The sequence below is a fragment of the Macaca nemestrina genome, assembly GCF_043159975.1.
Source record: "Macaca nemestrina isolate mMacNem1 chromosome 4 unlocalized genomic scaffold, mMacNem.hap1 SUPER_4_unloc_6, whole genome shotgun sequence".
NCBI classification, from domain to species: domain Eukaryota; kingdom Metazoa; phylum Chordata; class Mammalia; order Primates; family Cercopithecidae; genus Macaca; species Macaca nemestrina.
Window position 1 is genome coordinate 74,195 of NW_027257560.1, and position 142,708 is coordinate 216,902.

The 142,708-nt window shown below is 50.1% G+C and overlaps 1 protein-coding gene and 1 long non-coding RNA gene across 2 annotated transcripts; one reads left to right on the top strand and one right to left on the bottom strand.

The window, feature by feature from the left end:
* Positions 1 to 11,317: 11,317 nt before the first annotated feature.
* LOC139361065 (uncharacterized) lies at positions 11,318 to 119,295 on the top strand. Its single transcript, XR_011618630.1, has 5 exons — positions 11,318 to 11,854; positions 50,560 to 50,809; positions 52,178 to 52,326; positions 86,230 to 86,435; positions 118,177 to 119,295. It is a non-coding gene; the product is annotated as an uncharacterized lncRNA (long non-coding RNA).
* A 2,898-nt stretch (positions 119,296 to 122,193) lies between these two features.
* On the bottom strand, positions 122,194 to 130,733 carry LOC139361067 (SH3 domain and tetratricopeptide repeat-containing protein 1-like). The gene is made up of 5 exons (XM_071089538.1): positions 130,721 to 130,733; positions 127,770 to 127,950; positions 126,444 to 126,594; positions 123,561 to 123,683; positions 122,194 to 122,872 (listed from the first exon to the last, which is right to left on the bottom strand). Exons 1-5 carry the CDS (start codon positions 130,731 to 130,733, stop codon positions 122,849 to 122,851), a joined length of 492 nt encoding a protein of 163 aa, XP_070945639.1. The 3' UTR covers positions 122,194 to 122,848.
* Positions 130,734 to 142,708: the final 11,975 nt, after the last annotated feature.

Here is a 142,708-nt window from a genome sequence, read left to right on the forward strand (position 1 = left end):
CTGGTGTCATTCAGTAGCTCTGCCTTGGTGTTAAGCTCTGGACTGACTCTGACCTCTGAGTGGCAGAGGAGAGGATGGTGATTTAGGATTAGTCGTGCAGACCGGGGCACCCAGCGGGTCTCGGATAAAAAGTGGTGGCAATTGATCACTTGCCTTTTTGGGAGAACTGTGTGGATTGACTCAGACCTCTTTCTTTTCATTTTATCTTGAGACTTTGTAGAAGCAAAAATGCCTTTAAAAAAATTAAATGATGGGCTTTTGTAATGTTTGTGTCTCCCCAAGATTCACAACTTGGAATCGTCACCCGCGAGGAGATAGTGCTAGGAGGGGGAGCTTTGGGCGGTGAGGAGGTCGTGAGGGTCTCATAAATGGGATTTGTGCCCTCAAAAAAGGGACTACAGAGAGCTCCTTCACTCCTTCCACGGTGTGTGGACCCAGTGAGAAGGCGCCGTCTATGAACCAGGAAGCCCTCACCAGGCAAACCTGTCAGGCCTTGACTATGAACTTTCCAGCCTGAGACTGAGACTGAGAGCTGTGAGAAATGAACTTGTGTCGTTCGCCAGCCCCTACCCAGCCTGTGGTGTGTTGTTAGAGCAGCCTGGGTGAACGAAGGCAGGTCGTGAATTTTCTGTTGTACTTTCTGGCTTCAGATACTTGCTAGGGAGATGTCACCATCTTACCCAGGTAGGACTGTCTGGAATCAGACGTTCCGTTATGATTTGACCTTGCTCTTGCCCCACGCCTGTGCCATTCACACCTCCAGGTGTCTCGGCTGCCGGTGGCCCCTCCAGACGTTTCTGATTCGGTGTGTGGTGCTGGTCGCGGCCGCGCCGTCAGTGACCAGGAGTAGGAGCTCGCGCCCCTGGTGAACCAGCAGCCTCACCCGGAAGCTGCCGAGAAGAGTTTGACAGAAGGTGATCGCGCCTCGAGACTGAAACTTCCTGTTTACAGGGAATGGAGGTGCATAGTAGGGAATTTAATGATGGCCCTAGAAACAGATGCCTCTGGGGTAGGGGATATTCTACAGGACAATGGCCCCGGACTCTCGAAAAGTGAAGATCACAGATAAAAGGGGTGCGAGGCTGTTCCTGACGAAGACGGGGAAGGAGAGTCACTCGGCACAGTGTGTGGCCAGGATAGAAAAGACGTTTTCGGGACGATTGTGCTACCTGAACATAACCTGGACAGCGATGCTCTGAAATCGTTCTTGTCTGCCGATGATGGTACTGCGTCTGCAGAGGGGCCCTTATGCCTAGGGAATGTGTGCCTGAGGACTCCGTGAGGCAGCAGGAGCCTCTCACTTCAAGTGGCTCCAGAGGAGAAACAAATCTGTCTCTCTGTCTGATCTACAGAGAGAGTGAGAAAGCAAATCTAACAAAATGTTAGCAGTTGTTGGAGCTCCGTGTGGAGAAAACTTGACCACTCGTTGTACTGTTCTTCCACTTTTTAAATATGTTAGAACATTTTCATAATGAAATGGTGGGAAAGTAAAAATAAATCTGGAAATTAGAACGGAAGTGAGCCCAGCCAAGCACTCTTGGGTTCAGCCGGGAAGAGCCAACGGTCCGTTGGTGTTCTCTTGACTCGTCGTGGGGATTTCCTCCTCCTGGGATCACCACCTAGTTTTCCTGGTGATAGTTATTTTATACACAGCTATGAGCATAGGTGATACTGAAAACACGTTTAGTGTGGTTTGTCATTAAGAATTTGGAGAACTGGCTACAGAAACCACTTGTACAGAGTTGAGATGAGCACTGCCTGCCTCAGCATCTGTGGTAACAGCTTCACTTGGGTGCAGAGCTTGGCAGAGGTTTGAGTGGCTCTGTCTCGATGGTCCTCTGTCAGAGGACAAGGTTAAGCTTCACCACCAAGGGCCCTGTTGAGCCTCTGGGCTGGAAGTAACCTCCCCTGGGCTGGTGAGGCAGCCTCTGGGGGCCTCTCACTACCTCCAGCCTGAGCGCCCAGTGCCCAGGGGCAATTTCCCACCTTCCCTGGGGGCTCAGGATGCCGGCTCCTGGGGCAGTGTCTGCAGCTGGGCCCCTCCTCCCGGGCTGGGGGTAAGGCTGGCCACGGCCTCCTGCTATGTCCCACTGGCCACTTCACCGCAGCTGCAGCCCACACTGGGTGGCCGCTCCTGCTTCTGTTGGATGTGGAGATGCAGGCCTTCACTGAGGCTTCCTGGCCTCGCCCCTGCTGGCCCCAAGGCTGTGCCACTTCCCCCTGCCCAGCCCCTGGTCTCTGTACAGTGTCTGTCCAGGATGTCTGTCCATCCGTCCTTGACATTCTGTCCACAAGCAGCCACTGTCATCCTAGCTTGTGAGGGGCGAGCAGAGCCCAGGTGCGGTCGAAGTGGAGATGCTGATGCCCTTCAGTGTGCAGGGAAGTGAGTTCCTTCATATCTACAACCTCTGCGCAGCCAGCTGGGAGCTCATCCCATTCACAGGTGGATGTGCCTTGTGTTTTGGCCCAATCGCCTGCATTAACCCAGAAGAATCTCAGTTCTCTGCTTTCAAACACATACGCTGGGACGTGAACACTCTCACCCTGGACGTTTTGTCTGAATGTTCAGTGCCCAGGCTCTTAGGTACACAGGCGGCCCCGGGTTTTATTTGAAAGCTTTGATTGACTTGAAGGAACGTAGAGGCTGCTGAAATCCTGGTCATTTTGGAACAAAGTATTTTATTAACAGTTTTCTAAAAGAAAGAAATCATTAAAAAATTGATCCCTGTTGAGGTAGAAGGATCTCGTCCTCATGCTTCTCAGTTCCTTCCAGAATCAGCTTCCAGTTCAGCTGCAGAACAGGTTCTGGTGGTGGCTGGAGCAGCCCAGGCAGGTGCCGTCGGGTCTGAGTTCACACTGGTGCCCATGTGGTCTCCAGTTACGGTGTGGGCCGTGGGGCCTGAGTTCACACCATTGCCCATGTGGTCTCCAGTTACGATGCTGGCCATGGAGTCTGAGTTCACGCTGGTGCCTGCGTGGTCTTCAGTTACAGTGCTGGCCATTTGTGCCTTTCTGGGAAGTTAGAAGGAGGATCATTTCATCACCTCTCTGTCCTTCCACACCTGATCTATGCTGGGCCACCGTGAATTCTTCCTTTTAACTGTTTCTCTCATCACGGGCAACGCTGGTGTTCTGTGGTCCACGTTTGCCTTTTCGGAAAACGGATTCTGTGTTGCTTTATATAATCACGTGGTCTCTTTTACGAATTTCGCTTTTCTTTAAGAAAATAATCGTGCTTTTATCTCTTCAATCTCAACTCTGGTCCCTGACACAGGCTCTTGCCAGCTCGAAAATTAAAAGTAATCTTTGATTTTACTTAATACTTTCTAAAGTTTTCAAAAGTTTATCAGCATGTGGGTTACTGAACATTGACTGTTTATTTAATGGAAAATTACATTGTAAGTAGAGTATTAGAGTGAAAATGATCTTCTGATTTTATTAAAATATTCAGGTAAAAATATTAAAATGACTTCGCCAAACTTCATGCCTGTGTATCGTGAAAATATTAAGCTGCTCTCTGCTCCCGAGAATGCATGAGTAGAGTATGTGTTTGAAAGTGTCATTCCAGTCTTAAGTTTTAGGTATTCTTAAAGGGGTTGGCTGGAGAAGTGACATTTAGCATTGAGTGAACGTTTGATAAAGATTTGTCTCGATATAAAAATAGTTAAAAACAATCTTTAGTGTTTCCTGTCAGGGTTCACCCATTAAAGAATGGTCTTGTAAAAAACTCATCGAGAGTGTCGGCGCCCAGAGGTGCTACCTTGCCCACAGTTGTGTCATCTGTTGTCACCAGGCGACACGCCCAGCGTTTAGCTGCACGTCAGATGTGGCCACGGGGCCACAGGACATCCCTGCGGACGGATGTTCTTATGCAGATTAATGAGGATGGAGACCGCTGCAGAACTGTAAGCCCCCCAGGGGCTGACGGAAGCCTGGGAACACCCGAGACACCAGAGTCGCTGCTACCCTGGGTGGAAGGAAACCTGCCCTGGAAGATGGGAAATGCAATAAGGAGAAAGTACCAAGGTACATGATGCTGTGAAAACGGAGATGTTTTAATTAAATTAACAATTAAAATCATTTTAATTATGTGAATTATTTGAATTCATGTTAGTTCTTTTTAGGAAATTAATACTTAAAGCAAGTTTGTTTTCTGAATTGTTGGAATTAATTGAGTCAGCACAAGAGTTAGCATTGATATCTGACCCTCTTCCAGGGTTGGGGCAGAGGAGATGGGGGCAGAGGAGATGGGCCTCCCACCGGCTTTCCCCTGGAGCTCCGCCAGAATTTCCCATTGAGGAGCCCTCAGCTACCTGAGAGCCAGGAGCTCTTGCGGAGAAGCCACTGTCGGCATGCCGCCCGCTTTGATGGCTCTGCTCTGCCATCCCTGCGCTCCAAGGGCCGGACCCTGCCGCTGCCTGTGCCAGACGGGTCTCAGGGAGGTGCCAGTGAGCGGGTATGCATGGCAAGGCCTGGGCATCGCTGTCCGTTTTCCGTGGCTGCCGGTTTCATTCTCTCGCTGTTTGTCCCCTTAGCAAGACTCATGAGGTTCCTTGAGGACAAGACCCCCTCCTGCCACCTGGTCTGTTTCCTGAACGTTCTCTGCACTAGCACAGCCCTGGGATGCAGCCCTCGGGAATCAGGGTGTTGGCCATACATAGTAGGGCGGGTCGCTCTGCTGGGCACCACGATGGATGTTAGCTGCTGTGCTTCACTTTGCGGACACGTTTAAGTACAAAAGTAATTTTAAAATTTCACCATTATTTCAAGACAGCTGAGAGCCTATTAGCACAGAATCCCTGGTCTGAATGAAATCAAACAGTTCTTATTAATTATTCATGATGCCATGAATATGTAGCCTTATTTTTTATAATTACCAGTCTGTATAATTAATCTTTCATTTGGTTAAAGTACTTAACAGTAAGTAGAGCTGTAATTTCAACTGTTTATAAAGCATATGGAAGAATGTTTAAATGTTTAATTAGAACCATTTTTTTTAGTTTCATAGAGAATTTTTTTTCTTGTCAACGAGGATCTTTAATTATTTAAACCAAAAGAGGAAAACAGACCAGAAAAGAAAAACAACTAGTAAAGCTCGGAACTGCGAAGGTGGCATCGTTCCGTTAGTCTCGGGTTTTGCTTCCTGGGTTTGTGACGTGGTCAGAGTCCTTGTCTTTGATTTCCTAACACAAGTTGTTAAAGTTGGAAGTGAGTGTGAAATTGAGTTAGTCTAGCTTTATTCTTTCACGGATGAGAAGTGAATTATCTTCAGCAAGGTGGGTGCAGGCGTGGTCCCCGGGGGTCACTGTGGTGAACAGGCTGCTCTTGTGGGGAGCCAAGTTCATCATCACTGGGACAGAGCCCAGGACACTTCCCCGGCTGGCCAGCCTCTTCCTAGAACCCCACACATTGCAAAGGATGGAGTCCAGATCTATACCATAAAGAAACGAGGGTGGTTACAGAAAGCACCACGATCTCAGCTGAGTGGCTCTGAGCACCCCAACGTTGGGGCACCTCAGCATCATGTGTGGCTCAGGCTGTGCCCTGCAGGGAGGCTGGCCCGATTGAGCTTCGATCTCCACCCTGAGAGTGAGGGCTCCTTCCCCCAGAGTGAGTTAAAGCATCGTGTGTCCACCTGTGCAGTGGATGGTCCCAGTGGCCCTGGAGGGCTGAAACCCTGGGTCTTGCCACTGGTCCGGGGCGTCTATTTCCCCTTCCTGCAGTTCCTGTGTCTGTGTGTCCAGGGGGTTCCGATCCCTGTCTCAGGACCATGGGTGAGGGGTCAAGTTCACCCGCTTTGGAGCTGGCCCGGATCTTGGTTCTGTGGATCCTCGCTGTGTGGCTCTGGAGCAGTTCTGTCCTCAGGAGAGGGATCCTTACAGCCGCCTCTTGGGGCCATGAGGAGAATTAATAGGACGACCCCCAGGAAGCTGCTCAAAGCCCTGTGCGGGGCCAGTCCTGTGTCTCCACCAGTTCCTTCCCTCTGTGCTCCCCCCCACTGTCACATCGCGAGCCTTTATTTCCTTTTCCTTGGACCCAGGCAGCGAATGCTCCGCTGCCCTTGGCAGCCCCTTCTCTAGTCTGTCCTCAAATCACTTCCTGACGGACAGCCCTGACTAGCCATCGGCGTGTCCAAAACCCCACAAAATAGAACCCAACTTTCCTATTAAGCTGTGCAGAACTGTCCCAGCCCCACTTCCCACAGGCTGGCCTCATTCGCCATGGGATCCGTGGTTCTCACCTGGGGCTGGGGGTGCCCCTGGCATCTTGTGGGGAGTGTCAGGGATGTCCCTCCAGGCCCAGTACAGTCCCCCAGCCGGTGGGCAGCAGACAGCAGCACCCAACCTGATGTCCCTGTGGCTTCTGGTTCCCCGAGGCTGGCTGTGCTTTGCTGCCTCTTCATGCCCTCTCTCCACCTTCGCTGTTTAGCAGTGTTCCATCCATTAGAGCTCAAAGCACTGCCTCCCAGCAATGCAGCCCGTTCTTCTGGCCTGCCATCTGCCTGTGCCCCGCGGTCTGTACCATGTCCTCACGGGCCCATCAGAGCAAGGCTCCCAGGGATGGAGAGGTTCCTGTTTGTGTCTCTGTCCCACCTTCTCTGGACCTGGCACCGTGCCCTTTGCCGACAGAGGTCTTGGGTTGATTGTCAGCAAAGCAGACAATCTATATGGCTCTAAATGGTTGTGAACATGCTTGATTGGGTGATTTTACAAATAATTGGATATGTAAACATTTGAGTGTGACACAGGTGGATTTTTGGGCTAATGGTCTTGTTCTTCAGGGAGTAACCACAGGCCCATCCACAAGGACCATTTCCAGCTGATTTATGGAACGCTGTTCTACCTGGTTAATTTTGAACGTTATCTCAGCCTGAGAGGTAGGTCAGCATGTGACGAAGATCACTGGTTTGAATCCTAATCTAATCCTTAGATTGAATCCTAATCCTAATCCTAATCCTTAGGAGCTGCAGCTTCCATGCCTTCGTTTCTTCCTTGGTTAGGTAGGGAAGGTATGAGCTACCTCAGAGTTGTGAGTGAGGCCTGTATCGAGTGAGCGATTTAAGTGACAAGGACTGCACCCGGAGTGTTGGTATTTAAAGACCTTTAAACATCACGATGCTGCATTTTGGTACCCAGGTAAAACAGCAAAGTTATTTCAGATGCAGACACAGACCGTCGGTGAGGTGGGGGGCTGATGGCAGGAGGTGGACCACCGACCCTGTAATGAGGGCGTGGTCTGTTCGAGGCTGAACGAAGTGTAAATCATTGCGTGTACCACGGAGGTCCCCTGGAAGGGTCCATGTGGCTGAGCCGTGCGGTCTGTCCATGATGTCTGGCAGGAGCAGAGCTTTCGGGTGCAGCCTTGCTCTAGTGTGCACGGCCCTCAACGGTCTCAAAAGTCTGAGGCTTAAAGCAGGCTTGGGGTTTCCTTACACCTCCTGGACACCTAATTTGCCTGGCAAACATGTTTTTCTTGGGTGTAAAGGTGAAGGAGTGGGTGACTCTGGTGAAAGTGTACTAATTACTGCACTCTGGGTCAGTGGCGCTTGGTTGAAGACACTATCTGCCCTGGGTGGACATCTCTGGGGTGGTGAGAACCGGTGGCTGGATGTCGCAGTTTTGCCCAGAGGATGCCAATTTTTTCCTTTTTCCTCAGTAACAACACCCTACTTTGTTTAGGGAAGCAGCACACCCAGCTGAAAATCCAATTGTCTTGCACGGCGGAGCGGCTGGTGACACAGGTCCAGATGCTGGGATGCTGATGGGGGTTCCTGGAGTGGGAAGTGTCAGGAGGCTTTCCCGACCAACAGCAGCCCTGGGCCCTTGTCCAGCCTTCTTGCCCGGGGCATGACACCTGGAGGGAAAGCAGCTTCGGGGGCCCGAGGGCCAGAAGGCAGAGTCCTGGCGTGTGAGGCAGGCCTGGGCCAGGCTCCTTGGAGGATGTCACAGACCTGCTGCCCATGCAGGGACCACCCACCTCTGAGCCCCACGCAGATTTTCCTCCGTGGCCGAGTGAAATCCTAGTGTGGCGAGTGAGGCAGTCAGAGGCACCTTTTGTGGAAGGAGGACAAAGCTGGAGAGAAAGAGGTTTTCCTAAAGGCACAAGGCGCTGATTGTGCGTTAGGGATAATTCCTAGGAGTGTGGTTGCTGGTGGGTGGAAAACTGTAGCCAGAGAATAAGTGGGAATGGCCCTTGCTGGTACTTAACGGATTTGTTCACGAATGATCTGAACAGTTCCAGTGAAAAGAGCATTTCGGACACAGAAGTTTTCATCCTGCCTGACAATCAGCGTGACTGTGGGCTGTTCCATCCTTCTTGGGCGACAGTGAGAGGGTCTCAGGCCCTTCCGGCCCTGTGCTGGCATTTCCCCAGGGTGTATGCCCCATCCCGAATAGGCTGGAATGCCTCTGGGTGCAGCTGAGCCTCTTGAAAAGGGAAGAGACATGTGATGTGCTCTGGCTGAACAGGAAAGTGAGGGAGGACAGGGAGAGGGGCCTGGAGGTGAGGAGGATGGTGAGCAACACTGGGGAGAGAGGACGGAGGGTAACACCAGGGACAGGGGGACGGAGGGTAACGCCGAGGACAGGGGCATGGAGGGTAACGCCGGGGACCGGGATGGAGGGTAACACCACTTCTCAAGGTGCCTTTGGGGGATGGTGCCGCCTCTCTCACCCCAGAGTGAAGCCAACAGGATTCTGTCCCGAGGAGCCCCAGAGCCTGGCAGCTGGGATTGGCCCAGTATGAACCACCGTTCACTGGCTCTGCACCCTGGGACAGGCTCCCTGGTGTTTCCACCCTGGGTTCCCTTCTGGACAGTGGGACCCTGAGTATCCCCGTCCCAGCTGCACCCAGAGCCCTGGACTCCAGCGTGTCATCGGCACTCGTTAGCGTTTCTTTTGTTGTGGTCCGTGGATGAAGTGGCTCTCTCTTTGTGTGTTCACAGCCCTCCTGCTCACTTTACCTTCTGGGAACACTTTTTACAGAGCTTCGTATGTGGGGAGGACTCAAGTGATTAATCGAATGTTTCATCAGGTGCGGTTCTTCTGTTTCCCAGTTTTGACACAACATTTGGTGAAATTTCCAGGGACTCCTGTGGTCAGCCTCACGGTTTCACTCTGTCACTTTCTAATGCAGTATTTTTGGGAGTCTTTTAAATTCAGCGCCACCACTTAAAAATAAGTTTTACAATATGCAGTTTCAGGTTAATTCTTTACCTTTGTGTCTCAGGCAGTGGCTCCCCACCTGTGAGTTGTCAGAAAGGTTCACGCAGTTTTCCAGGGCGGCCTTTGCATTTACTGGAACTATAAAGAGCTCGTTCCTGCTTCGGAGGCGATTGACACGCAGTGCGCGTGAGGCTGTGCGTGGCTTAGCGTCTTCTGCAGGCTTAGAGGTCACTTTCTGTTCTTCCCCAAGCCTGCTGCGCTGTGCCGAGTGTTCACTGCGGGCGACGGTTACGCTGTCTGGCACAGGCCACCGAGGCCACAGGGCAGGTTCCACGTAGCAGAGCCTGCAGAATGGCAGAGCCCGGCCTCCTTGCCGCCCTTCACGGGGAGCAGAAAGCGCAAGCCTGTGATCAGAGCTGTGCTAGCCCAGAAAGCCTCTGAACAGGTTGAATTGAGGAATCTGCTCCTACCAACTGCCCATGTTTAGGATGTGTTTGAGTTTTTGTGATTTTTCTTGCACTGAAGCTACTGGACTGGCTCTGTGTCACCGTCATGGGTCTTCATGTTGCCCCGACGGGAAACGGCGGGGGTGGAGGGCTACACAGAAGCTGCGGCCCTGATAATGAAGGGCTTGTTGCCTCTTGGGACAGTGAGTTCAAACTCTTCGTAATTGTCAGCACAAAGAGTGACCCGCTGAGGACACGGCTGTAATACAGGGTGGCATGGTTGATTGTCATAGCTGATATCAGGTACCTGCCTCTAAAATGACGGTACCCGTAGTGTGGCTCCAGGAGGGCAGCTCCTGCCAAACACACGTGCTCCTGGGCCCCTGCAGACAAGGTCGTGTTGCCAGCCAGGCCTGCAGCTGTGAGTGCAGAGGAGTCTACAGGGCACCGAGAGCCTCCCTCGTTTGCTTGTGGGGCCCAGCCCTCCGTCCCTCCCGGTCCCCAGTGCGGCTTCTCCCAGGATTCTCCCAGCCCTGTGGACACCTCCGTCTTCACAGCTTCTGTAGTTTTCTCGTGGGCGCCCCAGGTGGGCGCCTGGGCAGGGTTCGTGTGTTAGTTGAGTTCTCTCTAGCCAACCCTGGCTCGTGGCTCAGCAGGTCCCTTCAAATGAGTCAGCCAGCTGTGTGCCCGCATGTTCAGGATACTTGTCAGGGTCCTTCCTCAGAGCAAGACCGACGCTCACCTCATCCTTGGGACTTTGGAGCCCGCCCTGGAGAGACTCTAGCCAGTCCAAAGGGGCCGTCCGGGTCCCGCAGGCTGGTGGGAGTGACTTCTGAGCCACTCGAGACCCCACTTTGTGTTCCTACACACCACAAAGCCACTTAAAGTGCCATGTTCTGGTGCCGTGTGCCTCTCCAGTGTGCCACACAAGCCCGGACGGGGATCTGAGCGGGCGCTGCCTTCCTCAGGCTATGCTTGAGTTTTGGGGCAACTGGAGCACTCGTGGCTGTGATGATCACCGCTGTCTGGGCTCCCCTAGAAGGTCTCACCCGCAGCCTGAGGGCCACGTCGGCAGCCACCGAGGAGCCGCCAGGTGCGGCGTTGGTCCCACTCAGTTCTTTTCGACTTTGGTGACACTTCATACACTTCATAATTCCTAGTCAATATCGGGTATTTAGTCAAATAGTGTCAAGTAGAGAGAGGCATTGGCCCATCTGGCAAAAGGGTAAGGCATGGTGCTTTAGGTCCAGGTCCCCAATATCAACTATGAAAATAAAACGTTGTCATCTCCAATTGCAGCCCTGTCCTCAGCTGGTCACTGTTTACGCTAACAATTATAAACAGCTTGAACTTGCTGTCCTGAGAAGCAACACATCCTCCATTCTCTCCGCAGTGCAACTGCCTTGGTGGATGGAACATGCCCCTCCTCCCTCCCTCCCCCTCCTCTCCCCTTCCCCCCTCCTCTCTCCTTCCCCCCTCCTCTCTCCCTCTCTCCCCCCTCCTCTCTCCCTCTCTCCCCCTCCTCTCTCCCTCTCTCCCCCCTCGTCTCTCCCTCCCTCCCTCCTCCTCTCTCCCTCTCTCCCCCCTCTTGTCTCCCTCCCTCTCCCCTCCTCTCTCCCTCACTCCCCCCTCCTTCTTCCTGTCTTCTCTCACCTTTCTCCTCCCACCTTCTCTCCTGGGCTAGGGGCAGAAGAGAAGAGACCTCCGGAATCTTCTGCTTCATTCAAGCAGCTTGGGGTCAGCATCAACTGCTACAATTTGGCTGCCCCAGCAGGTGCCTCAGGGCAGCCTTTCTAATGGGAATCCTGGAATCATGTCTTTCCTTAATGTGTCCTAAAGGCTGGAGGACATGAAGTGAAACAATGCTCCATGCTCAGTCCTGTGATTTTGTGTATTTATTGGACTTAATTTGAAATTAAAATAAATAATACCCAAGGTAGAGCATGAAAAAAAAGAAAAAACAGGCTATGGTGTTTGAAAAACAAACAAAACCGTTTGGTTTGTTGGTTTGTTCTTAGACCTTCAGAGGCTCCTAGGTCACAGGTTTCAGTTTCTCAGCGAGTGACATTCTCGTGTCAGCCTCTTGTTTGATGATGTCAGCCACAGCAGAAAGAAGCACTCCGTAGGCCCCGTGCTCAGCACATTGGCGTGAGCTTCTGCCGTCTTCTGTTCATGCTCATCACAGCTCTGTGCAGTGGGCGTCCTCCTGATCCATGTGGGAGAATGGCGGATGGAGGCGGAAGGGTGAGTGACGGCAGGATCACATGAGGGGTCTCTCCCGTGGTAGGGAGGGGAACCGGCCCAGGACCTCGGTGCCCATCGCGTCCTTCCTCCTCCTCCTCTGCCTCTCTGTGACTATTTGACTCAGGCTGCAGGGACAGACATGACTGTGCAGAGCATGTGTGCACCCCTGGGGGTGTGTGCTCATATTGGCAGAGAGGGATGTGAGCGTGTACAGAGCGTGTGTGCACACCTTGGGGATGTGTGCTGGCATTGGCAGGGACAGATGTGAGTGCATACAGAATATGTGCTGGCATTGGTGGGACAGATGTGTACAGAGCGTGTGTGCACACCTCGGGGTTGTGTGTTGGTGTTGGCACGGACAGATGTGAGCATGTACAGAGCGTGTGTGCACACCTGGGGCTGTGTGCTGGTGTTGGTATGGGCAGACGTGAGCGTGTACAGAGCGTGTGTGCACAACTAGGGGTGCGTGCTTATGTTGTTTTGTAAGCGGCAAATACGTGGCCCGTTGCCTCGGGCGGCCCTGCGCCCGTGCTGAGTCCGTCAGTGGCCCTCGGGTTGGGGTCTCCATCTCCCCAGACAGCACTCGAATGGCTTGAGGTTTCAGATTCTTCCCCTCCGGGTACTTGGACCTCCTCAGGACCAAACATCAGAACCAGCCAACTGCAAACTACAAGAACGTTCAAATGCATCTTCAGTAGGAAAAAAAGGCAATTGGAATAATTTTCCAACATGACCCCGTGGGTAAGCCGTTAGATACTCCAGCCAACAGATTGAGTCACTTTAAAATTTACACCAATTAAAATAGTTGTGAGAGTTACAGAGCTTTACCGCTAAACCTTGAAATAATTGAAGCGTTCTGCTCCACTTGCTTACAAACGGTTTGGGGATAACTTTCAGTCCAAAGCAGCAACCTTCTAAATCCAGCTTAGATGCGAGGCTCCCACTGACACAGGAAGAGACAGTGGCCCTTGATTATTCTCCTGTGTTCAGATACTTTGTCATTTTTTTTTTTTTTTTTGTATCCTGATCAGCACTTCTGCTTTTCCAATTCAAACTAAAGGGAGTTTAGTTCTGTTTTGGAGAAGCTGTGGTTAGTGGTTTCTTTTCATGGTTTACTTAATCTCTTAAGTCTGGCACTTACATTTACCCAAATGGACTTTTCTTTAGTACGACGGTGCCGTAGCCCAGGGCTTCTCCCTCCATATCTGCTCCACAGGAGGCACCCTAGGAATGGGCGCTGGAGATCCAGCCCCTCTCCGTGTGCCCTTTTCTTTGAGTCCAATGTAGGTTTGGCTCAGAGAAGAAAACAGGCCTCCAGGTTAGGTGCCTCTGACTGCTTGCTTGTGAAATGTTTAATGAGAAGGCGTCTTCCAAACTAATTTTACACATTAATAGTTGTAGCTTAAAGTATCACTGCAGTCATAAGAACAAGAAACACTCCCATAAAGTAGATAAGCAGAAAAAAGCCGTAAAAGTTTAATAAAGCGCAAATAAAATGGTGTTGTAAGAATGTACAGTGGGAAATGTTCTCAGTCCAGCCAGATCGGCTGTGGCGTCCTCCTGTAAATACATTCAGCCATGTGTGGCCCTGATCGCAATCACTACTGTGAATTGTGATCCAGAATGTTCTTGGGGGCCGATACCTGGACTGTGCCAGCAGCTGAGTCTCATTGGAGGTCACGGTGGTGATGTGCTTAGCGCGGCCAGCTGGGCTGAGGGGTGGTCACCTGTTCACTCGCCACGTGCAGCCGTTATTCTTGTGATGGAGTTGCACAGGGCCCGGCTTGTCCACCTGGGCTACTTAAAGTACCGGGAACCCAACCGCTGGTGGGTGCCTCCCGACATGGGAGCTGTCTTTTTTATCCAGGGCCCTCTGGTGCTGCAGACCCTGAGTCCACGGGGAGGCACCGGAGGGCTCTACTGGGCCATGGAGGTCCCCGAGCAGGTGGTCACTCATTGTGAAGTGGTCCATGGCCTGTGAGGTTATTCCCGGGGTCTGTGTGAGCGAGGTTAACCAGTTCACAGCTGGGCACTTACCCCTTACACAGGTGACACTACTTAAAGTGGAATCTCTATTAGCTCGCACGGGCGTGTGTGAGGAGCTAGGAGGGTGCGGAGGCTTGGCCCTAGCACTGGAGCCCGGGCTCCTGACATTCTGCGTCTTCCTGCTGAGGGGCCGTCAGGGCTGCTGTGGGTCCTGAAGACAGTAGGTGCCATATGGACCAGGGGATGCGGAAGCCTCTAGAGGCTGCGGGAGGCGAGGAGACGGTCGCTTCCCCAGAGCCAGCCCTGTCGACACCTTGACGTTAGCTGGTGGGACCTGTTTTGGACTCCAGCTTTCAGAAATAGGAGAAAATAAGTCAGTGTTCAGGGCGCTAACTTTGGGGTGATTTAGTGGAGAAATAGAAAACCAGCCCACGAAGGTGCACGCATTGAAATGTGCTCTGTCCAGGTGTTCACAGTGGCGTGAGGGGGATGGCATCAGGGTTCGGGGAACTGTGCAGCTTTACTGAAGGAAGGGGGCTCGCCACGCCTTTCCTCATGTAACTGAAGGTATGTATGCCTGCCACACCGCCCAGGAGACAGGGACTAGAAATCTGACTTTATTTCTTATGGGAACCAAGGTCAGAACACGGTGAGGGCCGAGACGAGCTTCCTACAGCCTGACCTGGGAAGAGGAATCGCAAGTAGTTTGTGGTTTTCTACACAGACCTGTCCTTTCAGGTTTTGTTAAGTTCTGGAAAAAGGGAGAAGCCAGGCACACCTCGGCGACGGACAGTGTTTCTGGAGGTGGTGCGGCTTCAGCCTTAATGTGGCCGTGTGGTTGGGAGGCTCAGAAACTGCCCTCCAAGAGCACTCATCTGTTCCTTATTGCACTAATACCTCATTTACAGAAATCCACAGAAATTACAGAGCAGTGCGAGAGGCCTCTGGTCTGGATGGGTTTGTGTGGGCCGAGGTCACGGGGTGTTGTCCCAAGTGCTTATCCTGATCTGGCAGAGGCTCTGTTCCCAAATAATTATTCCACAGTTTCAGAGCCTATATCTGAGTGATAGTCTTTTAACTTTGTTGCATAAAAGTAAAGTATGTCTTGAGGGTCTAAAAATTCATGTAGTAATCATGGCTGTAAACTCATATATGGGGCTTTTGGGATGGAGTGAAAACCACCGTCACCTGGCGTGGACGCTGTGTGGTATTTTTAGCGTGGTGGCCTGCTCGTGCCTTGAACTCTATCTGCAGTGTGAGCAACAGCTGTGTATTTGAGAAATGTGGGCAGGTCAGCTTGCTCCTCCAGGGGCCTGCGGGCGTCCGGGTGAGGGGCCTGGGATGCGGCCATGTCAGTGGGAAGGAGCTTGGTTGTGTCAGCAGATATGTCTGCCTCTACAGGCCTGCAAGCCAACCAGAACCCAGTTTTCCTTTGGCCATCTAATGCCAGAAAAAAATCTGTTTCTTAGAGACTTTCATAATTTATATTAATGAACCGTTTGACCATACATAAAATGTTATAAATGTATGAGGCTTTACAACTTGGCAGATGTGTAACTCACATGTTATGATTGAATCCAACTGTTGAAGATATTTGTTTCACTGGAAGGTTTTTAGCATTTTATGTGCAAACCAAATGCCAGTAGCATTTTGAAAGAGTATTTTGGAATTTTAAACACAGAGTGGGACAGTGCTGGGTCTCTGGGATGCTGGTGAGGTGGACGTGACCTCAAGCTCTTGGAGCTTGCAAGCAGGATTCCTAAATTGTCACACTTGCAGTGCTGGAAGTCAAAGTGGACTTCTGTAAATGAGGTATTAGTGCAATAAGGAACCGATGAGTGCCCTTGGAGGGCAGTTTCTGAGCCTCCCAGACACCGCCGGAGGAAGTGGGGGAGGGGGGCAGTAACCCACCAGAACCTGGACGGTGGAGCCGGGTTTGCTGGTGGCCCTGCGTGGCTGGTCATTACGTGCAATAAGGAACAGGTGAGCGCCCTTGAGGGCGGTTTCTCCCTGCTTCGGAACTGCAAGTGGAAGATGCCTCAAAGTGGGGGGAGGTTGGTGGTGGTCGGTTATCCAGTGGGGCCGGATTTGCTGGTGGCCGCTGCGTGGCAGGTCACGGGGTGGAGCGATAGGTGAGTGGAGTGGGAATAGAGGATGCACCCTCCACAGCTACTGCTGGGAGTTGGCTCTGGTAGCAGAGGGGGCATAGAGGGATTCCCACCAAGGGCAACACGGCTGGGGTCCCACGTGTGCTGGACGCTGACATGTGGCTATGTGATCTCAGTCTCCACAGCCATCCTGGGAAGTGGGTTCAGTTACCTTCCCATCTCACATTTGAGAAATCTCGAGCTCACATCACAGCTGGGTGGGTTGGAACTAATGTCTCAGGCAGGACGTTGGCCCCAGAGCCCAGCTCTTACCACCCCCCCCCGCCCTTTTCAGTCCACCAAGCTTGTAGAAAGGGGTGTGTGGTGGTGGGGGGCGGCTGAGAAACCAACACAGTAGAAGGGGGGAAGGAAATAAACCAGGCAGGAGACACAAGCAGTACTTGGGAGGTCTACACGGGGTCTGGGTGTGGGGGGCACCTCTGGGCCTGTGAATCCCGTTCTGTGCTCCCGGCTTACCCAACCTTGGCCCTCAGCCACATGCTGTGCGTTTTAGGTGAAATCTCAGTCCCTCGCATGGTGCGAGCATCTTTTCTCCCTGGCTTTGCCTCTCCTTAAATCACAGAGTCTCAGTGGGGATGGCGGGGTGGTTGGTGGTCCATGGAATTTGCCCTCCACTTTCCCATCCTTGTCCTGTCCTGTCTGGCCTGTTACCTGAATCGGTGTCTCTTCAGAGCCTGCAAATGAGTGGAGGCCACAGCAGCCCCTCGCTGACCGGCCTCTCAAACTTTTTTATTCATCAGAATCGTGTTAAATGCTGATTCCTAGGCACCCCATTAGACTCTCTATGCCTGCCTGGCATGGGTACTTTGGGGACGGTACAGAGGGTTGCTGGGCTGTTCCAGGAGGGAATTTGCATTTGTAGAATGTCCCCTGTGGTCTTTCCAGCACTCTACTTTCCACGCACACGTGGCATTAAACCTGGAAGACCTCTGGGTGCTGTGCTGGTGAGGAAGTCCCGGCTGGACGAGGGGCTGCTGGGGCTCGGACTTGATTCCTGGGCTGGGGGCTGTGGGCTTATTCTCTTCAGTGGGCCTGCTGATGGGATGCCCTGAGAAGTTCTGCTGTGCACTCAGGGGATGGTGCAGAGACAGGCTCAGGAAACACAGACCATGGATTTAAAAATTCCTACTGGAAAATCTTTTATGAGCAAAGAAATTTGCATCTAACTGAAGACAATCATTGCTTGAATAATTGGTTTGTTTACAAAATTGGTCCTATGAACAGATTAAAGTTTTCATTCATGCCTTGTCTATAACGTAAATAGGAGCTGTTACCGCAACCTAAATTAGCCTTAAATTTTGTATCAGATTGCAGTCCAGATTACAAACGGCTGCTTGATAATCTAATTGATAAAACGGAGGAATTTAGTGCTTGGAACCCAAGTGAAGAGAACAGAATTACTTTGGCTTCTCAAAAGCATGTGACTGAGGGGTGACCTGGGGTGAAGAGAAGTGGCTGGAGTCATTATACTCGAGGAGATGATCTGCCGGAGCGCCTCTCAGCTGTCTTCTGGATAAAACAAAAGGGCGAAAAATGGAAAAATTCAGCACTGAGTTCGTCTATGCCCTGAGCTTCTCATATGGTCATTAATGTGACCGGGCTGTATCTGTGAAGCCTCCATACAGGCACAAAGGAATTAGGCTAGAGTAAGGCGGCCGGCGACCTCTGGCGTCTGGACCGCGTGTCATTTCCTAAAGCCCTTTTGGGTGAAATGACAATCGCAATGTCTGTTCGGAGAAGTGTAATCTCACGTATGAGATACAGATTTTAAATGATGTAGATTTTAAACACCAAAGTCAGGAAGCTTGGTGGGAGTGGCTGTCTTCCAAGTGGTTTTCTGTGCTGCCAGGGATGAGGCGTGGATGTGTTTGTTGGTGAGATCCACTGGTGAAAGGGCTAAGCAAACCCTGCAGCTGGGGCAGTGTGAAGCTACATCTCTTCCGGCATCCCAAGTAAATACATTTTGTAAATCTTGTGAATTTGACCCTGACCCTAACCCTGAGTGTTGAAGTCTGGTGCAGTGTCTTGAGCCCTCTTCTGCATTGAGGGTGAGTGACTGTAAATGAGCGATTCCTCAGTGATGAAAGTTCAAATTTGGCTTCCCTGAGGAAGCCAGACCTCAGTCACCCGTATCTCCATTGTAAGCACTGTGGCCTCTAGGCGGGTGGCTGGAAGTTTCCAGGCCCGCCTTGGAGACACAGCCGTGCAGTGCTTGATGATTTGATAACATCGGCCACCTTCTGTCTAATCATGGTACAAATGATTCTCCTACAAGGAAACGGATCTGGTTTCTTCCCTGATCGTTGGAAGAAGCAGCCCACCTAGGAACCGCACTGTCCTCTGCACTTTCACAGCGAAGCCTGTGTCTGTCTCCCAGGAGTGTCATGTGTGTTGTGGGAATCACGGGAATTGCCTCTTTAATTCTTCCTGCTTTTGAGGGCTCGGGCAGCTCTGCCTGTTTCACCCGGTACAAGCAGCGGGTGGTCTCTGGCTGCTGTGGGACTAGGGCTTGTGTTTCACCTGGGACGAGCAGCGGGTGGTCTCTGGCTGCTGTGGGACTAGGGCTTGGGGTGCATCATCACATCCGGTGACCTGTCCAGGTGGGCATCATTGTCTTTTGCCTGTTGGCTGAGGCAGCTGTGATGCCATGGGGGTCATGCTTGTGTCAGGGCCAACCCAGTTCTTCCTGTGCACGCCTCTCCTGCTGGAGTGCCTTTCCTTATGATGACGTGCTGAATTAGGGCGGAGAATGCAGAGAGGCTCTGGGCGTCTCCTTCCCATTCTTATTCCCTGGAGCTGTGATGCCCGACAAGGGAGCCCATAGCCAGAGGCTCCTTTAAATTTAATTAGAATAAAGATTTGATTACATAGCCAAACACATTTGAAAAGAACTTCACAGATTAAATTCCGGATTCAGCCCTTCAGGCCCAGTGGCCACGTTTCGGGGCTCAGCAGCTGTAGGTGGCTGTTATCTTTCTGTGTTGGCTGAGCAGATTGGGACGTTTCCGGTTCAGCTGGCAGTTCTCTTGAATGGCTCTGCCTGTGGTGGGGGCACCTTGGCTGGAGAGCCTCGTGGGGATCCTTTAGGCCTCTGGCTACAGCCAGGCTGCACGGTTCCTGTGCCCCGGGTCCTCTGAGGCCCAGATGGATCCCACCACAGAGCCAGCACTGCTAGACTTGGGTACTGTGTGCAGACAGCAGAGGGGCACGTCTGGGCCTTGCAGGGGCTAGGGTGACTGGCCTCCTTGGCCAGGATCCCGTCTCCAAGTTTTCAGAGGAAATGCATCCACCGTCCACACCGTGCACCAGAGGAAAACTGCAGGCTTCTCTGTGGATGGTGAATTGAGATCATGCAGAGTGACTAGGTTTGGGCTCCTGACCAGCGTGAAACTTGATACCTTTAGGTGGAACCTGACATGCCTCCATATGTACATGGCAAAGAGAATGCAGCGTTGTCAGCTTGAATCCAGATGTGCTCCCGTTTTGAGGTGGAAGGTTCTGGGAGTATTGGCCATTGGTGATTGTCCTGCCATGGAGGACTTTGAATGCAGGCACTGGTTTAGGATAACCCTGGTTTCCTGGTCCTGTATGTGGGCATCCCTGAGTATCCCAGGCTGGAGGAAAGCAGGGCAGATGGGAGGGTGACAAGAGGTCAGGTGTTTCCAGCTCTGGGGAGTGATGCCATCAGACGGCTGAGATCAGGTGGCCAGGGAACAAAGCAGGGGTGCATGGAAATGTCATGTTTCCTGGGGTATGGGGAGGACCTGTTGAACTCTATTCCTGGGCAACAGTTCTTCCATTCTCAGGAATCTGTGCCATTGTAATTGAGTAGCAAATTCTAGAATTGCTCTAATTACTTACTGTTAAGTCCCCATCCCAATTACCATGAATTAGCAACAGTGATAACAGTTTGCCTGGTCAAGCCTTGCTAAGAAAAACCAGTGGAGGCCGGGCGCGGTGGCTCAAGCCTGTAATCCCAGCACTTTGGGAGGCCGAGACGGGCGGATCACGAGGTCAGGAGATCGAGACCATCCTGGCTAACACGGTGAAACCCCGTCTCTATTAAGAAATACAAAAAAAACTAGCCGGGCGAGGTGGCGGGCGCCTGTAGTCCCAGCTACTTGGGAGGCTGAGGCCGGAGAATGGCGTGAACCCGGGAGGCGGAGCTTGCAGTGAGCTGAGATCCGGCCACTGCACTCCAGCCTGGGTGACAGAGCGAGACTCCGTCTCAAAAAAAAAAAAAAAAAAAAGAAAAACCAGTGGAACTAGTTTTAGTTGCCTCGAGTTCCCTCCAAATCTGATTCCTTAGCGGATTATGTCCCCACAGCTGCTGCAGTTCTTCCTGGGCCTGGCAGGCACATTCCAGACATTCACATCTCAGCTCAGATGCAGGCGTGCATATTATAGAAAATCGCACTGCGCTGTGATTGGCTTGAGCTGACGTTCTCTAGGTGAGAGGCGGAGGCCGAGGACCTGTGAGGGACTGAGTGTCCTCTCATTGACTTGGAGCAGGTGCACATCTGTTCTTCAAAAGTTCTAATGGGATGAAATTAGAAATATGAATTTTTAAAATTCACGTGTTACGAACTCTGTTCAGTGATTTCCTCTGAAATGAGAGACTATTTGCAGACGAGGCATTCAGACTGCAGCTCTCCTTAGAACTGTCCTAGACCTCGATGCCGTCCTTTGGCCTCTTCCTGGGTGTGGGGTCCTCTGCTTGAAGCAAAACCACGTGGTCTGTGCATCACTACTGCAACCAGCTCAACGTACACACCCACTGGGAGGGGGGCCGGATCACTTAACATTTTAAATGCATTTAACATTAAACCAGCAAGTCAGCCAGTGCTTTCTGTAACCAAGCTGCCTGGCTCATGGGAACCTGACACTTGACTTTTCGGAAGAGAATACTTGCTTCTGTGGAGTGTCAATATTTGTCTCATTTCTTGAGACTCTGCTCAAAGTGATGAACGTGTGTAAATTAGGACCTTTTTGTGTAAATTGGGCCACAGAGCTCTCTAAGCACAGTCAGGGGAGTAAAAGGCTGTGAAAGATGCCGCCTGATGTGAGTCGTGACCAGGCACTTTGGAACCTGGGATCCCATCTCCAGCCTTTCAAAGGACGTAGAGGAATTGGCCTGATGTGAGCCCTGGCCGGGCTCTTTGGAACCTGGGATCCCATCTCCAGTCCTTCAAAGGACAGAGAGGAATATAAAATGCAGATGGGAGAGTTCATATTTTGGGCATCTCTGTTCTTTTGAAATCAAAGTGCAAGGAAAAAGTTTTGCCTTGAGGTCTTACCCCATACTTGTTTTTCTCCTGAGGTTTTAACATTTTCTTAACTGCTTTTTTCTCCCCCGATCCTTGGGGAACTTCTATCTTCATATCTTCTTAAAAGATATGGTTAAATTCAACACTGAAATTTAAAAACATGCATTCATATTATTTTTCTTTAAACTGATGTATCTGACGTTGGTGAAGAACTCACTGGGCGTATTGGTGTATTTTTATTTTTTTGAGACAGTCTTGTGTTGCCCAGGCTGGAATGCAGTGGCGCGATCTTGGCTCACTGCAGCCTCACCTCCTGGTTCACGCCATTCTCCTGCCTCAGCCTCCTGAGCAGCTGGGATTATAAGTGCCTGCCACTATGGCTGGTTCATTTTTGTATTAGTAGAGATGGGGTTTCAACATGTTGTCCAGGCTGGTCTTGAACTCCTGACCTCATTTGATTCGCTCACCTTGGCCTCCCAAAGTGCTAGGATTACAGGCATGAGCCACCACACTCGGCCTGGGATATTCTTGATTGTAACTGTAATAGATCCCTTTAATAAAAACAAAACAGAACACCACCACCACCACCAACAACAAAAAAAACAGCTGTCTGAAAAGTCCCAAAATTAAAGAGCTCACTTGGACAGGGATTTGGACACCAGTTGAATGGCCCAGCACAAACCATAGTTACATGGGCCACTCGGCCTGTTAGATCCTTAGGGTATTTGAAGTCATGTGGATATTTGCATTTCTGCTTCTGGATATCGTGTCAGTATGAATTCGTCTAGTGTTTGAGGGCCAGGCTCAGATCCGCGAAAGCAAGAGCCCCTGCCCTCACGGCACTTCTCTTCCGTGTGTGTGTTAGGAAAATAGAAAGCATAAGATATTTTTTTCAATGAGCTGGGAAGATGGAAAAATAAGCTTAAGATGTTTACTTGTTCAGAAGAAGGGAGGTGCAAGGAATACTCAGCTTTGCTGCTGCTGAAGGAGGCCCCTGGCGGAGGATGTTTCAGAGGTAGGGTTTGTCTGAGAAAGGTGGTAAGAGGCAAATAGGATGCCCCATCTGGTTAGCCAGAGATGGGGAAAGTCCGTATCCCCAAAACAGCCTCAGCATTCTGGCAAAGGCTTTGGAAAACCAGCTAGTGTGTGGGACCTTGTTGGCTGCTGGGGAGAAAGAAAACACTGCTGGTCCTGAGGACTGTACTGTTCTTCCACTGCTATAAATAATTACCTGAGGCTGGGTAATAAGGAAAAAAAAGGTTTAATCGGCATACAGTTCTGTGGGCTGTACAGGTTTCTACATCTGGGGAAACTTAGAGTGGAAGGTGAAGGGGAGGTGGGCATGTCTTCACATGGCTGGAAGGGGAGAGAGAGTGAAGGGGAAGGTGCCATGCACCTCCAAACAACCAGATCTCAGAACTACCATGAGGACAGCACTTGGGGGATTGTGCTAAACCATTAGAAACCACCCCCATGAGTCACTCCCACCAGGGCTCACTTCCAACAAAGGGTTAGAGTTCAGCATGAGATTTGGGTGGGGACACACAGCCACATCATGTCAGGCTTCCCATTCTTCTCCTGCACATGCTTCACAAATGGTTCTGTCATTGGTTTTTGTTTTTGTTGATACATAATATGTGTACATGTTTTCAGAGTGCATGTGATATCTTGATTCATCCCTGTATTGATGAAATCTGTGTACTTGGGATGTCTTTCACTTTAAATATTTTCTTTTCCTTATGCTGGTAATGTTCAAGTTATTCTCTCCTAGCTGTTTTGAAATACACAGTAGATGACCCACTGCCATCCCCCTGCTGATTTATCAATAGTAGGTCTTGTGCTGCCATTAGGCTGTGTGTTTGTGCCCGTTACGAGCCTCTGCCCATCCTGCTTATGAGTGGGCTCTGCTGGGCCCTGTTGACCACCTACTCTTGGCCTCCATGAGATCTGCTCTCAGCTCCTGCTTATGAGTGAGAACATGCTCCATTTCTTTGCTTGGCTCATTTGCTTAACGTATATCCTCCAGCTCCATCCATCCTGTCGCAGATGACAGGGATCTCAGCTGTGTGGTGGAGTATTGCTCCTGTGTATGTTCGGGTCACGTTCCCTTCATCCCCTGTTGACGGACACTCAGGTGATTCCAGACCTTGGCTGCTGTGGATGGTACTGCATTGAAGCTGAGAGCAGTCACTGGCTTTATACTTGGGGGACGTGAGCCACTTTGATGTTCTCAAGCAGCCATTCCCCAAAGTCCTCCGTGGAATGCCGCATTCCTTTGTGCCCATGACTTCCACTAGGATGAAGAGCTGGGAAGGGGCTTTGAGTGAACCCTTGGGTTTCTGTCTTTAATTGGTACCCAGCTGCACTGACCAAGTGAGGGTCCCAGTGACCCTGGACACTACCTCACATAAGGTCCAAAGATGCAGTTAGGTTCTTTTTTTAACTTTAAAAAAAAAAAAACCCTTTTGACCTGGTTAAGCTATAGCATTATCAGTTAGTGTTTTTCATATTGGAAAGGTGTATATTTTATTTTCTAAGAAGGAAAGAAATCCTGTTAAATACTCTAACCACAGATTAAATCATGTCAAGGAAAGAGGTACTATTTTGGGGGAAAATTATCCCTTCATGTCAATGATCAAGGAGATGACTTAGATTGTTTAATTGAGTTAATTATGAAATCTTAAGTGGTTTTGAGAAGATGAGCTGTAGATACTGCAAGACATGAGACTGATGCTGATTTAATGTTAGTCAGCCCTGACAGAATGTGGCTAATATTTAAAGCTTGCTCCAGCATTGCTTGATAGATTGTAAGTTAATGTAAAGATCTGTTTGATGCTTTTATTTTACAAAATATTATTGAGAAAAAGTTTGACAGCCAAGGAACCACCTTCAACCAATTTCTTCCTAATTTCTATCACTAGAAAAATTTGTCCTGTTAATTCCAGAATTTACTTTCGGGAAGTTCCTGTAAGGAGAGCAGAGGTATTGGTGGTTGAATGGTGACTTGAATTTAGGTGAAGATCATTAAATATTTCATAGTCATGTTTGTCTTGGTGGTTTTAGCAATTTTATATTAAATTTAGAACTGCGAGTCAAACCAAATGTGTTCTTTTGCTTTTGTGATACTCCTTTGTATGACTATACTGGTAAAGAATGATAAAATGTGTATCGGGTATTTTTTCTGTGTAGATATTAGGATTTTGAGGGGAACAAATTAATCATTCTTCTAATAGACATTGTGCTGTGTGTTGGGTCCTTTGTATATTAGTTGAATCACTCTAATGAGGACCACTTGAAAGTCTGTTTCTATACAAGATCTTTTATATGCTGACTTGTGTTATGCAAAATCCTTCATCCTCAAAGAAGACTAAGCAATGGGTTGGAGGAGAGGTTTAATCCCCCATTAGGTCTATTCCAAATGCCCAGAATTGAATGCAAGTACGAATTATGTTTTTGAAGTGGTGTGTGTGTGTGTGTGTGTGTGTGTGTGTGTGTGTGTGTGTGTGGACTCCTTTTTAGGTCATGAGAGGGAGTTAAAGCAAAGATCAGATTTGCTGATAAACATTTGTGCATATGCTAGTGGAGAAGTCATCTGTCTTGACTGCACCTGCGTACTCTGATTTTGGTTTTGTTAGTGTCCGTAGCTACAAGCCTCACCCGCCTCTGGGACTCACCCTGAGGGGCTGTGGTGAGGGTTATTACAGAGTCGTGTGTCTTAGCGAATGGCACAAATGGTCTTGTGGGCCTACTTTGGCTTTGTTTGAATCTTTAGATTGTTAAACTAAGTTTAACATTTTGAGGATTATAAATTGTGATTCTTGTCTAAGAAGAGGTTTCTGTTGTCTCTGAAGACAGGAGCCACAATACAGATGGTCCCTGGCTCACAATGGTTACATCTGTGATTTTTTTTTTTCAACCTTGTGATGGTGTGAACTAGTCACACTCAGTGCATTGTTCGGCCCGAGATGGGCTGCCTCTGGATGAACCCATTGTAAGTTGAAACTATGATGTCAAATGCACTTTCTATTTAGGATATTTTCAGCTTACGCTGGGTTTATTGGAACAGTTTCATCCCATGGTAAGTCAGGGAGCATATATGCTCATAAAAGTAGAGAGGATCTCATAGATACCATGAGATATAATGTCTCTGATGTTATAAAGATACGATGAAAACAATCAAGTGGGACTTGGAAGCCTTGGAGGGACTCACAAGGGCGGCTCCTGGAACGCAAACGTGAGCGCCACTGGCTTCTGGATGTGACATCTGTGCCTTCTGCTTAGCCCAGTGGGTTATTGCCTGCTCCCGAGGGCAGAGAGGTCCAGCGTTCCTGTGTTTAGGTGTTTGAGCTGCCTTAAGAGGCTAGGTCAATTCTCACTGGTGTCTTCAGGGCTTTAGGTCTTCTGAACAAGCAGGAGGAAGGACGACTTTGTAGAGCTTTGGAAATCTCAACGGACTTCAGGGCCATCCCCCTTGGTAGAAGAGAGCCCCACTGGAGGCGAGCAGGGTGCCATGCTTGCCTGTGCTGGGCCCAGACGTGTACGGACGTTGTGAGGGCCACAGGACACAAATCGGTCTTGGTGTACAACTGGTGTCAATGGCCACGCAGCATTTCTGCCAGGTACATGAGTGCGGGGACTTGGGTTTTGGGGTGTGCATCCTGGTTGCCTAGTTGCTTGGAAGACCCCTATTCAGACCCCAGCCTGAGTCACCGTGACAGGCCTCCCGCTTCACACACCACACGGAAGCCGTGGCGTCGGTCACTGATGCCCACCAGCTGTCAGATGTGCATGTGTATCTTCCCTGGTCTCGTGATGGGTCTTGTTTTGAGGTTATAGTAAACGTTCAGAGAGGTTTTGGATTTTTTATGTTGTTTGCAAGGAGGCAGCAGGGAGTGCTTGAGCAGTGAGATCCCCTTCCCAACCAATGCAATTTCAGATCACAGCAGGTAATTAGGGCAGCGGAGCTGTGGGATCACCTACCCAACCAATGAGAATTCAGATCACAGCAGGTAATTACAGCAGCGGGGTGGGTGGGAGAACCCTGAACTGTGGCTGTTTCTGGTGTCTTGCCCTGCAGACAGCGCATGCTGGGGCCTCCATGGTCCTCTGTGGGGTGGGTGGAGCACATGAGCTGGGTGCTGCTGGGCTGTGGCTGGCTCCCCAGCCCGGGGTTTATGCAGGACTCGTTCTTTAAGACAACTTGGAACCCAGAAAGCAGCATGAGGAGAACGGGTTTGTGCGTTTCTGGATCCTTGGTGCTTCCCAGTCTCAGACGCTGTGCGGGCTCTGAGGGGTGTCGCCGGGAAAACTTGAACAGTCGGCCCCCGGGGTGGAGTGGGGCTGCAGCGGGTCTTGCAGAAACTGGAAGTGGGGGTGAGTGTCTCACAATCGGGACCTTTCAAATGGGCCCAGTAGGCTGCATCTGTGGAAATGGTGCCACCTAACGCAGGGCTGTGGCCAGCAGGGCCTGAAAGGCTACAGCGGGCTCTGTTTCTGCTGTCTTGAGAGAGTCTCTGCACGGTTTTCCTTGGTCTTTGTCTATTTGGAGGACGCTTCCCCCTTTCTTGGGCTTACCAAGCCTTCTGAGCTGCCTTGTTGAGTATGACAAAGCCCTGAGAAGGCATTTTTGTCGCATAATTATGTTATCCTGGTGGCTGGATAAATGACCTGCAAATGTGGGTGACTCAGTAGCTCTGAGGGTACTCAATATCCAAGACAGGTGGGAAGAAAATGTTCAGGCAGGTGTCAGAGAATCTGTTCTCTACTTCACACTGGGGCCCTGGTTTGCTGACAGTCTTCACACTCGATCCAAAATGGGAATAATGAAGTCTCACGGATTTGGCGTCAGCTGAGAGCTGCCTCCAGCACAGTCTTGTGTGAGTAACAGTTTATAGGTTTGGTGCAAAGGGCAGGCGTCAGTTGATCTTATTTGTGGTGGTGCTTATGGTGGCTTTTCCGTAAGGAATTTAGACTTCATTAGCTTTGGCAAGGGAATCCTGAGTGATAAATTGGAAGAATGCTTCAAAAAATTCTGGAACCTGCAGTGAGTTTGGAATCTGTATGAAATTGAGGTTTGGATTCTCACGATTTCCTAATGCTACCCCGAAACCCAGTAGTTGAGACAGTCATAGAGCTTCAGTTGTGCTGCCCCGGTTCCCCATTTTAAAAGGAACATGTTGCTTTCATCTAGAATGTTCTGAGCTCTGAGTGTTGCCAGTGGAGTTTCCAGCTCTCTGCATCAGAGGGGAAGCCAGGACTGCGCTCACGGTGTCGCGGCAGCTGGGAGCTGAACCTGGACCTCAGGCACGTGTGATGCTGACGATTTTCTGTAAACTCCAAGGGTGCAGTGGTCTCCTTGGCACTTTACAGTCTTCTGAAGCTTTTGATGTGTCTGTACTTTATAGATTTTTCAGAAGTAGACGGCCTTTTCCCACACCCTTGGGCTGAGTTTTGTCAGAGGGTAGTGTGTGGGAAGCACCACACCCACATTCTGACAGGGAAGACTCTGGTGTCCAACTGAGGTCAGAGTGGAAATTTATTTTTCCTTCCCTCCAGTCTGGTCCAGCTGCTCCCTGCTTGGCCAGAAGAAAATCATTCTTATCCAAGTCGTAGGCAAACCCCCGAAGTCAAACATTTGTCTTTTTTCTTTAATATATCCATTTAGTTTTTATGGGATGATAGATGGCGAAGTGTTTTTTAGGGGAAAATTAATTTCTTTAATTACAGAGAACTTTTTGGACAAAAACTGTAATCAAGAAGCTATTTTGTAATAAGATCTAGTTAAATACTACAGTTGAAAGCTCCTTATATTTGATCTTAAACTTGGGTCTGCTATGCATGTCCACACGCTCATGCTCATGACGCCAGGCTCAGCTGTGAACTACAGGCACGGTACACACTTTCTGGTTGCTTTTTTGAAAGTCTTACTGCTTGGCCTCTCTGATTCAAATGTTGAGTTAGGTTGATTCTGTTCAGAATGTTCATCCCTCCATCTAGGGTCCAGTCATCTTTCAGGGAGGAACCATCTTCCTCATCTTTGTCCCCTACAGTATTGTATATTTAATAGTTAAATATTTATAGGTTACATGGGTGACTGATCTGTTCATTAGGAGGAAAACAATGCCCATTTTTACATCATTATAATGGACTTGTTAAATGATTGTTAGTATAATGAAGTTTCCATGGCAAAAGAGGCTTTGCAGATGTGACTGTAAGGGACAGTGAGATGGGGGAGGACCCTGGGTTGTCCAGGTGGGGTCTAGCGTCCTCACATGTGCATTGATGAGAGGGAGTACGAGGGTCTGCCTCAGAGGAGGACACCTGAGGATGAGATAGAGGCCAGAGGGCTGTGGGGCTGAGGGCGGGGGTGGGGTAGGGGCCGGAGGGGCATGGGCCAAGGGTGGGGCAGTGGCTGGAGGGGTGCAGGGCTGAGGCCAGGGCAGTGGTCAGAGGGGTGTGGGGCTGTGAGCCAAGCTGCATGGTGGCTTCTATGAATTGGGAGACTCCAGGCACGAACACAACCTACTGACCCCTTGACTTCAGCCCTGGGACTCCTGACTTCCAGGGCTGAGAGGAGGTTTGCATTTGTGGTAATTTGTTGCAGCAGCAATAGGAAGTTAATGCATTGTATCTGTTCTTCACCTCCAAACCTTTGAAAAGTAACCCTGTTGTATCGGCCTTTTGTGTGCCCTAAATTCTAATGAGATGGTTTGTAGGAAATAACGGACACAAACGGTGGCAGAACACAAAGTTGGACAGAAGCAGTGTCTTCTGTGGTTCTGTAGTTTGGGTCTGTGAAGTTAGATTTCGGTCAGAGAGTGTGTGGTCTTGTTCAGCATATACCTGGAGTACTTGTTCAGAGCTCCTGGGGGAGTGGTCTTTAACACTGTTAGCATTAAAACTTCAAGCACATCAGGGCCAGAGTTCCTGAGTCAGTGTTAGGCGACCTTTGAATAAGAGTTGGCATGTAGAATCCGCCCACTTTACTAGCATGAAGCAGCAATTTTTTTTTTTTTTTTTTTTTTTTGAGATCGAGTCTCGTTCTGTCACCCAGACTGGAGTACAGTGGCTTGGCCTCGGCTCACTGCAACCTCTGCCGCCTGTACTCAAGTAATTCTCCTGCTTCAACCTCCAAATTGCATGATTTATTTTCCTGTTTTATATACTTAGTATATGACAACTCTGCAAACTTTATCAATACAAATGACATGCCAGAACTTATGAGAATCCAGCATTTTCCCATGCAAATTAGTAGTGATGTGGAATTCCTGGACTGGTTTGGTATTATAAGACGTAGGGGCGGATTCTTTGCCTAATTTCTGTGGAACTAACAATTGTTAATCACCCATCAATCTTACCTCCCCCAACAGCTCAGGTGAGGGGGTTACCCCCGCTGTCATGATGAGAGGCAGGAGACTGAGGCTTAGATGAGCAGGTGACACATTACTGTCTAGCCCCACCCACCCTGTAGTTTCCTGCCATGGCTCAGCTATCTTCCTACGAGAAAGGACAGACACCCTGGTGCTGGGTAGAATTCCTTGTGAACCCCTTTGCATCCTCCAGGGAGTTCTTGCTTTACGGTGGTGGCTCATGGGAAGGCCTCTGGCCCAGTGAGAAAGTGACTCATGTTGTAACATTACTGTCTCTCTGTCCGGCTGCTGTTGATTGGGTGATTTGTAAACAGACATTTATTGCTCACAGCTCTGGAGGCTGGAAAGTCCAAGGTCAAGGCAGTGAAGGTCAAGGCACCTGCACATCTGGTGTCCCAGGGCCTGTGGCGTACAGACGGCAGCATCTCACAGGGTCTTGCGTGGCAGCAGGCGTCTTGTTGGGACTCACATGGTGGAGGAGCCCTAGTGCACTAGAGCACTAGGGCTCCTCCACCTCCCAACAGGGACACCAACCCCAGTCCTGAGAGCAGGACCTCCCAAAGGTCCCACCTCTTAATGTATCCCATCGGAGATGGTTTCAGCATGAGGTTTTGGGGACATTCAGGCCAAAGCCATTACTCTGCCACGGTGTTAGGGCTGCATGGCATCATTACTGCAGCAGAGCCACAGCCTTCTCATGTGTATTTGCTGCAGGAGGAAGACGCAGGTGCCTGTGCAAGTTGGGGTTCAGTGCAAGAAGTCGAGACCCTCTGGGAATCTTAGCAGGAGGAACTTAAGGCTTTGAGAACTGACACCTTAGGACTGTAGTTTTCTTCAGACTGTAAAAACCTTGGTGTGTGATAATACTGAACATTTCCTGAGCCCTGTGATCCTGTAAAACAGTGGTGGTTAAGACATTCCCCCTCCCCACAACTGCGGCCCCACTTCTACTGCAAGAAGCCCCTTCCCATGTGGCTTAGGCTGACTTGCGGATGACCATTTACCGAGGACAAGGCCAGACACAGGCCTTCAAACCCCCATCTCTGCCTTATAAGTGATTAGCTAAAGTGCCTGTTCCCACTAATCAATCACCTTCCACCTTGAAATGGTTCTTCGTGGTGCAGTTGCGCCTAGGGGGGTGGACTTGTCTTTGACTGTTGCCTTCCACAGAGGACGGTTAGGGTGGGCAGGAAATAATTCTCTGCTACAGGTCTGCTTTCCAGGCTGTTTCCAGAAGTAGGAATTCTTGTGCCCTGGAGTCTGGGAATGGATTTCTAGTGTCCCAGCTTCAGGTGGAGTTGAACTTGAGTGAGGCCACCCACCACACCCATCTGGAGCCAGGAACTAGAGCCATTTTTAAAGTGGCAGTTTCTCCATAAGATTACCCCAAAAATGCGCTCAGCACGTTTCTTTCTTTCTCATATGCATTTGGCCATCTAAAATGGGAATGGTGGTTTTTTGAAGTATGGATGTAGTTTTAAATTTTGAGTATTGTAAACCTTAATGTAGCTTCTTAAAATGTTTGCCTGATTATCTGGAGATTTACTAAACCTTTGGAGTGGTAATAATGAGTTGATCTATATGACTTTGCTTTCTATGATGCAATGAAAGTACTCTAATGAACACCTCTGCAGTTGGGTCAGCAGGCGATTGACCAAAAGAAATTCTGCTTTTTGGGTTTCTTTAACCAAACAAGGGAGTAGAGTGTAGGCTGAAGTGGCAAATTCATTTCAGAGCACGCCAGAGCCCTCAGTGATTGAGCAGCCTTCTCAGGTGAACGTGTAATGTGCCGTGAGTCTTGGCAAGCCTGGCTACTGATGTGTGCACGTGACACCACAGAGCCATACCTAGGAAGATGTGGTTTCTGTAACAAGCTTTGGAAAACCAAAGTTCAACTTATTTATCCAACTTTGTTATAGAAAAAGCTTAGATCAGATGGCCAAAGACCTGATTGTTTCATGGTTGAGACATGGTTATAAAATTGCCCTTACTTGGTGCCAATCAGTATTGGTCCACAGTGATACTCCTCCAACCTCACTGAATAGTTTGGAGACTGATATGAGACTGAAAATCTCCTTAAGGTGAAAAGGGCTCTGGGGCACCCGGGAATATCCGCACACCCGTGGCCATTCCCCTATAAGGTGGAAAGGACGGCTGGGTCACGCGGGAGCATCCGCACACCCGTGGCCATCCTCTTTAAGACGGAAAGGGCTGCTGGGGTGCCCCGCAATATCTGCACACCCGCGGCCATTGTGGCTGTCCCCCTTTCTGCTCAGTCACCTCTGTGTTCCCGCATTCAGGCTTTGGGACACTCATGAACAGCTCGTCCCCTGGGCTGGTGAGGAAGGAGTTGGAGGTTGTTCTGAGGCTCTGTCACTGTCATGAGCTGGGGAAGGCAGTGGCAGTGACCCTGGAGGAGTCTGGTCAGTGAGGGCTCCGGCAGGAAATGCTGAGGCTTGAGGTGGCTCTGCCAGTCATAACCAAATGTCTTCCCTCTTATTTCCATGATTCCTTCTAGTTCTGCACCTTGCACTGCAGAGTCTCTGTGTGTCTATAAATATACATGAGTTACGATACAGGTGTCTCTTTCCCCTCTGTCTGGGGCTGGGCCCAGGGAGTGAAGTGCAAGACCCCCTTACTGCTGGATGCCCACCAGCACGAGGCACTGCCTGCCCTGCTAACGAATGCCTCCAGCGAGTCCTGGAAGCCTCCTTCTGAGCACCTGGCCTGTTGACGGTATATACGGGAGACAACTGAGCTCCCCTTGCCCCACCCTGAGCAGAGACTGGGGAGGCGGCAGTAGCACTGCCCCCATGGTGCATCCTTGGTGCATGGAGGAAAGTGTGTTCATGCTTAAAACACAGCCCATCCTCTCAAAAGCAGCGTGACAACCACATTTACTTCTGGAATCTTAAAAAAGGGCCCGTCTCTTTGAGAGAAGAACGTAGCATGTATGTGTGTACCTCCTTTTTTTTTTTGAGACACTGTCCCTCTGTCACCCAGGCTGGAGTGCGGTGGTGCGATCTCACTGCAAGCTCCGCCTCCCGGGTTCATGCAATTCTCCAACCTCAGCCTTCCGAGTAGCTGGGACTACAGGCACCCACCACCACGCCTGGCTAATTGTTTGTATTTTCAGTAGAGACGGGGTTTCACCTTGTTAGCCAGGATGGTCTCGGTTTCCTGACCTCGTGATCTGCCCACCTCGGCCTCCCGGGTAGCTGGGACTACAGGCACCCACCACCACGCCTGGCTAATTTTTTGTATTTTTAGTAGAGATGGGGTTTCACCGTGTTAGCCAGGATGGTCTCGGTTTCCAGACCTCGTGATCTGCCCACCTCGGCCTCCCAAAGTGCTGGGATTATAGGTGTGAGCCACCACGCCGGGCCGTATGTGTGTACCTCTTTACAAGTCTTGCCCGACCTTTGCATTTAAAAATTATTGAAAAACTTAAGGATGTAACTGACAAGAACTTTATATGTTTCTCCAAGTAAAAATTTGGAAAAGTTAAGTGAACCCATAGTGTGTTTTATTTCTATGAGTCCCACACCTGGATTTTTAAATGTGGGCAAAACATCTGTATGTTCTTCAGCTTGATTTCCTTGGAATCTTGAATGAAACGTGCTGAAGTTGCCATGCGGATTTTATTATGTGGCGGTGACAAGTGGGGCTGGTCATTAAACAACTGGAGGGATCCCTGTCCTTTCTGTGCTCCTGTTGGACACTAGGCACCTGCTTGGGTGTTTTCTGTGTGTGTGGACAAGATGAGGACAGAATTTCCAGATTCACACGGTGGTATCTTCTCCCTTTTCTGTTAAAACGTGTCTTCTGCTGCTTCTACATAGACCAAGTGTTTCTTTCTCTTGCCTGTCTACATAAACGCTGTTTAACAAAAACTGTATTGTAGACATGTGAAGCTGAATTCCACTTGATAAAGCAGATAGAGATGACTGAGTATACTGCTTTGTGGAAGGAAGGTTTAAAATGATTTTTGGCTTTTTCCCTGAAATAGGGAATAATTTTAACTTTTCCCCTGAGATAGGGAATAATGAAATGGGAAAATAATTAAATTTTCCCTTTTAATTTTTAGATTATATTTTATTATTAGATTATTCATGTATTGCAAGGGAAAAAGGAACTAGATCACCCCATGTACCCAAATGAAAATTTAAAGGGTATGGGCGAGTTCATTTGAACTCCTTTAATTTGTTTTTGTTTGTTTGTTTTTGACAGTCTCACTCTGTTTCTCAGGCTGGGTGCAGTAGTACAATGACAGCTCACTGCAACCCCAACCTTCTAGGCTCAAGTGATTCTCCTGCCTCAGCCACCCCAACTGCTGGGATTTACAGGCGTTAACCACCACACACAGCTTATCACCTCTTGGAGACTAGCTTTGAGTTTGGGCATTCACTGAACTACATTTTGGTTAATTCTCAAAGTTTGTCACTGTTTATCTTTAATTTGCTAAAAATCTACATGTATTGTAAAATGCGTTATATGTCCTTAGCATTCACGGATTCCCTGTTAGTGGGGCAGAGACGCAGAAGGGCAGAAGGCTTTCGGACATCATCAGGGTTGCAGTTGAGTGCTTGCCCCGAACACATTGGAGCTCTGGGCTCTGTGGCCCCACGGGGGTCCTCTGTCCACTGAGGGGGCCGGGTTACCTGGAAGGTCCCTCCAGCCTCTGCAATTTTGCCCTTTTCAGGTTAACATCTCATCGTTGTCCTGGACAGCACTGCCTTTCGTTCACTGACCCACGAGTGAACAGCTGGTCAGTGGCCAGTGCTGCTTCCTTCAGCTGGGAGATGGTGATGTGATAACACTACCGTGGAATTTGGTTCTTGGTGTATTAAGGGTTCAGTTGTACGTTTATTTTTTAATCTGCACCTCTGAATTGGTCTTTTGATTGCAAAGAGATTGCTTGTTGGATTTGTTTCTGAATATTTCGTGGATAACAGGAGAATCTTGCTTATCTGTGTGTTCATTTAATGTGTTTTTGCCAGGCATTTAAATGGGTGCGTTAGCCCTTAGCCCACTTTCTGTATGTGGTGGAGTCATTGAAATCATTTATGTGAAGTCTCTTCTATTAAGGCCAGAGGACGTGGAGTGGTGTCTCCATAAACTAGGGGGAAATGGCATTGTTCTGCCCTCCTCCCTGGGAACGCTGGTGTTTCCAGGTCTCTGAACTTGGCTCCCACACTGGGAGAGTGGCTGTGGCTTCTGGAGCCCGTTTTGTGCGGGACTGACTCCTTCACTTGCTTTATTCCCCACCATCTTTGCTGCTTTATGACGCAGGGATGAGGGAGTTGGGCCCAGGGGCCTTGCCTGTGCCTGAAGGGCCCGATGCAGAAACTCCTCGTGGGAAGGATGTTCCTTGAGGGCAGCTTTTGGAGTCTTTTCCTACTTTTAACTGAGAAGCAGCTATTCACATGGTTCTATTCTGCTAATGTGTTTCAAAATAATTGGTGTAGAGTTGCGAAGATGTCCGAAACACCCATGATCCACTCCGGGCCAGTGACAGGCAGTGTGCTCAGATGCATTCAGACCACATTCAGATGCCAAAGATTCTTGCTTGGTTATTCTCAAACTTATGAGAATCTAAAACGTGAGCCACGGTATAGATTTTCTCTTGAGCCCCCATGACTTTGCCTTGTATTTTGGGCATGAATGACTTCATCAAGGGGAAAGAATTTGAGGGAGGAGCCTCTGAGGCTAGCGGGGGCGGGGGGAAGAGGAGGGAAAAGGAGCTGTAGAGGGAAGAGCCAGGCTGGGGCTGGGGCATCTCCCCATGATGCTCCCCCACCCCTGGCGCGAGGCCCCAGGGACTGACTGATTTTCCCACAGGAAACGTGTATGATTGCGTGTCTGTTTTGTGGGCTGGCCATTTGGATTGGGGGAATGTCTGTGTTGTGATTCCTTATTGATTCGAAGGTTGAAAAGGTTTGTGCTCAATACAGGGGTCTCCTGGTGCGATGGGAAATGTGATCGCAGCCGCCTTCGGGGTGGGGAGAGCCCTTGAGGCCCTCAGTGGTGGCCGCTGTTGGCCTTCGCCTCCCTGGGTGAGTGCTGCTCCATATCCGGCTCTCCGACTCCTTGCCTGGCACCTTCCTCGTTGGAGGCCGTGATCCATCAACTTTGTCCACGCGTGTCCTGCAAACTAGTGCTGACTGCAGGTTCAGGAGTGGTCAGAGGAGGCCAGAGGAGGCCCTCGTGATGCGAAGCTAAACGTTGAATGATGGCCCTGCTGAGTGCATGAGCCGCGTCAGCCCAAGGGTCTGGGTAGGAGGGAACGGCGGGGTGGAGGGAAGACTGGACAGATGGGTGCTTTCCTCGGCCCCTGGGAGCACGGTCAGCTCCATGCTCAGACCTCCTGGTTTCTCCCACATTGCCATAAATAGCAAGGGAAGGACTCGGGGCACCCAGGGACCTCAGGGGTATAAGCTGTGTCCTCGCGTGGCCCCAGCTGTGGCCAGTGATGTTATTCTCTTTAACCTCAGGCTTATTTTCTATAAAAACCCAAAGGGACAGAAGTAGTTCAAGGGCCTCTAAAGACTTACGTAATTGTTAATAGGCCTACTTTTATGCTTTCTTATGTATTAAGAGCAAATCATGAAACAAACTCATTTCTGTTTGAAGAAATCTTTACTGTTCTCATTTTTGTGGCAAGTCACATTGATTCTTTGCTTAGTGAGCGTTAGTGCCCTCCTGCCCAGTGCGGTTGCCTGGCGTGTCCTCGCACACACCTCTGTCCATTGGTCTCCGTTCACCTTTCCGCCTAGAATTGTAGGAGGGGCGCTGGGATCTTAGGGCTAGAAAGAAACTCTGAAAACCACTTATAGGGGCGGCTTTTAGTCAGGGCTTTTCAGAGAGACAGCCAGCCGGGTGTGCGTGTGTCTCTAGGGGGAGGCTTGCTGCAGGGGCTACAGAGTCCAAGAAGCCCCAGGACCCACAGCCTGCAAGCTAGAGTCCTGGGAGGGTGTGGCTTGAAGACTTGAGAAGCGGAGGGTGCAGATCCCACCCGGGTCTGAGGAGCTGAGACCCAGGAGCACGGGCAGCAGAAGACAGATGTCACCGGCCCGTCAGCCGCACAGGTGGAGTGAACCCAGTTTTCCCCGCCTTGCTGTTTTACTGGGGCCCTGGGTGGATAGGGTGGTGCCCCCCACACCGGCGAGGATGGGTCTCCACTCAGTGCAGAGGCAAACAAGCATCTCACACAGAAATAATGCAGAACCAGCCATCTGGGCACCCCAGGCACGCTCAGGTTGATGCACAAAACCAACGCTGCGCGTGGCCCTGACGTCTGCGTGTTCGCATCACTCCACGCACATTGCTCGGTCATCGTCTCGGTGAGTTTGTAAGCTCGTTGTGTGGTTCTGGGGCTCTTTGTCCCAGGTGGTGGTGGTGGTGATGACAGGCTCCCCACTGCCCCAGCTCAGGTATGGAAGGTGATGGCACCAACGGCTCCTTGTTTCTCAGACACTTGAGCGGGTGCTCTGTGCAGCCAGTTCCACCTGCAGCAGCATCTGTTCCCTATGCCGATTCCATTCGGAGTGTGTGCCTCCCTTCTGTCGAGGGTGCAGCCTTCTTTCAGGGAAGAACTGTGTCCTGCTCGCCTGTATCTCCTGTGGTGTATCTCATGGCTGAATAAGTAGCTATAGTATACCTCGGTGGCTGAATGATAGGTTCATTGGAAGGAAAACTTGATACTTTTTTTTTCTTTTTGGGATGGAGTTTTACACTCAACGCCCAGGCTGAAGTGCAATGGCACGATCTTGGCTCATTGCAAACTCTCCCTCCCGGGTTCGTGATTCTCCTCCCTCAGCCTCCCAAGTAACTGGGGCTACCGGCGTCTGCCACCATGCCTGGCTAATTTTCGTATATTCGTTAGAGACGGGGTTTCACCATGTTGGCCAGGCTAGTCTTAAACTCTTGACCTCAGGTGATGCACCCACCTCGGCCACCCAAAGTTCTGGGATTACAGCCATGAGCTACCACACCCAAGAACTTAATACCATTTTTTTTAAATCATAATGGGCTTGTTAAATGCTTACGTTAGTGTTTATTTTTAAAAATGTTATCTGTGACCTTTCAGCTTTTCATAGCACTTCTCGTGTGAATATTTTAAAAAGGCCCTTTAGTCATGGGGGAGAAGCAGTTATCCCTTTCAGCAGAGGGAGATGGAGGAACAGGCCCTCGTGGGTCTGAGCACAGAAAGTCACCCCAACCTTGGTGCTTGCTTAGGTGCGTTCTGTGTTCACCGTAGCGCATCCACTCTCATTGTCAGCTTAAAAATAAGCTTTTTCCTCTTTCTAATCAGAACAGTTAGTTTGTTAGCCATCACGTTAAGGTATCGAGAATGATGGCTTTCAGGCCTCAGATATGACACAAGTAGTAAATGCAGCTGACCCTGAACAACATAGGTTTTGAGCTTCGAAGGATCACTTATGTTAAGTATTTTCCAACCAAACCCTTACTGAAAAAACCTGGCTTTGTGGAGGGCCGACGTTTCCTACATGCGGTTCCATAGGGTGGCCGCCGGGTCCTGTGGATACGTAGATTTGGGTAAACTCGGGGGGTGTTCTGGAATCCATGTCCCTGTGTATACAGAGGGACAACTGCAGCTTTTTAAAAGTTTGTGCCCTGCCTTGTCCTGAAAAGGCTCCAAGGTGGATGCAAAATTGTTTCATTTTTTTGGTTTTCTTGGTGGGATATTGATGTTTATTCTTCAGTGTCTAAAATCCTGAGTGAACAGAGTTAGTGCTTCAGGAACAAAGCCAGTCTGGAAACACATATTGAGATATCCACCTTTCCTTCATGGTTTCACAAAAGGCCATGATCATATTTTATTCGGTTGAACTGTAGGAAACTGCCAATATTTGCTGTTTTTGGCGTACAAAATGGCAAGTTCGTATGATATTAAAAACAAAGGCTTCCTGGATGGGGAAAATAGGAATCGGTAAGAACCTGAAGTTGTCTGTCATGGCCTCTGAGTCACAGGTAAATAAACCTGCGTGAGGGGAAGTTGGCTGTGCAGTATTTTCCTTCTGTTTTGAGACTGTCAGAAAAAGGCCAGTTCCATTGCGTTGGGTCCCTTTGCCTCACCTTTGCTGCAGAGGGGACTTGCCATTATTCCTCTTGTTTCCAGTGCCCAGGAGGCTGATGCCACATAGAAGACCTGCAGGTCGGTGGATGTGAAACAGCCAACGGACACGCTGTGCACCTTGGGACGCATCTGAGAAGTGCGTGCTTGCAGCAGGTCTGAGGTTGAGGGGCGTGTTCCATCTCCTCTCCCTTCTCTGGCTTTGCAGGCCTTTGAAGTTGGTCCTGGAAAGTGAAATTTAGTTAATGCTGATTTAAGCTCCAGGTCAAAGCTGGGGGGCCGAAGAGACCTGCCCTTCACTAGGGGTGTGAAGCATTGGGCCCTCCCATGAGGAGGCAGCAGGGACTCGAGAAAGTCCCACATACCCTCCGGTTCCCTTATGTTGAAATTTTTTGTCCTCGGTCATGCCGGGTCATTTTGGGAGGTAAATGGGGGGTTCACATGGGGGTGTGCAGTATTCTTAGGTGTCAGGTGCAAGAGTTGAATTTGTAGAAGCTGTGCAGATAGGAAAGGGCCTGGCCGGGAGTGCTGTTTACAAGGAGCCGATTTAACGCGAGGTCTGTGCTCTGCCTGGCTCCGTGTCTGACCGGTGTCTCCCAGTCTGCAACAGGACGTTCACGTGACTTGGCGCCATCGTCCCACTCTGTGTAGACGTCTGAGGATCTGTGCGCGGCTGCTCTGTGAGCATGAGTTGTGATAATGAACTGAGAAACAGTGAACAAACCCTGAATTGGTCAGCACTGGTTCCACGGCCACTTCTGCCGTGGTTGGAGTCATTCATAATAAAGTGTGCTGGACTCCTATGCAGAGCTCTGAATTTCAGAGGCCCTTTAACTCGGCAGCTAACCAGCTGCTTCCTTCAGAAGACATTTGAGTCCCCTTTACCTGCCAGGGTGACCCTGGGAGTTTGAAGATGAGTGACACAAGCCCTCCGTGTCTTATGGATTTTACTGTTCAGAGGGGAGACAGATGTGGATGGTGAAGGAGGCCCTATCAGAGGTCAGCGCATGTCAGTTTTATTTCTTCAGCACTTGCTGTGTTCAGGCGGTGCCCCGGGCCACGTGCAGAGCATCTGGGGACCCTGCCCATGGCATCCCAGGCACAGCTAGCATCTGGGCCATCTTCATACTTGGTCTGAGTTTTGGGGAAGTACCGAGAATGGCTTCTGCCTTTGCTGGAGAGAGTTGGAAGTCAAGGCAGCCCTCCACAAGATGATGATCACCAGCTGATTCCTCAAGAAAGAGAGGTGGTCCCCACATGGGCAGAGCAGGGCAGCATGCGCAGACCTGGGTGTGGGGTCTGGGGCATGTGCATCTGAGTGGGGTCTGCTGGGAGACAGCAAGGGTGAGGTGTGAAGGCAGTTGGAATTTACAGGATAAATTATCACTAAGGCGATGCTGGGAAAACATAAAATTGGGACTCTCTGGGGTAAACGTGGACTTAGGGTGACCCTGGGCATGGGTGTTTTCAGGCTCTGAAGGCAGAGATTTAGGAAATTGGGGCAGAGCTGAGCCCCAGACGAGGATGAAGACCACCCTTGGGATGTTGAATGAGACAAGGGTGGAAACCCAGTGAATGTCGTAGGGTCAGTCCAGCAGGAAGGCAGCAGAGGAGACCGCTGTCCTCAAAGGCCTCGTGGGGCCTGCCTCTCAAAGTGCTGGGATTACAGGCATGAGCCACTGCTCCCTGCCGACACTTTTAAAATTTCTAAGCTACTCTCTCTCATACCCACTCCCGTACTTTATTTTTTTAAGACCAGGTTTATGGCTATGTTTTTTCCAAGGAAATCAAACAGTTATCTGTTTGAAGTACAAATAACACCGTGTTTAAAAACCGAAAATGCCAATTTGCATAGAAGTTTCCAAATACCCAGTTGGTTTGAGCCTTGCATTGCAGTGTCACTACCTGCTCTTAAATTTCTCCACGATGTATAGTGAGGCAGGGACGGCTCGTACGTCTTCAGGTTTCGATTCTATTCACTTGGGCTATATTTTCATTTATTTTGGCACACCTGTGGGTGTGGTAAGCAATGCCAGGGTATTTATTTTGAAGCTTGTCCAATAACAGTTGGGAAGATTTTCACATTTTTAGAATTTTCATAGTAATAGTTATAACTTACAAAGAATTTAAAATTGTGTAGTCATTATTTTGCTTTTTTCTAGATGTGCCCAGAAACAGGGTTGCTAACTCTCATTCTACATCACAGGATTCAGAACAGTACCCTTTTGGAGCAGATGCCTGTAATCGAGGAATTCCACCTAGTCGCTTCACTTTAAACGTGTTTAAAAGGTTTTCTTCATCCTGGTTGGAACCTGTGGCTATACTTTGTTTTCACTGCTGAGGAATATTCCATGATGGAAACCGTAATTCGTCTGTTTTTCATATCGGTGGACATTTGGATTATTTTGGGAGGGCGTGTGTGTCTATTCAGCCTTCATTGTTTCAGAATTTTTTGTAGAAGATAATGTAACAGGGTAACATCCTCTGCTATGGAGCCAACACGAACCCTGATTACAGCCACACAGACTCTCACACAGACTCTCAGGCCTTGTTACCAATGCACAGAACCATTTTCTTAAGTTGAAACACAGTAGCAGAACCTGAAGCCATGTGAACGGGTCCTCTGATCTTACACATGGAATTCACTTTTTATTACTATGTCTGCTAATTAGGAAGCATATCAATTATACAGAAAACTGAGAATGTAAAATTATATATTTATAACAGAAAAAAATTTAATACCCCAGAACACATGGCTATGTTTTTCCCTCATGCCCCACCACTGTTTTCTTTGCTTGAAATGGGAAATGACACTTGAATGCGGTTTTCTAGCGACTGTTAGACTGGCATAGTTCTTCAGAGACAGAGGATTTAAAGCACATGGAGAATTTCTGTTTGTGGAATGTGATTTCCCGGTCACCTCATTCAGGCTGCCGCCGCCTTCCCCTCTGGCCGCCTGCACCGTGGGACATCTGAGGAGGTCCCTGTTTCATCCTCTGGAAATTCTGAAAAGGAAGGAGAGGAGGGCGTGCAGGGTGTGGTACCTTTGTGTTGGTCCTTCGAGCTTTTATTTAGAGTCTGGGCTACCTTGGTGGTTCCTGCCTTTATGTCCCTAGCTCGTGGCTTCGTCCTTGTGTCTAACTCACAGGCAGACAGATGGAAAGGGAAGTTGTATTCAGCCAACAGCTTGATCTTATTCTGAAGGCTCAAATCAACTGGGTATTTGGAGACTTGTGTGCAAATTGGCATTTTTGGTTTTTAAACACAATGTCTTATTTGTACTTCAAATGGATAACTGATTCTCTTGGAAAAAATATAGCCATAAAGATGGTTCTTTAAAAAAAAAAAAAAGGAGTGGGTGTGAGAGAGTGGCTTAGAAATTACACCAGTAATGGTTGTGCGTGGTGGCTTAAGCCTGTAATTCCAGCATTTTGAGAGGAGGAGGCAGGTGGATCCCCTGAGGTTAGGAGTTCCAGACCAGCCTGGTCAACATGGTGAAACCACGTCTCTACTGAAAATATGAAAATTAGCCAGGCATGCATGGTGACAGGCACCTGTAATCCCAGCTACTTGGGAGGCTGAGGCAGGAGAATCACTTGTACCCGGGAGGCAGAGGTTGCAGTGAGCCGAGATTGCGCCACTGCACTCCACCCTGGGTGACGTTCAGAAACTCCATCTCAAAATAGAAAAAAAAAACACCCCGGTAACGGAAACCTGACTGCGTCATCTGTGATGGAGATGGGGGATTATTTGATTTTTAGTGACAGGATGAACTGGATATGTTTGCAGTATTGATCTTGACAAGGGAAATGGTGAGAACCAAATGTGCCGCCCAGCTTGGGCCTTGCCGTTGGCAGAAGACCCTGGCGGGCAACAGATTGGAGACTCGGAGACCCAGGGGAGAATTCTCACGCTGTGACGCTGGTGCAGTGCGTGCTTCTGGACTCCTGCTGGAGGGAGCGGCCGCTTTGCCTTGCAGGCTTTGGTGCAATGGAGACCTTAGGACCTGCCCCTCCTGGCACACCTGTGGGTGTGGCGAGCAGTGCCAGGGCTGAGGCACATTTGGTGAGCCAGGAATGTGGGTTGGGAGAGGCTGCACATGCCGGCAGGCATCTGCTCCAGCAGCCGAGGGTTTCCGCAAGGGGGCAGGGCGTTGGTTTTCCTCCTTGAATTTGGGTGGAGAGGGTGTCCTGGGGTGCTGTGTCTGCACTTGTGTTGCTCTGAGGTCAAGTTGTGGCCTCGAGTCCCTGTCCCTCTGCCAAAGTGAGGGTTTGTCCCTTTTCACGTCAGATTTCCCTTGGGTCTGGGTCTCTAGGAGTGGGGTGCATTCCAAGGGGGCGTGAGCACGGTGGACGCGCGTGGGCCTCTTCCTTTCCCCCCAGCTCCTGGGCTGTGTGTGAAGAGCTGCCCAGCGGAATCGCTCTCCTGCCTGGTGTTTCATTCACCAGAAATCGTTCTCACTGTGGACTCTTGAGTCAAATGTAATCCAGGAATGGAACGTGCTGTTGCTGGATGCCACACACAGCTTCAGGAGCTTAGTTGAGGATTATATGATCTTACCCCACACCTTAAAAGTAAAGACTATAGTTGTCAGGCCTCTGAGCCCAAGCCAAGCCATCGCGTCCCCTGTGACTTGTACATATATATGCCCAGATGGCCTGAAGTAACTGAAGAATCACAAAAGTGCAAATGCCCTGCCTGGACTTAACTGATAACATTCTACCAGAAATAAGTGAAAATGGCCGGTCCTTGCTTAAGCGATGGTTTTTTTTTTTTGTTTTTTTTTTTTTTTTTTTTTTTTTTTTTTTTTTTTTTTGTGAAATTCCTTTTCCTGGCTCATCCTGGTTCAAAAATCTCTCCCACTGAGCTCCTTGTGACCCCCACTCCTGCCTGCCAGAGAACAACCCCCCTTTGACTGTAATTTTCCTTTACCTATCCAAATCCTATAAAACGGCCCCACACTTACCTCCCTTCGCTGACTCTTTTCAGACTCAGCGCGCCTGCACCCAGGTGAAATAAATAGCCATGTTGTGCTCACAAAGCCTGTTTGGTGGTCTCTTCACACGGATGTGCATGACAATAGTTAAGGGGATACTGAAGTTTTTGGCAGCTCCAAGAACTTTTTCAGTTTGTGTCAGGACATTTTAGGCAGAAGGAAAAGCTTGCTCAGAGAATCTTACAGAAATGTTTGGTGCAGCGCCATTAACTCGTGGAATAAATGTGTAACTTTCCGTGGCGGCCCTCTGGAAAGAGATGCACTTTGAGTGCACCCTGGTCTGCTCGCTACAAGAATCGGCCGTGTCACCGCGCTTTCTGTGGGTCTGCAGGTGTGCGTGGTTCATTGCTCTGCACTGTGGCCATGGAAGGGAAGATGATCTGGAACGCTGGCGACAGTTACCAGTGTGTGTTGATGTGTGCTGCTTTCTACAGTGGAGAACATTTCTGTTTAATAAACATCTCATCACGATGATGACTGCAAGATATTTGAGCCTCATTCAAGAGTGTTTCTGGGTTCCTTCTGTTTTTAATCTGCTTTCTAGCACTAGGCAAGTGAAGACATAGAAAGTAAAAACCCATCGAACTTGTAGAGACATGGTGTTGTGTAGGAACAGACTGTAGCCTCTGGCTCTGTTTAAAGATTGTAGTAAACCTCTTACCTGGGATGGCCAGGGTGTAAATTATCTTGTTTAATCGAAATGTGAATGAGTCAAAGCTGGCGCCTGCATTGTTGATGAAATACCAGATTTTAAGGGAACATGTCAATGTACCATAAGATGCCAGCAAAGTTCCTCGATGAGGTTCGGCGCGGGCTTGGAGGAGCTGGGCCTTAGGTCACCAGGGTCGTCTCTGGGAGCAGATGCTCAATGTGGGCATTAGTCACTTAGCCTTTCCAGAGCCGAGGAACAGCTTGCTGTGGTGGTTTTTGGAACCTGTATTTTGAGTCAGTTTGTCCCACTTGACTCGAAGTTGCTGCTCAATTTCAGACCTTTGCCTCCACCATGAGCTCGTTTTCTTGTCCCCTGATAACTGCCTCGGTTGCCTCAGCCTGACATTCGAGCCTCGTCGTTCATGGACACAGGCTCCGTGGTGGGGCAAAGGCCGCGACTCCGGCTTGCACAGTTCCGTGCCTCTCACCATGGTTTATCATATCACTCCCGGGACCTCCTGTTTAGAGGAAGAGTGTCCCTTTCCTGCAGGCCCTGTGTGGTGTGGAAACCACCCCTACCTACCTTTCTCCTCTTTGAACTGTACCGTGAAGCTATTTCTGTTCTAGTCAACCGTCAGAATTTAAGGAACAGTGATTTATGTAACTTATCACACGCTTCTCAGCAGTTCTTTATGAATTTCATTCTATTGTGAAATTATTGCAGTTTTCACGGCTATGCTGGTCTCACGTTGTGGCCCTTGGTAACTACCTTGAAATGAATTGCCTTCTCCATTGTGTGTTAAGGTTGTGTCTGGGAGCTGTCGAGGCCTCACCTCTGCTTGGGGAGGTGGCTTTGCTCTCCTGACAAGAGGAAGAATCTTATTTAGAGCATTTCTAATGTGGTTTTTGTTTCCAGACAGAATTACTTTTTTCACAGACACGGCCACTAAAGTCAAATTATGCTCAGGATGGACACACGGGTCAGCTGACAGAGTGGAGTCCAGAACAGACCCAAAGATGCAAAAGCAGTTCAGTAGAATTTGAGTCTTTTCAACAAATGGTGCTGGAATTATGGGACAGCTGTATGTAAAAGAGTGAAAACAGGGAGAAATTCCTGTATGAAAATTAAGGTGGACCATAGCCCTGAATGTAAAATACCAAACTACAAAACCTGTAGAAGAAATGGAAATTGGAAATTGTCAAGACCTAGGGTGAGAGCTCTTAGCCATGATACCATGATCCATAATCAAGGAAGAAAACAAGTAAGTAAGACTCATCAAAATTAAACTTCTAATATAAAAGACACCCCTAGGGAATTGAAGAGACACATTTTCGATAGATGGGGAGAAGATGTCTATGAACCATGCAGCCGGCAAAGGACTCATATCCAGAATGCACAGGACTCCCACGGCTCATGACAGAGAACAAACCACCTGACTTAAAAGCGGGAAGAGACCTGAACAGATGCTTCACTGAGAAGGATGGGAGGATGGCCTGAAAGCATCTGAAATGACCTTCAGCGTGACTGGTTGCACCGAGATGTGCACCAAAGCCGCAGCGAATTTGTTCACACCCCTGCTGGAGCGCCTGACTAAGGTCTTCCGACAGCCCCAGGTGCTGGTGAGGACAGGCAGTCGAGACTCCTGTGCGATGCTGGGGTTCAGCAGGGTGCAGACAACTTGGCGGTTTCGTATAAAACTGAACTCACACAAACGTGGGGCCCGGTGACCCCACTCCTGGGTATTTACCCTAGAGAAACAGAAGCTGATGTTTAAGAAAAATTGTGCCCAGATGTTAATAGCGCTGTCTATAGTTGCCCAAAACAGGTTACAATGTGCTACAGCCATACGTGGAATAATAAACATCCAGCAACCCTGAGGCCTGGCTGTTGATCACAGGACACCGTGGGTGCACCTCCAAGCACGATGCCCAGGAAATCGTGATTTTGCGAGTGTTTTGCCACAACACTCGCAAAAGACAGACTCGGAGGATGGGAGAACACAGAGACGGTGGTTGCTGGGAATGGGAGGGTATGCTTATGAGGCCCCGTGAGTGGGTTTGGGGCTGCTGGACTGTTCTGCTTGTGTGATGATGATTATGGGAATATTTGTGCCGAAATTCACAGAACTGAACACTGTCCGCTTTACAGTAATTTTTAAAAAGCGGTAATATGCTCATTTTCAGTACTGTTTTTAATGGAAGATGGAGTTTGCAGACAATTCGTTAGGGCAAGCCTGTCTCAGGAGTTTGTAGATGATTCGTTAGGGGCCTGTCTCAGGGCCCTTGGGTTGGGTTGGGTTGGGTTGGGTTGGGTTGGGATGGGTTGGGTTGGGTTGGAAAAGCCTTCCCTGTTGCAGGCAGTAGCATGGGGCATGGAAAGGATATCGCCAAGGAAACACGGAGAATCCTTTGAGGAAGCATGTGTATTTCTAACTTGCTATAAGATAGAATTGGAATTTGTAATGGTTTTGTTTTCTAGAGTCTTGGTAGAATAGGGAAGACAGTGTAATAAAAGCTAATTTTGAAATGAAGAATTTTAAAGATTTTCAACAGAAATAGCTCTAGGAAGTCACCCTGGAAATGTTTTTAAAGATGTTCAGGAGCAATAGCTCTAGGAAGAGTCACTCTGGAGTTGCTTCTTGAGCATTGGTTTTCTGGCTGTATCTTCCGACTTTCATTTTTAAGTTTTGCTGTGAGTTGGGGATGTGTGGGAATAACCATCCCCAGGTGTTGGGTAGGAGTGGCCCTGCAGGAGGGTGCATGTGACCCAAGGCCTGGGGCACTGTTTCAACCTAGCATGGAACATAGGAACTCTTGTCAGTGGCTGGAGTAAGAGTACCAGCCTGGAAGGCTGGGGGAGCCCTGGGGTGGTCTGGGCACTGTCCTCCCTGCCTGCAGGATGGCAGCTGGAGGAGCTCGAAGGCTGCCTGCCTCATGGCTGTCAGCGCAGCAGCCCTTCCTGGCCCTGGAGCAAGCTTTTGGTCCATGAGTCTCTGCACCGGGACTTGCCTCCTGGGACCTCCGCCACTGTCTTGAGGGCCCTGGTGCCACTTTCCCGGTGGGACCCAAGCCTCAGGCAGCTGCGACCCCAGATTCGGTTGCTTTCCCTGCCATCTCATTCCAGCACGAGTGCTCACCCCACTCAATGCAGAGCCTCAGGTTCCCTCAAGATCCCCAGAGATGGAATCTCCCAATTTAACAAGATAGTTGGTGACAAGATTTGAGCAGCACTGATTTAACTCAGCTCCCAGAGTTTAAGTTCTCAAGACACAGTCTTGCTCCTTCCCTGGCCTCATCCTGTGTAGCTGGTGTGGATGCGGGGTTTCTGGAGGGTGGGGCTGAGGCAGGTCAGCAGCAGGGGGATGGCTCATTATCGATCCCTCAATGCCTTGAGGATAACTAGGATTAATGACCTTTATAGGGTTGTAGGTTTGGGGTATATACATATACATGTGTGTGTGTATATATATATATACACATACATACATACATACATACATATATAACGAGTTGGATTTCACGTGGGGCAACCTACAGCAGTGTGGCCTCACCAGGTGCCCAGCAAGACACCTGCTGACACTGTTACTGTGTGTGTTCCCGTCATCCCACGAGGTGGACACGGTTATCACCACATTTTTCTGACATGAAACTTGGAGAGGAGAGGGTTTAGGAAACTCCTGAAGCCACATTGTCAGCGGGACCCGGGTGGTCTGGCCTTAGATCCTGCACTGTTTGCCCCTCGCCACGCTGTCAGCAGACCTGGGTGGTCTGGCCTTAGAGCTCACGCTGATCGCCCCTCCCTGCCACGTTGTGGGGTTTTTCCTGCTTCTGGGCAGCATTTGATAGCTTGTGAAACAAGACCAAGACTTGCCATGAGTGGATATGCCATTATCTGAGATCCAGAACGTTTCTGGACCTGGCATTGCCAACGTCATGTAAGGGGAGGTAAAAACATTTTCTTTGTGGTCATTGGGGCTCCTGAAACGGTGTTTTTCCCAGTGAAAATTGACTCATAAAAATCTGTTAACTCAATACTATGTGAACAGGAAGAGGTGTGTTGGGCTCTAGTTAAATGTCTCAGAGCCACAGAAGTAAATGAGGGCACCTTCCAAGCACAGCCTCCCGGAGGGGAGGCCAAGGACGTTTGCCTGGAGGGTTTGCCATGAAGCAGGACTCGGGCAGGGCTGGTCTGTCTGGAAAGGCCTCTGCCATGATGTAAGTTAGTTGAAGTAGTTGAGGGGTGGTGGCGTGAGGTCGGTGGTCCCCAAGGAAGCCCCTAGCAAGGCCGGTTTCCGTGGGATGGAAAACTGCCGTTCAGTGGCTGTACTCCTGGCTTCACTGGTCTGATGTACAATCCTGCACTTGGGTACTTGGATCCCAGCCAGGTCAGATGGTTGTATCGTGGAGCAGCGTTTGTGTCAGTAGAGAGCAGAGTGGTGGTTCCCAGAGGCTGGGAAAGGACAGAGGTGAGGCCCCTGAAGGATGCTGGTCTTCCTGGTTTAGGGGTTTGGGGCTCAGCCACCTTCCTGTGTCCGTGTAAATACCCAGGATCATTTTCGCTTGCCCCACTTTAGTTAAGCATTGGAGCTTCAGGATGTGCGTGCCCACGTCACCTGGGCCGTGATCCTGGAGTTGGGTGAGACTGATTCCCGGGTTTATAGAATTACTCTGGGATTATTAAAAACAGAAGCACTTGAGGCATTCATAATGCTATTTCCTGAACATAATTTATGTTCAGTTCTTCAGAAACATTTCTCTGAGGAAGCATCTATAATTTTTGTTTTCTGCCACTCAGTGCTAGAAAGAATTGTGCAACACTCAAGTGAGTGGCATTATTCCCCTCCCTCCACCATGCAAGCAAGATTAAAGGTACCTCTGGCCCCCCTCAGTCTTCTCACCTGCAGGGCGCCTGGCGTGGCAGTGTGCTGCCTTCCGTCTTCTTTCTGGGGAGAATTAGTCATGTTTGTGTGTACTGCTCAGCTCAGCCTGGTGCGGTTGTGTGGGTGAGGAGCTTGGTTGCTAGGTGACCCTCCCAGGCCTGCCTCCCACCTCCCTAGGCCTTGTTCTAAACTGACAGATAACCAGTGTGTTTTGGAAGAGGACAGCAGCAGGGCAGGAGAAAGTTTATTCAGACTTTCTCCTTGCCCTGGTGTTTGAGCCCTCATCCAGCCTGGGCCCTTCTACGGAGCTGCCTTTGTGTGTTGCAAACCACTCCCTCCCAATAACCGTGCTTTCAGAGGTTTGGAAATGTGAATTAACTCATCTTCAATTTAAAGCGTACTATTAAATTTTCATGTTGAAACTGATGTATTTTATGGCCTTTATTTGATTTCTCTTGATTTTTTTTCCCCATATGAGACATTGCATCTTAAGGGAGACAGGCTGGTGTTGGCCCCCTTTCCTAAGGATGGAAGTGAATTCTGAAAGCCCTTTATGTAGGCAGCGAAATAATCAGGGAACCTTTATTATAGCTCTGCCTGTCCATGTAAAGCGAGCACGACTCATAAGCAGGAAAAAGTGCAGCCCGGGGGCAAGGTGAGCCCTAATGCTGCCTGTGCCTCGCCTCCCTGCCATGAGGAACGGAACTGCAAGCGCAGGTGGTTGAGTCAGCCTCCAAGCCCAGCCTGCGCCCCCCTCACATCCCTCTGCATCTGCAGGGGCACAGGCCATGCTGCCACCCCTCACTCAGTGCCAGGGCTGATGCATCAGGAACAGGGGGTGCTGTCCGCCCCTTGCTCGGTGCCAGGAATGATCTGTCAGGATCCCTTGTGCTCATCTGGTCCTCACGTCTTCATCACCAGCCTCCTGCTGGTAACGGGCTTGTTATTACCTTGGTATGTGTTGTGGGGCAGTGCTCAGTCCTCCGAGGGAGGGAATCGGCCCTTAGCCAATTCACATTCAACAGGACCGGGGAATGGGTTCTTGTTCCATGTCCTGGATCCCAAGAAGCCCTTGTCCTGGACCCTGTAATGCCCGGGGTCTTCCTGAGAAACGCTGGTGCCACTGGAGCACAGCCCGGCCCCCTCCAGTTTCTCTGCTTTGTAACTGCACTTGTGTTTAGCAGGTCTTCCAGGACGTAGACGCTGCTTGGTGTGAGCCAGGTTTTGTGTGGAAAGAGGACAGGTCCAAGTCGACAACCAACCAGCCCAGAACCATCTTTTATGCTTCCAGATTCTGTGGCCAAAAACTTACCCGTGGACATTGAGGGTGATGCATTTCTGCTCCAAGACGTCTGTGGACTCAGCTGGAGGGATGGAAAGGATGTGGAGCCTCTTCACTCCTGGCCTGGCCTTGGACCTGCTGTGCAGCCTCTCAGTGGCACCAGGGCCCCCTTGTGTCACAGCAGTCTCGGGTTCGTGGCACTGCCTCAGGATGTCCCAGGCTTCATGATGTCCAGGCTCCCCTGGCATGGCGACCTCAGGTGGGTGGCACTGCTCTGACGGACGTCCCAGGCTTCATGATGGTAGGGCCTCCTTGTGCCATGGTGGCCTCAGGATGGTGGCACTGCCCCAGGGTGTCCTAGGCTCCAAGGCCAGTGTTCCATCCAGCGAAGGGAAGTTGTACTGTAAGGTCTAGTCTCGGAAGGTTCCTGGGGTCCTATCCTTCAGAGTGGTCCTACACTCACCACAAATCAAGCCAGGGGAGGCCCTGCCAGAATTTGCAGCTGTGTTTCAGGTGGTTCCACAAGGCCTCTTTTATTTTGGCCTAGTCAGGTATATAATTCTTTTTCTCTTTGGTTTTATTGAGACAGGCAAAAAAAAACCTTTTTGTTGCCCAGGCAGTGGTGTGAGCACAGCTTACTACAGCCTCAACCTCCCAGGCTCAAGCGATCTTCCTGCCTCAGTCTCCTGAGTAGCCAGGACCCACAGGCACATGTCCCACATGTCCCCATGCCTGACTTATTTTTGTATTTTTTGTAGAGATGGAAGTTTGCAATGTTGCCCAGGCTGGACTCGAACTCCTGGACTTAAGCAGTCCAGCTGCCTCAGCCTCCCAAAGTACTGAGATCACAGGCATGAGCCACCGTGCCTGGCCAAGTGTGTTTCTAATTTCAAAATTAAGAGGACCCCCAGCCAGTTAATTACGTCTCTTTTGGAGCATGCTGCTTATAGTACATCAGGAAAAATCCTCCAGAACTTGGAAAGGGGGCTGGACAGACACAGCCCTTTGAGGTTGTCTGATAAACCCCTGGGGTCTTTAACCATCTGGAGGGATGTACCATGTCAGACGCACTGTTGTCGACCGGCTGAAGCCCAGGTTTCATGAGGTTTTGTGTCGGCTTGTAGTACTTTCTCTGGCAGAGATGCGAGTGACTTCTGCTCACTGAGAGGCTCAACTCAGAGACTTCATGGCCTGAGGGACGGCAGGCTGTTTGAGCTGATCGAGCAATCTCGCGCTACCCTTATTTTCTGAAACGCCTATGAGTGACTTCTCACATGGTCTTTGAAGCGGCTTCATGCCCGCGCTCCTTGGTAATGATCGAATGCTTTTTTTGACCCCTCGTCCCCTTTCTTTGGGATCTTCCAGTCTCAGTTCTCATGTGTTCTGCTTCTACGGTAATTTCTGAAGCTGCTGAATGTAGAAAGCACTGAGGAGGCTGTGCTCCCACCCCTGTGAGTCTTCCAGGCATCATCCTCTCCCCTTGGCGAGGCGGCGTCCATGGCACACCGAGGAGGCTGTGCTCCTGTCCCCCGTGAGCTTTCCAGGCGTCCTCCTCTCCCCTCCAAGGGGGACAGGAGGAACCTTTCAAACCCTTCTTAAACTTCTTTTCATGTCTTTGTTTTAACAGATTTCTTTGTATCTTCTCCCTTATCCAGAAATGAGGGTGAACGCTGAGTTATTCACGGGAGTCAAGAAACCACACGCAGCCCAAAGTGACGTTGGTTTCCCTGAAATGATTTGTGTGTGTTCACCTTAAAATGCAACTCAGTAAAACAGGTGTGTTTTGAGGAAAAATTTTAAATTACCCAGGTAAAAATGTGACAGTTAAATTTCATCGTCTGTGCGGGTGTCCACAGCCCCCTTCTGTGATTGCGTGTGAGTTTGTGACTTGTGGTTATTTTTGAAGAAAGAAAATCTGTTGCTGAGGACTTTAGAGGGTGTGCTGGGATTGTGTAGGGTGGACATCAGGGGCTTCAGTGTGTGACTTCCTTGAAGAGGTTCAAATTAAGGCTGAGAGTCTCTACTCCAAAATGCTCCAAAACCTGAAACATTCTGAACTTCCTCATGACACTCGAAGGAAATGCTCTTCGGAGCACTTTGGATTTCAGGCTGGGGATGCTCAACTGGAAAGTGAAACATTGCAAGACCCTTCTGGCCCCGGGAGCTTGGATAAGGTCATGAAGGGGGCCTGTGCCGGGTGTCCCTGGAGTGTGAGGCAGCCTGGGCTCGCTGAACTGGTTTTTGTAGGAGCCACAGAAGGGAAAGAGCGTCAAAGTGGCCACGTCTGGCTCCTGAGAAGGCTGGACCAGAAGGAGGTGGGCACAGAGGGCAGCAGTTGTGTCCCCAGGGTCCTGGGCTCCTGTCCCTGGTGGAGTTGAGAGCCTTCTCTAGTTGTGGCCTCTCCCCTGTCAGCAGCCACTGAGGCCTGAAGGGAGAGGAGGGGGCTGAGGAGAGGAAGAAGGATAGGCCTGCTTCTGGAGAGGGCCAACATCGGCCTGTGCTAGCCTCGTTTGTTACTCCTGCGTCCAGGGTGCACGGCCGTGTCTCGTGGTGTAGCGGTTCCCGGAATGCACAGCGTTCTTGTCTGCAGTAACAGCTTTGTCTCCGACCCTTGGAGGCAAGTTACCTTTTTCCCCAGTGAAAAGAGGTAGAAAATCTTATAGAAATGCATGTGCTCTAATGTCTATTTTCTGATAACACATGGTCGCTTAGGCTAAATCTTTGGGAGGTCAAGGCAGGAGGATCACTTGAGGCCAAGAGGTTCAATACCAGCCTGGACAACATAGCAAGACCCCATCTGTATAACAGAAAAATTAGCTGAGTGTGGTGGTGCGTGCCTGTGGTCCCTGCTACTCTGGAGGCTGAGGTGGGAAGATCACTTAAGGTTACAGTGAGCTGCGATTGCTCCACTATACTCCAATCTTGGTGACAGAGCCAAGACCCTGTCTCAGAAAGAAAAGTTAAAAAAAAAATCCAGAAATGTCATTGTCTTTTTAAATCATCCGAAAAGAAAAATCTTTTTTTTCTATGAATGTAAAGGGAAACTGATACGATTCTTTCCTTGCATTGTTTCTCCTTTTCAAATATTTACAGTAGTCCGTCCACATCGTCTCTCATCTCATTACAAAGCAGCAGGTGTCTTCGAGGTTAGTGGTGTTTCTCTGTGTCACACCTTGGAGAACAGCCAGCATGAAACCTCTTACCACAATCGTGCGCATCGTTTGTAGTCCCAATTAAAATCCTTTCCAGAGATGCCTGTGCTGCTTATTATAGCAGAACTTTGGTTGTGCTGAAACGTGCATTCAGCTAATGGTTTTAAGTTCATATCTGAGATGATGTTGTATAATTCATGAAGCATGTGGGATCAGTAATGATTGAAGATAATTCTGGCTGATGTCATTTAGAGGATATTTTTCACTTCAAGTTAAAGTTTCCTTCGCGATAGTCATTTTGGGATTCATTTAACTATGTGCTTTATTTCATAGCTCAAATTTTCATTTGTCATTTCATAACATAGGATTTTGAAAGCAGATTTGGCAAAATATTTCTAACAAAATGTTTGCTTATGACGTCCTAAGGAACAACACTCAGAATTGCTGGTAACTGTGGTACATTTTAAGGCTGATGATAGAAGTCACTTGAACGGGAAGGGGTGCTTTGTGAGGCAGATGGGGTTTGAACCCCGACCCTCCTGATACACCAGTCCTAACCCTGGCCTTCTCTCCTCTCCACTGGGAGATGAGAAGGTGCCAGCATCCACCTCACAGGCCGTCCTGAGAACCTGGGACTAAGGGCTTGTGTTCCTCTTGCAGGTGGTGCAGATGTGGGGGCTTGAGGATATACACACTGCAGGCTGCCAGTGTCGGGGTAATCCAGTTTTAGTCATAAAGGTGGGATTTGCTTTGCTCCCCTGCTGACCAGGTGCGGTGCCGCTGTTGTAGCAGGTGTGTGGATCCTCTTGGGTGGTCCTCAGGTGGAGAAGGAGTCACTGATTCGTATTCCCAGTGTTAGATGTGAGGGGACCATGGACCTCATGTGTTCAGAGGGGAGGAGTAAAAAGCTTCCCTTGTAATTTCAGGACTGTCTATCCCAGGAATGCCAAACCACTGGCTTTCACCTTATGCTGTCATAGGTGACACTGTACGGAAATGAGGACTCCTATTTCGCATACCTGAGCCAGTACCCGTCTCCCTCCAGGGCCGTGGCTGAGCCCTCTTGATTTCTCTGGGTTGCCAGCCTTGGGGATCTGTAAGCCCAGTGATGTCTCCGGTCTCGGCCCCCGCTCCCCGTGGGGACAGGAGGTGGCTTCAGGAGGCTGGTGATGAATGCCTGAATGAAGCCGACTTGTGACTGCAGTTCTGTCTAAGGGCCTCCCCGGGTGTTAGATGTCAGTAAATGACACCTGTGTGTGGATCTCATGTGCTGAGAGAAACAGTGGGGGAAACCAAAGCTTGTGGAGTCTGCAGGTTCTGGACTTGGGGGCGTGTGCACCTGTGTACTTGGTGAGGGGTGTGATGTCTGGAATGAGTGTGCACGTGTGTCACGTTTGTGCATGTGTGGTGAGTGTATTTAGCAGGTGTGGGTGGAGTGAGCATGTTCATGTGTGTCGTATGTATTTGAGGATGTGTGTGGAGTGTGTACATGCATCACATTTGGTGAGGGTATTTGAGGGTGTGTATGGAGTGCATACATGCGTTTGCGTGTATAGTATTGGGTGAAGGGATGGCATCTGTGGAGTAAGCATGCACACGTGTGTGCTGTGTGTGGGGTTTCTACGTGGTCCTCCCCTGAGCCTGCTCCTGGGCCCTGCTGTCCTGGCAGTTTTACAGTTTGGTGTGTCTTTGATTCCGGAAGATTCTGGAACCAAATTCTGAAGCTGTGATCACAAACTTGCAGCCCTGGAGGACGCTGGCCCATGGAGCTGGCACGAGGATCTCTGTGCTGGCCTCTCCCTGGGCTCTGTCCACAGAAGAGCATGTCCGACGATTGAGCTGTGCGGGTCTGTGGCTCCCCAGCCTCCAGTCAGCCCTCGGTTCTGCCCTGCCTCTGTTTTTCTTGCTGAGGGGCTCCGGGAAGTGGTGCCTGGGATGGCATTTTCACCCTGGGGTTGCTTTCCCAGCTGCCCAGGTGCTGGCTGTCTGAGGCCTGCTGTCATCCCGGGTGGACGGGGCTGTTGCGGGGGCATTCCTGAGCACCTGCGGGAAGGCAGGGTTAGGAAGTGCCAGAGGTGAGTGGCTTCCTCCCACACTTGATTTTCTGGAAAGTTCTGGGTCTCATATTTTTCCCTAAGGGAAGTTAGAAACTGAGTTTCTCTGTTGTTTGAATGTTCTCCAGGTGTGGAATACTCAGGGCCGTGTGTGTTTGGGAACATCCGTGTCCTGAGTGAATTCAGTAGGGAATGGAGAGAGGCCTCCTGTCAGCTTGGCCTCTGTTTCCTGCTTGTTGAGAGTTGACAGCTGCTGGTATCCCAGGGAGAGTAAAACACTGGGCAGTGTGGGATGGAAACGTTTGCTCTGACAAGGTCAGTGGGAAAACATCTAAACAAACGTCGCTGTTCTCCAGGCTTCTAGGGGTCGAGCTTGTTTTGTGGTGTTGAGGGAAAGCTACGCTTGTTCCTGTTCCTCACCATTTGAATGGTGTCCAGGGCTCGTTCCTCTGGAGAGGTGATGCACGTGAGTGGGGGTCAAGTCACAGGCTCCGAGGTTATTTGGAATCTGTCAACTGATTTCCTGAACACACAGGTGCTTGGTAAAGATATTCCTGATTAGCTAAAACATTTCAACAGGACGTGATAGCTGGTGGTTGTTTAAAGACTATCACAATTTTCCTGTTACTTTTTAAATGCCTGTTGAATCAGGGGGGATTCCCATACTTTTCTTTTCCTGTCTGCATACTTGATATTTTGTTTATTGTTTTTTATGTGGGTGTGCAGTTAACAGGATTTGGAAGCAGTCTCAGCCCTGGGGAGACTTCAGAGCCACCTCAGTCAGTGCTGAAGGGAGGCAGGGATTTGGGGGCTGCCTCCTCCATAGGACGGACACCAAGGGCCAGAGGTCAGCAATCTCAGTGAGGTCACAAAGACGGGCACACCCAGCACCCTGGCCCATGTGCCTCTCCTTCACGTTTGTCTCTGCTCAAACTGCTCTCCTGGGTCATCACGGGTGATCTCTAGGCGCGTGCTTGCTTCTTGCAGAAGTGGTGTCTGGCTGTGGTCAGTGTGGGCCCTCAGGACTTCCATGTTTTTGGCTCACATCAATATTGGGCAGTGGTGTATGTTTGTTTTGGAGTGGTAGATCGGGTGGATTTTGGCTTTACCAACTCATTTAATACCTGTTCTCCTAGGTATAATACCTGTTCGTAAGCCGCATGTTTTCCTAGGTGCTGGGGCCCTATCATAAGCCGCGTGTTCTCCTAGGCGCTGAGACCCTATCATAAGCTGTGTGTTCTCCTAGGTGCTGGGACCCTATCGTAAACTGTATTTGAGGGATCTCGGAGGTGCTCCTTATGAGGATCCGATGCCTGACCTGAGGTGGAAGAGTTGCAATTCAAAACCAACCCCCCAAAAAATTGTCTTCCATGAAACCCATCCCTGGTGCCAGAAAGGCTGGGGGACAGCTGGCCTAACGAGGGCTAAGATGTCAGTAGATTTTTGGACTCGGGCCTCAGTTGAAGAGGATTAGATTTTGAAAGGTGGGGATTGAAGGCTTCTAAAGGGCAGGTTTTCATCTCCAGTGGGGCCTCGGCAGAACTGGCTAGAACTGACCCAGAAGCTGACAACTAGTCAGGCTGGCTCACTACCTGTGTCCTGTGTGTGCAGCCTTGCTGTTTATTCAATTGTCTCTTGGGGTTGTGGATTCCATCCACAGCCTCAGAGTAGTGGAACCCATTACTTCAAGGCTGATCTTATTTAATTTTATCAAAAAGACATGAAAACCATTTAGTATAAATCTTCCAGATACCTGTATCCTTTCTTTTCCCAGAGGCTTTTAAGTATTGCAACTTAAAAATCTTCAAAAATAACTTTAAAGGAAAACTTCTAAGTACATTTTTGATGAGCACCCTTGACAGCTTTAATATGTGAAGTAAATTCCCTTGACTTTCGTATTCCTAGAAACTCGTTCATGTTTGCAGAAGACTTTGTATTTTGTTAACAGTGGCCACTGTTCGGTGACCATCATACCTGCCGTGGTCTCATTTAGAAAGTTGGATGTGGATGTATTAGCTTTTCAGACACAAAAACACATGGGCTGTTTGTTTTTGGTTTTGAATTTTTTGGGTTTTTTTTTCCCCCCAGCTGAATTCAAGAAAGGGAAACAAGCAGACAGAGTAAGTACCAGAAAGCGTCTAAGTGGTTGGGTGGGGGATCCTACTATGGTGTTGGGTTGTGTTCTGCCAGATATCACTCCTCAAAAAGCTGACCCTGAAAGGGCTGGCATTGCCCTCACCCTGTGACATTTGTCTGTCTCACCAGAAAATGAAGAATCTGCCAGAGTACTGTGAGTCAAATTCAGTCAGAACTCGATTAAATAAGAGGCTTTGTCTCAAAGGCCAAAACATGAGGACACATTTTTAATTTTTTTTTTTTTTTTTTTTTTTTGAGACGAAGTCTCGCTCTCTTGCCCAGGCTGGAGTGCAGTGGCGTGATCTCGGCTCACTGCAAACTCTGCCTCCCTGCTTCACTCCATTCTCCTGCCTCAGCCTTCCGAGTAGCTGGGACTACAGGTGCCCGCTACCAAGCCTGGCTAATTTTTGTATTTTTGGTAGAGACGGAGGTTTCACCGTGTTAACCAGGGTGGTCTCGATCGCCTGACCTTGTGATCCACCTGCCACCTCCTCCCAACGTGCTGGATTACAAACGTGAGCCGCCACACCCGGCCGAAAATATGTTGCTTTACTGCCTCAGTCCTCAGTTGGGTAGTCTGTTCTTTGTTGTTGAAAGGCGCGCTCTGCGAGATGGGAATCTTCCGGTTGCTTACTTAGGGAATCCTGCCGGCTGTCATTTACTGGAGAGCGCAGTTTCCTGGCTGCCCTGGTCTTTGAGGGGACGGAGACTGAGGGGTCATTTTCCCACCTGGACCAACGTGTTTATTAAACCTGGCTTGTGGATCATTTGGATCTTTTTATGAAGGAAAAGCCACATCTGTGACTTTCAGATGAGTGGAAGTCGTGTTAAAATATATATATATTTGGCTACTATGGAGAAGTTTTGTCTTTGTGACCTGTGAATACAGTCACTGGAGAGCAGAATGTTCACGCCGTAGGTGCTTACAGTGTGCATGCAGAGTCACATTCTTCACTAGTATTACGTTAAAAAGTGACAAATAAGAGAAAAATATTTTTCCTCATTACAACCTCGGTAAGAAGCTGGCAGTACTCTTGTTTTTGGAGGGGTGTGAAGGGAATATTGAGAAAGTATAATCAACGTTAGACTCGCCCACTCTGCAAATCCTATGCCAGCTCGAGTGAGGACCCCGTGATGGAAAGATGCACCCCTCTCCCCGGAAGAAGTTGAATCTTTGTGGGGCTCAGGATGCCTGGTTCATCTCTATACAAAGGCAGAGTGTGAAACGCTGTGGAGACTGAGAGAAGAGATGTGGTTAACAAGTATGAGTGAGAAGTTTGGGGCTTGTTAGCACCTGGCGTGTGTGCAGCAAGCTTTGCTATCTGCACACGTGTGATCCTTGGAACACTGGTGTGTGGAGCCGTGAGGCTGTCGAGGGCCCCAGCTCCCGGCAGGCTGAGGAGTTCCCTGTTACCACCAGGATAACCGTGATTGAAGGCTGTCACTCAATCCCAAGTCCCGGAAGGGGCTCCTTTCCGAGAGGAAAACACCCCTGGAGCCTCGGGCAGAATTCAGTGATTTTTCATATAATGTTGCTTAGATTTCGCAAACATGAAACCAAGAACATATTTCAGAATGCTTATGGTCCTTTTGTAACCATGGAAACAAAGTAATTTGCAGTCGATGGACAGTTTGCCGAAGCTGAACTACCTACATCATGAGCACGGCGCTCTCCCTACCGCCTTCGGCCTTGCTCCGGTTTGCTGGGAAGGCTTTGCAGAGCCTCTTGGCTGGGATATTTCTCCCATGTCCCATGTTGCTACCCCTGGTCACAGCCATACTGCTGGGCACCTGCGCCGTGAGGACACTGAGTGGACACGAAGCCGCGGGGCAGCAGTTGGTCATGAGGCGGCATCCACATGGTCCAAAACAGGTTTCTGTTCATTAAGAATGATCGTTGCAATAAAAACAGAGTGAAAGAAAACCCTCTACTGACCTGAGAATGCGTCAGCTCAGTTGGGTGGGGAAGTGCAGTGAGGAAGGTGAAGACTGAAAGGAAATGAAGGAGGGAGAGGAAAGGAGAGAAGGGAAGTGAAAGGGGGAGGGAGGATGGGAGTGAAGAGGGAGATGGAGGAGGAAGAAGAGAGAGGGCGGTGGGCAGGAGCCTGGCAAATGAGTCCCAGAGCCGGTTCCTGACCGTCGTGGGTGCGTCAGAGCTGATCTTCCAGGGGAGGTGGCCTGGGAGGGCTGACCCTTAGGAAGTGAGGGCCGGGGGGAGCTGATTTTTTGGCCCTCAGCGGGGCTGTTGCTGACCTGAGATGCAGTCGATGGTTTTCCCGAAGAGGTCGTCTGCACAGCCACCGTTTGCTGCCAGGTTGGAGAGAGAAGTGCTCCCCATGGGTTCTTTCTATTTTGTGGATTTTTCCCAGTTTAGCTGAGCAGCCTGTCAGTGGAAATGTCAGGGATTACTAACATGTCTCCACTCTACAGAGCAGTCAGCCAGCTTCCGATCCTGTAGTTGTTGGGGGCACCACTCCCGTCGTGTCAGTGCTGGCCCAGCATGGAAGCTGCAGCCGGAGGCACTGGGAAACCTGCGTGGCTCTTGCTGCCGGGGTTCTGATGGGAGTCGTGCGCTGGAAGAGAGACGTCCTTTAGGCAAAGCCTGGTGAGGAGGGAGTGTTGCTGTTGCAGCAGTACATGGATTTTCAAATGACAAATGAAACAAGCTTTTAATTATGACCAGAGCTCTGGGCCCTGCTTTTCTTCAAATGGAAATGTTGTGCTGAAATGAATTTGCTGTTAATTGGTTGCCTCATGCAAGACGGAATGCTGGGAGCAAAGTAGAATGTGGACTTATCGACAGAGCTTCCTCCTCTCAGACTGTAATCAGTTGGATGGTGCTACACAGGAATACGTGAGAATTCGTGTGAGAAAGGCGATGGGTGCAGACCTGTGTGACCGGCAGGTGTGGGGAGAGGTTTGAGAGAAGCTTTTGGCTGAAGTGGTGTCAGGTGCAGGTGCTGAAGTGTGATGTCTGGCTGGATGGAAGAGCACATGCCTCTGGGCTGTGGGAAACAGAGGAGGAGGTGGGCAGACGTGAGTCATGTCTTAGGAATGGTAGCAATTCAGGCAGACCCAGGATCAGGCTCCCACGGGGGAGGAGTGGACATCAGGACCCAGGGAGCGTGGGATGGTGGTCACGCCCGGGCCTCTGTGGAGCTCGCTGCTGTGTCAGCAGGGCCTTGTGCTTGCCCTCCTTAAAGCTTTCCCTATCCATAAAATGGGCATGACAAAATCCACCTTGTGACACTGAAGCTTAAATGAGATGATCTACATGGTGTCTTCCTTCCCTTCCTGACACATCATAGACTCACAGCTATGGTAGCAGAGACAGACTGGATGGAATGCTGGAGCCACTTTGTGCCTGGTGAAGCTACATGGATTTGTGCAGTGCTGGCGACTGTCTCTGAAAGCTTTTGGTCATAGCAGTGGCAACCTCGAGTGGCTCTTGGCATACTTGAGTCTGTGGAGTGCAAGGTTGACTGGAGCTCCAAGGCCATTGATACTATCCAGGGATGAGCTGATGGGGCCTTAAAACATAGGGGAAGGCCGAGAGGACTTGGCTGCCAGAAGCATGCCAGAAGCATTGCAGATTTCTGGCTTCGAGAACTTGCTGACTTATGGATATAGGAAGGTAAACCCAGATGGCTCCAAAATTTTAAGTCCAGAAGAAAGGTGGGAGGGTACAATTGCTGATTAGGTCATGATCGCCCTGTCCCTTTCTTTCTGGCCATCGTTTCTCCTCCCTTCCCCTGCCTTTGTGAGCTGGAGGGCCTGAGCCTGCACAGAGGTCTATTTCATGGTAACGATGACCTGCAGTAAGAAATCTCTCCACTTTATTTTGCAGCAGTAGTTAAATAAATTTAAGGAGTGACGGTGTAGTGGTATTTGTTTTTGCTTTTTTTTTTTTAAGTATCATTTAACTGAAAGTTATTCCCAATTTCACTGATCACTTTGAGAGGCTGAAACATGCTTTGATTTGTTATTTTGTGTTTGAGCTAGTTTATTTTCTCACAGGAATGCCAATTGTTCTGTTGTCACACATCATTAAGTATCTCAAATTGTGTTACTATAATACTTAGCTGAATTATCTCCCTTATTTTGGCTTTCAATAAACTAAAATCTGTGTGAAACACACAGGATGGTGCATCTCCATTGAGGGTTGTTCAGAAGTGTGACTTTTCCTGGCATGCTTGAGAATCAGTGACATTATTTTATAGAAACACTTTGCAACTGACACCAAAGCTAGAAGCTCCTGTAAAGGGCAGGGTAGGTGACGTGTTATGCTTTATGGGTCACAGAAGTCTCTACATATATTTCTTTTGTTAAAACTTCAAAGTGTAAAAATCACTTCTGGTTCCCTGGCCAAGGCTCGGTCGGGGATCATGGTTTGCAGACCCTTGACATCACCTTAGCTGAAAGCTGGTCTCCCATGCGGTTAGCAGGGGCCCACCTCATTGCTTCAGCCAGAAAGATGCTGCCCTCATGCTGGAATTTACTTCAAACAAACTTGAAAGCTCTGGCACCGCTGCTTATTTCCATACTGTTGCAGGCTATCTAAAATACGGAGGATGCCTTGGTGTTTTGATTTTGTTACTCCTCTTGAATGGCTCTGAGATGGCTCATCGCGAGTTAGACATTTGCAGAAATGATCAGGCAGAGCTGCAGTCATCTTGCAGATCAAGTGAAGTTTTTTCTGAAAGCTTGTTACAGGCTTAAATTTCTGACCCCTTTCCATCCACTGCTCTTGTATGATTGGCTTCTTTTTGCACCCATTTGGATCTGTGAAGCGTCTCCCCACCGTGGTAGAACTTTAGCTCTGATTTCATGTATGAGTCAGTATCCTCACTCCTCTTCTGCGAGGAGAAAGCGCTGCAGGTCCTGCATGGTTTCCATCCCCTCCCTGCACGCGGATGGATTGGGAGGTATTTGTGGTGTGTGAACTTGCTACCCCCAGAGGCTCCTTGTTCACTCCCCTGGACCGCACTCCCTACTGCCATGGACTGCACTCCTCCCTCGTGGTTCATTCCCCGGACCGCATTCCTCCCTCCTCCTTCCTGGCTCACTCCCCTGGACCACACTCCTCCCTCCTGGTTCACTCCCTGGGCCGAACTCCACCCTCCTCCCTCCTGTTTCACTCTCCTGTGTGCCCACACCTCCCTCCTGGTTCACTACCCTGGGCCCCCACGCCTCCCTCCTGGTTCACTGCCCTGGGCCCCCACACCTCCCTCCTGGTTCACTGCCCTGGGCCCCCACACCTCCCTCCTGGTTCACTGCCCTGGGCCCCCACACCTCCCTCCTGGTTCACTGCCCTGGGCCCCCACGCCTCCCTCCTGGTTCACTGCCCTGGGCCCCCACGCCTCCCTCCTGGTTCACTGCCCTGGGCCCCCACGCCTCCCTCATAGTTCACTCCCCAGGGCCCCCACTCCTCCCTACTCCCCTGGGCCGCATTCCTCCCTCCTGGTTCACTCCCCTGGGTCCCCACTCCTCCCTCTTGGGGGCGTGGTAGTTTCTGTTGTGCTTGTGCCAGCACGGTAAGGCTGAGTGGCAGCTCCAGGGCTGTGGCTGGTCACGCAGCTGTGGCATTAGTGCAGAGAACTGCGGGGATGCAGCTGCCCTTGCTGTGATGCTTCGAGTGTCATAGTCGATATGGGAAACTGTGTGGGATGTGGATGTCCCAGGAAGGGACAGGAGCCTCCCCGCAGCCTCTGTCAAACACTTCTCAGCCAGGCGTGGTGGCTCACGCCGGTAATCCCAGCGCTTTGGGAGGCCGGGGCGGGCGGATCACCTGAGGTCAGGAGTTGGAGACCAGTTTGGCCAATGTGGTAACTTTTGACGTATTAAGAATTAAGGAAAATGACTCATACTCGTTTGCCTTGCTTTTTAATTGACGATTGGTGTAGCCCAGTAGTGTGAACTTGTTAAGCAACCATTCTTACCGAAAGACTAATCTTTAAACGTCTCTTCCTCTGGACACGTCTTTGGCTGCTGTAATCAAATGCAATGTAATCAGCACTGGTTAATGGCTTTCCTTGCTTGGCTAACAAATGCTCCTCAGAAACTTTGGTTTCTTGTTATTTGCATTTATAATTATGTTTTAAGCCTTCTAATTTTTCTAGCTTTCCTGCGAATTGGGAATAACTGTGATGGGTGCTTAGTTTGGGATGTTGACATACACTGTATGCCCAGCTATTATGCCATTGTGTGAACACTGATTTGTCACTTTCTCATGAAGACTGATTTCACCTAGTTTGGTAAATTCTATTAATTTTAAGGAAGGGGGTGGAATGCAACTGCTGTTAGGTGGCTTTTTTAAGGATCAAGGAAATGTTGCCATGATTATTACCATTACAGAAGGAACATAAAAACACGTGCTGCCTTCAGTCATGATGAATATGTAAGTCTGTGACTGCAGAAAACGGCAGCCCTAAATCTTAAAATCGTGTGGATGCACCAAGCCCATCTGCAGGGCACCGTGGAGCAGACTGCATTAGCCGAAGTTGGCCCACAAGTCCTGAGGGATGGTGTCTGAGTTATGATAAGGCTCTGACTTGGGATTAAACAGGCCTCCAGATACTGTGATATTCTAAACAAAGACACGATACTGCCCTGGGAGCCCAGTGGGCACCTGTAGGCAGTGTAGGTGAGAAAAGGCTCCAAGGAAGATTCCTGCAGCTCAGCTAGGAGGATTCTGTAAGGCAGTAGACCCATCAATGTTCAGAGTGTTGAGCTATATTCATTCCTTTTAAGCAGCCAGGCTTGTGCGTGTTTTTAGGGGCACTCACATGGCGCCCCTTCCGCCCTCACTGCTGGTTGTGCCTGTTTGATGTTCCGAATTTCTGTGTTAAGTGTGTCCACTCTCCAAATGTATCTCTGTCTCTAGAATATTTTAGAGTAGACCATTTATTGGTTAAACGCTTGTTTTGAGTGAGGAAGAAATCTTTAAAATGGGCCATACAGACCCTGCTATAAATGTTGAACAATGGAGTGTGTAATGTTTAACACGTAGTGTTTAAAGTAGAAGACAGTTTAATTTAGAAATCCTGTTGGAATGCCAACTTAAATTACCACCATCCGTATGCATATGGAAAAGAATGAGAGTGAATGTGCAAAATTGGAATTTTGTCTATTTTGTAGAGATTCTGTAATGTATCAGGTAGAAGCCTCACTTCATGATTTAAATGCATGAAGCTGAAATTACAAAACTTGACGAAAACATGCCTTTGAATAGTGAGCCTTTATCCTCCTTGAAATAGTGATTCATTCACTAACACGTCCACCTGCAACTTTGTCAAACACATTTGTTGCCCTAGTTCTCAAGTGGGCTCAGTTTTCCAGACAGGCAGATTATTACTGTTTAAACTTTGTCCTGATGATGTTGGTGAACAGGGAAAATCCCTTGAGGTGGATCCTCTGTGTGTGTTACACATCAGACGCGGCCTGCCCAACCCCTCTGCCTGTAACTGGGAACCTTGACTGTCGGGATCATTGTAGAGAACCTTGAGGAAAGCAAAACAAGCCTCTGGAGTAGCAAAAGATGTAGCTGATTTCATGCAGTAAAACTTACACATTTTTCTTTAAAATGCATCCTTCGGAACATCAGCTTGCTGATTATCTTAGAATCGCTGTAGTCTGCTGACAGCAGTCGTGGGAACAGGTGCATGGCCCGGCTGATGCAGGATGGTCTCAGAGCGGAACCACACTGCTGACACCGAAGGAGGGGCTGGAGCCATCACGCTCGTGACTCGTGCAGATGACCTTGGCTGACCTCCAGAAGAGGAAGTGTCAGTATCCAAGGAGGAAAAAGTGTATTAATTTCATGAGTGTTTGCCTTCACAATGGCTAATACCCTGAGTTTGTGGCACCTGCTGTCTCCAGAATGAGGAGCCTTCCCTTCCTGGCAGACAAGCTCTAGATGGGAACAGGAGCTGTGGCTGCTGGATTGAAGAGGTTTCCTTCTTGGGGAGGTGGCCTTCGAGCCTGACTCGAAGGAAGCTGTGACTGGCGGGAAAGGGCATTGGAGACAGTGTATTTACCAGGAGGGTCAGTGACTGAGAACCATCCTGTTCCGAGTATTGCCATTCTGGTTCTAGAGTAAACTTGGGGAGAAGCAACAGCCAAAAGCCTTGAGGAATATTCTGTGATGTTGATGACATTTGGTAGATTTGTTGCTGAGACTGAAATGAGAAGCCCTGGAGGTGCAGGTCTATCAGGCCATGCGACGTGGGACAGCTTCTGCTTCAGGGATTGGAGTCCCCGTGCCAGAGGCTCAGTCCTGCAGAGACTTTTGCACAGTGGGCAACTGCTGCCTCCGGTTGATTGTGAGTCCCCCAGATGAATACCCATGAAAGGTACCGTGTCAGCAAAGACCCAAACTCTGTGAAGCATTTTGAGATTTATTCTGAGCCAAATGAGTTACCATGGCCCTTGATACTGCCCTCAGGAGATCCTAAGAATGTATTCCCAAGGTGGTCAGATTCCAGCCTGGTTTTATAGCTTTTAGGGAGACATGAGACAATCAATCAAATAAATGTAAGATGTACATTGGTTTGGTCTGGAACGGTGGGACAACTGGAAGCAGGGGTGTCCAGGTCATAGGTAGATTCGAAAATTTCCTGATTGACAGTTGGTCGAGAGAGTTGTCAGATAAGGGGTTGTGGAGACCAAGGCTTTGTCATGTGGAGGGAATCCTCCAGGTAACTTCGGAGAGAATAGATTGTAAATGTTTCCCATCAGACTAAGAGTCTAAGTTCTGTCTAATTCCAGAAGGGAGGTGGGGTGATGAGGGAAGTCCGACCCCCCACCAATCATGGCCTGGACTAGTTTTTCAGATTAGCTATGGAATGCGCTTGTCAAAAGCAGGGGCTGTTCAGATGGCCAAAGGGGCTTCAAATTCTAATGTTTTTACAACCAGAAAGTGATTGTGTTTCTTCTGTGGATGAACAGCCAGTGTGGTAATTAATATTTTATTAGCAGATTAATTTGGAAGTCAATGTGTTTTCAAGTATGTTAATTATTAAGTCATCAACAAACAGAGAAGGGCTTGCTTTGAAACCAGCCTGAGACTCAAGAGGCTCATCAAAGAAAACGATGGACTTGGGAGAACTGATTCACGTGTTTACTGACCCAAGTTTCAGGCATTATGAGAAGTCTGTGCTGATACACTTGTGACTTGAGAACTTAAATCTTGCTGGACTCTTAAGAGTGAGGCTTTTTTTTTTCTTTTCTTTTTAAACGGTCAGTGTTTCTGTCTCCTGTGTTTTGTCTTCCAGCCGCTGAGCACTTTAGCCTTGTGTTCATGTGGCCTTGTTCTCCGAATCACCCCCTTTGCTGCTCCTCTGTCCTGCCCGCCTTGATCGCATCTTCCCCACCCCGTGGGTTTTATCCCGAGGACTGCTCTCCACTGTGTGGAGTGGAGGATCAGTGGACACTGGCTTTACCGACTCATTTTCTGTGTAGCTCCCAGTTTCTCAAAATCATAATTGTCTTGGATTTCCTGTGAAACTGGGAGTCAGGCCTTGGGCGCAGTACTGGGGCAGGAGGGAGAGATGAGAACAGGAGGGATGGGTTTGTCAGGGGAAGGATCTCCTTGCCGAATTCCTGTGTCTGTTCTAGGTTAAAGACGAATGTCCGGGTGGGTGGATGTCTCACCCGGTGTGGCTGGACCTCGCTGTGCTGAACACTGAGCAGGGGCCCCAGCAGCTGCCTCCTGCCAGGCCGGGGCAACAGGGCTGGGCTTTCGCCTCTGGGGTGGGTTGTGAGGGCTCGTGCCAAGGTGCAAGGGTCTGCACCACTGTGGTGTGACCTGAGGGGCATGTGGGAAGCTGGTCTGTGCTCCTTACCTGGGAGAAGCTGAGCTCACTTGGGCCAGAGCCTCTGGGGAGGTAGGAAGGCAGAGGCCTAGAATTCCTGTTTTCCCCAGACAGCAAGGAAGCTCAGTGTTGCACCTGCTCTGAGATGCTCTCAGCAGCCATATATAGTTGATTTTAACATGAGGGAAGGTGCCAATTAACCCGGCTCTGTGGAGAGCTTTGAGGAGTCCAGGCCCTGGGCCCCAGGCTTTTTAATATGTTCCTTCCTGAACAAAAAACAACAAAAGATCCCTGTGGCTGATGCCGACTGCGTGGGGTAGGACATGCCGAGCTTGTGTGGGGCTTGCCCCTGAGTTTCCTTGGTGCTCCTCCCAGCCCCCACGGACACCAGCCATTCCAGGCCGAGGCTTGTCCTGTTTAGACCCTTGTTGGTGGGGTCTGTGGTCCTGGATCGAGGGCCCAAGCACTTCCTTCATCATTATAAATGATTCACCCGAGATGTACGGCTGCCCCCAACATCTCACGAGCATGAGATACAGCCAGTGTCACTTCCCCAAGCTCATAATTCTAGTGGAAAGAGGAAATTTTACTTTTAATGTGCTCGTGTGACTCAGATGCAAATATTCAATTCCCGTTAAACTTTCAAGACCTTGAGAACCTCAGATTCCTTGGAAGCCGTTCCTTGGCCCCACGACTAACTCCTGTGGAAGGAGGCTGGGGTGGTCCTCAGGGTCTGGGGTCCTGCTGCGTTCTCCAGGATTCCTTAGGTTTCATCATTAGTCACAGCTCTTCAGCAGGTGGAGCTGATTGACTCTGACATTTCCATTATGTTGTTCTTGTGTTGCCTCAGTTAACTTAGAATAATCAGTATTTACCAGAAATAATTGATGGCGAGATGAGAATTATTGGTGATTCCCGGACATAGGCAGCCTGTATAGATAAGCGTGTTACACAGTGTCTGATTTCTGAGATGTTGGTCCAAACCTGCTCAGCAACACACTTTCAGGGGTAGATTCCTGTGCAGGAGAAGCTGCTTTTCCCTGAGACACTGTGGTGGCCCCTGCACTGGCACGGCAGGGTGGTTGTGTGACTGGGCAGGGCTGGACGTGCTCCTGTCCACCCCTGCGCTGGGCGCCCACCTCCGCGCCACATCTGTGTCGAGGGTGCCTACCTTTGTTCCTCCAGCTCGAACTCATAGAATTGTGTACTTTCCTTGACACATTCCTGCATAGAGATGATTAGATCTGGGGGCTGAAGCTCAATCTGACATGCATGTAGGTAAATTATTCATGTGAATGACTTGGGTCCTCCACGTTCAGGGTCAGGAGGCGCGAGGTGGGTTTGGAGACAGCTGCCTGGCCTCAGGAAGTTTCTCTCAGAGTCTGTTTCTTTCTCTAGCAAAGTAAATGCTGCCTACCTCACGGGGCTTGACACACGCTCAGTACTCAGATGCTGTCTGGTCTTTATTATAGTTAGTATTTGGGGAACAGCGTGGCTGGTAAGAAAATGCGTTATCTTTACAATTTATAGAATGTCATACAAGGCAAGCGTGAAACCGGGACTCTACCGTAATCTGAAGATGCTGGTGCTTACTCTTCTCCTTAAGCATTTTGTTGTAATTCTGGTGTGTGTCAGCCAAGTCATATGACGGCACCGCATGCGTGATGCCAGCTCAGTTACCTTGGAATGGGGAGCCTGAGGCTGCCAGGGAGCATCCCTCCTGCCTCCAGCCCTCGGCAGTTTGTCTGTCTCTCTATCTATCCTTCCCTCTGTCCCTCCCTATCCCCCACTCCTCCTCACCACTCCTGCTCCCCTCCCTACCCCCCTCACTTACTCTACAACAGAGGCCCAGACTTTGACAAATCGCAGCTGGGCCTATTTATCGCTTGGTTGGGAAACCAGAGGGAAAGGGGCCCAATTACTACAAAAATAGAGAATTGAAATAGAATGTGAGCCACTTGTGCGTCTTGTTTTTTATTTTAATCTGAATATAAAAGGCAAGTGTCAACACAAAATTGGTGGTAACTGCGCCACACAGCTCCGAGTCTGCCTTGTCGGGCCTCCGTGGGTTCCCACACCCTGGCCTTCTCCATGAGCGTCTGGACACGCCGTGGCTGCGAAAGAAGCATTCAGTTATGGTCCTTTGAATGTTCCAGAGTCATGTTTAATAAACATCTTCACGTTTACCCACAGCCAAGTCTTGATTTAATAAGAGGTACTGCAGATCTCTGGGTGGGCCTGAGCCTCTGTTTTCGAAGCAGCCGCACCATCTGGGGGGCAGGTCCGTGTGGGCTGGCAGGCGGCCTGGTCCTTGGAGCACAGGGTGGACCTGACCCAGTCCTGGCAGTGCGGGGCCTTGCAGTTGTAGAATGTAGTGATGCAACCTGTGGCATAAATAAAAAGCCTCATGTGCCCCCATGAGAAGCTAGGACTTCCCCTCAGTACTGTGGTGTGCTGTGTTTGTGATCGTGTAGATGTAAAAGGGTGAGGGAGATGCCTAAAAACCAGGATTCCAAAGACAGCCCTTCATGTCTGGTGCTTTCATGTGTGTATGCACACCTGTTTGACGCATGTACACCTTCACTCGTGCCCCTGTTTCATGCGTGTACACCTGTTCATGTGTGCATGCACCTGTTTCGCGTGTGTATGTGCCTGCGCATTCACCCTGTATTGCGTCATACGTTGTATTTTACAGATTTTTTTTTCCAGTTTGTATCGTGAGCTTGTAACGACTTTGTGAAGAAAAGAGGGGGCCCTGGCAGCCTTTGACTTTGAGAAACGTGATGTCACGGGAACAGATGAGACAGCCCGGGTGAGGCCGGCAGAGGCCATCGTGGCCTGGGAGTCCGTGCACATCCACTGTCTGTCGCTGTGTGACAAGTGACCCCAAAACCTAGGGGCTTAAGGCAACGTACACGTACGACTGTACAGCTTCTTCAGGTTGCAAATTCACGGCAGCCCTGCTGAGCGACTCTGGCCCAGTCCCCCGGGTCACCGTGAAGATGCTGTCCAGGGCTGCAGCCATCTGTAGGCTCAGCTGGACTGGAGGTTCTGCTCCAGGATGCTGAGCTGACATGTCTGCGGGCAGAGGCCTGCTCCTCCACACCTGGCCCCTCCCTGGGGCTGCCAAGTGCATTCCTGCCCAGGGCCGCTCCTTTCCCCAGAGTCGTGGGAGTGCTGGTCTTCTGACCAGCGTCAAGGTGGCCGAGTCAGGAGCAAAGACTTGTTTCCCCTACTCAGAGGCTACTCCTGCAGGGTTGGGCGACAGTGGAGGTCGCGCAGGAAGGTGTTCGCTGAAGACCGTGCTCTGTGACTTGACGGGTGTTCCTCCCAGGAGGGTGAAATGGAGACTGGACGCTGGGAGCGGCATCCTGCGCGACCCTGCATGTAGTGGGCTCACAGCAGAGCTAAGTCCTTCCTTTACAGATACTTTTCAGAGTCTGCCCGCCTTTAGATTCTCTGATTAACGTGTCTGAGGAGGGTCCCAGGAGTCTGCCACCTGCCAGGCCAAGGAGGTTCCCTGCATGTGGCTGGTCCCCTGACGCCCTGAGAAACGTGGCTCGAGAGGATCACCCGAGTTTCCTAAATGAGTCACCTGCCTTCTCTTTGCTTTCATGCCTCCCCCAGGCTGGGTCAGTCCTGTCAGCTGCAGCGATACCTGCATGCTGGGGTTACAAGGAGATGGGGGTGTGTCTGGTCCCCCAGGGAGATTCGGTGACTGAGGATGCTGTCATAGCAGCCAATATGTCCTTATTTTTTTCACTTTTAATGAAGTTCAGTTACTAGGTTTTCTGAGGCACAATGATGTCCTTGTGAACAATTGGTGAACAAGGAAGCAAACAAGTGTGGGAAAATGATCCTGCCCTGAAACCTAAAAAACGGCAAAACAGTAAAGAGCCCTGAAGAGCCCATGGGGCAGTGAGGAGACACCTCAGCAATGGTTTTAAAAAAAAAATGAGATGATACTGAAGTAAAGGTAAACTAAATTTTGGGTCTCCTATGGGTAAAGAGATTGTGGTTTATATTTTATAGGCCTGCATTTTCATAATTATTTATTTTTCTTTGTTGCATTTAGAATTAGTTGCAATAAATGTGATTTTTTTAAATTAAAAAATTGGGATATATGAAGTCTAATCCCTTTGTGATATTTCTGTACTGTGAGACTCCACATACAAAAGTGAAGCCCAGACTGTCTATCTCTAACGAACCAGAGAGAAGTGGTCATATCCTGCAGGCTGGTCTGGCCTCCAGGCATCTGGCCATCCTCCCATTCTTGGGCACACCTGCGTCACTGGTGCTTCCTGCCAGGCTGTGACTCTGCCCAGGTTTCAGGAGCACCTGGAACAGTTTTCCTGGGGGTTCTGCTTTGTCCTGGTTCCTGGAAGCACAGGCTTTTGATGAAGAACTCTCCCCACCGCCAGGTCAATTGGTGATTGCCCCCCAGGCTGTATTTCTCGCATGAGGCGCAGAGAGTGCGGGCGTGGTGTCCCGGCCCTGGAGCCAGCTCTAGGACTGCACAGCGGCCTCCACCCCTCATCTGGGAACAGGGCGGTGGGGAGGAGAAGGAACCAGGGTCTTGCCCCTTCTGTGTCTCGAGAACATGGGAACACATCGTCCCATTGCCTTGCACCATTCACAGCCCAAGCTTGTGTGAAGTATTTATTTTATAACCTCCCCGACAATGATGTATTTTATATAAGCAGCACATAAAGTAGTGATTTAATACCCTATCAAGCAAGATCTAAACAATAAGGAACAGATATCACTGTAGAAAAGTTACTTTATCCAGGAAACATTTATCAACTGCAGGTGGAAATGAATCATGGCTTCCTCCTCGGCGGCTCCTGATAAGCCTGTGAGATTCTGTCCTGTTCGCAACTGTTAGTTTATAAGCTATACCTTTCCTTCTATGATGTTAGTTACAAGCTCTACCTTTCCTTCTATGATGCTTATTTCTTGCCTGTTCAGCACTGTTACAGTTACAAGCTCTACCTTTTTTTCTTCGATGTGTATTTCTTGCCTGTTCACCACTGTTAGTTACAAGCTATACCTTTTATTCTGTGATGTATATTTCTTGAAGTCATGGACTAAATCCTAATTCCACAGTATTTGATGCACATACTTGAGACACTTGTTTGAATGAATGGATTAATGGAAAAGAGAAGTGGTGACTTCCGTTTTAATTCATTATGCCAAACTTTGTTTACACACACAATTTTATGGTCCTTTGGATAAACTGAGCTTCCATGCAGGGTGGTTAGAGATTGTGGGAGTGCAGCAAATGGCTCTGTGTCTCTAGGCTCACGAAGGGCTTGAGGGACTTGATGGCGGCACCCGTGTTGAAAACTCAGTTCTGCAAATCCATTCGATGATCTGCCAGCACACACAGCCCTGCTTCCCAGCTGATTTCTGCACAGAGGCTTCTCCTGAACACCCCAGGTGAACGTGGGTTCAGCCAGCACTGCTGCACTTCCACAACAAGCCAGGTGCTGCAGGGATGAGGGAGAAGGGCAGGACCCGGATCTTCCTGGGTCCCAGGGCCCATGTGGGGACACTGCCTGGCCTGGCTCTTGTTGGGGAAGTCAGGGAAATGACGGCATGGAGCTTCTGTTGGCAGGATCCGCTTGCTCAAACATGGATCCCAGGTCTGTGTGTGGGAGGCAAAATAGAAATTTATGTGGATATCATCAGTAACATAGCAAATGCGGGCTTCTTCCGTAGGGTGGCTGACCCTCTCGCTCATCTGCTGAGCAAAGGTGCGGCCCGGCCTCCTGGGCCTCCACAGTGAGCTTTTCCCAAGCTCTGTCCACTCTGTGGAGATGGCCGGAGCCAAGGCAGACATGGGGTGTTTGTAACTTTTTTTTTTTTTTTTTTGAGATGGAGTATTGCTCTGTCACCCAGCCTGGAGTACAGTGGTGTGATCTCGGCTTAGTGCAAGCTCCGCCTCCCGGGTTCACGCCATTCTCCTGCCTCAGCCTCCCAAGTAGCTGGGACCACAGTCACCCACCACCACGCCCAGCTAATTTTTTGCCTTTTTAGTAGAGACGGGGCTTCACCGTGTTAGCCAGGATGGTCTCGATCTCCTTACCTCGTGATCCACCAGCCTCAGCCTCCCAAAGTGCTGGGATTACAGGCGCGAGCCACTGCACCCGGCCAGGTGTTTGTCAGTTTTTGAAAGCTGCATTTAAAGAATGAAATAGACCGAACAGAATTACTTACTTTTGAATATTTAATACTTAGTCTACAAGAACACTTAAATATAGTTAATGTATTCAAATAATAAGGAAGAACTTTCCAAAGCAAAAGTACAAACCTTTTACTTGGCAGGGATTTCACTCTGTTTCTAAAAAGCCAGCAAGCACTTTTCCTGAAATAGACTCGTCTGTTCCTCTACATAGACCCTACTAACATTTTAGCTGCATTTCTGCTGTATCTTCATGTGATAGATGATAGAAAATTCCTTGCTACTGGAACTTCACGATGCTTTCCTTTTAAACATCAGATAGAAAGTATGGATAGTAAATCTCAGATTAGTTGCCATTCTCGGTCTTGGTAGAGCTGCCACCAACAGCCTCTGTCAGTTACAACAGAGTGTGTCTCCCCAGCAACCAGGCTTAGATTGCAGACCGAGCCAGGCTCACCCAGGATTGAGTGCAATGTCTTCCAAAGCTGTAGCCGCTGCTCTCAGAGGAGACTTGAGCCCTCCCTTTGATGCCTGCAAGTGGCTGTTCTCAGATCACAGCAGCTGCAGCAGCATCTCGGAGGATGCCGGCAGGGGTGTCCTGGGTATTGACACCACAGCAGGGGCCTGCAGTGTCGGAATGAAATGGGCCGTGACACTGAGCAGCCTAGAGGAGTCCACAGCCACGTTTCAAAGGTGCAGCGGCCCGAGGTGAGCCCCAGAGCACTGAAGAGCCTGGAGTTGACCTGTCTCGAGTCCATTGAGAGAACTGGCTCAATTCTGTACCTGTGCGGGCAAAAGATGACTGTTTGGGCTTGGCCCCTTCCCAGGCCAGGGCTAGGAAGGTTGTCTGCACAGCTAGTGGGAGCTTGACTCTGTTCACACTTGGGGCTGAGTCCCGCTCCTTTCTGTGAGCCCAGGGAAGAGAGACATGCCGAGCTCTCCTGTAAGAGGCCCCTGATGAGTGGAAGCTGAGCGCCAGGATGGTCGGCCTTGTGGTGTGCGGGGCAGGTTCGGAGTGGGCACGTGCTACGTGGGGGCCCGGCTGCTGTTGTCACTAATTGGGCTCAGCAGACGCTGCCGGTGGACATGGCTCCTGTGGTACTTGGTGATTTTCTCCTCACAGGAGGTACTTGATGGGTTTCCCTGCGGTGAAGGTGTCGGTGCTCTGACAGGCTGCCTGACTGGAGGAAGGCTCTGGTGGGGTTGTGCTCCGAGGCCCCGTTCCTCTTAAGGAACAGGAAGGGGGTTTGGGATCCTGCTTCCGGCTGCGCTCGCTTGCTAGGTTCTTGGCCTCCACGGCCGGGAGGAGCTGAGGGCCGGCCTGAAACTTGGACCCGTTCTACAGCCTCCGTGGCACTTGTGGTGGTATGCGGGATGTGGCCCTTGGAACTCCAAGCCCTACCCTGGTATGCCACGCGTTGGGGCGTCTCAGGCACCCGCTGTGTGCCAGAATCCGTAGTGGGGTGAGCGGTAGCAAGGGCTATGGGGTAGAGGGGACACGGTACGTGGATGATGATGAGAAGCATCAGGGAGGCACTTGAGGCAGTGACAGCAGAGCTGAGACCTGCAAGGAAGGGACTGGCTGTGGGTGTTGGGGCTCAGGGAGCTGCCTCTACTAGAGCCACAGCGCTCAGTGAGGGCAGAGCGGGGTACTGAGGCCTGGGGAAGCCGTGTGCACAGATCGCATCAGGTATGTAGGTCTGCCGGGCTGTGCTGCCCTTCTCAGTCCTGGCTGGGCCTGGGGTCCCGGAGGGATCTGAGGGTCCTGGCATCTCCCTCTTCTTGCTTCCCTGTTTCTTCCTGGTCAAGGGCTGCTTGTTTATTGCAATTCTGGCAGTTATTCTGAATATTAAGAGGAGTTTCACAAAATTGTAGGGGAAGAGGGACCAGGGATTCTTTTTTTTTTTTTTCTCCCCCTGATTTTACACGGAGGCTTCTGCTGTCCCTTAGTGTGGAGACAGAGTGCAGATGTTCTGTAGTTTTGTCCAGGAAGAGAAGAGCTTCTGAGAAGTCACAGATCTGATCGTTGCAATAGCACTGACATTTTTAAATGGGAGAATGCTGATGTCTATAATAATCAGAGTGAAACTTCGATAGCTTCAATATAAAGATGCTGAGATGATCTTAGAGCCACTTCGTCCATAGATCCTTCTACAGAGTGGAGTGTGACATCTCTACCAGCCTCTGGTCAGTGGCCGCCTGTGGCTGACTGAATGCTTGAAGTGTAAATGAGAAACTGAATTTCTAATTTTTTTAAATTTTAGTCAAATTTAAATAGCTATATGGGCCGGGCACCATGGCTCATGCCTGTACTCCCAGCAGTTTCGGAGGTCGAGGTGGGTGGATCATGTGAGGTCAGGTGTTCGAGACCAGCCTGGCCAACAGAGTGAAATCCCATCCCTATTAAAAATACAAAAAAATTAGCCGGGCCTGGTGACAGGCGCCTGTATTCCCAGCTACTCGGGAGGCCGAGGCAGGAGAATCACTTGAACTCGAGAGGCAGAGGTTGCAGCGAGCCGAGATTGTGCCACTGCACTCCAGCCTGGGTGACAGAGGGGGACTCTTAAGGAAAAAAAAAAGATTTTAAAAACCCTACATGCCCCTAGTTGCTTCTGTAGGAGACGGCATGGTTCCAGAAGGTAGACTAAGTGTTGAGGACTCTGCAGCATCAGGCTGCAGACAGTCTCCCTTCCTAGCAGCGTGTGCCCCTGGGCTGCCCTTCTACCAGAAGGGATGGTGGCATCTCTGGGAGGTATCTGTGGACTCAGATCGGTGTGGATTAGTGACTTGTGTTACTCACAGATACTTAATTTTATGGGTAAATGAATACCTGGACTTGCTGCAATTTCAGGGCGAGATTCGGGAGTAGGGAGTGAAAAGTGACAAGGGGACCCAGGGCTTGTTCTGCCGCCCCCAGGACCTGCTCGGGGCGTCTTCCCGTCTGAAGCTGCAGCGCCTGCCTGGGGCACCCCTCCTCTCTGAAGCCCCAGCACCTGGTCGGGGCATCCCTCCCCTCTGAAGCCCCAGCACCTGGTCGGGGAACCCCTCTCCTCTGAAGCCCCAGCACCTGGTCGGGGAACCCCTCCCCTCTGAAGCCTCAGCACCTGGTCGGGGAAGCCCTCTCCTCTGAAGCCCCGAGACCCTCCTGGCCTGCGGTGCTGCTTCTCCAAATGCTGCCCTTGGCTGTTTTCCAGGAGTCACCGGCACCCGATCAGGCTGCGTGTGTCACTTCTTCATGGATCTCGGGTGTCGGTGAAGTCATTGAAGCTCATTTGTCTCATCTTCCTCCTCATGTGCCGTATCTCACCTGTTGTCTGTCCGAGTTCGTGTGTGTGCGTGTTGTGCGTTCTCAGGCTGTACTTGGTGCTTAGGTGACAAGAACGTCTTAGGGCAATGGACTGTCTGCTCCAAAGGACGCTGTGTGTGAATCGAGACACGGTTTATTTGTGGGGTTTAAATTTCCTGAATGTTGGAGGCAATTAGGGGGAAACAAGGTCTAAAAAAGCCCCTGGGGAGGAGGAAGGCAATAAAGAAAAATGTAACTTTATACACACTTAGCAGTTGATTTAATTTGAAGGTGAATTTTGTATTTTGGGGACTCCTAAAGTTACTGTTTGTTGGGATTCCTTGATGAGCTTTTCTTGTTTTCTGTCAAGTAGAAAGTAAAGTGCATCAGTTTTGTCTTTAATTTTGACTGACTAGAATCTAATTCCCTTTTTCTCCCATTCACGTTAGGGTGGGGATTGGACTACAAGAGCTGTAGGATCTCTTTATTTCTGATCTTAAATGAATTTTTCTATTCACTTTTTTTTTTTTTTTTTTTTTTTGGGTGAGTTGCTATTTTTTCCTTCAATTCACTGTTCTTTGTTTTGGAAAATGTTATATTTGTACTGTGCTTTAAATGTACACAGTGGTTCTAAATTGCTACTTTTCTTTAAGGTTAGATATAACATCATAATTAAAATGTCATCCATAAATCAGGCACAGTCTGAGGCCTGGAGACCCCTCTTGTCACTTCCTTCCAGCTGTGTCTCCTTCCCTGGCCACGTTGCCTCTGGCCACATCTCCTCCTTCCCGGCCACATCACCTCTGGCCTCACTGCCTGACACCCTCCCTCCTGGTGACCTCCATGGCTCCTGCTGACTGCCCTCCCGAGGGTCTGGTTGAGGCTCCTTCCCCGTTTTCTGCTTCTGAGTGGGTCTCAGGGCCTGGATGTTTCATAGGATGCAAGTTTCTTCCCTTCCAGCCGTGGGTCTCTGGGTGACAACTCCAGAGAGTGCACAAAGCTCTCCTTACCCACCTGTGGGCCCTGAACCCTGACCGCCAGGGCTTGTCTGTGGGGTGTGGGGCAGACTCATGCATGAATTGGACTAAAAAGGTGCTTCCAGGAATCCTTGTTTTAAGTGCACTGGAGCAGAGATGGGGAGAGGGAACCACCTGGTTTGCTCAGAATTTGGTGGTGATCACAGCCAATGAGGCAACATAAGCCCCTCCTCAATGAAGCATTCCACAGACTGATTTTACACATGACAGTTGTGATGGCTGGAAAAGGCTTCACACAATGAGTGAGTTTGAGCTGCATTTGAAGAAAGAACAAGTCCCTGCAGGTGGAAATGAAAGATAAGGGTGACCCAAGCCATCAGCAGCAGCGGAGGTGGGGTTGTGCCGACTTCCCATGGATTGTTGGCATGGCTGAAATGCAGGAGAGGGCAGGGGTGCTAAGGAACAGCAGGGGGACATTACGATCCCCCTGCAGGGAGGGGACGTGACTGACATATTATCACATGCATACAACTGAGAGATGATTTGAGGATGATTTCTGGGAGCATGTGGGAAGGGTACATCATCAGTTCTCTGGATCTCTTTTTATGAAGTGAAAACAGGCCTCTGCCTCTCTTGGGAGCTGTTAAGATCAAATCGGATAATCTATAGCGAGCCTTGTAAGTGCTAAAGCTTATGACAGACTGTTCCAGTCCCCTTGTCTTCACCCTCCTTTTCTCCTCAGTATCGTGAACCCTGCTGGGTACCACACTATCTGCCTGGCTTCCTCCTCCATAACGTGAGCCCTGAGTACTTGCTGGGTACCTCGCTGTCCACCTTCCTTCCTCAGTAACGTGAGCCCTGAAGTATTTGCTGGGTACCTCGCTGCCTGCCGTACAGCTGGCTGTAGCCTTGTCAAACGCACTTGGCTGGCACATAAGCAGAAGTGCTCACTGGACCTTGGGAGGTCTTTCTGACATGTGGGTGCCTGCTTTTCCCTGTTAGGCTGGAGCTGCAGGAGCCCCCCTAGACCAGACAGAGGACCAAAACTGTGGCCTCGGGGTGGGGGCTGGGGGAGCTCCCTGGGTTTATTGTGTGGGTGAGAGCAAACTTCAGTCTTGCTGCGGCACCGGGATTCAGGGATCCTTCTGGAATGTTCTGAGTGAGAAACAGAAAGTGTGCACAGGTGCGTCTTCTACGGATTTTATGGTTATCTTGGGAGAACACTGGTGCCTCTGAGCTATGAACCTGCAGAACCACTTCTTCCACTAAGACTGCCTTTATATAAAGAATGACTTACAAACAATGCTACTTCAGATGGAGGTGATGGAGTTATTTGCAGGTGTGGCCTGAAAATTGAACAAAATGACTCTTTCACCTCACGAAAGTACCTTACGTTATTCCCAGTGATTAGACATTTGAGTTTTCCAGTGAATATTAAAATATAAAAATCTTGTGTCCACCACTTTCTTATGTGATCAACGGTGATATTGATGTGGTTTTTTTTTTTTTTTTTTTTTTTGACGTAGAATGAAATGTGGAAGCTGCTCATAACACTGAACCAGTGTTTTCTAACCAATGTGTGATTACAAAATCGTGTGCTGGTAAAAGCCATTCAAGTGCAGGACGGACCAGTCGACTTAGAAGGAATTGGGGCGGAAAGGCCCGTCGGCCAGAGCGCAGACTCCACGTTGCAGACAGCCTGTACTGAAGTACTGCTTGTTATATTTGGCAGCAGAGAATACCTAAAATTATCTGAAAACACATTGAAAATATTTCTTCTTAATTGTGTATCAGCATGGGGTCAGACTTTTTTCATAAACTTCAACCACGACTCTGCAGCCCACTGAACGCAGACAGCCCATGAGAACCCTGCTTTCTGAGATGCAGAGATGTTAGGCATTTTCACAGCAGCACAAACTGTTTTCATGCTGCTGCTTATTTTGGAAAATGGTTTCTTTAAGACTGTGTTAAGGTGTAATGACTTTATCACTGTAAAATGAACTAAATTGTTACTTTTTTTTTTTTTTTTTTTTTTTTTTTTTTTTAGACGGAGTCTTGCTCTGCCACCCAGGCTGGAGTGCAGTGGTGTGACCTCAGTGCACTTCAACATCTGCCTCCTGAGTTCAAGTGATTCTCCTGCCTCAGCCTCCCTAGTATCTGGGACTACAGGTGTCCGTCACCATGCCCGGCTAATTTTTGTGTTTTAGTAGAGATGGGATTTCACCATGTTGGCCAGGCCGGTCTCGAACTCCTGACCTCAAGTGATGCACCTGCCTCTGCCTCCCAAAGTGCTGAGATTATAGGCACAAACCACCACTCCTGGCCTCATGAGAAACCTTTTTTGTGATCTTTAATAAAGTGCAAAGTGTTCCTGAGACCCAAATTTTGAAAACCACTGGCTTAAACTGACAAAATTGTCCACGACTCTTCAGTATATCCTCTAATCTGTTGATGGAGAAAGGACGTAAGAGTTGCTTTACTTTTGTCCTTTCACAACTCAATGGTGCTGGGACAACTGGGGTATCCACATGGAAAAGGATGGACTGGACCCTTCCTCACCCTACACACAAAGCCCAAAATGGATTCAGTGTTAAGGAGCTGACTGTGAGACCCATTCTGTCAGTCTGCTGGGTACCGTAACGGACACCACAGACCGTGTGGCTTAAACAACGACATCTTATTTCCTTTGTTCTGGAGGCTGGAAGCCTGGGATCAAGATGCAGGCAGGGTTGGATTCTCTGGGGCCTCACCCCATGCTGTGTAGACGGCGTCTTCTCTGTGTCCTCAAAGGTTTCTCTTACGTGTGTGCAGCACTGAGGACTGTGTGCCTAAATTGTCTTATAAGAACACCCGTCATACTGGATCAGGGCCTACTCTTAAGATCTTATGGGACCTAAATTGCCAAGTTAAAGGCGCTGTATCTAAATATAGTGACATTTTGAGTTTCTGGGGTTGTGACTTTAACGTGGGAAACTTGGCAGGGGGACAGTTCAGCCTATGACACCTTTAGGGGAGAATCCTGGTGAAACTGTTATGTTGGATTAGGCAATGTTTCCTTAGATGAGACGCCTAAAGCATAACAAGCAACTGACGGGAAAAAGACGGTATCAAAATGAAAAATGTTCATTTCAGAGGATACTGTTAAAGTACAAAGACAACCCACAGAATAGGATACATCATCTTGATAAGGGCCTGATATCAAGAATATATTTAAAAACTCTTAATAAAAATCCAATTAAAAATGGACAAAGAATTTGAATAGACATTCTCCAAAGAAAGACATATAAATGCCTTAAAAAGCACATGAGATGTTTAACAGAATTCGTCATCTTAGAAATGGAAATCAAAACCAGCGTGAGATACCACTTCACAACCACCGGGACGGGTAAAACCCCAGTATTGGACAGTGACATGTTGGTGAATTTGGGAAAACTGAAATCTTGATATATTGCTAGTGGGAGGGGAAGTAAAATGGTACAGTTGCTTTGGAAAAGTCTGGCAGTTAATTCCTCAGAAAAGTTAAGCATAGAATCACCGTACGACCCAGGAATTTCACTCCTAGGCATATGCCCAAGAAAATTGAAAGTATTTTTACCGAAAAGTCTTACGTAAGAATCTTCATAGCGGCATTATTCCTAATAGTAGAAACAGCCCAGGTGTCTGTCAACGGATGAATGGATAAAGACAATGTATGCACAATGGAATCTCACTCAGCCGTAAAAAGGAACAAAAGAACGTGTGCTCCAACCCAAATGAGCCTTGGACGTGAAAGATGCCTGCGCCAAAGATCACGCACTGTGAGATCCCACTCACCTTGGACGTGAAAGATGCCAGCACCGAAGGTCACGCCAAAGGTCACGCACTGTACGATTCTTCTCACAACAGGTGTCCAGAATGGGCAAATCCAGAGAAACGGAAGTCGGCTGGCGACTGCCACGGGCTGGCGGAAGGAAGGAGCAGGTGCTGACTCTTTAATGGGTTCAAGGTTTCCTTGGCCAGTAGTGAAAAAGTCCTGGAATTACATAGTAGTGGTTGATTGTTGTACAGCTTTGAGAATATGCTAAAAAGACTGAATTGTATCCTATAATATTGGGGCTTTTATGCTTTGTAAATTGCTTTTCAACTTAACAAGGAACTCAAGAACTTCTTTGGTGTTGATAATTAGAATGTGAAAGAGACAATATCCAAAACATGTTACTACGTAACTCATGTCCCCAGAGAGTTAAACTTCATTAAAGGAAGTGTTTAAGCCTAGGAGACACAATGATCCTATACTATATGTTACAGCCCATCTTACTGATTTCTGTCTCACATAACAACCATATTCAGGGAAAACCGACATGTAAACGTGTGCTGAATGCTATGTAGAGGCACATTCCTCTTACCCGGATGGTCTTTAGTGGTGCAGTAAGAGATACGGTCATAGCAACGTTAGTTTAATTTCCAAGGCAACAGGAATTTGCAACATCTGATGAGTTAGATCTACCTGCACAGCTCCTAATAGGGTTGCCCATTTCTGTGTGGTGTCTGTGTACGTTCTTGCTGTGGAAATAAGTGATAGTACCTGCATAAACACTTGCCTGGAAATGCACACGAAGCTGGTGAAAGCAGAGGACAGGCGAGAGGGTAGCATGGCTCAGCCCTGGCAAAGGAGACGGTTATTCCGAATGCAGAAGATTCAGGAACACGATCCTTGGGAAGACTGGTGAATTCCGTGGATCTCACCACTGTCGGGTTGTATCTGTGTAGCCAGTTTACCGGAGCCATCAGAACCGCATGTGTTCGTATCAGTGTCATCACTCAACGCTTCTGACTTTTCCTGGTGCTGAGGATGACTGCATGTGGCAGAATCAAAGTGCTCACTTAGCACAGATCATCAGATCCCAGTTCTTTTCTATCAGGGGGGGCAGGGTTAGGACCCCCCCCCCCACTCTCTAATCGTATAAGAACTGGGATCCGATGATCTGTGCCATCGAGAGAGGCAGGGTTACAACACCCCACTCCCCAATCCCATTGTTGAAAATAATAGTTGGCTTGGGAGGGTTTTTACTCCTAAGGTTGAAGCCGTGCATTTCTGGAGTCTGGGCTGTCAGCCGTGGTGGCTGGGGAATGCTGGGGCTGTGGTCGCCCGGCCGCCAGCAGCCCTGCTGGTGGGTCCTGCCTCTTTGATACCGTTCCTTTCTGAAGCTTGCTTTCCCTGGTCCTGGAAGTAGCAGCACTGGAAGAATGGCCTCCTTCCTACAGCGAAGCTGTGCCAGAAGAAGAGAAAACACAGAGCTCTGTTGAAGGATGTGATGTTCAGGGCACCGCACCATTCGTTCTGCTTCTCAGCGGTGCCTCCTGGTTGATGTTACCATCACCTGGCATTGCCCAGGAGGTAACTCGTAGATGCCACACTGATGGAAAGCCGCAGGAGCGTGGTTCGAGTCCAGGGCCAGCTGGAGCATATCAGCAAGGTCAGGCTGGACACCTGTGGTCCACCCAGTGGGTAGGTCTGTGGAACTGGGGTGGCGTGAGAGCCAGAGGGTCCTGGTAGAACCCTGCCAGATGACAGGAAAGAGGCTCATGAGGAGAGTAACCAGTGGGATCGAGACAGGGAACCGAAGGAGGAGGTCAGGAAGGAGCGAGCTGTCACAGGGTGCACAAGCAAATGCACCTTACAGGATGCAAGATATTGGAGACGGTAATTATAGATGACTTTTCTCAGTCTTTTTATTGTGGTAAAATTACATAGCACTCTGTTTTTAAGTGTATGGTTTGGTGGCATTAACTGTGTTCACACTATCATGCCGCGATCACCGCCATTGATCTCCAGAACTTTCTGGCCTCCCCACACTTGAAACTCGGTCTACCAAACACTAGCTCTCCTCCTGCCCCAGCTCTGGTAAGCACTACAGATTGCTTGTGAAATAGGCTTTTTCAGAAGAGAAGGGGCAAGAAGAGCTCTCAAGACTGTCTTGAGATTTGAGGAAGTGTTTTAGGTTTTGCTCTCTGGTTCCCAGTGTAAAGGAACGATTGAAGATGTGGGAAGGCGAAGGTCTGTGATCTCAGGAAGTGCTGGGCTGGGCAGCTATCCCGCTGTGACGGGGGCACGTGCCCTCAAACCCGCCTGAGATAATCGCGTGAGGATGGTGCTGCATTGTGACAGCTCTGAACTTGGTCTCCTTGAACGTTGCCAAGTACACAAGCTTTGACGGTTACCGTCTAGTGTCTGCGGGAGACTTAGAATTTGAACATTGTTGACTGTAGAACACACTCACTCTGATAACACTCTATCTGTTCTCATCAATAGGAAATATGCTGTGTCCTTTTTTTCTTTTTTTCTTTTTCTTTCTTTCTTATTTTTTTTTTTTTTTCCTTAATATTCTGTGTTGCAGTAGCAGTAGTTGCAGCAGACGCTACTTCTGGTTCATGGTCATTGCCAAACACAAGCTTCTGGAAACCGTGTGAACAATGGAGGGGAAAGTGTTTTTCCGCAAAGGGCTTTTTTGAACATCTTGTTTTTCTCTGGAGTATCTGTTGTGGTGTAAAACATTTTCACGTTTAGGGGTTGGTAACGTGTTTTTTACTGGTCAGCTTTGAAACCCTGTGTTTCTGCATGTCATGGGGCTGCTTTATCCTGTTACTCTATGATATCGCTGGTTTGTAAAACTATTGGTTATTTCACTTTAAAAACCAAAGCAGCTTGCAGTATGAGTGTGATTCCTGTAAGAATTTAATTGTAAAATTGATTTGTGTTCAATAAACTTACTGGAATGACTAGATCAGTGGACAAAAGATAAGAACACGTCAAGTCTCTGGGCCAGGAAGGACTTCCAAATAATACATGTGATACACAGTAATTACTTAACAAAAGATTAGATTTAGTACATAACTATTTAAAACCTCTATATTTTCTATTCTAGCCATTCCTCAGTGCCCATGAGGGTGGGCTGCAGGACAGCCTGTGGAATGCAAGGTCTGTGGGCGCTCAGGTCCCTGGTATAAAATGGCATCGTGTTTGCATATGACATACGCACGTCCTCCTGCAGACGTTCAGTCATGTCAGGGTTGCCCATAACAGCTGTACCATGGACATGCCATGCCAGTAGTTGTTAAACTATATTGTTTAGTGAATAATAATGAATAATAAAGTCTGGATGCTTAGTACAAACACATTAAAAAGATATTCTTGCTCTATGGTTGGTGGAATCCACAGGCGTGGAACCCCGGGAGAGAGCATAAACTCTAGAAGCAAAACGAACAAATAAAGAACTTGAGGTCATCAGGGACGGGTGTGGGATCACACTGAATCTCGTGTGTTTTGCTGTCTGTGTCACTGCAGAGTGTAAACGGGAACTATTTTTAGCTTAAGGTAAAATAGGTAACGGGAAACACTGTGGAATGGGCACGAAGGTGCGCCCCTCATTACCACGTGTTACAGCCAAGCGTCTGCCTCCTGGGGAACGATCTGTTCTGTGGGGAGACTAGACGTTGATGATTTCCGGATATGTGAAGGGAAATGCCCTCCGAGAAGCGTGGCTTTGGCCGGAGCACGTCAGACGAGAGTTAGCGTGGCATGGAGTTTTCACAGTGCCCCTCAGCCCTGCTGCTTCTCTCCCCACCCCTGGTCCTGACTCTTACCAAGGGAGGAAATTTCAACCCCGCACAGGGCTGTGGGTCTCTAGGGCAGGTGCTGCCTTCTCCTGAACAGGCTGCGGCAGAGGAGGGTCTGGCCTTACTTGAACTGTGAGAGATGCTCTCGGAGATCCAGCATCCTGCAAACCCAGGTGCTGAAGGTTCCTCTTTCACCGTCCTGCAGGGAGAGGCCGCTTTTCTTGCTTCCCCTCAACCTGAGCTGACGTCTTGTCTGTTCTGTACACCTAGTTCTCAAGAGCAGTTATTGTTAATCATCCAGCAGACAAACCCCATAAGGTGACAGCCTGGGAGGGTAGATGGGGCTGGAAAGTAGTTTCCTGAATAACAGGGTTCAGTTTCCTGTTTTGGCGTCATTTGACCAAAAGACCCCAAATAATTGAAATATTGTCAGCAAAACACTCATGCTGTATCTGAGTTTGTTTGTTTGTTTTTTTTTAAAGGAATGGGTGCAAACATTTAACAGGGACCTGACGAAAAGAGGAAGGATGTCTTCTCTGCAATGTGAAGGTCAAGGCTGGTTGGCATTTGCCATCTGTGACTAGCAGCGACCCAGGTTGTTTCCCTCCTGATCCTCCAGCTACTGCTTCAGTTCCCACCAGCAGGAGGAGCAGCGGGAAGGTGCCTTTTCCCCTTTGAAGGGGATGAGGTGAGAGTTGCACCTGCCATTTCGCAAGTCCCTGGGGTGATTCTCCAGCATGGGTGGGAATTGGGTTTGGAGGCCTGAGCCCCGTGAAGCTGGGGTTGCTGTTCCCTGAGCAGCAGGAGCCTAGACTCTGGGAAGTGGGGTCAGAAGGTAGCCTTTGCTGCATCCACAGGAGGGGACCCTCGTCTCAGTTGACATCTTCACTGCAGAAGGGGGTGTGGGCTTCATGGTCCATTGATAAATAGAACGTGACTTTTTTTTAAGCACATCGAACCCTAATTCAGCCTTTACTAAAGTGGCATTTTGTAATTCCACTTGATTTCATCGTTATACCCGCCGGAGGGAATGCTTCCTGTAAACCAGAAGCATCTCTGAGATGGTTCTTGGCCCATAGAGAGTTCATTTTCCCAAGGTTGAAGGCACAGCCTCAGGAGGGGTTGAGGACACACTGTGACAGCCTCAGGAGGTCCTGGACATGTGCCCAAGGTGTTTGGGGCACAACTTGGTCTTTCACATTTTAGGGAGACGTGAGACATCAATACATGTGAGATGTTCGTTGGTTCGGTCCAGGACGGAGGGACAGCTCAAAGCAGGGAGGGGTTTCCAGGTCACAGGTAGATCAGATAAATGCGTTTCTGGTGAACCTTTCCAGAGGAAGCAGTCAGATCCGCATTTATCTCCATGTGCAGATGGTGACTTTGAGTTCTGTCCTCTGTCCATGAGGAATTTCCTTGCGGACTGGTTGTGCGGGAGGTACGTGGCTGTTTTTCCCCCCAGTAGCTGTCTCTGTTAGGAAGAGCATGGGAGGCAGGTTTACCCTAAGCTGTCCCCCACCTTGATTTCCCTTTAGCTTAGTGATTTTGGGGTCCTGAGATGTATTTTCAGCTTCACACTTCTGAACACACTGGCACTCTAAACAGTGTTGTTAGGAGGCATCTAACTTAGAAGAAGAATCTATTTGGAAGGACTTGAGCACCTTCCTCTTTGAGAGACACAAGCCTCTGTTTAGTTTGCCCCAAGGCTGTTAGGCTGCCCCGGTCTGTGAGCTTAGAAAGCTGTGCCCCTCTCAGCACCTGGCTGTGGAATCTGATGACTTGGAAGATAATCCAGCATCTACATGTTTTGGAAAGCAGATTGTCTCTTAAATTTTTGGTGATTATGATTCTAACACTAGAATTTCAGTGTGTATTTTCCACCCTTCTTACTTTGTCTCCTCACACCCTGAGATGCTGTTGCATTTGCCCTTAGGCTTCATTGAGGGAGGGTCAGTTCTGACCCTTTCTTAGATATTGACCTGGAACGAACAGAATCGAGATTCAGAAAAACCCTGGAGCTGTGAAAGTGGTTGATATCTATGTAAGTGGGGTTCATGTGTCAAATTCAGGTTGAAGAAATACCAATTCTAGGCTGGGCATAGTGGCTCACACCTGTAATCCCAGCACCTTGGGAGGCTGAAGTGGGCAGTTCAATTTTGAGCCCAGGAATTCGAGACTAGCCTGGGCAACATAGCAAGACCCTGACTCTACAAAAAATTAAATAGTGGTGGTGATGTGCACCTGTGGTCCCAGCTACTCGGGAAGCTGAGGCTGGAGGATCACCCAAGCCTGGCAGGTTGAGGCTGCAGTGAACCCTGATAGCACCACTGTACTTATGGTGCACTGTGCCTGAGTGACAGAACAAGAACCACCACAAACACACACACTATCAATTCATGCAGTGGCCAGTTCTGCTGGGACCACCTGTTAAGTCTACTCTGGGCCTCATGGTTTGAGAAGGGTCTGTCCAGGGGAGAGAGGGAGTAGCTTGAGGGCCTAGAAGCCAGTTCTTGTGGTTCAGCGTGACTGTGGGTGTGGAACTGGGGGCAGGGCTCTCCAGGGGCATGAGTGGGTAAGCTGATGGGATTCCAGGATGAGCCCCTGTGACTTTGCTTGGTTTACATCCGTCCAGTACGAATCCACAGGCTCTTACTCTAGAAGTTTCTGCCGGGGCTGATGGACTGGCCCAGGGACAGAGGGTGCCCTCAGAGCCTCAGGGTGCCTTCTGGTTTAGAAAGAGCACTTAGTCTCCTAGATCTAGGATTTATGGCACTACAGGGGACTGGTCACACTGGGAGCAGCAGCCACCTACATTCTAGACTTGGTTCTCGCCGAAGTATTTTGGAGCCTGTTGGTACCCTGTGTTCTGTTGATCTGTAAAACAAGTTAGAGTTGTAACTAGTTAAAATCTACTTTTAAATTTTTGCCACAGAATATGGCAGTTGTGGTGGAGCCTGGCCAGAGACCCCCACCCTCGGACGCTGCCGCATGCTGGGGTTGCAAGCGTTGCCTGCATCGGCTGCCCCTCCTGGCGTGCCTGTGTTCTTGACATGGGAGCCGGCTGAGGCTCGGCCTGTGGGACTCGTGCAGCCATTTGTCCGTGTTCCTCTGAGGTTCCGCAGACTTCATGGTCCTGTGGCAGAGCATACGGTATCTGCTTGCATCCTGATTTCCCCAAACCAGTGCACGTGAGGCCTCCCTGGAGAGCTTGTGGGAAGCCCTAGCCCACCCTTTTCTTGTCCCACAGCCAGCACCAAACTCTGAGATCCCCTTGGCCCACCCCTCAGGTTCCTAAAATGGTTAGGGTTTCCTGGGCCCCGAATTTTTAGGTCTAGGCTAAAAAGTCCTGGGACAGACTCGCAGGGTTCTTTATGTAGAAACGATGAGTGTGCTGGTGATTCAGAGCAGGCACTGCACCCTCACTCCAGGGTCCTTTGCGCCAGCTGTAAAGGAGCGTGTGGGTCACACACAGTCCCTGCATCCTCACTCCAGGCACTGCTCTTTGGTTTCTTAATTAAAAGCCTAAAAGCCTTGATAATGAAAATGCATTCTCCCCAGAAAGTAGAGTTTCCTGTTACGGAGGCTCACCTGTAAATGCCGTGCCAGGTCCTGCTTCCTGCCAACGGCCAAGGCAGGTACTTCATTTGGGAGGTGACCCAGAGGGACATCTGAGAGGCCTGCCCGTCCCCGAGGGATGAAGCCGCTGGCCTCACACTCTGCTCCGGCCTCCATCAGCTCCTTCCTACCTGCAAACTGCCTGCTTTGACGTTGCCATCATTGGAGATCCGTTAGGGACTTAGTATGGGTTGACTCCCATAGGACCAGGAGATCGTGGAAAGGTGGGAACCAGGGCTGGGAGGGTGGTGACCACGGCCAAAATGAGAACCGTGGTGGACTGGGAGGTCCATCTTCTGTCTAAAATGTTTTTTAAAATAAACATAGTGTCTCAGGAGCATGAGAGGGCAGGCCACAGACAGGGGAGAACGTATCTGTAAAAGACTCATCTGATAAAGGCTGTTATCTAAACCGTGCAAGGAACTCTCAAAACTCAACAAGAAAATGAACAACCTGATTAAAAATGGACCAAAGACCTGGATAGATAACCCAACAAAGAAGATACACAGATGGCAAATCTCCACGCGGAAAGGTGGCCCGCGTCTTATGTCGTAGGGCGAGGCGTCACTGCGCACCCATCAGCCTGGTCAATACTGGAACTCTGACACCACTGCGTGCTGGTGGGTGTGTGGGCATCAGGACCTTCACTCATCACTGGGGGAAGTGGGGCAGCTGCTGTGGGAGGCAGCGTGGCAGTTTTCTGTGGAACTAAGCGCTCCGACCACAGGAGAAATCAAAGTCTTGGACTTTTACTCAGAAGAGCTGAAAGTTCACTTCCACTCGGAAATATGCACAAAGATGTTGACAGCAGCTTTATTTATCATTGCCAAAACTTGAAAGCAACCAAGATGCCCTTCAGTAGGTGAATGGATAAACTGTGGTATGTCAGAAACTGGGGTATCATTCAGCACTGAAAAGAACTGGACCACTAAGCCATGAAAAGACACGGAAGGATCTGAAACGCATGTTGCTAAGTGAGACTCCAATCTGGAAAGGCTACCTGCTGTCTGAGTCCAACCACAGGACAGTCTGGAAAGGGCAAAGCTGTGGAGAAAGGAAAACGGTCAGCGGCTGCCAGGGTTTGGGGAAGGGAGAGATGAATGGGAGGAGCATACAGGATGTGTAGGGTGGGGAAGCAACTCCGGGTGGGGCTTTCATGGGGGATCCTTGCCGTTCCACCTCTGTGAAACCCACAGAGTGAGCAGCAGCAGGCCGAGCCCTCTGGTGAGCTGTGGACTCTGGGTGGTTGTGTCGTGTTGATACGGGTCTGTCAGTCGTACAGACGTGCTTGTCCGGTGGGGACAGGAGAATGATGGAGGCTGTGCCTGTGCTGGGTAAGGAGATACGTGAGGACTCTCTGTACTTTCCTCCTGAGTTTGCTATGAACCGAAAACGGCTTTTAAAAACGTCTATTGAAAAGCCAAAGAAAAGAGTGCTGGCCAGATAGCATCTGTGTGAGCGTGTGGCCTGTGTTCTATGTTCAGGATTTCCCTGTTAGAATACACATATCTACATTATTCAGAAGTTAAACTTTTGCAGTAAGTAACTCACTATAAAGTTAATGACAATATCAGCTTGAGCGCTGCCGGGATAGCCAGGATCCTGTATCCTGAATCCTGAACAGCTTCTCCCCTTACAGGTGCAGTTGACGCCCATGCCCTCAGCCCAGTAAGCAGCAGGGCTGGAACGAGGAGTCAGGCTTTGGGGGGCAGAGAGGAAGTGAGATCTGTAAGCACGTGGCGGTGGGGTGGCAGGGATGATGTTTTGACCAGTTTTCCTTATCCCTGAGACCTTCTTACAGTTGGGAGTCCCCACTCTCGGGCACCTCAGAAACCAAAGGCTGCTCGTAATCCTCAAGTTCCAGATGCCTCAGGGGAGGTACTTGGGTTGTTGGGTGCAGTTATTTGCTACTCAGTGGGATTTACCCGCAGCATTTCTGGTTGTTTTGAAGAGCTGATGCTTGAGCTGCTTAAAATCACGTATGGATATCGATTTACCTGTAAAAGTTAAGAATGGAATTTGAGTTCAAAGATTTGTTGAAAATGCTCAAGTTTGTGTACTAATATATACATTAGTGGAAATATCCAAAAGTCCAGGATTTATGTTAATCACTTCTCTTGATTTTTGTAATATCTACCTGTCGTATTTCCATTGATTAATAGATGTCAGAGGGCTTAAATTTTGAGTGCCTGAATTCACTGAATTTAAAACTTCTTACACCAAATGTAATTAAACTGAATGCAGCCAACAGTGCGTGCTTTTATAAATGTTGATTAAAATATATATAAAAACACATATCCATGAACATGCAGATGGGGGCAACATATTAAACCAATGGAAGTAGAATTAGTGTTCCTTGTTTTCTGAGAAGACAAATTTTTAAAAAGCTGAGGGGTCTTATAACTTTCTAGTTTCCCACTTATTTGCCCTAAAGTGGAAGATTGACAGCAGCAGAAGAGGAGATCCTGGGCCAGTGCGGGCTCTGGGAGCAGCGGGGTGAGTGCCCGAAGGTGCTGGCTGGAGGCAGAGCAGGGAGGTGCTCAGGCAGGCCAGGACGGCCTCAAGGCACGCGGCTCAGTGAGTGAGAAAGGGTTCACGTTTCCTGGAGAACCCTTGTCTCTGCCCACGGAAAACCCAAACTCCTTCCAACCGGGATGTGCGTCTCATGTAAAAGTTGTTGCTCCCAGAAAGAAAGCCAGTGGGTATAGAATTTTTTTGTATGCAGAAATTACTTGAAATTTGTTTCTAACCTTATCCTTTTCTTCCACCATCTTAATGTCCAGTAACTTCCTGCAGGTAACACACACATCTTAGGAGAGCGCTGTATTTCAGCTGCTGTTGGCTCCGATGTGACTTTGTGGTGTCTGATGTTCTGGTTCTGAGGTTCTGCCCAGAACGTGGCTCCTCCCTGCTGAGCGTTGCTTGTTGAAGGCCCGTGTGGAAACTTTTCCCTGTCAGCTCGTTGACCGCAACAGTCTTGGTTCAGAAACCTCGGACCTCCTGAGACTTCACACAGCCTTCTAAATTTTCTTGCGTGACCTTTTCATTTTAGTGTTCCCCATTAATTCAGCTGTCTTCCAGAATGTAAGTAAGCTGCTGAATGCAGGGTGGGGGGTGCCCTCCGTTGGCTCTGGGGAGAAGCATCGCTGTTTCTCCGGATGGAGCTTCCCGGCCACCATGTTGTGCTCCAAGACGCAGCAGGGTTCTTTGGCAGAAGTAACAGTCGAAGGCCCGCGTCTCAGTGGCTGGGTGGCTGTGGGTGTGTGGCCTCGCGGCCATACCGGCCCCTCCCCGTCAATGGCACCACGGAGAGGAGCAGGGGGAGGCCTGGGATCTGTCAGCAGAGTCACAGCAGTGCTTCCGAGAGTGTCGTCCATTTGTAACTAGACAAGCAGAGAAAGTGTTGGAGATAAGCAGGAGACGGTGTCTGTCCCTAATGAGCTCAGGCGTGCCCTTGAGAGGGTCAGGTTTCTGTGCGGTTGATCCGGACTCAGCCTGGCTGTGGCAGTGCAGGTGACTGCTGGGCTTTGGCAAGGCTGCAGACACTGTCCGTCTGAGACAGCCCCCTTCCCAGGTTGACGGTACCAGGTGGGCGCCCAGGCCTGATTTCCCGCCAGGACGGAGGCCCTGTGTATGTGTTGGGGGAGGGGGCGAGGAAGGGGGAGGTGGGGTCCTGCTTTATTGCCGTATCCAATGCCACGCGGGGTCAGTACTCAGGAAACACGTGCTGTGTGGGTCAGCGATTAAGTTCAGAAACCTGAAAAATTCAGCAGCGCAGGCTTTGGGCATGCATGAGCCGTCCAGCCCTGGGGCTCTTTCTCTGAATTTCCTTCCATGGCATCCTCCTCATCCCAGGGGCCCCTGTCCCCGCATGGCTGTTGGCAGCTTCACAGCTTCCTCTGCCTCCCCTCCAGGGCCCTGGTGTGGCTGGGGCGGCTAGTGGCTGTGCAGACCCCATAGCCAGTAGATCGTTGATGCCAACGCCTTTGGCCTGGGTTACCTGAGCCAAGGACTCCAGTGCACGGCTGAGCTCACCCCAAATGCCTGGATCGGAAGGCCTTGGCTTGCAGTGGGGTGGGAGTTGGATATCGAAGGACAACTGCAAAGCGGAAGGGGAAATGAGTGTGCTGGATGAGCAGCTGGAGGAGTCTGTGCAGAGCCTGGAACCCGGTGCAGATGCAGAGCTGGCATGGGGAATCCGGGGACACGGCCACCATGGAAGTGGACAAAGTTACAGGCTTCAGATCGATATGGGGGGGCTGGTCTAAAACGATTCTCCTTTTCCTTTAATCCTAACAACTGCTGGCTTACGGGGTGGGGGAATGAGATCTGTGGTGGCGGCGAGGAGAGACAGGGATTTTAATTAAACCCCTCTTTCTGGGAGGGGGAGTAGCCATCTCTGTAGGACAGTGAGCATTTTCATCTGAGTCAGTTCAGGCTGTTGTAACGAAACACCATTGACTGAGTGGCTTATGAACAACAGGAATTTGTTTCTCACAGTTCTAGAGTCTGGAAGGCGGGATCAGGGTGCCGCAGGAGGGGGTTCTGGTGTGGACCGCTTCCTGGTTAGCACACACCTCTCTGGCCCTGACACAGTGGGAGGGTGAGGGATTTGCTGGGCCCCTTTCTGAGGCACAAACCCCATTCACGGGGCTCCAGCCTCGGGAACTCATCACCTCCCAAAGGCTTCCTGACAGCATCGCATTGAGGGTGAGGATTTCAACCTGTGTTTTGGGGGACGGGTAGGCAGTTTGTCACCCTCACCCTCTTTGTGGATTTCTGACTCAATATTGAGTCTGCATTCGGCTCTCCAGGGGACAGAGCCTGTGTGGACACTGAGCAAGGTCAGAGCTGCAAGCATGTACACATTGGGGGCAGGGGAGCTGCCAGGGGTGCAAGAACGGGTCTTCAGAGTCAATCGGAGCTGCTTTCCTGGCAAATGTACTCATAAGCTATCCTGGCAACATTTGCTCTTCACGAAGAGTCGATCAGGCAGTGCGGGCAGCAGGCGGTGTTGCCAGAAGCTTGGAACAGATGGTCGGAGCAGAGGCCACGACCTTGGGGTGGTCAGCAGCGCCAGGTGTCTGCCCTCCAGGCCTCACGCCTGTGACTGTGCAGAGACCGAGCCGACCGGGGTTTGCCGGCCAGTGTGGCTCTCATGCAGGTGATTATCGGGGTGTGCTTTCTATGTAATGTTCCCTCAATCCCATGCCCACCCCCACCATTTCTGTGTCTAGCAGAAATCATGCTGCGTTTCCTTGATGAAGCACTGAGTTTCCTATGGAGGTGTAGGAATAGCACAATTTGGTTCACGTCAAAATACTTTGTAGTGAAGCTGCATGGAAGAGGATTCTAGGCTTCCATTTGACGTTTTAGACAATGCCTGAGTGTTACAGGACCCACTTGCTTGTTAAAAAGCACCAGAAGAGAAAGGCTACTGGTTAATAAAGGAGATTTTTATATTAGCACAGAGAGGGTGGCTTGAGATAAATTCAGTGTAACGTAGGTGTGTTTGTCAGCCGTCAAAGGGACCATCTCTGTGCTGGTGACACATGTTTTCTGGCATTGATTTTCTGAAAAAGGATGACTGGCATTCGGTAGAATCATTGCAAAATTCACCTGGAAGGCGTCCACATGGTGTCTTGTTTTCTCCTGACATTCTGGGCACCACGAGGAATTATTCTTGTCTTCACCACTAGCGGGGGACTTTCCTGAACACCTGCTCCTCTTTGCCGTTGTGGGTGTGAAGGGGTCAGAGTGACCCTGTCTTCGTGGAGCTTTCAGACACCATGAAGACAGTGTGGCACGAGTGTCAGGCTCGGGTGGGTTGGACGCTTTCCCCAGAAAACAGCTGCCGATTCCAGGATGGCCCTCGACCCCTCCTCCCTCGTTTTTCTGCGTCGTGTCTGAATTAAGGCTGTTCTATTGTAGCGCGGGTGTCATGTTGACTGCAAGTGTGCTTTTGTTCTGGGCAGTAAGTAAATTAATGATACATTTGCCAAGGACAGTGAGGCTTGATTTGATGAATCCAGTGGGGGAAAAGGAGAAGGGGTTTGGCCAGGTGGGCACGTGTGTGATGGGAGCAGAAAGGAGTAGCCATGCAGGCTGGTGGGATGGAGGGACCGCGTCCGCATTTCCATGGGGTCCATCGATGTTTGTGTCACTAGACCTGAACCTCTGTCTCTAATTCTAAACCCTGCATAGTGAGGAAATTCCTGATGGGCCTGCGTTGTTACTTCCTGTGGCCATTGCTGGGAAGTGCCCCGGGCGCCTCTTCTGGCTGGTGACGGCCCCGGGGCTGGACACTGGGTTCGTCCTGAGCTCTTCAAGGGGCTTGGGCTCCACGCGCAGCAGGCACCTGCGCATCTCTTTGGACGTGAGATGTTGGCACTCGGCTTGGAGGCCACCGCGATCTGGGTGTGGTCAGGACTGGCTATCCTTTGGGGAGAGAGCACTTGCCCGGGGGCCCCTCTGAGGTGCGTAGCCCTGCAGTGCCCTCACAGGATGGCCTGTCCTCCGGAGACTTCCTGCCATTCCCCTGGACCCTCAGGTGTGGGAGTCAAGTGTGGTGTGTGTGTGTCACGGGCGGGGGTGCTGAGGACACCACGTGCCTGCTCATTCGAAGACACGAGGCGCTGCGTGGGCTCATTTCCAGGGGGCCGTTGGCATCTGGGGGCCTGTGGGTGTCTTTCCACTGGCAGGAAATAACGGATGGCCCACGTTACCTTTTTTGTCAATTTTTGCCAAGAAGCCCTAATGGCAATGTTGCTGTCCCGTTGTGGGAACCGCCCGTCTCAGGCTCACTGGCCCTCCTGTTTCTGGGCTGTTGCAGTGTTGTGTTCGGATAACCAGGTTAACTTCATTTGATTTTTTTTCCTGTTCTTTTGGAATAAGAGTTGATAGCTTGTTCTGCTTGTTCACCCCAGAGGCGAAGGTATCCTTTAGGCCTGGAGGAGCACAGCCCTTGCAGGCAGGTGCCCGGCCTCGGCTTCTTGTGTCTTCCGCAGCCCTCACCGCACGTCTGCTCTTCGCTCCTCGTGCACACGGCCGGGGTCACGGGCTGTTCACTCTGCTGTTTGAGATCCTCGGAAAAGGTGGTGTTTACACTGAAGGGAGATTGGGGGTGTGGGGCTGATTTTAAATATGAGGAAATGACGGTAATCGAATGAGCAATGCCTAGCACTTAGTTTTAGGCTTGAGAAATTGTGTTTTAGAAACAAGGTATCCCCAACTCCTGGTTTTTTGAAATTAAATCTTTTAAAGTGTTCACATATACAAACAGTAAAAGCCTAAAACTATGCAACAGAGGGCCTAGAGCCCAAGCCACTGCCACCTCTGTCTCCAAGACACCTCAGAAACTTGTTCCTCCTCCTCACAGAACCCCCTTCTACTCCCCCCTACACTCCACCCTCCACACTCTGCCCTCCACACTCTGCCCTTCACACTCTGCCCTTCACAGCCCTCTTCCCCCTCCTTCCGCCCCCTCCTTCCCCTCCTTTCTCCCCTCCTTTCTCCCCTCCTTTCTCCCCTCCTTTCTCCCCTCTTTCCCCCCTCCTTTCCCCCTCCTTTTACCCCTCCTTCCCCCCTTCCCCCCTTCCCCCATCCTTTTACCCCTCCTTCCCCCCTCCTTTTACCCCTCCTTCGCCCCTCCTTTTACCCCTCCTTCCCCCCTCCTTTTACCCCTCCTTCCCCCTCCCTCCTTTCCCCCTCTCCTTTCCCCTCCCTCCTTTCCCCTCCCTCCTTTCCCCTCCCTCCTTTGCCCTCCCTCCTTTCCCCTCCCACCTTTCGCCCTCTCCTTTTCCCTCCCTCCTTTCCCCTCCCTCCTTCCCCCTCCCTCCTTCCCCCTCCCTCCTTTCCCCTCCCTCCTTCCCCCCTCCCTCCTTCCCCCTCCCTTCCCCCCTCCCTTCCCCTCCCTTCCCCTCCCTTTCCCTCCCTTCCCCTCCCCTCCCTCCTTCCCCCTCCCTCCTTTCCCCTCCCTCCTTTCCCCCTCTCCTTTTCCCTCCCTCCTTTCCCCTCCCTCCTTTCCCCTCCCTCTTTCCCCCTCTCCTTTCCCCTCTCCTTTCCCCTCCCTCCTTCCCCCCCCTCCTTTCCCCCCTCCTTTTCCTCCCTCCTTTCCCCCTCTCCTTTCCCCTCTCCTTCCCCCCTCCCTCCTTTCCCCTCCCTCCTTTGCCCTCCTCCTTTCCCCTCCCTCCCTTTCCCCCTTTCCTTTCCCCTCCCTCCTTTCCCCTCCCTCCTTTCCCCCTCTCCTTTCCCCCTCTCCTTTCCCCTCCCTCCTTTCCCCCCCTCCTTTCCCCCCTCCTTTTCCTCCCTCCTTTCCCCCTCTCCTTTCCCTCTCCTTTCCCCTCCCTCCTTTCCCCTCCCTCCTTTCCCCCTCCCTCCTTTCCCCCTCCCTCCTTTCCCTTCCCTCCTTCCCCTCCCTCCTTCCCCCCTCCCTCCTTCCCCCTCCCTCCTTTCCCCTCCCTCCTTCCCCCTCCCTTCCCCCCCTCCCTTCCCCCTCCTTTCCCCTCCCTTTCCCTCCCCTTCCCCTCCTCCCTCCCTCCTTTCCCCTCCCTCCTTTCCTCTCTTTTCTTTCCTCTCCCTCCTTTCCTCTCCCTCCTTCCCCCTCCCTCCTTCCCCCTCCTTTCTACTCCCTCCCACTCCCTCCTTCCCCCTGCTTTCCCCCATCCTTTCCTCTCCCTCCTTTCCTCTCCCACCTTTCCACCCTCCTTTCCCCCGCCCCCTCCCTCCTGCCCACCCTCCCTCCTGCCCACCCTCCTTTCCCCTGCCCCCTCCCTCCTGCCCCACCTCCTTCCCCCTCCCTCCTGCCCCACCTCCTGCCCCACCTCCTTCCCCTTCCCTCCTGCCTCCCTCTTCCCCTCCCTCTTCCCCTCCCTCCTTCCCCCCTCCTGCCCCCCTCCTGCCCTCCCTCCCGCCCCCTCTTTCCCCCCCCTTGATCTCCAGGGAAAGCAGATCGATAATGGGTTATAAACATGGAAACGTTTTGGAAAAGCTGTCCTCCATTTGTCAACTCCATCTCTCCTGCCTGGAAGATGTAGGGAGAACCTGCCTTAACCCCCCCTCATCCCGTAACAGGACAGAGGACCAGGAGGCAGAGACCCAAGACCTGTCAGTGCCCTCAGGAAACCCCCCGTTTCCTCCTCATGGTGGAAGTGGAAACCATCCTGCTGGATGATCTTCCCGGGGAGCTCCTCCACCCTGAAAGCAAGGAATCTGGTTTTGAGCGTGCACACATTCTTGGTGCCATCACTTTTTGCAGCTGAATCCTGCATACGTGGCCCATTAGTCTTGCTAGTCTGGTGTTACTGGGTCCTGAGAGTTTCTATGGGCTGATGGCAGGTGTTTACCATTGTGTTTAGAGAGGAGAATAGAACTTTATTGTGTCAAAATCCAATGATAACGATTGCCATGTGATTCCTTGGGTTGGTTGGGGCGGGAGGTGCTCAAGCTTTTTCTGAGAGTTAAGTTCTTATTTGAGACAGTCTCACTTTGTCGTCAAAGCTGGAGTGCAGTGGTGTGATGTTGGCTCATTGCAACCTCCGCCTCCTGTGTTCAAGCAATTCTCCTTGCCTCAGCCTCCTGAGTAGCTGGGATTATAGGTGTGTACCACCACGCTCGGCTAATTACGAAAATTTTTTAAACAGGCAGGGTTTTGCCATATTGGCCAGGCTGGTCTCGAACTCCTTACCTCAAATGATCGGCCCACCTTGGCCTTCGAAAATGCTGGGATTTACAGGCTTGAGCCACTGCGCCCGGCCCGATCCTGACATCTTTTAAAGCTGCCTTCATGTACCAAAAGGCAGTCTATGTTTGAAAATCAGGCTTGAAGAGCCTAGGAGAAGAGGGTTATACTTCAGCTAGGTAAATAACTATGCATATGTTAAAGATATGGGCCAAAATCTACACCAAATGTTAACTCTTCTGCTTTATATTTTATATCTATTTATGGTTATTCTTTCAGTATTAAGATTTTTAAAGATTCTTTTGATAATTATAGACAAATTACTACAAAAACTCAGCTGCATTTGTAACACTTTAAAGAACTAATTGGATGACATTATTTTCCTTGGAGGCATTTTGGATAGTTACATAATTAATGTTTATCTCTTTGCCAGAAATCTTTTTTTTTTTTTTCCAGAACAGAAACCTGAAAAGAAAAATTCCTTTGCAGTAAGTGCTATTTCACCGTGTGACAATCAATTTTTGAATGTGAGAACAAGATCATCGTGTATTTTTGGGATAATTCTTACTTCATAGTGATAATACTAAGTGTTAAAATTATGGAACAATTTGTTTCTTTGAAAATTACTATTTGCCTGCTCTCCAGGTGGGAGCTGAAGAGAACGTGGACGTAAAAATTAAATTGTATTTAGCTTGTATAAAAGAAGTTTTAAAAAAAGGTTTTTTGTTTTGTGCTACTACTGAAGTTGCTTAGCTGCGGAAATGAGGTTATTGCAGGCACCTAGAATTGTATCTCCTTCACTTCCACACTGGGAAGAAATTCTCCAACAAGCACAGGAATCTGACATTCTGATATTGAGACTCCTGGGCATCAAGCCCCATGGAAGGGGTGGTGATTACATGAGCGTTGGCGTTGATGTGGGCACCCTCCAAGCCGGACGCAGGGAGCAGGGAAGGGCAGAAAGAACAGGCCCCTCAGGTGCCACGAGAAAATAAAGCTTTGGTGGCAGTGGTAAGGGTTGGTGTCAGGGGCCAGGAAGAGGTGGCGAAGGGAGCTTGTGCCTCAAGGCAGCCCTGGAACCCGCGGTCCCTGCCGTGAGGTCTGGTCTGCAGAGGACGTGGACGGCCACGTGGCGAGGCCCACAGACAGCCTGGACTTGGCTGCCTCAGAACTCTGGTGGGCGTTGCAAACAGCCCCACAGGGTTGCAGTGCACATTCCACGGACAGAAAGAAGACGCTTGGAACTGTTCCCAGCATGAAACCAGTGCCGTGCGAACACTGGCCGCTGCTGTCGTGACTGAGTGCTGTCCAACTCGGGGTATTTACTCTGCTCGGTTCACTTAATTGGGCCAGGAATGGGGTTGCCCTGCCTTCAACAAGCTTGACGCATTGAATGAGGACTCAGTCGATAATGTACTCTGTAAACATGCTCTCCCGGCTAGAGTGAGCAAAGCCCAGGGAGCGGGTGGTTCTTCAGTATTAGCCAGGTGTTCGTGGCCGGGCCAGCTGTGCGGCTGCCAGAGCGAGTGTGACCAGGAAGCCTCTGTCCCTCCGAGGTGGCCAGCGTTCCTGTTATACGCACCTTAAGCAGAAGGTGGGCACTGCTGGGGAACTTGCTCATGATCCTGTTTTCTGATTGGAAATTCAAGGTTTCTGAGCATCGTACATCAAATTTGTACATTGCTGAGACTATACACATTTCAACACTTGTTTTTTTCTGCTTTTCGGATCTATACAATCTGGCATTTGGCCATGGCTTCCAAGACAGGCTGGATGCAGAGTGAAGTCCTCTCCTCACTGTCAATGTTTGCTGATGTCTTTTTGTATAAACTTTGTATTTCCTGAGACTTTCAATTAGGTTTTTACTTAACTAGACTTTTAAAATTGCCATGCACATAATTCTACCAGTTACAATCATGAGCTGACATGGATTTTTGGTTTTACTTTGATGAATGTTTCACATTTGCATGCTGGATGTGGGGGCGGAGGTCATTTATCTGCTTTTCATTTCCTTCTTGGTTATACTTAGTAACTTTCAGGTAAGGTGTGGAAGGCATGGTACAGGGTGAATTGCAGGCCGCACTGTGGCGCGGTGGACGAGAGGCGCGGACTGCAGCAGTGTACACAGGGGATGAGAGAAAAGAGGAGACTTCCATCCTCGAGGGAAACACACAACAATTTAAAAAACTGATCATCTAGCTTACATGAGGTCCAACAAATTCAGTTTGCAAAGTTTAACTTCCAAGTTAATTTAGTAATTTTTCCCCTAAGTCATTAATTTAGTACCTTACATTTAAATATATTTCTTTTGTCTAAAGCAAGTCATAAATTCTAAAATGAATGACTAAACATGGAATAATTTAGGAGTACAGCACCTGAAGGGAAAACTGCCAGTATGCTATAATATTGGATACAGATGCTTAAAAAATAGAATGTAGCATTCTTACAATGCATGTGCTTTTAGCATGTAACTTGGTGAGTAGTTTTAAGCTCTATTTGTAGGAATGTGTATCTTGAATACTTCAGGGCACCACTGCAGATGTGTGCGTGAGATGTATAAATACTGAATGTTCTTCTCCCTTCCCTTAAATGAAAAACATTAGCTCCCTTTTTTTAAATTTCAATTTTAATTTTTTTTTTGAAGTGGACTCTTGCTCTTGTTGCCCAGGCTGGAGTGCAGTGGCACAATCTCGGCCCACTGCAACTTCTGCTTCCCGGGTTGAAGTGATTCTGCTGTCTCAGCCTCCTGAGTAGCTAGGATTACAGGCACCCACAACCATGCCCAGCTAATTTTGTATTTTTATTAGAGATGGGATTTTGCCATATTGGCCAGGCTGGTCTCAAACTCCTGACCTCAGGTGATCTGCCCACCCCGACCTCCCAAAGTGCTGGGATTACAGGAGTGCTCCACTGTGCCCGGCCAACTCCCTTCTGTACTGATTTATACAGTTGTTTTTGCTTTTTGTTTTTTTTGAGACGCGGTCTCACTCTGCCGCCCAAGCTGGAGTGCAGTGAGGCAAATCTTGGCTGACTGCAGCCTTCCCCTCCTGGGCTCAGGTCTCCTCCCACCTCAGCCTCCTGAGTAGCTGGGAATAGACACATGTCACCACGCCCAGCTAATTTTTTTTTTTTTTTTTTTTTGTATTTTTAGTAGGGACAGCGTTTTGCCATGTTTTCCAGGCTGGTCTCGAGCTCCTGGACTGAAGTAATCTGCCCGCCTCAGCCTGCCAAACTGCTGGGATTACAGGTGTGAGCACCACATCTGGCCCATTTTTTTTTCCTTCCAGGATTAGTAGGCGACTTTCAGAAAATTCTTCAACCTTGCAAACTTAATTTTCCATAATAATATGCCTCTAGGATAAAAACAAGACAGAAACAAAGAAGTATGTGTGGACTATAGTTAAACATTTTCAACACAACATAGCTTAGGAGAGTTGACATTTACAAAGAGCAGGAGGCCCGTTCAGTGCCTTCTAGGCATTGGGAATGGCGGTCTGTGGGCGACCCTAACGTGTGGGCGTCCTGAGATGTGATCGTGGTGCTCACGCTTTTACCGAGGGCCTCCCCCCGGAGTACCCGAGGCTCTTCTGCAGTTGGCCAGCCGGGCAGCAGCTGCTGGAGAAGGAACAAACAGGAAAAGACAGATGTACACGGTGTTATTGTGGCAGAGAGGTTAAAACCAGGCTCACTCTGTTCTTACTGTTTTAAAAAGCTAATAATGAAGTTCTTAAATATGTATTGCATTTCAGGATTTTAAAACAGTTGTGGGTGTGTCTGTGTCTCTCTCTAGCTCCCGTTCGGGTCTGCGAAGAGAGCTCAGAGATGCCACCTTTTCTTGTTGAGATGACAGGGCCTAGAGAGATGTGAACCCCGTGGTAGGGGGTAACTGACCTGTGGGGAGGCTGGGTCAGCGTGGGGATCCACCCCACTCCACGTTCCTGTAGGGAATCCACAGTTCTAACTCTTTATGATATGGGTAAGATGAACCTGGAAGAGGTGTTGTTTTTTAAGAAGTAAGTGTCATGCTCTTTTTTCCTCATATTTCTCTGTGTTTAAGCAGCATTGAAGGATAAGGCACTAGTAGCAGGTTGGTTTGGAAACAACCTTGTTGGTTATTTTACGTTGAATCCGATATTAATGTTGTCTGGTAACAGAAGTTTTCCTTTAACAACATGGAACTCTGTTGAATCTGTTGCCCCGTTGGCTGAGCCGTCTGAAGTCGGTGCGGTGGCAGCTGAAGACGCCGCTTCCCCTGGGAGGAAGCCTCTGGCTTGGCAGAAGGCACAGCCCTTGATTGAGGGAGTGAGGCGCCTTTGCAGGGACCCCCACACCGCACCTGTGGCTCTCTCCTGCCCCTGTTGGCTGGCCAAGCAGCCTCGCGACAGTGTGCTCAGTGTGAACGTTCACGGGGCAGGCCAAGGCTTTTGTTCCAGAAACACTGACTTCGGAAACGGCCGGTGGTGTGTGTTGAGCATGGCAAGAAAGACTTACGTGTGTTTAAACTTCTTGAACAAAGCAAGCTGATGTTTCGAAGGCTAATGACTTTGCTATGATCAATGTTCAGGAGAAAATAGGGTTTGATGAAATAGAAAGATAGGAGTGGCAAGTGACGTGCTTGTGCCCCATATGACTAAGCGATGACCTGGCCCTTCCACACCAGGGCCTCTGAGCAGCCAGCGTTGCAGATACTGGGTCAATTTAGATGGGACTCCTGGAACTGTCAGTCCCCCGGGAGAAACACGAGTTCTGTGTGCCCACGATCATGGTTCCCGCTACTGTGTCCAACAATGTGCCGAGTTCCGATTTCAGCATCGGGGCAGACACAGCCCTGAACACTATCACCGACCTAAGTCCGTGTGTGCCCCACCAGGCGGGCGCCGGCTGACGCTAACCCGAGGGCCCCGGCCTTTTTTATCTACCAGTGCGCTAGAAACAGCCTTTTACAAATACCATGAATGAGAGCTTCTCGTTATTCCCCTCACCCCCAGAAAATTACGTTTTTAGACTCTGAACGTTTTTGATCTCATTCTCAAAAAAGTTTTACCGCCTCTTCTTCTGTGTGGCCACCGGCGGGGACGTAGCGTGGCCAATACCCCGGGAGTGCCCGTGAGTACCTGCAGTGCTGAGGAGGGCTGGGCCGCACTCTCTGTAAATGCTGAGCCTACATTTCTTTAAGCCTCCAATACCCATTATGATGAACCCCTGCCTTGATGCTGAGGGTAGAAATTGAACCGAATATTTTATAATTGTAGTCATTGTTCTGAACGCACCATTGCACTTGTTATCTCTTTGGTCTTGGCTGTTGACCTCATTTTCCCCTTTGTAAATTGGGGATGTTAAGTTACATCTAAGGCAATATTGGGGCTAGTTGAGTATTTTGCCAAGAGACAATAATAAAACATAGAAATATATTCTTCTGGTTTTTTGTTTTGTTTTGTTTTGTTTCTTTGTGAGACAAGGTCTTACTCTGTCACCCAGGCTTGAGTGCAGTGTTGCGATCTCGGCTCACTGCAGCTTCGACCTCCTGGGCTCAGGTGATCCTCCCACCTCAGCCTCCCGATTACCTGGGACCACAGGCACGTGCCGCCATTCCCGGCTATTCACGTGGGAGTCTGAAGATGCGTACCTAATGCAGGAAGCATTTCATTTTTTTTTTAATTTTAATGTCTAAAATTTTTCACTAATTCTCAAGTTTTAATTTTTCTTGTGCGACTTAGTTCTCAGGAATATTTTTCAGTTTTTCTTTCTTTCTTTCTTTTTTTTTTTGGAAACCCTTGGCATGAAACTTATTTCTGGCACTGGTAAATAAAAAAAAGTATTTAACATACAGCACCTATAGTAAGTAACGCTTAGCACTCGTTTCTTGCTTTTCTGAGCATCTTAAACTCTCTTCACTTTCTTTGCGAAGGAAACCTGCCCAGGTTTTCCCGTGTTCACTGGCTTTGGGGGCAACTTTCACCTTATTTTTGGCAGTCACTAATCTCTGACCTAGATGTTGCTTCTGTTTTCCCAGTGACGGGTGTCACGGCTTTGCTGCTGCGGGGCGGGCCCGGCTCTGGGCTGACCTTCGCGCTGGGAACATGAACATGAGTGTCTTGTTTCAAAGAGGGGATTCCAGCATGGCTTTCCCTGCTCTTTCACCAGCTTTAGCTGAATTTTTGGGTCTGTGAAAGTTGGATGGGCAATGGGAGGGATTGAAGCTTCTTTTTTCCCTAATTGGTACCTAATTGGATCTTGCCCAGAGGGAATGGGTGGAGAATTTGAGAGCAGTCACTGCAGTTAGCTGAGCATCTGAAAGATGTGGGACAAAGCTGGTGTTGAGCTCCCTGTGACTTTTTTTATTTTCAAGTTTCCACACAAAGCATAGGTCCTTGTGGCATGTGATGTACACTTTCAGGCATGAAAAAAATCTCTCTTTAATTCCAGGGTCCTCCGCTATAAATAACTTTCTATTTGTTGTTTTTCAGATTGTAAATATGTAACAAATGTGTAGGGTCAAAATTTGAAAACCAAAATACGTGAGGCAAACACCCCACAAATGATCAGTTCCACCCCCTTTGACTTCCCTTGGAGGGACTGTGTGATTTATTATGCGATTGTTTTAAATTCAGTTTTTCATTCATTCGAGTTCCTCAAAGCTAGGTTAAACAATTTCATTTTCTTTCTTTCTTTCCTTTTCTTTCTTTCTTTTTTTTTTTTGAGACAGGTCCTCACTCTGTTTCCCAGGCTGGAATGGAGTGGTGCAATCACGATTCACTGCAGCCTCCACCTCCTAGGCTTAGGCAATCCTCCCACCTCAGCCTCCTGAGTAGCTGGGACTACACGTGCATGCTACTGTTCGCATCTAATTTTTTTTTATTTCTACAGAAACGAGGTATCCCTGTGTTGCCCAGGCTGGTCTCAAACTTCTGGGCTCAAGCAGTCCCCCTGTCTTGGCCTCTGAAAGTGCAGGGGTTACAGGGATGAGCCACTGCGCTGGGCCTTAAGTTAACTGATTACAATAGAGAAAGAACTGGAGCGTGTAGTTAGTTGAGGCTCCCGTTGGCCAGGCACAGCCACCTTGGTAAGTGTATGTGTGTGTCCTCATTGCCCTTCTGATCCTGAGCTCCGAGAAATGAGGCTGTCTTGGGAGTGCTGTGGTTCTAGTCTCGTGATGGGTGAGTGACGCCGGCCGATCAAGGTCACCCTGGCGAATGCAACAGCTGCTCGGGAGCCAGGACAGGGATGAGAAAGCTGCTGAGGGTCCCTCTGTGGACCCCTAAAGGGAGAGGGACCGAGATGTGAACATGGCAGCTGTTTTCTCCAGAGTACTGTTTACTGACGGCCAAACAGGATGAATCCTGAGAAGGTTTGGATTTGGGTCTGAACTGGGCTTGTCTGGCTGTAGAACAGGAGCTGGTGACGAACTCAGGACATGAGGGCATGAGGCGACTTGATGTGGATGGCTCCGGGTCGCTCCAGCCACTGTCCTGCAGCCGTCAGAAGCTGAGGATGGGTGGGAGTGAGCGTCTCTTCCCTGTCTGGCCACACCCTCTGTGCCCTGTGACTCATGGCCTGGCCCTGGGCAGCATTTATGTTTGGGGTCTGTGGATGGCTCCAGTTGTTCAGTAAATTCGGTGATTCTCATGGGGTGATTGTGCCCCAGGGGATGTTTGCACCGTCCAGGGAGGTTTCTGGTTAGAACTGGGAGAAGGGATGCTCCCAGCCTCTGGGGCTGGAGGCAAGGGACGCTGCGGAATGTCTCTCCAAGCACAGGGCGGGCTCCATAGTAGGAGTCTGGCTCAGGATGTGGCTGTGTTGTGCCCAGGACGCAGCCCTGGGCGGATCTGATGTGGTGAAGTCGTCATCCTCACTCGTGATTTCCTTCTTGCCAGCATTGATGCTTAGATGACGCCACAACCCCTCAGAATCTATGCGGTGCTGGTGAGTGGGTCTTCCGGGCAGAACAGAATGAATGAAATACCTCAGAGCAGGTGTTACACATTCTCAGGATATGGCTGCAGGGAGTTTCTGTTGGACTCCTTTCATTCCCTAGCACTGGCTGGTGCATTACTCTGTCCTGTAAGCTTGATCAGGTCACATCAGAAACACAGTAGGTGGGTGCCACGCTGCTGTCAGGTGTCACGAAGGTGACGGTGACCACAGCCTTGTGAGTAATTCCTTGTCATAGTGGCCCCACCACGGACCCAGGGGCCCGGCTGTGTTCAGTCTTGAGAGTTTTATGCTTTTCTGGGCAGGGTCTCCCCTGTCTTGAAGCTTCCCTCTCCTCTTTTGGAGACTGAAGGAAGGAGAAGAGGAGCGATAGGGAAGGAGGGGAGAGAGGATTTGCAGCAATGTGGCCATTCCCACACATTTCAACGTGGAGTTAAGGAGCCGAGACCTCCCCCACCTGCCCTCTTGTGTGCCTCAGGCACCAGGTTACACACACCCTCCGGCTTCCGGTGAGGGCTTCTTGGAGACGCAACCAGCTCCCCGCAGCCAGTCTTGGTCAGTCCTGAGCTAGGGTATTCCCCAGGAAAGGAGTGACATCACCTGTCTGAAAAGCCTAAGGAGCCCCCCACATGTTTGGTGGTGCTGACGGGGCCACATCCTGGGCACCAGACCAGGGAGTATCCCCCAGATGAGTGTTTCTGGCTGGCAAGCAGGCTGGCATTTGGATTGAAGTCCTGCACAAACTGCCATGGCCAGAGCCTGCAAGGCAGAGCCTGTACAGAGCAGCCCAAGAGCTGGGCATGTGCTGGGCCTGGGAGGACGTGGAGGCCATGCCATGGGGTGTGGGGGACCCTGCTCACAGCTCACCTCGTGGTCGCCCAGCACTGACCCATCCACCTTACCCTCCTACCCACCACGCTGTGAACTCATCTGCCACAGATCTCCACCCACTGTCCGAAGCCCTCGGCCCACAATGCTTTGGGTTGCACCAGGGCTGCAGAGCCTGGGTCGCTCACTGTTCAACTCTCCTGGGGCGATGTGGGCCCGGCCCTGCGTCCCAACAGTAGCATTTCTGCAGCACATGTGGGGATATTCACAGTAAGAGGGACAAGTCCAAGTCCATAAACAGTTGGTTTTGCCGCCAAGTGGATGACAAATATACCTTGCTGTGTGGGGTCGCTTGGAGGTGGGAACAGTGAGCGTGTAGACCTGTCCTGCTGTTACCTTGGTTATCACGTTGAGGTGGAGTCTGGAAAACCCCGGTGCACATGGGCTTCGGAACCGCTCCCCTTTTTGACACCAGAACCCATTTCCCAGTGGAACCCCAGAGCAGCAACTCGGGCTCTTGCTCGCCTGTGTGGCTTTGTGTGTGGCTTCCTGCTGGTGAGCAGAGATGTGGCGTGGGGCTGAGTGTGGCCCGCCGGTAATCCAGCTGCATGCCTCCTTCCCTGCCTGAGCGTGGAGGCTGCCTCTGCACGATGAAGGCTGTCACTTGGTGTGGTCCTTACAGCTGTGGGCCCCATCGCACTGGTCGTGGCCTGCCTGCAGAAAGCTATAGGACTGGCTTTGCCTTTCAACCTGCTGATCGCCCTGGCCTCCCTTACCCACGATGAGATGCCAAGAGCTGAGCTGTCCCGCTCGTGACTAACTCGCCGCTGCCTACAACCTGGGCCACTGCCTGCCTCACACCCACCCTGCTGTGCTGCCTGCAGACCTCCCCTTTCACGAGGACCTGGGCTGTGCCCAGGCAGCCCCCTGTGTCGCTGAGGTCTGTCCTGCTACCGCACGGCCTCCAGAGCTCCCCTCGGCCCCTTGACCCGCATGAACCGGCTTCCCCTGGTGATTCAGGCCCCTTCTGTCCCTTCCTGGACCGCAGCGCAGGCCCTGGGGCTGGCAGGTGAGCACCCGGCACCCCCCGCTAACCGCTTGGCCCTGCTGCTTCAGGCTTACAAAAGCGCGTGCGACATGGCCAAGGTGTGAGGCCGCCGCCAGGAGCTTTGCATCCCCCTGTGTGTGGTGCCGGCCACGATCAGCAACAATGTCCCGGGCACAGATATAAGCCTGGGCGCTGACACTGGCCTGAATGCTGTTGTCTGGGTAAGAGAACCCCGTTTCCTCCCATTGCTTTCTTTCACTTATTTTAGCAATTTGTTTCTTCTGTGCTAAGAATGAGCCAGATTTATTATTACTCTTCTCCACCCCCCACCCCCACTCTTTATTAGCTTGACTTTATGTCGGTCACACTGGCCAGAACAGGGTAAATTTTGTAGCTTCTCTGCCTTAGGGAGAATCTGTCTTTATTGATTAAAAGTGAGATGATATATTCAGTCCTTGGGGTCTTGTCTCTATCGCACCTAGACTAGGGGAGCGGTGAGCACCATTTCTCTGGAGCCTGCCTCTCCTGCCTGCTTTGACTAGCGAGGCTGCAGGGCCAGCTGTGGGAGCCTGCAGAAAGGGGTTTGAGTGCCTGGTATGTACGAGCTCTGGAACACAGCCGTGTCCACTGGGGGCCGCTGCCTGGAACCACAGCCTTCCTGGTGAGACGAGAGGTTCTTGAGAGAGCTGAAAGCAAGCCCTCCTGGGCAGGTAGCTTCACCAACATGTGCTTTGGGAGGAGTGGATCCTGCCGGTCATGGGCATGGTGCTGACACCCGCATGGTGGCCCCTCCGGTCCCTGATAAGCTGACCCACCTCTATGGTCATGAACTGGACATGAGGACCTGTGGGAGTTCCACAGGCCTTTGCTGCAGAGAGGGTCCTCACTCAGCTGCAGACGGGACGGTGGCCATCTTGGCAAGTAGGGTCATGTCAGTGGTTTGGCTGCCTGGTGCCTTCTGAAGAGCAGCCGCTGGCCTTTACCTTAGATGTTCACGTCCAAACCACCTCCGGAGTTTGCGGTGAAAACTCCCAGCCCTGTTGGAGACTCCTTAGTTCAGCTTGGCACAGAACCTCGGAAAACAGCAGTTCTGTTCCGGGTTCTTCAGAACTGACTTCCAGTGCAGGGAAGGGAGCAGAGGGGCCGTGAGGTCGGCTGCAGCCTCCTGTGCCTCACACTCGAGCTGAGGGCCATCTCTCTCCTGGACTTCTCCTTGTTGCGTTCCCTGGTGCTGTGCTGGCCCAGTTCCCTTGCAGAGGCTGGCCCCGACTCGTTCCCTGGACTTTCTTGGGCCCCGTGCTTGACCCCTGTTCATTGAATGCCATTGGGTTCCAGCCATCGCTGGCTTCGCTCTCCTTTAGCACCTTGTAGATGTCCACACATGCGGCGCAGCACTACCCCGGCCAGCGGCTGTGCTTTGCTGCAGGTCCCTTGCTGTAGCAGGGGCGGGACCCCCACCCCCTACCCCGTCTGGCCACCGACTTCAGTAGAGGCTCGGCTGTCGTGAGGGATACCAGTCATGGGAAAACTGGTCTCCCTGCAGATTCACAGAGCAAGGTGGTTCTCACAGAGAAGTCAGTGGCTTTTTTCTACCTTAACGCTGTAGCAAACGCCACCTTATCTTTCACCACCAATTTATAGTTCTTTACACCCACAGAGCAAAGTGCTGGTGACGTTTGAACTGTAGCCTGGGGCTCTCGCTCCCATGGGACTCCTTGGGGAATTTCCTAGCAGGATCGTGTGTGTGCCCTTTCAGGGGGTTGTATCTGCCAGGCGCATCCCATTGTGTGGCAAGAATGGCTGAGGTCACAGGCTCTGCCTGACGAGTGCCACTCACAGCTGCTGTCCACGCAGGGCCATGCTTGGGATCGGCCTTTTTCTTGTCAGTGCTACTTTGACTAATTGCCCGAGTCACGGCTGGAGTGACTTGCTATTTTTAGAAGCTAATTCAGGCTTCAGATGCCATCTAGGTAATGAGGAGAGAGTTCAGGAAAGCTGTATCTAAGCTCCAGCAAAGGCGGATTCTTCCATCACAGCTGTCACTGCGTTTACACTGAGAGGAGCACACCGTCGTGGGCGTGGCTCAGGTGTCAGGGCTGCGCTGTTCCACGCACCCACAGCAGCAGCCTGGCGGGACCAGAACTCAGACACTCTCGGGCACAAATCAGCCTCTTGGGAGAGCTGCTTTGCCTGCAGAATTCTTTTGCTATTAAGCGATGGATGTCATTCTTTGAATGAGTGACAGTAATTCCCCACCTCAGGATGGGCTGCGGGGGAGATTCAGTTGGAAAAATAACCCATGAGGCTTTATGCCTCTGGGGATCCTGATGCCCCACCCACATTTTCCTTCCCATGCCCAGGATTCTCTAAGACAAAGGGCAAGTCTTAAAGCCTTACGGCATCTTAAGTCTTAGATCGCAATTAGAGACCCACCCAGTACAGGTGGAACAGTGAAACCCTCAGAATTCTACACTGGCCCTTCAAGAAGGCAGTTGTGGGCTCTTTGGACCCTTGACGGGTTTCTGTCCTCCGTCCTTCCTAAGCACAAAGACGGGAATTCTTCCCATTGCCTGTTTCTCTCCCCATCTCGGCTTCTACACAATGCAAAGTGGCCCTCTAACTAGAGCCCGTATTCAGTTTTGAATACATCAACCAATTATTTTGGGAAGAAAAGAATCTGTCAAAAAACGAAGTATAGGTTGGAATGGTTTAATCAAGCCTATGTTTATTCAACAAAGTGCGCTTTTAAATTTCATCCGAGGTGCTCAAGTGAAAATTTCCCAGTGGGTGTTAAACTTTCATGCACAGACTCTCATGTGGCTCCCAGTCTCAAGTACACACCCCTACTTCATGTTTTTACTCTTGGCTGAGTCCCATGGAGGCCGGTTAGGGAATCCTGCAGGATCAGCCCTTGACCAGGACGGACGGACGGACGGACGGACGGACGGACAGACGACTGGCTGAGGAATACTGTGCTTATGTCATTCAGAGACAAGTATTTCTTGAGCGCCTGCTGTTTGGGCTCGGCCGGGTCCTGTTGATGGTGCAGTGGTGTAAGCCTAGCCCACAGTTCCTGCCCTCATGGAATTTGCAGCCTAGTGCGGACTGCAAGTGAAATAACCACGAGGTAACTGCAGGGAGAGACACTGGGTTGATTTCTATGAAGAGAGGACATGGGGTGCCCCGAGAGCCCCTGACAGAGGGAACTTTGCACTCCTAGAAACCAGGCGGCGTTTTCCTGAGGAAATGACATTTCCCTCTGGGTCAGAGCTGAGGAAGGTGCCTGTGTGTGTCCCGTGGCCGCTGAGACCCTGACCACACACCTGGGGCTGGAAAATAATACTCACTCTCCCACAGCTCTGGAGGGCAGGAGCCATGGACTGAGACCAGAGTGTTTGCTCCAGGAGAGGCCCTCGTGGCCCATTCAGGTGCGCAGAGCTGCGGGCCTTGCACGCCTTTTTCCCTGGCGCCGCCTCCTCCCATGTGGGTGTGCAGCATCCTGCTCCAGGGCCTTCAGCCTCTGCACCCCTCATCTGCCGATGCAGGTCGTGGCACTTAGGGCCCACCTGGGTTGTCCTCAGAATTCACCTTTATCACCGCATGAGGGAACAGTCCCAGGTTCCAGGGATTGGGACCGGGATTCCTTTGGGGGTCGCTCTCCCGCCCATCACTGTGCCTGAATGTGATGCACACAGCGGCCAGCATATCCAGAGGCCCCAGGAGGACCTGGGGTGGCTGGAGCTAGAGCGGGACCTGGTGTCAGAACCAGGCGGAGCAGGGAACCTCGAGAAAGGCTTGACGTGTACTTGAAGTGAGCAAAGAGTTTTCAATGGATCAGATGAATGTTTTTTATAGATAGCTCTCCAGTCTGTGTGAAAAGATTGGAGGGTGCCGGGGTGGGAGCTGAAGCCCAGGTAGAGGCTTTGCAGAGGCCCCGCGAGGTGGGGCCCAATAGCCACCCTTTCTCCTCCCCTTGGCTATTGGGAGCCATGGTGGACTCATAGCCTGTTTAAGATATTGTGAGTAATATCGTCTCCCCCTCTGGAAATAATGAACTCTTTCACAGACGGGTGTACACCTTCAGTGTATTGCTCAGGAAACAGTGATATAATTCTTAAACATCAAGAATCGATTGTAATAATTATCAATAATACTATTAATTAATATTTTACAATTAATATGGATAATTATTTTAGATGATGGATGACAAAAATTAATTTTTAATAATTATATCATTTATTAATGTTACTAATTTTTAATATTGTTTTTTGCCAGCATCACTTAGTATTGATTTAAGTAAGATTAATTGTTGATATCATTATTTTATTAATAGTGTTAATATTATTAATTAATACTCATCGTTAATATTCTGAATCAGTATTAATATTTAGTATCTTTGTCATTATTAATGTCGATGATTACTAATTTTTATTATATTTATTAATAATTAATAGGCTTGTTCCTCATATCCGGCAGGGAGAAGATGATATTACTCCCAATATTGCAGAAAGTGTACATTCCTCTATGATGTTTTTCCTAATAACCAGGGGGTAGAGGATGACATTATTGAAACTACCGCAGTGTGTGTATATCCTTTCGATCATCTTGTTCCTTCTATCTAGAGTACGAGAGGATGATATTACTCCCAATATCGCAAGGGGCGTGGATCTCCACTGTGATATTTTCCCTCACATCCAGCCGGGGAGAGGAAGATATTAGTAAAAGCCAGCAGGGAAGAGGAAGATATTACCCCCAATATCACAGGCGTGTACATCACCTTGTGATATTGTTCCTTATATCCTGGGATGGAGAAGATAATACTAGTGGCAATATCGCAGGAATTTTACACACCCACTGTGCTATTGTTCCAAACAACACGATATGACTCCTAGTATCACAGGGGGAGTACATCCTCCTGTGATATTGTTTCTTATATTCAAGGGGAGAGAATGATATTACTCCCAATATCGCAGGGTTTGCACACACCTCCTGCGATATTGTTCCTAATATCCCAAAGAGGAGAGCATAATATTACTCTCAATATCTCAGCAGGTGTACACCTCGTTTCTAATATTTTTCATAATATCCAAGATGGGAGAGGATGATAAGACTCCCAATATGCCAAGAAGTGTATAGCCGCCTGTGATATAGTTCCTAACATCCAGGTGGGGATAGCATGATATTACTGCCCATATCGCACGAGTGGTAAAACCCCTTCGATATTTAGCCTACGATCCTGTGGGGAGGGGATGATATTACTCCCAATATCGAAGAAGGTGTACACCCCCCTGAGACACTGCACCCAATATCCATGTTGGGTGACGATGACAATATACCCAATATCACAAGGGATGTACACAAACCCTGGGATATTTTTCCTTATATCTAGAGTGGGAGAAGACACTATTACTCCCAATAACACAGGGACTGTGGCTGTATACCCCTCCTGTGATATTATTCTTAATATCCTAGGGAAGAGAGGATGATACTACACCCAATATCGCAGGGGGAGTACACCCACCCAGTGATGTTGTTCTTAATGTACTCCATCTCCCTCCACCAGGGATATCGTTTCTAATATCCAGGGGAAGAGAGGATAACATTATGCCCAATATTGCAGTGGAGTGTACACACCTTCCGTGATGTTGTTCCTAGTATCCAAAGGTAGAGACGATGATGTTACTGGCCATATCGCAGGGGGTGTACACCTTTATGTGATATCGTTTTTGACATTCAGTGGGGGAGAGGGTAACATGAATCCCAATATTGTTGAAGGTATACAGACCCCTGTGATGTAGTTTCTAATGTACAGGGGTAAGACCAGAATATTGCTCTCAATATCACAGGGGGTGTAACCACCCTGCCCCCTGTATGTTGTTCCTAATATGCAGCAGTGTGGAGGCTGATAGTACTCCCAATATCCCAGAAGGTGCGCCCACACCTGTGATAGAGTTCCTAATATCCAGCGGGAAAGAGGCTGATTTTACTTTCGATATCGCAGTGGGTGTACACCGCCCCCAACCCCGGGGTATCGTTCCTAATATCCAGGCGGGAAGAATATGACATGGGTGATAATATCGAAGGGGGTGGACACCTCTTCTGTGATATGGTTCCTGATATCCAGGGGGTGAATGGATGATATTACTCCCAATAAAGTAGGAACCGTACAGCCACCCTGGGATTTTGTCCTTAATAACCACAGGGGAGAGATGATATTACTACCAACATTGCAAGGGGTGTACACACCTCCTGTGATATTGTTTCTTATATCCAGGAAAGGAGAAGATGGTATTACTAACAATATTGAAGAGATATACAACCCCCATGGGATATTGTTCTAAAGATATAGGTTGAAAGAGGATGAGACGTCATCCAATATAATAAGGGGTGTACACCCCACCTGTGATATGAATCGTAAAACCTAGAAGAGAGAATGACATTGCTTCCAAAAACACACGGGGTGTACACCTACCTGTGATATTGTTTCTGTCATCTAAAGGAAGAGATGATGATACTATTCCCACTACCGGAGAAGGTACACACCCCCCTATGATATTGTTCCTCATAACTTGTGGGGGAGAGCATGATATTACTTCCAGTATGACAGTGGCTTGACACCCAGTCTGTGATATTGGTTCTGCACACCAACTCTGTGCCCCTCGTTTCCCATGCATTCTCTCCACACTTTTGGAACCTCGTGGGAGGCTTTGTCTTTGGTTACAGAGGAAGAGACGAAGGGTCTGAGAGGTTAAGCAAGTTTGTTACTGGAAAGCGGTTCCGATCCAGACCTCAAGAGAGGTTTCCTGGATCTCACAGAAGAAAGAATTCCGGGCGAGTCCATAAAGTGAAAGCAAGTTTATTAGGAAAGAAAAGGAATAAAAGAATGGCTACTCTGGCTGGGCGCAGCGGCTCACTCCTGTAATCCTATAACTTTGGGATGCCGAGGAAGGTGGATCGCCTGAGGTGAGAAGTTCGAGACCAGCCTGGTCCAACATGGGAAAACCCTGTCCCCACTAAAATACAAAAAATTAACTGGGCGTGGTGGCAGGTGCCTGTAATCCCAGCTACTAGGAAGACTGAGGCAGGAAAATCGCTTGAACCCAAGAGGTGGAGGTTGTAGTGAGCCAAGATCACGCCACTGCATTCTAGTTCGGTCAACAGAGCAAGACTCCATCTCAAAAAAAGAAAAGAAAGAATGGCTGCTCCGTAGGCAGAGTGGTGCCAAAGGCTGCTGGTTGCCCATTTTCATGGTTATTACTTGATCATATGCTAAACAAGTTTTGGACTATTCATGAGTGTTCCAGGAAAGGGGTGCGCAATTCACAGAACTGAGAGTTTCTGCCCTCCCTTCTGAGACCACGTAGGGTAACCTCCAGATGTTGCCATGGCATCTGTAAACTGTCGTGGCGCTGGTGGGAGTGTCTTGTAGCAGCTAATGCATTATAATTAGCATATAATGAGCCGTGAGGACAATCAGAGGTCACTCTCGTGGCCATCTTGGGTTTGGTGGGCTTTGGCCGACTTTACTGCAAACTGCTTTATCAGCAAGGTCTTTATGACCTGTATCTTGTGCCGACTTCCTATCTCATCCTGTGACTAAGAATGCCTAGCCTCCTGGGAATGCGGCCTAGTAGGTCTCAGCATCCCTTTACCCAGCCCCCATTCAAGATGGAGTCGCTCTGGTTCACGTGCCTCTGACAAGTTGGCCTGGGTAGAGTGTTCTCTAGTGTGGTTGTTGGAGCTGTTCCTAGAAGTAAGAGGTATTTTCAGTAGGAAACAGGTCTCTGTTAGCCCGGGGACTGGCACTCTGCCCCAGTATGTCGGCCTCATTTTAGTGATGGCAAAACTGGGGCTCAGAGACATCAACTCCCTCATCCCGAACCCCCAGACTGTCAGTGGTGGGCTGGGGTTTGAATGTGGGGCTTGAAGACCCATCATCTCCTCTGGTCCCCCAGTCTCTGCTGCCCAAGAGGAACAGGATCCCAGGATCCAGGCCCCTCATGGCACCAGTCAGGGTGGGTGGAGATGGGGAGGCAGAGTTCCAAAGCTCCCCAGACTCTGAGGCAGGTCGGGGACCAAGAGCAACCCGGACCTGGGGGCCCCACCCCGAGAAGAATGGCTGCAGGCCCGGCCCAGTAGGCAGGAGGTCTGTGTCCTCAGTCAACGTGACGGCGCTTCCAGCTGCTCCAGCCAGGCCGTGCTGTCTTCACGTTTCCAATCATGCGGCCTCCTCTCCAATTCCCAAGCCCAACCCACAGAGACGGCGATCTGGGGTCTACATGAGGTTTGTCAGCAGCTCTGAGCTGCTGCTTCCCGCCAGCCCCGCGGCCGGTTCTGGAAAGCTCTCTGCTGCCCCCTGGTGGGGAGGCTCAGGGTAGGGCTCTGGCTGCAAGCATGGGGTCCCAGAACCTCTTGATTCTGTCACCTCTGCTGGGTGGAAAACCAACCCAGGACTGAACCAGCAGATGGGTGCCTGATTCCTTATTATCAGAGCTCCGCCCACTGGCAAGTCTCTCTCCGGACCTCAGTTTCCCCTTCCGTTAAAGGAGGGGCTTGGGGGATACCAAGAAGGGGTAACTGCTTAGTGAGGATGGGAGGTTTCTTCTGGGGAGATGAATACATTTTGAAACTAGATGGCGAGAGTGGTTGCACAGGACTGTGAATGCACAAATGCCACCACATTAATTGCGTTGAAATAGTTAATTGCATGCGATGTGAAAGTCACCTCATTTAAAGTGTGTAAAAAAGGGGCCTGGGAGAGTGCAGTGTATGTGAGAATCACGTGGGACACCCATAGTCTCTGAACCTCAGTTTTCTTGCATAAACTGGCAAAGAGACCGTGTGAGCCGTGTTTACTGGGGCCAAGAGATTCCAAGAAGGAAAACCTGGGATTCCTGGGACTTGGATGAGGGCCAGGGGCCGGAAGGGGAGGGGCATGTGGGGATGGCTGGGGTCAGCCCAGATAAGGCTTTCAATACTGGGTAGCAGCGTCTACACAGGCGGAGATCCCTGCATCTCACTTCCTGCAGGGCTGACCAGTGGCCAGAGGTGGGACTGGCCAGGCTCGGCCCAACCAAGTCTGAGAGCAGAGGACACTGAGTGAGGGATCCCCGTCACCACCCTCACTGGCCTGTGGCTCTCCTGACACCACAAGAGAGGTCCAGGAGCTGACTTTGGGTCCCAATGGGGGACACCATCCAGGCTACAGGCTGGCAGGGTGGTGTGGTGGTCAGTGTACTGGGCTCTGCGTGTCTGCCCCTACCTGCTGTGTGACGGTGGGCCAGACACCTAACCTCTCTGTGCCTCTATTTCTTCAATGGTGAACAGGGACACTAGCAGCCCCCACATCCGATCACAGTGGCCTGAAGGTTAAAGGCAACGGCGGCACGAGACGTACAGTAAGAGCTCTGAGCAGGGAGAGCAGGGAGCTGCCCAGGGAGTTCCACCACCATCTCCCATCTGGCCGCCGAGGAAACCGAGGCTCATGGTGACCTGGCCAGGTCTGTTGGACTCAGGGTCCTTCTCATCCCGAAGATCAGAGAGCTGTCACCAGGGAAGGAGCTGGCCCCTAGACACAGCCCAGGAAGCACACAGAGAAGGATGCCCTGGGGACTTCGGTATGTTATTGCAAAAAAAACATTGCTATTTGAACCCTGCTTTCATGCCTCCATTTCCCAGAAAATGAGCCACGGAGACACCAGGAGAGGCAGGAGACCATCCTCCTTGCACAAAACCCATTCCCTTGGATGCTGTCCTCAGCGAGGGTGGCTGAGGGCCAACCAGGGGGCCCACCCGCAGAGTGGCAGAGGAGGTAGGTTGACCCTGCGGATGTTGAGCTCTGTGGTGAAGGTCCTGGCCTTCTGGTAGAAGAGGATAAACTTCTCACGGTCCAGGAGGAAGTTGTGGGAGATGGTGGCCGGCCACGTGTAGGTCTTCAGCTGTGCCCTTCTTGTTGCCCAGGTCCATGGCGGCTGCCAGGGCCAGCTGGTAGTACCCGGCTGCATCAAACGGGTCCTGAAGGGGACAGGCCATGCTCAGCAAAAGGGGGACTCGGAGCCCATCTTCCCAGAGGCCGTTCCTGTCTCCAGGTCATTCCACATGTCCAGCCAATGCTGGCTCACCCCATGAGCCCCGAAGCCTGTGACACTGCTGTGGTGTCAGCTGCAGGAGGTGGGGATGACCCTGACACCCCTGGAAGCCTTCCTGAGTGTCCCTACGCCCCACTCACCCCAAGCCTCCTGCCCCAGTGCCACCCTTTCTGTAGGCAGTGGCTGCTTTCCCCATGGGCTGAGGTCAGGGCAGATCCTGCCTGCTCTGACAGTTCCATGCAGGACTCGTGGCTCCAAGCCACAGCAGGGGCAAAGCGTTGAGTGACCCAGGCTCCCCTCTGGCCCCTGTCCATACTGACCATTTCCAGGCCCTCCACGGGACAGGCCAGGTACAAAACCATCTCAGAAGTGTCCTCCCTGGCAATGATCCCTGAAATACTGATGGAGTGTGACTCCCCAGACATCCACTCCTGTTTTCAATGCATCTTTGGCTCAAACTCACCATCCCTGGGTTGGGATGCCGTCTCCCAGACCTCCTCCTTGACCCTCCCATCCCCCACCCGGCACCTCTTCCACATGGTGGTCACCCAAGGAACCTCTCTAAGACCCATGCCTGGCCTGTTCCTCTTTGCCATCTCAAGATGGCTCCCAGGGCCAATGAGAAAGTCCAAGACGCAGCAGTCCATTCCCTCACTGCCCCGTCCCACACACAGAGCAGGGGCGTGAGAAGGCCCCGAGTCACCGCCACTGCTCATCCAATGGCCCCCGCCCAGCCGAACACTGGACTCTGTGCTGGGTGTGTGGCTGAGCCTAACGTCCTTGCTCCCAGTCTGAGGGACCTGGGAGTGAACACTGACCACACAGGGTGGCCCGGGCTGTGGCAGAGGGAAGCCCAGGAGACCCCAGACTCAGCCGGGGATGGAAGGCAAAGGCTTCCTGAAGGGGTGGGGGCTTCCCAACTAAACAGGAAGGAGCCAGCCAATGCATATGTCTCTGCGTGTGCCTGTGTGTGTGCCTGTGCGTGTTTGTGTGCCTGTGTGTGTGCACGTGTCTGTGTGTGGGCGCCTGTGTGTGCATGTGCATTTGCGTGTGCATTTCCATGTGCCTGTAGTGTGTGAAGCAGCTGTGAGCAGCAGGCTGAGCCAGGACACATCTAATCCACCCTATTCCAGGGCTCACTCTCACATGTAGACTAAAGGGGACCCCATTTTAGAGGCAATCGGCAAAGATGCCCATTTACCTCTGCTCTGCCAGCCTTCCAGGCCCCATGCAGCCCGGCTTTTTCTCCCACTCCTCTGGGCCCTGGGTCCAGGGTCTCCTATACAAGGAGGAGGGTGTAGCCTTGGAAAGACAGCCGCCCTTGGGGAATTCTGAGGGGGCCTCCCTGTGGGAAGCTGGCCTGCGCTGACAGCATAGTCACGATGAGGCCCAGAGGGCTGTGCATGGGAAGGAGGTGAAGGAGGCCTCTGCCCCTCGACCCCAACCGTGGACTTTGGCCTTTCAGGTACTACTTGGCCCTTTCCTTTCTCCTGGACAGGGGGAGTGGGCGGCAGGCTTGACCACGTGAGATAAAGGCCTCTTCTGGGAGGTCGGTCCCCTTGGGTCCCAGGAGACCCTGGGCAGTGAGCAGTGTCCCTCTGGGTCTGACACTTGGCACCTCCCTGTCTGGCTGGGACTTGGGAGGCCACAGGGACCACTTCTGATCACCAGGTGTCGCCAGCACTGGGCAAGGGCCTCCCGGGCAGCCCCAAGCCTGTGGTGGGGGATACGGGGCAGGGTCTTAGGGCTGCCCCAGCTCCTCATGTTGTTCTAAGGCCCCCAAGATTTTGGCCCCTGGACTGGAGTGCCCTGGCCTCTCAGCCCCTAAGGAGCACTGACGAGGTGCCCGTGCGATGCTGAGGAGGGGTCGTGCCTGCTGGGCAGAGGGGTGGAGACACCCCAGGTCTGAGTCTGCCAGTCCCAGCTCTCTACCCCTGCAGGGCTGGGGGCAGAGGGAGCACAACACCTCCCCTCAACACAGACCCGACCCAGCAAGGTCTCAGCCTGGCTGGCTGGGCCCCCGCCCTACTACACCTGCCCTAAGCTGGGGTTTCCCTGTCTGTGAACCCAATGGTAAGACACTGGGGTCCCACCCAACCCTTCCTGGGTGGTGTGAAGATTCAAGGTGTCTCGGGACTCCAGGAAGGAGTTACTCAGTGCAGGCTGGCACCCTGGGCAGGCTTCCTAGAGGAGGCGCCAGGATTTGGGTTGGATCTTGCAACGTGGATTCAGTGTGAGGATGATGCCGTCCTCTGAAATGTCCTTCTCCTGACCCTGTTTTCTTTGTTAAATGCAACTTGACACTTGACTGTCAAGACTCAGTTTGGTGTCACCTCCTCCAGGAGGGCCCCCCTGACTACAATCCTCCTTCTTTACCCAGAGGCCACCATTGCCCACTCATGTGTCAGCCTCCCTGGCTGAGACTGAGTTCTTGAGGGTGGGGCCTGGCCATCTTGGGAGCTTGGTTGTATCTGCTAACCTTGCCGGCTCCTCCAGCTGGGTGCAGAGCTCCAGGGAGGCCACTGGGCCATTCCTAAGGAAGGCTGGAACCCAGGCCTCTGGGGTGTGGGTGGAGATCCCACTCCAAGGGGTCTGGGAACACCCCGTGCCCTACCCCTGCCACCCACCTTCAGGTCATAGAAGATGATGTCACCGAGCACCAGATACATGTTCACGTAGTAGACGGTCTCCTCGTCGAACTCCAGCAGCGAGTTGCAGAGCTACAGGGCCTTGAGGTATAAGTGCTCCACCAGCTTGCCATGGCCCAGCCGGTGGTGCAGGGCGGCCAGCCGTGGTAGGCCATGCGCTCGTTCACTGGTCCCCTGGGTGCAGGCCAAAGGTGCAGGTGTGAGGACGTGGCTCCCTGGGGCAGGGAGGACACAGGCCCCTCAGGAGCAGGTATGCAGACCCCGGGCTGCATGCCTGGCTTGCCTCCAGGCACCTGTGGTCACCTGGGCAGCTCTGGCCAGTCCCTTCCAGGTTCCCAGACTCACTTTCCCATGTGCAAAGCAGAACTAATAAGGCCTGCCCCTGTCTACTGTGAGGCTTTGGAAAGTCGGACTTGGATGGCCCAGTTCTGTGTCTACACAGAGCCACCTGCCTTTGCTCACTGGTTTTAACCAGGAGAACCCAAAAGCCATGCAGTCCAGGTGCTCCTGGGCTCCCCGGCTCCAGGCAACCCACAGACGTGACATCCGACTCCTCCTGGGTGTGGCACGATCAGAGCCCCCTACCTTGGGGAGTCAGCTGCACACCTACTGTGTAATGGGCCACGGGGCACAAGGCGCTGGGGCATGTGGCCTGCCTACGGTTCCCTGTCTCTGGAGGGGGACAGACGACCCTGGCACAGCACCAGGGGATGCCCGGCCTTAAGGGGCAGACTGCTGGAAGGGGAACTGGGATTTTATCAGCCAGAGAGCTGTGCGGTTGATGATGGTGGGAAGGGCACAAGAGAAAGGGAATGTGCCACTCAGCCTGGCACAGGGACCAATGAGATGCCTGGCATGTCTGGAAGGCAGAGGGCACACTGGGCGGCCCTTGTGGTCAGCAGCAGGAACAGGCAGAGGAAGCAGAGCTCAGGCAGGCAGGGAGCTCTGCACTGCGTGAGAGACCTTGGGCTGTGCCCCACAGCCGGACGGGGAAGCCCGTTGGGCAGATCTGCCTGCCTGGACAGGAGACCAGGAAAATCCAGCAGCTGTTTCAGCTCCTGGCCTGCAGACCTGGAGGCTGGGCTCTGGCAAAGTGTGGGTCCTGGCAGGGTGGGGGCTCAGGGGACTTACCCAGAGTGATGCTGAGTGCTAGGGCCATGTAGGCAAACTCCAAGCCCTCCTGGGGCTTCTCCAGTGTGGCCAGGAGTGCCACCAGCTTGTTGCACAGCTGAAGCTGCAGCTCCACCTTGCGGTTGCCCGTAGTCACTCCAGGGGCAGGGCCTGGTCCTACCACACAGGCAGCTGGGGTCAGGTTTCCCACAGCACCCACCTTGCCCAGCGCCCTCCTCAGAGCTCAAACATGTACTTGGAGCTTCCCATGCCCCAGCTACCCCTGCACCTCGACACAGCTCTGTGCTCTGGGATAACCAAGTTGGGGACTGAAGAGTCACCTGAGGCCCATCCAGCTACACCTGACAGCCTCAGACCAGCCTCTCCCACCTGGGCACCGGGGGTCTGACTGGGGGGAGCCAGCACTCCTCTCTGCTCTAAAAACACCACATTTATCTGTGCCCAGGGCTGAGCCACACTGTGAGCTCAGAGGAAGGGAGAAGCCGTCCCACTTCGGGGTACATGCAGACCTGGGTCTCCCACTGATGCTGTGTGTCCTTTGACATGTCCCTGTGCCTCTCTGAGCCTCAGTTTCCTCATCTGGAAGATGGGGACAGGACTTCTCACTCATGGTTGCTTGAGGTCATCAGGTACAAGGGTAGAACCATTGTCACGTCCAGGCCCCGAGCGTTTGTCTCGGGCAGGGGCATGGTCAATATCATTCCCGGTGAGACCACTTGGAAACTCATCATGTGCATGGGTGGCCCTGCCTCCAGGTGGGAGACCTCTACCCTGCCACACCTGTGCCTCAGCCCTCCAGGTGCTCCACTGAGGCCCACCCACATCAGCCCACAGGCCAGCTCACCCGGTAGAAGGACATGCCTTCCTCCCGCTCCCAGGCCCCATTGAAGAAGATGTCTCCAGCTGCCTCAAACAGCTCCAGCCCCAGGTTGGGGTCGCCTGTGTACAGGTCCACATTCTGTGCCACCTGAAAGGAGACAGAAGTTCCCTCAAGACCCACACCTAGCGAGGTGGCCACGCGCACCTTTGCCAGCCTCCTTCCTCTCACACACTACAGGTACACCTGAGCATTTTTCAGACCTTGTGCATTAGGGCTGCCCCCACCACTGGCATGAGGACAATGAACTGATGCACCTGAGTGCCAGGAGGTGACAGAGCAGCTGCAGCCCAGGAGCCCGATACCTGTGAATCCTACCACCAGGGCTAGCCCTAGCCCACTCCCCCTGCACTCAAACCAGTCTCTGTGGCCCCCAGATTGCTGGGAGCCCAGCCCCTGGTTCCCTTCTGCGTTGCCACATCCCTGCCACATCAGCAGTGTTTGTGGGTGGGCCTGGTCCCCTCTTGGCCATGAGCTCTTGATCCTTCTCCTCAGCTCAAGGAGGTATACAGCAGGTGCTCAATAATGAAAACTTCACCAGGCTCGTGGGCTTCACAATTTGTTCCAGATCACACTGTGTTTGGGAAAGCCTCTGAAAACAGTCACTATGATAGATTCATTTTGTAAGGAGATGTGCCACGTGTCGCTTGGAGCAAGTTCTGTGTGTTAACTGAGTGGTCGCATTATTTGAGCATGTGCTGTATACCCGCAGATGCTGTGCACTGTGAGGGGCCACGCCTCTGCCCTCAGGGAAAAGATGCTGGCCACTGGGGGAGGATGTGAGGGAACCAGTTGGAGGGAGGGAAAAGGCACACAACAGGTGCTCAGCAGTGGTTTAGGAATGAGTGGATGGATGAATGAATGGATGAGAAGATGTAGACACATGGATGGAAGGATGGGCCTGTGGCTAGATGAATGCTTGGATGCATGGATGGATGGATGGATGGAATGATGTGTGTATGTCTGTATGTATGTATGGGTGGGTAGATAATGTATGGATGGGTGGAGGGTAGATGATGTATGTACATGTGGATGGATAGATGGTGGATAGACGAATGTATGGATAAACAAATGGACAGATAGATGAATGGAGGGATGGATTAATAGGTAGATAGGTGGGTGGATGGATGATGGAAGAATGGATGGATGAACAGGTGGATGGATGGATGATGGAAGCATGGATAGATGATGGATAAATAGATATGTGGATGGATGATGGATGGATGGAAGGATGAACGGACGGATGGAACAACAGGTGAATGGATAGATAAAAGGATGGATAAATGATGGATGCAGGGATGGACGGATGGATGAATAGACAGATGGATGGATGATGGATGGATGGAAAGATGAACAGATGAATGGATAAATGGACAGATGGATGAATGGTGGATGGATGGAAGGATGAACAGGTGGATGGATGGAAGGATAGATCAACAGGTGAATGGATAGTTGATGGAAGGATGAATGGACGGATGGATGGATGAACAGGTGAATGGATGGATGATAAATGGATGAAGGATGGATGATAAAAGGATGGATGGATGGATGATGGATGGAAGGATGAACAGATGAATGGATGGATGAATGGATAAATGGATGGATGGAAGGATGAACAGGAGATGAGTGGATGGATGGATATATGGTTGAATGGATGGATGGATGGATGAAGGATGGATGGATGGAAGGATGAACAGGTGAATGGATGGATGATGCAAGGATGGACAGATGGATGGAACAACAGGTGAATGGATGGATAAAAGGATGGATAAATGGTGGATGGAGGGATGGACAGATGGATGGATGATGGATGGAAAGATAAACAGATGAATGGATAAATGGACAGATGGATGAATGGTGGATGGATGGAAGGATAGAAAGATGAACAGGTGAATGGATGGTTGATGGAAGGATGAATGGACGGATGGATGGACGAACAGGTGAATGGATGGATGATAAAAGGATGGATGGATGGATGGAAGGATGAACAGATGAATGGATGGATGATGGAAAGACGGATGGATGGAAGGATGGATGAATGAATGGATAAATGGATGGATGGAAGGATGAACAGGAGATGAGTGGATGGATGGATGGATGGATGGAAGGATGAACAGGTGAATGGATGGATGATGGAAGGATGGATGGATGAATGGATGAACAGGTGGATGGATGGTCGCTGAATGAACGGATGATAAAGGAATGAATGAATGATGGATGCACGGATGGATGGATGGATGATAGAAGGATGGATGGATGGAAGGATGAGCAGGCGAGTGGATGAATGATGGAAAGATGGATGGATGATGGATGGATGGAAGAATGAACAGGTGAATGGATGATGGAAGGACGGAAAAATGGATGGAGGGATGGATGAACAGGTGAATGGATGGATGGATGATAAAAGGATGGATGATGAATGAATGGATGGATGGACGGACAGGTGAATGGATGGATCATGGATGGATGGAAGATGGTTGGATGGATAACGGAAAGATGGAAGGATGGACGGATGGACGGACCAAGAGGTGAACAGAAGAATGATGGATGGATGATGGAAAGATGGAAGGATGGATGGATGGATGGATGGACGAACAGGTGAATAGATGGATGGAGAGGTGAATGAATGGATGGTTGCATGGAAAGATGAACAGGTGAATGGATGGATGATGGAAGGATGGATGGATGGATGGAAGGACCCACAGGTGTATGGGAAGATGATGGATAGATGATGGATTGATGGATAGAAGGATGAGCAGGTAAACAGATAGATGATGGAAGGATGAATGGATGGGTGGATGGACAGAGAGTGAACAGCACAGGGGTCCTCCTGCATCCCTTGTCACTCACCTGGATGTACAGGTCCACCAGCTCGCTCTGCCGCAGGATGTAATAGATCTTCCCTGCTTGCAGCCAGGCATGCGCCGCCTCCTCTTTCCTCTGGAGGTCAATGGAAATCTCCAGACTTCGTTTGGTGTAGTCCAGAGCGGATTTGTAGGCCCTGGAATCAGACGCAGGTGTCAGAACAAGGGCTCTCATCCTCCTGGAACCAGTCTGCCTCCTCCCGTGGGTCTGGCGACAGATGAACTGGAATGTGCAGATTGGGAACAGCCCTCTTGTGTGTGCAGTGTTCTGCCCTTCCCAGGCTGCTGGGAGGGCCAGGGTGAACACACACGGCATGGAAAAGATGAAGGACATCCTTCTGAGGGAATCGAGCATCATGCTGCCCTGTGGCAGGAGGAGTGTGCTAGTCCATCTCCCCTGCCTCCCAGACATGGCCTGTGTCTTCTCCAGATGCACCAGGAGCCATTAGTGTTCAGAGGCTATCTGGGCCGATGATTCTCAAGGTGTGCAGGCATCAAAGTCACCCGGAGGCCTGTCCTTATAGCTTGCTGGCCCTGCCCCGAGAGCTTCCGGCTCCACAGGCCTGGGGCAGGCCCTAGAACTCCCACTTGCCACAAACTCCTAGGTGACATGGATGCTGCTCTACTGGTCCAGGGACTACACTTTGCGAAGCATAGCTCTAGCACACTGGCACATTTTCCTTCTGTGAACCTGAGGCCAAGACTGGAGCCAGTCTCCCAGGTCCCCATGGAATCTGGCTCCTTCCCTGCTCTCTCAGTAAGTCCAACACTCGAGGGGGTGTGACTGCAGCAATGTCACTGGGCCCTATGGGTGGGGTGGCCAGGGCCATGGTTACCCCACCAGGTCAGGATGCTTGGGGGAAGGGGAGTAGGCCACATATGGGACGTGAGACCTTGAAACCCTGCCCCAGGGAAGGAGGTGAAACAACTGGCTTTGTCTTCTGTGGGAGAGAAGCCACAGGTGGCTGCTGTGGTCACATTTAAGGGGACAGATGAAGGCCAGGAGTGAAGATTCAGGGCAGGCAAAGATCAGATGACAAAAGCCACCATAATAGGAAGAACAGCCCAGAGTGCACGTACTGCCTCTGCTGGGGTTGAGATGACCTTTGACCCAACAAGGGAGGCTCAAGCTGGGACTCACGGGCCAGCAGCAGCCCTGGGACGACCCCAGGCCCACCAGCTCAAAGCATCTGATGCCAAAGAACCAAATGATCAAAAGGAGAGGGGCTGATGGCGCCCTGAGCCAGCTTCCCTGTGCCCCCCTCCCTGCCCTGCCCGCCCCCACCTCCACCACTGCAAAGCCAGCCCTTACCACTCCGTGCCCAGGGACAGGTAGAGCTGACTGATGGTCTTCAGGATCTGCCCCTCCAGCACCTTGTCGGCCACTTTGTGGGTCAGGGAGAGCTGGAGCTTGTGGTAGATGACACACTGGGCCTTCCTGGGCATGATGACGCTGTAGAAGTAGCACAGCCACTGGACGGCCCGCAGCTGGCCTGGGCAGAAGACAAAATGGAAGATGTTAGTCTCCCAGCATTGAAGCGAGGCTGGCTGTTCTCGGAGGCCCCTGCGCCATGCTTGCCTCTTTCACCTCTGTGAGCCTGGGTCCCATAGGCGGGGAGCCTGAGCGCAGACAGGCCATGCACCTGTGCAAGGGCAGATGCCAAGCACACCGTGACATGGGCACAGCTTGGTACAGATGCTCGTGGTACAGGCCGGCCTTCTTTACAACTCCCAGGGCTGAGATCCTGGCCAGGCTCGGCCCCTGCACCAGGCCATCTATTTCTGCTTCAAAAAGTCCCTCTGGTCAGGACCAGGGCCACCTTCAGCCTGAGCTGATGAGGCCAGGGGCACAAGTAGCCCCTGTCACAGATGGAACTCGCAGAGAGCAAAGCCAAGCGTCATGTCTGCCACACACGGCATCATGTTGGGGGAATGGGGTTCAAAGCCGGCCCCTGGCGTTCCCACACATGCTTCTCTCATGCAACCAGGCTCCCAAGCCACAGGCTCACTGGCCTCTCCCAAAGCCAGGGCGCTGGGAACAGTGGAAAGCTTCTGATTTTCTAGTGTGAGAAACGTTCCGGAGATTAATACAGGAAACCAGGTACGCCGAATGGACATCTGTCACACACGCCCCCCAACAACAGCTGAATACACCGTCCTCTCGAGCACCCATGGGATATTCCCCATGACGGACCATGTGCCAGGCCACAAAATGAGCCTCAGTGAATGGAGAAGGACTGAGACCAAAGCAGAGGTGTTCTTCAGCTGTACTGGCACGAACACTCGAAATCGACAGTGAAGGAAATGTGGGAAATTCAAAAATATGTGGAAATTACACACTCCTAAACAACCAGTGAGTCAAAGAGACCATCAGGGAAACCGAAAACTAATTGGAGAAGAATGCAAACAAATGGACAGCCCGGGCCAGCGCGGTGGCTCACGCCTCTCATCCCAGCACTGTGGGAGTTGAGGCGGGAGGATCGCTTGAGTCCAGGAGTTTGAGATCAGCCTGGGAAACATGGTGAAATCCTGTCTCTATAAAAAAAAAAAAAAAAAAAAAAAATTAGGCGGGGGGGGGTGGTGCACAAACATCTGTAATTCCAGCTACTCGGGAGACTGAGGCATGAGAATGGCTTGAATCTGGGTAAAAGTTGCAGTGAGCCAAGATTGCACCACTGCACCCCAGCCTGGGCAATAGAGCAAAACTCTGTCTTAAAAAAAAAAAAAAAAAAAAAAAAAAGCACAGCGTATCAAAAATTCCAAGATGCAGCTAAGGCAGTGCTGAAAGGGAAATTTATAACTGCAAATGTCTACATTCAAAGAAAGAAGAAAAATCTGAAATCAAAAACCTAACCTTCCGCCTTGAGAAACTAGAAAAAGAACTAAACGCAAAGTGAATAAAAGGAAGAAAATAATAAACGTGAGAGTGGAGATGGGAAGTAAAAATACAGAGAATGGAAAAACAAGACATAATCAACAGAACCGAAGGTGGGTTTTTTGAAAATAATAACAAAATTGACAGATCTTTCACCAGACTAACCAAGAAAAGAAAGACGGGACACAAATGACTAAAATCAGAGACTGAGCACCATGGCTCACGCCTGTCATCCCAGCACTTTGTGAGGCGGAAGTGGAAGGATCGCTGAGGCCAGCATTGAAGACCAGCCTGGGGGAACATGATGAGACCCCATCTTTAATAAAAATAAATAAATAATTAAAAGCCCAAGTTTCTAAAATCAGAAATGAAAGAGGAAACATTATTGCCGACCTGACAGAAATAAAAGGATTCCATGAAAACACTACGAACAATTGTACACCAAGAAATCAGACCATCCAGACACAACAGCCACACTCCTAGAAGGACACAAACTACCGAAAGTGACTCAAAAATGACCCCAAGTAAGCATGTGGGGTATCAGCGCCGCCCTCGGTCTCCTCGACCGTTCAGCGCAGGGTGGGGAGACAGGGAAGCATGATCCCCATTCCCTGGCCTGCATTTCCGAGTCTGAATCCCCCAGCACCCCGGGGAGGGCCTCGTAGGAGGAGGTGTCACAGGCTGTTGTGCCAGGAGCAACCGGAGGCTGCAGTGGCGGCTGGGGCGCTGGGTTCCTGGAGGGTCTCCTTCCAGTCAGAGAATGCCCCTGGGGAAGAAGCCTGGGTCAGAACCCCCCACCCCTCCTTGGGTAGATATGTGGGACCAGGGCCCCTTCACACGGTCCTTTCCAAAATCTCATCCCTCCTAGGGCCAGGAGTGGGTGCCAGGCCTGTGCTGGGAAATGGGCAGGTTTGGTCACAGCCCCTGGGGCTCTGGTCCAGGCCACAGGAGGCACCTCTGAGTGGTCTCACTATGCCATGACAAAGCGCTGCAAGGCAGAGGGGACCCACAACAGTATCCCTCGACTCAGCCATTTCCCTGGACTCAACTTCCTCATCTATCCTCTGCGGCCTAGATTTCGGACAGCCCTGCCCACCTACTGTCCGTTCACTGCTCAGTCTGCAGTGACTGTTCGATAGCACCCCATGGCTCCCCAGTGCTCTTGGGGAAAAGGCCAAGCCACAGCCTGAGGCCCCAGGCCCTGCTTAGCTCTCCAGAAGAGCTTCTCACCATCCAGCACCCAACCCACCCGCTCCCAACTCTGCACCTCCCTGCATAAGCCCTGCTCACTCACCCCCGCTCACACCCCACTCATCCCCGCTCACACTCCCACTCACTCACCCCCACTCACACCCCACTCATCCCCGCTCACATTCCCACTCACTCACCCCACTCACTCATCCCCGCTCACACCCCACTCATCACCGCTCACACTCCTGTTCACTCACACCCCATTCACTCACCCCCACTCACACCCCACTCACACCCCACTCATCCCCGCTCACACTCTCATTCACTCACCCCATGAAACCTCCGCTCACCAGCACTCACACCCCACTCATCCTCGCTCACTCACCCCCACTCCCTCAACCCTGGGCCTTCACACAGGCTACATCACCAGCCCCTCCTCCACCACCAGCCCCTCATCCACCACCTATTAGTTGACTAAATCCTCTCAACCCTCTGGTTCTAGACTAAAGAGACTTCCCTAACCCGGGGCCAAGTGCTGCCCCACCATCACGCCACTCACCCTTTTGTGGCTTCTGTGGCCTGAAGCTCACATTCCTACGCTCAGTCTCTGCCACCCCAGGACCCTACAAGCCCCATTTGTGGGTGGGGCCTGGCACACTCTGCACACAGCCCCTCCCAGCCACTACCCTGGCCTCCGGGGCAGCTGGAGAGCCACGTGCCTTTGCTCCAGAGACTTTGGCAGAGGGTGGAACCACCCCCTCCCTGAGGCAAACCTACAACAACCTTCCCTTCCCCACTGGCTTCCCAGGCCTCCTCTGGAACCTTGTGCCTGCATCCCAAATGTACTGGGATGGATCCCATTCCCCGGGAAATTCCAAGAGCCCTTGGTGCGTCCATATCACCAGGCTGTCCACATGTGGACCCTGAGGGGAAGAGACAGAGCTGCAGAGGGGAGACGGGAGGGCCTCCCTGAATCAGCCCCTCAGGAAGGAGCAGACCTTTCAGGGACATCAGTTGAGGCCCCTGCAACCTAAGGCTCTGAATTCTGCTACCCGCTGAGGGCAGTGTGACCTCCCATCTCTGAGGCAGAGCACAGGGTGAACTGCAGCTTCTCCAGGTCATGAAGAAGGAACCCACAACTATATGTGGGCCCCAGCACTCGAAAGGATGCCCCACCTCATTCGGGGACCAGGCAGGGGTCAGCATGTTCATTGGAAGAAGTGTGGGACCCCACGGCCTCCAGTGCCAGAGTAGACGGGAGGTTCAGGCCCACCTCAGGCGACATCCTCCAAGCCCCCAGCCCACACCACAGAGGGGTGACTGTCGCATCCAATGCCCACCGTACTCAGCTCTGTCACCACCCCCCGCGTTACCCCAAGGCCCAGCTCATAACCAGAGGAAGCCTGAGCCACGCGCAAAACCCACCTTGTTCCTGCGGCTGCTCGGTCTCAGCTTCCTCTACTGAGTCTGGCAAGGGAGAAAAGAGAAGCAATGAACACCCCCAGCCAGCACCTCTGGTTCCATGTCAGGTTCAGCTGGGTGTCGGTGTTGCAGGGTGAGAGCATTGCAGGGTGCAGGGGTTGAAAGTAATATCATCCGAGGGCCGGGCGCGGTGGCTCAAGCCTGTAATCCCAGCACTTTGGGAGGCTGAGACGGGTGGATCACGACGTCAGGAGATCGAGACCATCCTGGCTAACACGGTGAAATCCCGTCTCTACTAAAACATACAAAAAACTAGCCGGGCGAGGTGGCGGGCGCCTGTAGTCCCAGCTACTTGGGAGGCTGAGGCAGGAGAATGGCGTAAACCCGGGAGGCAGAGCTTGCAGTGAGCTGAGATCCAGCCACTGCACTCCAGCTTGGGCGACAGAGCGAGACTCCATCTCAAAAAAAAAAAAAAAAAAAGTAATATCATCCTCTTCCCTCCTGGATCATGGGAACAACATCACTGGGGGGTGTATACTTTCTGTGATATGGGGAGTAATATCGTCTTCTGTGCCTTGGAATATTAAGAACAATATCATGGGGGGGCGTGTACATCTTCTGCAATATTGGGAATAATATTATCCTCTCTCCCCCTGCATACTAGGAAAGATAGCAGAGTGGGTGTTCACCTCCCGTGATATGGGGATTAATACCATCTTCTCCCCTTCTGGATAGCAGGAAGAGTATCACACGGGGGTCTACAGTGTCTGCGATACTGGGAGTAATATCAACCTCTCAGCCTTGGAATATTAAGAAGAATATCACAGGATGGATGTACACCCACGGCCATATTGGGAGTAATATCAGCCTCTCCTCTCCATGGATATTAGGAATAATATCCCAGGATGTACGCCTCCTGCTCTATGGGGAGTCATATCATCCTCTCCCTTCCAGGATATTAATAACAATATCACAGGGCGGGTGAACACTGCCTACGATACTGGAATTATTATCATCCTCTCCCCCTCCAGATACTAGGAACCATATAACAGAAGAGCTGTACCCTCCCTGCGATATTGGGAGTAATATCATACGCTTCTTCCATGAGTATTAGGAGCAATATCACCGGGTGACTGTCCATTCATTGCTATGTTGGGAATCATGTCATACTTTACTCCCTGGATATTAGGATCAGTGTCACAGTGTGAGTGTACACCTACTGCGATATTAAAACTAAGATCATGCTCTCTGTCCCTGGATATTAGGAACAACATCACAGGTAGGTGTACACTCCCTCGATATTAGGAGCAATAATATGATTAATTAGTAAACATCAATGATCAATTTTAATAATTATCAGGCTGGTCTCGAACTCTTGACCTCAGGTGATCTGCCCGCCTCAGCCTCCCAAAATGCTGGAATTACAGGGGTGAGCCATCGCGTCCAGCCAACACTTCTTTACATCTCTTTTTGGACCTCAAATTTAGCATGCCCAAAATGCACTTTTGATTCCTCCTGCTATAACCCACTCCTCCCATAGTCTTCCCGATCCCAATAACAGCATCTCTAGCCTTCCAGTTACTCAGGCCAAAATCCTTGACATCATCCTTAAAACTTCTTTTTCTCTCTCTTGTCATGCAAGAGAGAGACTCTCCTTTCAAAATAAATGCCAGACCTAACCCCTTCTCACTTTCCTCATCATTTCCAACCACGTCCAGCCCTCATCATAGCGCTCTGGGTTACTGTAAAAGCCTCCCAATCGCCAGGCAGAGTGGCTCACACCTGTAATCCCAAGCACTTTGGTAGGCCAAGGCAGGTGGATCATCAGAGGTCAGGAGTTCAAGACCAGCCTGGCCAACATGGTGAAACCCCTCTACTAAAAATACAAAAAATTAGCCGAGCATGGTGGTGGGTGCCTGTAATCCCAGCTATTCGGAAGGCTGAAGCAGGAGAATCACTTGAACTCAGAAGGCAGAGGTTAGAGTGAGCCGAGATCGTGCCATTGCACTGCAGCCTGGATGACAAGAGCGAAACTCCATCTCAGAAGGTTAAAAAAAAAACAGCCTCCCAACCCAACTCTCTCCTTCCGCCTTTCACCCTGCCCTGCATTCTACCTTCCACTCTCAAACATTTCAGAAAAAAAAAAAATTATATCCACAGAAAGAGAAAAAGAAAGTGCAAATGGGGTGAAATGTTTGGGGAATCTGAGGGAAGACCATACGGGAATTCTCTGTACTATTTTTGCAACTGTTCAATAAGTCTGGATTATTTCGAATTCAAGAGTTAAAGAAAGAGGCCGGGCGCGGTGGCTCAAGCCTGTAATCCCAGCACTTTGGGAGGCCGAGACGGGCGGATCACGAGGTCAGGAGATCGAGACCATCCTGGCTAACACGGTGAAACCCCATCTCTACTAAAAAATACAAAAAAACTAGCCGGGTGAAGTGGCGGGCGCCTGTGGTCCCAGCTACTCGGGAGGCTGAGGCAGGAGAATGGCGTAAACCCGGGAGGTGGAGCTTGCAGTGAGCTGAGATCCGGCCACTGCACTCCAGCCTGGGCAACAGAGCCAGACTCAGTCTCAAAAAAAAAAAAAAAAAAAAAAAAAAAAAGAGTTAAAGAAAGAAAGAAAAAAAATCTCCCTTTGTGAATCCATCCTGTATTTCCCCTGGCAACTTAAGGATGCTCTTAACTAAGCACATCTATTTTTTCATGAACACTTAAAGAACCCTTGCCTAGTTTTGATTTTCTGTGCTTGGCAGAAGTGTGTGTGTGTGTGTGTGTATTTCATATATATGTGTGTGTGTATATATGTGTGTGTGTGTGTTTTGTGTATATATAGAGAGGGAGAAATATATACGTGTGTGTATATATAAATCTATATTGTATATTTACTATGGTAATATATATATCTGTGTGTGTGTGTGTACATATATTACGTACCCCATAGCCTGTCCTTAACCAGTTCTAAACTTAGTGGGAAAAATACATACCTAAGCAGAGAATTTCAAAATAATATGATGCATGTTTTGATAGAGGGATGGGTTGCTATGGAACACGCTGCTAAGACACAAAACCTCCAAGATGGGACAATGAATGAATGAAATATTGCACCTATAGGCACCCCCTCTGATATCCCCACAAATGTTTATAGTTATATGCATTTGCTTCCCCCAGGACCCCCGTTTCATAAGGGTTAGTCCTAGAGCCTAGAAGTTCCTACTATGGTTGGCATACATATGCCATTCAAGAAAGAATGACTGAGTGAATGACGAGTGAAGAACCATTTGTCAGCCAGTAACACAACATGCACTGGTATGCAAATTATATTTTTGTTGAAAGCAAGGGCAGGATCACAAATTATCCTTCCAGAGAAAGCAAACCTCAAAAGCTTCTTTACCCTACTAAAGCACATTATAAGAAGCTCCCCTTATATAAAAGAAAACCTCCTCGTTCATTATCAATGGCATGTAAACCAATAAGCCTTCACCTCTAATGACATCTCTTCCGTCACCAGGGCTAGATAAAGGAGGTTCCGGAAACCCTGGTAGTTGTGAAGGCGGCTCCCAGCTCTGACACTCTTGGATCCCTGCGGGGGCGGAGGTCACACAGCAGAACAACCGAGGGAAGCATCATCAGGTTTCGAATATGTTTGAACCAGAGACGGCAAATAGGCTTCAACCAGCTGAAAACACCAGAGATTCATGGTGGCCACCTGAGGGGTTGTGCTCTTAAAAAACAAAAATTAAAAATAAAATTAAAAAATTAAGAAAGGAAGGGGTCAAGAATCCATCAGGTCTGACTGAGATGTGTATCAGTGACTAACACCCCGTAAGGCAAAAGTGCTCCAGTGCGCTTTGGGTTCTCTTCAGCAGTATTTAAAGGCGTGTGCTTCCCTAAGACTAAGCCACGGGAATACCCCTAGCAACACTGCCAGGAGAAATGTCTACCATGGATTTGGCTAGAAATACAGTTGTCTTTAACAAATTAACACTGAATAAATCCTGCCTTATTAGAGCCTGAGAGGATGACATTCTCAATGATAACAGTTATCACTACAATCTCCAAACATCTGCGATCCTGCAAGGAGGAACTGTGACAGCGCAGGTCACGTGTCCAGAATGCTTCCCAGACTGCCTGTTACAGAATAAAAGAAATGAAACCCCCCCCAAGAATGTCTTCTCTCACATTTAGCCAGTTGTTCCTTTGTGTGCATCTCTGCGCTAAAATGGCCATTCTTCCCCACAGCCTGAAGTCATATGCTAAAATAAATGAGACTCACATGAAGCCAGAAACGTGCAGATGCGAGGAAACCAACACAACTGAAATGGGCTGGAGAGTGTGGCCAGGAGGATGGTACTTCCCAGGAAGCAATTACTTCATCTCTGCCCATGAAGCAGGCAGCTGTCACTGTCCCCCAGGCCCACACCAGCCACTCGAAGTACGTTCTAACCAAACTACCTCCAACAATCAACATCAATACACCACACAATTGGCTTCTGAAAGGACACCTTGCAACCAACAAGAAACTGTTAGCACAACTTTGAAAACCTGTGCAACTAAAAACCTTGGAAAGGGATAAACACTGCCACATTTTGACTCAAATACTGTCATGGGGTAGCACTGCAATAATTCACTGAAACAAAAGAATGAATGAGGAATACGTTTATATAGGAATCAGAGGAAGCATGACTAATCATTTGAAGAAATAGGTCAAGAAACTGCTAGGTTCAAATGCTACCGTGAGACACTGTCAGGGCCTTAGGCAAATTCACTTCTCTTGGTCCTGTTTCTAGGTTCATCAAAAACCAGCTTTGGACTAGGGAATCTGTTGCTTCCCAAAGCCTTCCTTCTGTGATTCCAGCCCAGATTTTAGGACTGCTCTCCCACTTGGTATATGAAAGTGCTTTCTGTGTAGAATAGCAAGAGTACATTTCTGTGTTGAATGAGGTTTGGGACCTACTCTATGAGGCAGAATATCATCATGTAACTTTAAGCATGACGACAAGGCACACACTAGAATAAGGATAACACATAAGATGTGGCCATACACCTGTGCGTGCCTGGCAGGGAGATGGAGAAGTCTCATTTAATGAAGCCGCGGTGCCTGTTGCACCTGAATATCCTCAGTCCACGTCAAGTTCACAACGTCCTTCTGACATCAAACCACATGTATCCCATACTTTTCCATACTTTCTACCCAAGATTAAAATATGCAGAGCACCGTGATAAAGACGCCTCCATCCCCAGCATGTTGGCTCTCGTTCTGTAGAATTACATACTTGAGGTACAAAATGATCACCAGGCTGCAGCGGCAAGCAAGACTGGGCTCCGTGGGGACAGCAGGCCCTGCAGCAGCCACCACTCCTGTCTCCACAGTCTGATGCAGCTGCAGAGAAGCTGTGGTTGAGGCCATTCACTTTGTGAGAGAACCACACAGGAGGGAAAAGGTAGGGGAGGTAGGGAAGAGGGCAATGTCAAGCCTCTGAGCCCAATCCAAGCCACCGCATCCCCTGTGACTTGCACGTATACACCCAGATGGCCTGAAATAACTGAAGAATCACAAAAGAAGTGCAAATGCCCTGTCCCACCTTAACTGATGACATTCTACCACAAAAGAAGTGAAAATGGCCGGTCCTTGCCTTAAGGGATGATATTATCTTGTGAAATTCCTTTTCCTGGCTCATCCTGGCTCAAAAAGCTCCCCCACTGAGCACTTTGTGACCCCCACTCCTGCCCGCCAGAGCCAGAGAACAACCCCCTTTGACTGTAATTTTCCTTTACCTACCCAAAGCCTATAAAAGGGCCCCACCCTTATCTCCCTTTGCTGACTCTCTTTTTCGGACTCAGCCCGCCTGCACCCAGGTGATTAAAAAGCTTTATTGCTCACACAAAGCCTGTTTGGTGGTCTCTTCACAGGGACACGCATGACAGGCAGGTGCAGAGCCAGGGAAGGACCTGTCATGAGAACAGAAAGGAATGTGCCTCCCTGTACGCACACTCGGATTTTATGACAATGTGGGCAGGGAGCTGAACAGGATGCCTGAGAACATTCCTCCAAGTTCTTTGGCTGATTTTCTAAATATTGGTGTAAAATCTGAACTCAGACAAATTTCTTTTTAAATCGTTTCAATCAACATCTTTGGTGCTCAGCATCATGTCTACATGATCATCTAGAAAACCAACTTCTGTTCTAAGGCTCACATCTTCCTATTAAGTCCCAGGGATTTTACAAGGGAATGCACCTCTCATTCGCATCAAGAACACACACAACTACCATTAAAGAAATGCTTAATTTGCCTACATAATTTTTTAAACACCCAGATTTGAAATACAATAGAGAAGACAACTTTTTGATAGCTCTGCTTTCCAACTGCGAACTGCGGGTCGAGAAAATAACCTGCCATGATTTCTAACCAGTCAACAACCTGTCTTCCCTGGCTGCAGTAGGAGCAATCTTTCTGAGCTCAGGATGAAAAAGAACCCAGCTGTTCAGGGGACAGATAGTCATCAGTTCTCAGCGGGCTTCCCGAGTCCCAAATCCCCATGTGATACGTGGAAGTAAAAAGCTATCAATGACCAAGCATCTGAACTCTTATCCCACCTCGACATCTGCTTCTCCTGCCATGTAAATTTAAAATTAATAAGCCTGCTATTAGAGAACAGAGTTGGTGCTGCATGGCTGTCTTCCTAAAATTATGGATAATTACCAGCCCACAATGGCTTCTAATCAGATTTGAGTAGTCCCTTAGACAGGAAGCTAAAGTGCCTCAGCCCTAAACTGAGAAGAAAACAGAAACTGGAATGCTCTAGGTTTGATTTTTTCCCCCTTGTTCTAAAGTTGATGTTCCCGAATCTCCTTCTACTGTCTTGCTTATAAAATGTATGAGAAACAGGGAAATTTAAAGACATGATAGAAATGGCCACTTTTTCTAGGTACAAACTTTGTGAACATTATTTTCAGCTGCTGGGCTTTTTCTCCACAAACTGTGAGCCTGGAGGACATTTTCTCCCTCGTGGTTACACATTCAGAGTCAGGGAAGGTGGCTTTAGCAGTAAAGAGGGGAGTGCAGTGAGAAGTGACCGGACACTGAGAAGGGCAGACAGGGACTCTACCTCGGTGGCCTGCAGCACTCCTGAGCCTCGGCCTTTACTTTTCTATCTGTACAAAGGATCTAAAGGCCTGTGATTCTAGGCCACGACAGCTCTTCATACACACATACACAAACATCACACGCCTATGTGAAAAGCTGTGACACTTGGCTGATTTCCTGAAGAGGTTATTTGTATCATTTCTACTCATGTACTCCACCTCCTTCCAGACAAGTATCTGAGGATGATGGGCTATCCCACAGCCATGTGTGTAACCTCTCCTGCTTACGATCCCTGTTCACATAGCATTTTCCAAAAGCATTTGGTGTGAAGTGACAGAAGAAAGAAGAATAAGGTTCTTTCAGCCCATTCATTCATTCATTCATTCAACAAATATTGACTATCTACGTGCCAGACACTGGTGATATAACAGCGAACATATATTTTTGTAGGTAGAGACAGACAACCAAAAAGTATGTTAAAGAGTGATCGATGCTGTAGAGGAAAATACACCAGGAAACAGGAAAGAAGAATACCCCTATTCTAAACAGGAAAGAAGAAGCCACCCTACACTGGGGTGACGCTAGTGTTACAAAATGGAAACAGCGGCCGGGCGCGGTGGCTCACACCTGTATTCTCAGCTCTTTGGGAGACTGAGGCAGGCAGATCACCTGAGTTCAGGAGTTCAAGATCAGCCTGACCAATATGGCAAAACTCTGTGTCTACTAAAAACATAAAAATTAGCTGGACGTGGTGGCACACGCCTGTAATCCCAGTTACTCAGGAAGCTGAGGCACAAGAATCACTTGAACCTGGGAGGCAGAGGTTGGAGTCAGCCGAGATCACACAACTGCACTCCAGCCTGGGTGACAGAGGAAGACTCTGTCTCAAAAAAAATAAATAAATAAAAATAAAAATAAAATGTAAACAGAGAATAAGATACCAAAAGAAAGAACATGAACAACTAATTGTAACAAAAGCCTTTGTAAGCTGATACTTTCCTTCCTGGATCCTTGTCCCTTACAAATGGAAAAAAAGGGTGGGTAGGGGGTAGCATCAAAATGATGTTTTAAGACGGTTTGGGGTTTCACATGTCTGACAGCCATACTCACGTACTTCAAGGAAAAAGCTCTAGCTCTATAAGCCATCTGGGCAATGGTTTAATGTCTTTTCCTTTTTTTTTCCCCCACAGTTTTTAAAATACAGGAAAACATGTGTGTTTATTTGGCTGCTCTGTGCCCGCACACGTGCAAACTGTGCTAACAGGTTTTTCCATGTTTTGCTGAATTTGCCAGCTTGCCATAAACAGGCTTCCATGTCGTAATTGTCTATAAATAGCACAAACACACGAAAATGCAAATCAAGACAAGCTGTCCCTTCCACTGCTGTTGCCATGATGACAGGAGAGCGACCATTGGCCAAATCAATACGCGGAGACTGCAGCTGTCTGGCAGAGAGCACAAGGTCGACTGCTTTTCCCATAGCATTTAAAGAAACAAGCGGAAACGGCTCTCCACACAGGACAGACACGTCCTTTGTTCTTTGAATCAATACTGCCAATGCCCAAAATACTTTCTCCATCACACTATCTATATGGAATTCAAGTTCCTTCCAATGCCATGAGTAACGCCAGTGATAGACTATGTTTAGTCATAATGACCCATTAGCATTCTTTTTCCTCTAAAATGTTGAAATAATAACATTGAGTGTGCACTCACGAGGTGCCAGGCTCTGAGTTTGATCTCGTTTGGTTCTCGTTGAAATCCTGTAAGATCAGTACCATATTCTTTCATTTTTCATAGATGAGGAAACTGAGGCATAGAAAGGCTAAGTAAGTTGTCCATGGTCACAGGTTATTTAGGAACTTTTCTCCAAACTTTCAAAACTTAACCACTGCCACTATTACAAATGGGTTTTTGTTTGTTTGTTTTTGTTTTTTTTTTGAGACAAGGTCTTGCTCTGACCAGGCTGGAGTGCAGTGGCATGATGATGGTTCACTGCAGCCTCGACTTCCCAGGCTCAAGTGATTCTCGCACCTCAGCCTCTCCAGTAGCTGGGATTACAGGCATGAGCCACCACATCTGGCTAATTTTTTAATTTTTATTTTTTCTAGGGATGGGGTTTCATCATGTTGCCCAGACTGGATCCAAACTCTGGGCTCAAGAGATCCTCCCAGGTCGGCCTCCCAAAGTGCTGGGATTACAGGTGTAAGCCGCTGTGCACAGCCCTACAAATGTGACTCATACAAAGTCAGAGCAGTGAGCAGGAAGAGAACAGAGACTTCAGCCAGTCTCCTGGCTGTGGCAACACCATATCCCTCCTCCATACCGTAATGTGTCTACACCCACCAAGCTCCTAGACGTTGAAGGCAGGCCAGCTCAGAGATGAAACAGCAGTCAAGAAAGAGAAGATGCAGACATGTGTCTTGATTTCAGCTCGAGCGTGCCTCTCTGCCTTGCAGCTGCACAGGCAGAAACCAGGGGCGGTGAGTCTGAGACAGTGTGTTTGGTTCCTGGCAGGTAATCTTTTGGGAGACCATCCCATACAATTAGTGTTACACTTCTCAAAAAGGAACTGTGACTTTTATAGAAAAATCATTTCCATTTGGGAGAAAGGCCTAATAAAACCACAAAAGGATAATACATTCATACAACAACAAATTCAATTCATCTGTCACAAACTGAAATCCCAAAGCCCTCTGGGCACACAGCTGCTTTTCTGAGCTGAAATTCAACTCCAGTTGAGAAACAGGTCAATTTTTCTAAAAAATTTTCTTTTTCACATGCCTTAAATAAAAATTCCTTCCCCTCACTTGTCATTTTCCAGATTTAATGGCTCTGTTGGTCTTCCTCTCATTTAGGCCATGAGCACTGGCTGCACGTCTGCTATGGCCCGGACTCCAAGGGAGGCACCCTAGGGAACACAGATGACCTCAGCACAGCGACACCCTCAAGGAGCACACACGGAGAAGGCAAGATGATACAATCGCAGACTTCACACAGAAAAGAATGTGGCATCCATACCCCATCCCATTTCTAGAAAACAACGATGCTGAGTCAGTAACATTTACCGAACAGCCTGCAGTGTGGAGGCAGGCACGAGGGGGCTCCATACAGGGAAGAGCACCTTCAGAAGGGGGCATGCAGACAACGTGGAGGCAGGAGACGCCCCCACGCACAAGGGCCAGCCTGGGGGCCTGCAGAAATGCCCATGCATCTGGGAAGAGGGAGAGAGGACAAGATACTTAAATGCTCCAAAATGAATAGAAGCCTCCCAAGAACTTCCCCCGAAATGGGGCAGGGATTTACAAAAGACCAAACCGAGCATGCGCAGTTACCTGAGCATAGCGCCAGGAGAGCAAGCTATTCCAGGAAGAAACAGGGTCCCTAGAAGCCTGAGCCTCTACTCCCAGCTCTGCGACTCATTCACCCTATGACCTTGGTGAAGGCTCTTAGCTTCTGTGAGCCACAAGAGAATCACGCGAAAACAGAAGATATGAAAACTGCTCTGCCTTTTTCACAGAACTGCTGAGGGAATAAAATCAGATCATGGATTTTAAAATTCTCTGTGAATTATGAAGTAAAATACAAAAATATGAAATCATTCTTACCATTAGTAACAGCTCTGTAAAATTAAGAGCAGAGGTAAGATCACAGCATTTTCCACCTCCCGACTCC

Excerpts from the sequence above, each read along its gene's own strand:
- LOC139361067 (XM_071089538.1), bottom strand. Across the intron at positions 123,684-126,443 it reads TGGTGGACCTGTACATCCAG|GTGGCACAGAATGTGGACCT; the intron begins GTGAGTGACAAG and ends GTCTCCTTTCAG. Across the intron at positions 122,873-123,560 it reads AAGGCATGTCCTTCTACCGG|GACCAGGCCCTGCCCCTGGA; the intron begins GTGAGCTGGCCT and ends CCTGTGTGGTAG.